Source organism: Mobula hypostoma, chromosome 7 (genome assembly GCF_963921235.1).
Source record: "Mobula hypostoma chromosome 7, sMobHyp1.1, whole genome shotgun sequence".
Lineage (NCBI taxonomy): Eukaryota > Metazoa > Chordata > Chondrichthyes > Myliobatiformes > Myliobatidae > Mobula > Mobula hypostoma.
Window position 1 is genome coordinate 164,229,610 of NC_086103.1, and position 144,179 is coordinate 164,373,788.

The window sequence follows — 144,179 nt, forward strand, 5'->3', positions numbered from 1 at the left end:
GCACACACCAAAAAATTCAATAAAGTTTGTTATGTTTTCCTGTCTAACAATGGTTAGGATAAGATCAGAGTGACACACTCCATGCAACATCAGCAGAGTGATGAGATCAACTGTCTTATGTAGAGATACAGCACACTATCAGGCCCTTCCCATCTAACGAGCCCGTGCTGTACAATTACATCCATGCAACCAATTAACCTACGAACCCATATATCTTTGGGAGGCAGAAGAAAACCGGAACACCCAGAGAAAATCCACGTGGTCACGAGGAGAAGGTACAAAAGCCTTACAGACAGCGGCAGGAATTGAACCGGAATACCGACTCCGTAGAGGGTTAAGCTAACCACTACGCTACTTTGACACCCAACTATGTATGTGACAAATCCTCTGGGATCACTGGGAAGGCCAGGGTGGTTCTTCCGAATGCCAAAGATGAACCAAAATGTCCAATGGCTTGTATCAAATGGTTTTCAGACAGAGAGGTGCTTTTAAAGTGTTATCACAATTGTAACATAATAAACAAAAAAAAGTCAGGAACATTATAATGACCTCAAATTTTTTTTTTTGTAAGTGATGTTGATTGAAGGATAACTATTGTCCAGACATGGTAATCCTTCCTCCTTTTAAAGTAATGTATGCCGCAGTAGAGCAACAGATTTCATGACATGTCAGTGATAATCAGCCTGATTCAGATTCAGATTCTGATTGTCTGAGAAGGGAGTTGGGCTCATCTGTTGATGCTCTACTTCCTTGCACATTTTCATACCTATCCTTTAACACCTCCAGTGAAAGCAAATCCATTTTATTTAACTTGAGCCAGAAAGACCAAATGCCATTTATGAATGCTTAGAAAGAGAAGCTGATTATCTGGCATTTGTCAGATGGCCGAATGAGGGAGTTTGCCATACGCAATGAGACTATCACATGACCAGCGGTGCCTATGTTGCAAGAGCTGCACTGACAACAAAATATTTTGAAATGACCTTGGCAACTACATAAATGCAAGTCTTTCTTCTTCATTAAATCTGTACTGATGTGCAACATAAAACATCTAGAATTATCCAATCATTTAATGGGCTGCTTTGGTTCTGTAATTGGGAGAAATGTAGATAAAAGGACGTGATTGACTGGACTTCAGTATGTGTGAGCCGTCATGTTCAGGCGGCATTGGCACCTTTTGAGGCCCCTGAGTGATGGTTTAATTTGACCATGTTAATGTGACTTTGTTGGTCCTCCCCCGCGCCACCCCCCCCCCCGGTGGTTTAACACACGTCCTTCCCACGGTGGACCGTATCACCAGGTGGCCAAAGGTTGTCCCTCTAGCATTGACGACGGCTCAGGCGTTCATCAGCACCCGAGTTGCCCGGTTTAGCACCCCATCTGATATTTCCTCTGACCGCCATCCCCAGTTCATTTCAGGCCTCTAGGCTATGATAGCCCAGAACCTCAACATTAGGGTACATCACACCATGGCGTATCACCCGTAGTCAATGGGCTATGTGAGCGGTTTCACCACTCCTTAAATCTCCTCTGAGGCTTCCCTGACGGATAACTGTTGGCATGATCATCTCCCGTGGTTCCTGCTGTAGCTCAGAACAGCTCCAGAGAGGAGCTGCAGTCATCGTAGTTGAATTGGTATACAGGCAGCCATTACGAGTGCTAGGTGATTTTATTCCCAACGCCTCTCAACAGCGTTCCACCCTCCTCAGTAAATTAAATTCCTTTTCACCTATTCCTACCTCCCATCATGGCGTACAGCACCCTTGGGTTTCTGTTGACCCACGTTCCGCCTCGTTTGTTTTCGTCCGCCATGATGCACACCAACATCTCCTTAGGCCCCCTAACGATGGCCCGTTCTACATTTTGGAACAGAGAGAAAAGACTTTTATCACAGATAAGAAGGGTAAACCTGAACTTACTTCAGTAGATCACCTTAAACCGGCCCAGCAGTGCAGGGAAATCTAGAAGAGAGATCCCCCTGCACTGGTGAAAGTGAGGGAGAAATTTAAAGGCAATCTGGGAGAGTGTGGGGCACGTTTTTCCACATGTAGAGTCGGGGTTGGTTATCTAGAAGCAGCTGCCAGAAAAGGTGGTGGAGGCAGAAACAATTACATTTAGAAGGCATTTGGACAGGTACATTGGAAGGACAGGACATGACACGACACTAGCAGAGGGTTATAAGACAAATGCAGTACATGGACAGGACAGGAGTGCTGGGTCATGAGGCAAACGAGATTAGTGTTGATCAGAATCATTGTCGCATGGATGTGGTTGGCTGAATGAAGCCTTTCTGTATATCTGCATGATTCTATAATTTTAAATTGCTCTGAATATGACATTTTAACAACATAGATTTAAGTAATTAAAATACTTGAGCTATTAGTCAGCATTTACTTTTCCTTGCTTTGAAACATAGAACATAACACAGTACTGACCTTTCAACTTTCCTTCCTGCAGAGCCCAAACAAGAGAGAATCTATCTGATGCTGGAAATCCAAGCAACACAGACACACAAAGTGCTGGAGGAACCTAGCAGGCCAGGCAGCAGCATCTATGGAAAAAATACAGTCGACGTTTTGGGCCAAGACCCCGTGTCCTGCCGAAGGGTTTCAGCCCGAAACGTCGAATGTGCTATTTTTTTCCCATAGATGTTGCCTGGCCTGCTGAGTTCCTCCAGCATTTTGTGTGTGTGTTTCTACAGAGCCTACCATTTAAAAAAAATCATCCATGTGCCTATCTAAAAGTTTTTTAAATGTCCTTAATGTGTTTGTCTTTATCAGCATCCCATGGCTGCGCGTTCCTCACACCAACCACGCTCCGTGTAAAGAATACCCTTCCCCTCCATATACTCTCCCACCTTAAATTATGGTGATAATATAGACCGCAGAGCAATTTCGTCAAGCCCGTTAAGATGCAGGAGTAACGGGGAAGGGCCAGCGTCTGGTCTCAGCCCTTTCCTGTTCCCGGGGTCCAACGTCGAATCAGAGGCCGGCTGCCCCGGGAGGACATCGTTGGCCCTTCACAGAACCGTCAACCAGATGTGAGCTTCTATATCACACATGTAAACCCAAATCCAACTTCAGCAAAACAGTCCTTTTTGAATTATTACCTCGATTTATAAACGTAAAACAAAACAAGAGATAAAAGTGTGCTTCTTGTATTTAACTTCGCTTCTAAGAAGGTGAATGGAGTGTTGGCCTTCATTAGTTGGGGAATTGTGTGCCAGAGCCTCGAGGTAATGTTGCATGCAGCTCGACAAAACCCTGGTTAGGACCCTTGGAATATTGTGTTCAGTTCTGGTCACCTCATCATAGGATGTGGAAGCTTTGGAGAGGGTCAGAGGAGATTTATGATAATAGATTGAAGGGATAGCCAGAGACTTTTTCTCCCAGGGTGGAAATGGCTAATACAAAGGGGCATAATTTTAAGGTGATTGGGAGAAGGCATGGCGGTGCAGGATGGGGGCGTAGAGGGGGATATCAGTGGTATCCAATATCTGGGTGATATCCAGTTTCCCCCGGGATCAATAAAGTATGACTATGACTATGGTAGTTTTTATTTACACAGACTGGTAGGTGCGTGGAATGCGCTGCCAGGGGTGGTGGTAAAGACAGATATATTAGGGACTTTTAGATAGGAATACAGATGAATGAAAAATAGAGGGTTATGTGGGAGGGAACAGATATATTGATCTTTGAGTGGGTTACAGTGTCGGTACAACATCGTGGGCCGAAAGGCCTGTTCTGTGTTAGTTTTCTCGGTAAATTAGTGCAATTGTGTAAGAACATATGTCAGGGAATTCTGTTTAAAAGATTTAAGTAATGGCCGGGAATGAGTCATTCTTGAATCCGGATGCAGGTTTTCGACCCGAAGTTTCCACAATCCTTCCCTCTGCCCCCTCTCCTCAGATGGTGTCAACCTGCGTTCCTCTGGCAGATTGTTCATTAGTCATACCTGAATGTTCCAAAATCGGCACAGCATGTGGAATTCACTGCGCAGAAACCCATTCAGTCCAAGGACCGGTGGCAAGACCACACGAGAATTTCCTCCCACTCGCCTCCAGCTAACCCTGTCCACACCTCCTGCTACTCCTTTCTCCCGCCAGGGTTTGTGTCGAGTGCCTCCGAGCCATTGATATTGAAATAAAGACACAATGAACGAGATCGTGTTTCACAGGTCTGCCTAGTAACAGTATGTCTCAGCTAAACTTTTAAATCTTTTAAAAGAGTTTCTAGATGTCGGAAGCTCTCCCCCAATCCAGTGGCTCGCAACATTTTGTCGTGGTTTTCGTTCACCATTGGAAGACTGCATACAATCAAGCACCCTCTGTGTGGGTTTCACAGTGTTTATATTCTGACGAGAGAGATTCAACCTCCCTAACAACCGGCGAAGAAACCTACTCTGCCGCACGGTTCTTAACCAGCAGTCACTTTAAAGGCTTTGAATCACTTGCAGGAAGAATCTATCCCTGGATCTCTCTCTCTAACCTGGACTGAGAATATTGGAGTGGGGATTTGCGGTCGTTTCCCTGTGCTTCCCGTCTGCTGAGGAATGGCCGAGAGACGAAAGCCGAGAGAGGTCGAAACATCCAAGTTGATTCAGTCGATCAATTGGAAGGAGGAACTGTTACTGAAAAGGCGCCTGGTCGCCTTAGACTCCGTAAAGAAGCAAGTGGCGGATTCCTACACTCTGGACCAGAGTGTTCTATTCAACAGATTCCGCAATAAACTCCGGCACTCCGAGTTGGTCCACGCTCGCCTGATGGAGAGGCGGGATGTGCTGGAGCAGCTGAAGCCCAAAACTTCCTGCGGCTTCAACACCTTGGCGGGGGACGACAGCAAAGCTGCTGTGAGGGAGATCTTGCAAAGGGCGTCGAGCAACGGGATCAGACATAACATAAGGCGGCAAAGTGGTCCTATTCGCTCAAGACCCAGTGACTCAGTGTCCCAGAGGGGACCCAGAACCGGGACAGCCGTGTTAAAGAGGGCTGAGGAGAACGGAGAGAGTCAGATTGCCGCGGAGACTCCGGTCGGCACCGCGCCGCCAATGGTGTCCGAGGGTTTATTGACCCAACGTCCATACACAGTGTCAGGGGCCACTCTGCGACCCGAGAACAGACAGTTACAAACGGAGGAGAGGCGCCGAACTGCCGGGATGAGGTCTGTCGCTTTCAGCGTGGACAGCGAGCAGAGAGACGCGGGCGGAAGAGGAAAGTCACAGCGACCGAAGAGCAGCTACCGACTCCGAAGCGGCCGTAGGAGCCGCGACCACAAACGGGAATCGGCGCTCAGCGTTTTCCTGCAGATAGGCGAGCGCGGAGAAATGCCGTCGCTGCTGGAAATCCACGCCCGCCTCGTCAGAGAAGCGAAGCTGGACGATGCCGTGCAGAGGTTTCTAAATGAACTTCAAACTGAGCAGCAGTGTGCCGCCGCGCTGGGCGATTACTACTCGGAGAGGCTGCTGGCCACGCTAACTGCTCCGAATATCAACCCGGCGCCCGACACCGATCTGTCGGGGTGGGACTTCGTGGGCAAGGAAATGAATTATCGGAGCATTACTTTTAAAAAACTAGACACGGCTGATTTCTCGAACCCAAGTCTCGCTGGTGATTTGGTTCTGTACAACTTACAATGAGGTGGCGCCGGGGAAAACACATGGTCCTCATATAGGGTTTCGACCCGAAACGTCGACAACTTATCTCCCTCACAGATGCTGCTCGACCCGCTGAGTTCCTCCCACAGATTTTTAAAAATTTTTTTGTTAACGAATTAAAGTCTGTGTGTGTGTGTTGGGGGGGGGGAAGTCTCCATTAGGGAGTGCAGTTTTATCCACAGTATTCTCATTACCGCCGGGCTACAGAGGGGTGGCGTTAGGAATGGGTTTTGATTTGATCGGGCGGCACGGTGGCGTAACGCTATACTGAGCTAGCTATTTGAAGATCCCGCCGTTGTCTGTGAGGAGTTTGTACATTCACCTCGTTACCGTGTGGGTTTCCTCTGTGTGCTTCCAGTTTCTTCCCGGAGGCCACAGAAGTACGAGTTATTGAGTTCTGGACATGCCAATTTGGCGCCGGAAGCATGGCGACTCTTGCGGGCTGCCCCCCACCCCGGTAGATCTTTGGGCAGTGTTGGTCGTTGACACAAATACTGGGCATTTCATTGCATGTTTGAATGTTTCGAAGTGGATGCAATAAATAAAGCTTATCGTTAATCTATTACTTAAGCTCGAGTTTGCAGTGGGTTTGATTTTATTAACATGTTTGCTCATCATTCCAGTGTGACCCGAGATCTGTGGTACGGCATTTGCTGGGGATCGGGTATGCCTTGGTCCCAATGAGGTTCATTGGGTGTAGCGGGGTTTGTTGGCCTCAGTGATAACTGTGAGTCTTCCATGGATGGAACAGAAAGTAACCGACAGTGCAGACAACTGGGTATGCGTGAGGGGTCCATTCTGTCCAGCACTAGGGTAGGTCTCTGTGTGAGCTGGATGCAAGTGCTTGTTCTCAATACCACCCCAAATCCTCTGAAGTTTCAGCTACCATGGGCCGAAGATTTCCAGGAGTTAATGGGATTGTCCTGTTTCTTCAAAGAGGCCTTCAGAACACGATTGAATCTTTACCTCTGTCTGGTATTTACTTCCTACTACAGACCCTGAAGTAGAGTAACACACACAAAATGCTGGAGGTACTCAGCAGGTCAGGCAGCATCTCTGGAGGGAAGCACATAGCTGATGTTTGCAGCCCAGACCTGTTGAAGGAACCTGGCCCCAAAAGTTGACTGCTTATTTCCCTCCACAGATGTGTCCTGACCTGTTGAATTACTCAATCACCTGGCTCAAGATTTTCAGCATCTGCAGAATTTATTGTGTCTTGTAATAAAGTATTTCTCAGGAGCAGAAAAAAAAGAGTTGCTGAGTGATCTCAGCGGGTCAGGCAGCATCTCTGAAGGAAAATAGGCAGTTAATGTTTTGAGTTGAGTTGAAAAGTCTCCCAACAAAATGCCCATCCACAGATGCTGCCTGACCTGCTGAGTTACTGCTTTAGCTGACTTTCTGATCCAGTTTCCAGAATCTGCATGCTTTTGGGTCCCTGTCAGTTTCAGCAGACTGGTGCTAAGCATAACAGATATAACTTCCCCAGCATAGTTAACTAGGTGTAACTGTGTCCTCCATATTGGACAATTTGGTCTCAGAAGGTGCACTGATAGTATTGCAGCTCCTTCCATTGAATATGGGGAATCTGGGTTGCATTGGAAACATTGGATTGCACATGGCTCCACTACTGTAGTTTTGAAGCATCTGGGAGATCTAGTTCCAATTTACTAACCAAGATAAGTTTTAAAATTCCTTTCTAGTCTTTTAAATGGGTCATTAGAATCAGAATCAGGTTTATTTCCACTAACATGTCATGAAGTTTGTTGTTTCACATAATACATAAAATATATTATACATTACAATGAGATAAGAAGAAATACAATATATGAATATATATTTATATACAATTTTAATTAGAGATACAGTGCAGAATAGACCTTCCTGGCCTTTCGAGCCACGCTGCCAGCAATCCTCCGAATAAACCCTAGACTAATCCCATGACAATTTACAATGAGTATTTAACTTATTGACCTGTATATCTTTGGACTGTGGGAGGAAGCTGGAGCACCTGGGGAAATCCAGGCATTTATATAAATATATACATTTTAAATAACTATATAAATATACATTAATAATTATATATATATATATATATATGGTGATTGTCCATTGTGTCCGATGATGTCAAGAAACCTGTACCAAGAGTTTTTAAAATGAAAAAGCCATTGGACTGGGGCAATTCCATTCTCTCGATCTCAGAAGTCTGGGTCTAGTGGTATGAACAAGCAACACAAACTGTGGTCATTCTTGGTTGCAGCAATATTGTAATGCAAAAAGAGCTAAAATAGGGAAGTTGGGTTCATCGGTGAATTAATCATTCTGCTCTGAGAGGAATGATACAAAAAGGACTGTGCATGTATTTCACACACTGTGTGTGGTGCAGACAAGTGGAATTCATTTACAACTATGAAGGTGTTTGAAATGTGCGAAAGGATGTCTTCAGTTTGTTCTCAAAGCCCTGAATAGCCAATTGTGGTTCTTACAAGATGGTTAATGTAGGTAATTATCTTACAGATAATGTGACCCTCCATAAATTTGACTCTTTGTCTATGTTAGCTTTTTCCTCTTGTCACTAGTCACAGCAGTGACTAAACATCAAACTATTTCATTGACCATAAAGCTTTTGTGATGTCCTGAGGTTGCAAATGCAAATGTCTTTCCGACCTGAGAGCTTTCAATGCCAGCTGGTTAATCCTCCTTGCAGTATAGACAAATAGTTTCACTTTATCGAACATGACTGGGCTTATTACTTTCCTCTCCTGCTTTTCCTCACAAATTTGGTTGCTGGATTCAGAATCTGTCAGGGAATTGGGCTTTTACTGCCTGCATTAAAAAGTAGATCCTTTCAGTAATTAGTACAAACGTGTACATGGTGCCAAAGGACTATCTGATCAATTTAGGGAAGAAGCTGTTTCTTCATTTATAGCGAGAGGATTCGAGTACAGGAGCAGGGAGGTACTACTGCAGTTGTACAAGGCCTTGGTGAGACCACACCTGGAGTATTGTGTGCAGTTTTGGTCCCCTAATCTGAGGAAAGACATCTTTGCCATAGAGGGAGTACAAAGAAGGTTCACCAGATTGATTCCTGGGATGGCAGGTCTTTCATATGAAGAAAGACTGGATGAACTGGGCTTGTACTCGTTGGAATTTAGAAGATTGAGGGGGGATCTGATTGAAACGTATAAGATCCTAAAGGGATTGGACAGGCTAGATGCGGGAAGATTGTTCCCGATGTTGGGGAGGTCTAGAACGAGGGGTCACAGTTTGAGGATAGAGGGGAAGCCTTTTAGGACCGAGGTTAGGAAAAACTTCTTCACACAGAGAGTGGTGAATCTGTGGAATTCTCTGCCACAGCAAACTGTTGAGGCCAGTTCATTAGCTATGTTTAAAAGGAAGTTAGATATGGCCCTTGTGGCTACAGGGGTGACGGGGTATGGAGGGAAGGCTGGGTTCTGAGTTGGATGATCAGCCATGATCATAATAAATGGCGGTGCAGGCTCGAAGGGCCGAATGGCCTACTCCTGCACCTATTTTCTATGTTTCTATGTTTCTATGTTTCATTTGGGAAACTGGATTTGAATCCAGCTAAAATTTCTTTAGTAAAGAAATGACCCCTTCTGCTTCTGGATAGTGTCAGAAAACAAACATAAAATAGGAGCAGGAATATGTTGTTTGTGCAGTCAAGTCTGTTGCACCATTCTACACCTTCAAAGAGTCATAAGGTCATAGAGTTATGGAAAAAAGACTTTGGATCTCTTCACCCATGCTGACTAGATTGCCAACCTAAGTTGGTTCTGCTTCTGGTCCTGATGAAGCTTCTTGGCCCGAAGTGTCAACTGTCTATCCCTGTTCATAGATGCTGCCTGACCTGCTGAGTTCCTCCAGCATTTTATGTGTGTTACTCTGCTTCCACTTACCTGGGTTTTGCTTACACCTCTGTAACCCTTCCTATCCAAACCAGTCTAAGCGTCTTTTAAACAATATGATTGTGGCTAATCCTCTTTCTTGGTAGGTATAATTTTCCCATTCTCTGACACGTCTGCTGATGCCTTTTGCATTTATCTAGGCACTTATCTAAGTATACTCAGTGACATAGTCTTCTGTGGTAGTGAATAAGAAATTTATTCACATCTCAGCTTTAAATCTCTTGCCCTCTAACATGAGAATGTGACCCCTTATTCTGGACACTCCAGCCAAGAGGGATATTCAGTCTGCCTAGCTTCAGTGTAAGGTAGATTCATACAAGTGACCCTGACTGATCTTGTTAGGACATCAACTTATACTGAAATGTTAATTTCATTCAGAAATCAGCTGCTGGCAATGGGATACAGCAAGCCATAAACACAGAAGATTCTGTAGATGCTGGAAAGTCGCACAAAATGCTGAAGGAACTCGGCAGTTTAGGCACCATCTTTGGAGAGGAATAAGCAGCTGACGTTTTGGGCTGATGAAGTGATTCAGCAGCATGCTCCTCTGAGCCCTGCGGCTGGAAGCTGGAACATAGAGTAGTGAGAGATAGTGGTCTCCTTTTGCCTCAAAACTCAGGTGATTAACAAATGTATTTAAAATTAATATAGAGGATGCAGTATATAGGGTTGATTTTTATTATTTTTCTCTAATTGCATGTTGAGAATGACTCCCTTGCAGTAACTCTATGTTGGTACAATAGCCTAATGGTTAGTCTAACACTATTACAGTACAGATACCTGGGTTCGATTCCCCCATTGTCTGTAAAGAACTTGTACGTCCTCCCCGTGACTACGTGGGTTTCCTCCGCGTGACTACGTGGGTTTCCTCCGCGTGATGCAGTTTCTTCCCACGTTCCAAAGACGTATGGGTTAGTAGTCTAATCGGGTGCATGCGTGCAATTGGGTGGCGCGGGCTCGGTGGGCCAGCTGGGCCTTTGTGACTGCTGCCCAGTGGGCCCAGCGTTGACTTTGCTTTAATAAATATAACAAGCTCCTGGGTCAAACCCAATACTGCAAATTGCTTGCAGATAGAGCTATGATTTTAGGTACTGATGATTCCTTTAAAAACAGAAAGCTGTTACTTATTTTGATAGTTAGAACATGAGGTTTTTTTGGAAAAGTTCTAGCCAGAATTCTACTGAATATTAGTCCCGTAGGGCATAGATTACAATTTAATCCATACACTGAAACAATAGAAAATCACAAGCACAAGAGATTCTGCAGATGCTGGAAATCCATAGCAACACACACAACTCAGGACTGGAGAAACTCAGCAGGTCAAACAGCATCTATGGAAAAGTTCGGGCCAAGACCCTTCTTCAGGACAGACAATGCAACTCTGAAAGAACTGCGTGTACTGATCCGAAATGAACTATTTTAGCTAAACTCATTCCCAGTTCTGCTTGCAGCCTAAAGTTATCGTAGAAGTACTCACAAAAGAGATTTTCTGCCTCAACTAACCTTTCAGTGAGTTTGAAACCTTCATTCTTAAATTATTCCCTTTTCCTCTTAAAGCAAAACTAAATTCAATCACTAATTGATGTTTCCAAATCAGATGCAATTGAATTCTATATTGGATACATATAATTTAGACAATGTCTGGTTAAATCTCAACTCAGTTCGGTAATAAGTGATTCTCATAACACTGAGCTACAAAATTAATTTTGTCACTGAAATCATTATCATAAAATGGGTACTGTGCTTGACAGTCAAATGTGTGTTAAAATGCTTGAAGTCTAGAGCTTATTTGATTAAGCTCCTGTGTTTCCAGGCACAGGAGAGAGCTGTGTGCACTCCACTGCAAAAATGCTTGTAAACTTATATTGCAAAGTGGAAACTGGTGCTTCTAAAGGATTACTTGTTTTAAAAGGGGAAAACATGGCTGAAATTAGTACAAATTCCAGTATTCACGACTTGAATCCCAACTTGACTACATTGGAGGAAGTTCTGAGAACAACTTCAGGGATAATATTAGAACTCATGCATTTTAAGTTTAGAATCACTCAAATCAAGCACTCATTATATCCAATTGGTGTAAAAGGAAATACCTCTAGGATTAAAATACCAAGCGGGCAACTCTTAGCCAACAGGAATTCAATTAATATTAAATCAGACTGGACTTTGCTGAACACAGAATGTCTGCTGATATGTAAATCAAAACATCTGCAGATGATAGAAATCTATAAAAGAAACAGAAAAAGCTGGAAATACTCAGCAGGTCAGACTGCATCCGTGGGACCATAAGATAGGAGCAGAGTTAGGCCATTTGGCCCATTGAGCCTACCCCCCGCCCCCATTTCATCATGGCTGATTCATTACAAACCAGATAAAATCTGCAGATGCTGGAAATCCAAGCAACACGCACAAAACGCTGGAGGAACTCAGCAGGCCGGGCAGCATCTATGGAAAAGAGTACAGTTGACGTTTCGAGCCGAGACCCTTTGGCAGGATCCATTTTGAGTGTGTTGCTTGGCTGATTTATTATCCCTCTTAATCCCATTCTTCTCCTGATAATGATGCCCTTACTAATCAAGAGCCTATTGACCTCCACTTTAAATATACTTAGTGACTTGGCCTCCACAGCCATCTGTTGCAATGAATTCCACCACCCTTTAGCTAAAGAAATTCCTTCTCTGTTCTGAAGGGACACACTTGTATTCTGAGGCTCTGCCCTCTGTTCCCATCTCCCCCCTCTACAGGAAACATTCTTTCCACGTTCAGTCTGTCTAGGTATTTCAATATTTCGTAGGTTTCAATGAGATCAGTCTGATCTGCTGAGTGTTTCCAGAATGTTCTCCTTTTACATCTGTGGCAATGTCAGACTAGAACAGGGGTTCCTGACCTGGGGTCCAAAGACCCCTTGCTTAATGGTATTGGTCCATGACATCAAACAAGTTGGGAACCCCTGGACTGGAGGAGTCATTTGAAGAAGTAATTATATTTTGAAATGTAATCCTATAAAGCAGATTCAGTTTTAAATACATTGTGAGCTGTAGGTTCTAGCAAATTGTCGAGGGCTCACTGAGTGCATTCTCTGAGATCCATGGGCTTTGGAGAGCAAGTTTATAATTTACTTCAAATATACACATGTGTTTAATTTAGTTCACATTGTAGTCTTCATTTCACCTTGCTGTCTCCATTTGCAAGAATAAGCAAGTAGAAATGTTACACTAGTTTTTAGTCAGGCAGCTAGTAATCGGTAGAATTCTGCTGCCTCAGAACACTTGGGTCCTGGAAATTCTGTTTATTCTGGACATTCTTGGGTCTGTAGTTTCTGTTCAAGCACAGCGTGTTATTGCATAGTGTACAGTGCCCAAAGGCTGCAAAGCCTATGACGTATGGGCTTTGGTGAGGCAGTGTGTAGCTTTAAATTTACAGAATTTTTTTTTTCTGATTTCTGCTCGGTTCACTAATCTAACCAGAAAGATGGATGGCAGGAGACTACAGACACAAGGAACGCACACCGTTTGCCATGCAGAAACTCCAGGGTGCATCCTGTGTTCTGGCAACCAGAAGTGCAAGAAATGTCACCTGGAGGAACTTAGGCTCTGAACTTTGAATTTTGAGTAACCACTGACGTCACTGGAATCCATTTCAGAGGCCGAGACCTTTGCCGAAAGCCTGCTTCAAGGTCAGCCCACAGCCAGGAAAGTGCAGAGAGGCACTGGCTGAGAGCCAGGCAGACATAAAAAGAACAGGCTGTCAGTTCAGTCTGCCAAGTGTATCTTGTTCTTTAATTAATATTAGGGCTCGAATGCTGATGGGAAGAGGATTCCCTCGAAGAACTCACCTTTGCAATAGAGAGCTCATTGTTACACAAAGGGGTGAAGACAGGCCGTGGAAGCAATAGTTAAAATGGAATCTCTAATTAGGGAAGGAAACTGAAGGGCCCATGAGTTCTGATATGATTTCACATCAATACCTTGATATCAGGGTTAAGGATATCACTGACACAAAAGATACTGCAGATGCTGGAAATCCAGAGCAATACACACAATGTGCTGGAGGAGCTCAGCAGGTCAGGCAGCAACTATGGATGGGAATAAACAGTCGATGTTTCGGGTTGAGACCCTTCATCAGAATATAATGGATTGGTTGAAGGGCCAGTATTACAAGCTGGAGACCCAGCTTGGTACTATCCCGTGCTTATATGAACCAGGAACATCGAACTTACAGTGGATGTCATTTATTTGGATTTTCAGAAGGCATTTGATAAGGTGCCACACATGAGGCTGCTTAACAAGATCAAATCCTATGGCGTTACAGGAAAGATGGATGGAGGAATGGCTGACAGGCAGGAGGCAGTGAGTGGGAAGAAAGGGGCCTTATTAAACATCACTGTATCTCTGGCATAAGAGTATTTAAAAGGTTTTCTTCATTAAAGGTCTGAGGGGAAAAGGTCCCCTCACATCTGTCTTAAATGGGCAACTCTTTATTTTTACACAACGATCCTTCGCTGTAGGTTCTCCCATTGGAAGAAACACATCTCCAATCCATCCTCTCCAGATCCCTCAGGATTTTATATGTTTCTATCAAGTCCTGCTCATACTTTTAAACTTCAGCAAATACAGTAGTTCGAAGGGACCATACAATCTTTCATTTGGAAAGGCTGGTCAATCAGAGACAGAAGATTTGTCCAGTGATGGTTGTGACCTACTAACTTGATTGAACTTTTCGGGAAGTAACAGAGGATCACTGAGGGCAATTAGTTTGATGTAATCCATGTGGATTTCAGCACGGCCCCATGTCGCATCCTGGTCAATAAAGGAAATGCCTACAAGATTCAGGCAGTGGTAAAGTGGACCCACTCTTGGCTCAGTGCAAGAAGCAATGTGTGTTTGTGTAAGTGTAGGTCAGATGCCATTAGATGACACAAGACTCAGAGCATAGTCAATCGGCTTTTGTAACGTGAGGGAAGAGACTGGAAAGCAGGACCTCCAAGGTTTTACTCCCAGTGCTACATACTAGTTAGAGCAAGAATAGGATTTTAGAACAGATGAATGTGTGGCTGAGGAACTGGTGCAGGGGGCAGGGTTTCAGGTTCTTGGGCACGCAGCCCTCCGGTGAAAATGATATCGTATCTGTTAAATAGGGGCCGTGGACAATTCTGATTTGATGGAGACGGACATGAAAGCACAGACGAACATCTGGAGAAATTTCTGAAATGCAGGTTCGCTGCTGTCGTTACTGCGCGATCGAGAATCTTCCGGAGGGTAGGCCTCAAACTCCCCAGCTTTGCCTGCTGTTGGCGACCGAGATTGAGGTCGAATCGTTCGGACAGAGATGGTGCTCGGTACTCAGTGTCGGAGGGCTGATCGGAGGCTCGAAGTTTTCGGACGGCTCAGAGTCGGACTGTGGTCGGGCATGGCAGGGAGAGTTTTTCTACCTTCTCCCGTCTGCGTGAGATGTGGGACATTTGAGAGACTTTGAACTTTTTACTGTGCCATGGACTGTTCTTCATCGGGTTATGGTATTGCTGCACTGTTGTAACTATATGTTATAATTATGTGTTTTTTGTTAGATTTTTCAGTCTTGGTCTGTCCTGTGTTTTGTGATATCACACCGGAGGAAATATTGTATCATTTCTTAATGCATGCATTACTAAATGACAATAAAAGAGGACTGCATGTCTTCATAATCTAATTAGAACTTTTTCTGAGGGAGGATGACCTGTAAAAGAGGGGCAGTTTGTGCCTAAGCTGGGGGAAAACTAATTTCCTGGCTGGATGGTTCACTTGTGCTGCTTGAGAGGGTTTAAACTAGTTTGGCAGGGGGGTGGGAACCTGAGCACCAGGGCAGAGAGTGGAGGAAAGGGTAGGAAGTTAGATGTCAGGGCCAGTAAAAATCAGTCAGGAGCAAAGTAATTGATATGATGGGACGGATAGTTTGAAGTGTATGTATTTTAATGCTAGGAGCGTTATGGATGCAGTTGATAAACAGAGGACGGATCAGTACATGGAATTATGATGTTGTGGCCATTACAGAGACTTGCCAGAGAGAGGGAGGGGAATGGGTGCTTAATATTCCTGGGCTTCAATGTTTTAGAAAAGATAAGAGAGGGAGGTAGAAGAGATGCACTACAGGGACAACACTACAGCTGCATTCAGTAAGACATAATGGAGGGCTCGTCCACTATATGGGTAGCCTCAAAAAGGGTGCAATCACTGTGATGGGATTGCACTACGGACCCCCAATAGTCATTGGGACATTGAGGAAGAGATATGCAGAGAGATTAAGGAAAGGTGTAAACACAATAGGGTTATTGTCACGATGGACTTCAACTTCCCTAATATAAACTGGGACTTTCTTAGAGGTTTAGATAGGGCAGAGTTTGTTAGGTGCATCCAGGAGGGTTTCTTAAATCAATATACAGAATATCCAGCAAGAGGAGGGTCTGTACTGGACCTGCTGCTGGATAACGAGCCTGGCCAGGAGACTAACCCTTTAGTGGGTGAATAGTTAGGGAACAGTGACCATGACTCCTTAAATTTTAAGATAGCTATTGATAAGAATAAGAATGGGCCTTGTGGGAAAGCATTAAATTGGAGCAGGGAAAATTATGAGAGCACTAGGCAGGAACTAGGGAGAGTTAATTGGAGATAGCTGTTTTTGGGCAAGTCTACACTTGACATGTGCTTAAAGACAAACTGCACAGAATACAGGACAGGTATGTTGCACTGAGAATAAAGGACAAGGATGGCACGGTAAGGAGAACCTTAGATGTCAAGAGAGGTGATGAATTTAGTCAAGAAGAAAAAGGAAAGGTGTGTAAAGATTTGAAATCTAGAAGCAAACAGAGCTCTTGAAGATTAAAAAGAATTCAGAAAAGAACTCAAAAAGGAAATTAGAAAAGCCAGGAGGGACCATGACAAGTCATTGGCACATGAGATTAATGAGAACCCCAAGGCTTTCCATACATACATCAGGAGTGAGAGAATAACTAGGGAGAGGGTGGGAGCACCTCAAGGATAGAAGGAGGGAGGGATGACTTTTGCTTGGATGTGAAGGACGTGGGTGAGGTCCTTAATGAGTACTTTACTAGGATAAGGATGTGGAGGTAAGGAGATTGGTGCTGAGCATATTGATATGCTGGGGCATTTTGAGCTAAAGAAGGAGATAATGTTGGGTCTCTTAAGTGCCATTATGGTGGATAAGTCCCCAGGGACTGATGGGATGTACCCCAGGTTACTGAGTGAGGCAAGATAAGAGATTGCTGGGGTCTTGAACAATACCTTCATGTCCTCTCTACTCACACGCGAGGTCCTAGATGACTGGCAGTAGTTAATACTGTTCCATTATTCAGGAAGGGAACAAGGGCTAATCCTGGAAACTATAGACCTGTGAGTGTCACATCAGTGGTAGGGAAGTTACTGGAGAGAATTCCGAGCGGTAGAATTTTTGAGCATTTGGAAAACCATGATCTAGTTAGGGTGAGCCTGCCTGCATGGTTTTGTGCAGGGAAAGTCGTGTCATCCTAACTTGATTGAGTTTTGTGACAGGGTAACAAAGGTGATTGAAGGTTGAGCTGTGGATGTTATTTTCTTGGAATTTAGTAAGGTGTTTAACAAGGTCCTTCATAGGAGGCTCATCCAACAGATTAAGATGCATGGGGTCCATGGTGAATTGGCCATTTTGATTCAGAATTGGCTTGCCGATAGAAGACAGAGGGTAGTGGTTGGACTGACTTGCTCTAGAAGGAGGTCTGTGATGAGTGGTGTTCGGTAGGGATCTGTAGTGGACCTTTGCTGTTTGTGATGTATGTAGATGACCTGGATGAAAATGTAGATGGATGGGTTAGTAAATTTGCAGTTGATACAAAGATTGGTGGTGTTGTGGATAGCATAGAAAACTGGCAAAGAATACAGTGGAATCTAGTTCAATTGCAGATACGCGGAGATACTGAATATGGAGTTTACCTCAGCCAACTGTGAAGTGTTGCACATTGGAAGGTCAAATGCAAAGGGACAGTACACTTTTAAGGGTAAGATCCTTAACAGTGTTAATGAGCAGAGGGATCTTAGGATCCAAGTTCATAGCTCCCTGCAAGTGGATACACAGGTTGATAGGTTGGTTAAGAAAGCTTAGGGTATGCTTGTCTTTATTAGTCGAGGCACTGAGATCAAAAGTTGGGAAGTTATGTTGCAACTTTTTAAGTTAGGCTGCATCTGGAGTATTGCATACAGTTCTGGTTGCCTCATTATAGGAAGGATGATAAGGCTTATCAAGATGTTACCTGGGTTAAAGGGCATGTGCTATTACGAGACGTTGGATAAATTTGGGTTGTTTTCTCCAGAGTGACAGAAGCTGAGGGGAGATTTAATAGAGGTTTATAATATTATGAAGGGCATAGACAAACAGACCACATCTTTACCCCAGGGTTGAAATATCTAATATCAGAAGGCATGGATTTAGGGTAAGAGGGAGTCATTTCAAAGGAGATGTGAGGAGAAAGATTTTTTTATGCTGAGAGTGGTGAGTGCCTGGGATGACGGTAGAGGCAGAAACATCAGAATCTTTTAGATAGGCACATCTAAAAATGGAAGGGTATGGACCTTCTGTAGGCAGAAGAGATTAGTTAGCCATTTGATTAATTGGTTCACCACAATATTATAGTCATAGTCATAGTCATAGTCATACTTTATTGATCCCGGCGGAAATTGGTTTTCATTACAGTTGCACCATAAATAATTAAATATTAATAAAAACCATAAATAGTTAAATAGTAATATGCAAATTATGCCAGTAAATTATGAAATAAGTCCAGGACCGGCCTATAGACTCAGGGTGTCTGACCCTCTAAGGGAGGAGTTGTAAAGTTTGATGGCCACAGGCAGGAATGACTTCCTATGACGCTCTGTGTTGCATCTCGGCGGAATGAGTCTCTGGCTGAATGTACTCCTGTGCCCAACCAGTACATTATGTAGTGGATGGGAGACATTGTCCAAGATGGCATGCAACTTGGACAGCATCCTCTTTTCAGACACCACTGTCAGAGAGTCCAGTTCCATCCCCACAATATCACTGGCCTTACGAACGTTTGTTGATTCTGTTGGTGTCTGCTATCCTCAGCCTGCTGCCCCAAATATGATCGCACTGGCCTCCACAGACTCATAGAACATCCTCAGCATCGTCCGACAGATGTTAAAGGACCTCAGTCTCCTCAGAAAATAGAGACGGCTCTGATCCTTCTTGTAGACAGCCTCAGTGTTCTTTGACCAGTCCAGTTTATTGTCAATTTGTATCCCCAGGTATTTATAATCCTCCACCATGTCCACACTGACCCCCTGGATGGAAACAGGGGTTGCTGGTACCTTAGCTCTCTTTTCACATTAAGCTGCAGATAATTCTGCTCACACCATATGACAACGTTTCCTACCGTAGCCCTGTACTCAGCCTCAACTCCCTTGCTGATGCATCCAACTATGGCAGAGTCATCAGAAAACTTCTGAAGAATGCAAGACTCTGTGCAGTAGTTGAAGTCCAAGGTGTAAATGGTGAAGAGAAAGGGAGACAAGACAGTCCCCTGTGGAGCCCCAGTGCTGCTGATCACCCTGTCAGACACACAGTGTTGCCAGCACACGTACTGTGGTCTGCCAGTCAGGTAATCAAGAATCCATAACACCAAGAAAGCATCCACCTGCATCGCTGTCAGCTTCTCCCCCAGCAGAGCAGGGCGGATGGTGTTGAACGCACTGGAGAAGTCAAAAAACATGACCCTCACAGTGCTCGCTGGCTTGTCCAGGTGGGCGTAGACACGGTTCAGCAGGTAGACGGTGGCATCCTCAACTCCTGTGGGCTGAAGGGCCTGTTCCTTCACTGTACTGTTCTGTGTCCTATGTTAATTATAAAATAAATATGCAATTGGTATAAATGTTGTCATTCAGAGCAAGGAGGAAAGCTTTGAGCTGAAGGAATTTAGGCAAGAAATAGGAATCAAAGAGCCTTTTTCTGTAGAATCACAAACACGAGAAAATCTTCAGATGCTGGAAATCCAATGCAACACACAAAATGCTGAAGGAACTCAGCAGGCCAGGCAGCACCTACGGAAAGGAATAAACAGTCGACGTTTTGGGTTGAGACCCTTCCTCAGGACTTATTTCTACGTTGTGTGATTCTGACTGTATACTGTAAAATGCAAATGAATATTTTTATTTTCTGCCTAAATGAGAGGAGCCACTTGTGCGAATGATTTCCTGGGAAAAACTAGCAGGCAGAGATCATAGCCTGCCTACCAGCAATGTTACCATTCCTACTGCTGCTCTTCTCAAACCTGACCCAAACTGCAGAGGGGTGTCCTTGGGATTAATACCCTTACAAGAACCAGTGTTGTAATGCAGTCATCGATTCAGTCCAAGCTCTGGAGTATTCAAAATCATGTGAGCGTGAGCTTGCTCTTGGCAGGCTGTGCTCTGATTGATGCTCTCTATGCGGCTGTGGGGCTGTGGGCACTCATGCACTACGACCAGATGGAATTTAGATTCTGTCAGGCTAATAATAGGTAGAGGAGTGAAGAGGAAAGAAAGAAATTGAATTCCTTCTTGTGATATGATCAGACGTGCGGCTTGTCAGAACTAATGCTGAATAAGGGTGAGCCTGCAACTCTCAACTAAGCATTAAGGAATGATAAAATTCAGGGCAGGCAGTATTGCATTGGTACATACCAAATCGTAACAGAATAGTGCTGGTAGAATCTGCTGATTAAATCTGTGAAATAATGGGTGTCAATGACTGTCAGATAGTTAAAACGGAAATGAATCATTGATCACTATTGTCACCTTCAAGTACTCCATCCCATACTCAAAAATAACAAGGCCTTGGGAGTGGATGATATCCAAACTAAAATCACAAAACTTGGGAATGAGGGGTTACAAGTCCATAGCCTTTTCCCAAATAATGGACAAGGCTATTCCTTGGGACCTACAGAGATGCTGTAATTGTGGTAACCTTTAAGAAAGGAGTCAATATCAACTGTGGTGGTTAGTCAGCCACAGGGAAAGCCAACACCAAGGATACCCCCAACAGGTTTCCTCCTCATGGGCAAACAGCTACTTTCCCTATTGCTGTGTAGAATTTGTTCATTTATAGAAACAGTGGACATGATTGTCATCAATCTTCAGTTCCAAGAAAAATGAAGAAGGCAGCATCATGCACCACAAATGGCCTTTCTCTGACCTCAAAGTATTGCCTTCAGTCAGGAGAGACTGTAGTACATTCATCTTAAACCTGACTACCCACAGAAAATCAGCTCCATTATAGCCTAGGACACAAGAGCCATGATATTAACATGAGTCTACAAAGAAACTATTTTCAAGGAAGACAGGCTTCAAACAAGATAGTGTCATTGCTAGAATACTTCTATTCCCCCTCAATCTTCCATAGTAAAATGCTTACATTTTACCTCTGATTAACTTCGCCTGGGACTAAATCTTTAGAATTAATGGAGAACTCTTCAATCCTCCCTTGCAGCTTAACATGCTTTTGTACCCACCCTAGTTCTGACGAAAGTTTAACTACCTCTCTTCCTAACAATGTGGCTTGGCCTGCTGAATATTTCTAGAATGTTTTTATTTTAGGATAGAAATAAAGTTTTCCTTAATCCAAAAAATCTCTAATTCCAGATCAAATTCCAGTCAGATATCTTCGGCCCGAAATGTCGACTGTGCTTCTACCTATGGATGCTGTCTGGCCTGCTGCTTTCCACCAGCATTTTGTGTGTGTTGCCCGAATTTCCGGCATCTGCAGGTTCCCTCGTGTTCGCAACACCTCACATTTACCTTGAGTTTAACGCCAGCTGCCATTTCTCTGCCCATATCTGCAACTGATCTATATCACGCTGTATTCTTTGCCTGTCTTTTACACCATCCACAACTCCACCAATCTTGGTATCATTCGCAAACTTACTAACACACCCATCTACATTTTTATCCAGAACATCTATATACATCACAAACAACAGAGGTCCAAGCACAGATCCCTGTGGAACATCACTAATTACAGACCTCCAGCTTGAATTAGTTCCTTCAACCACTATCCTCTGTCTTCTATGTGCAAATCACTTCTGAATCCAAACAGCCAGTTTGAGATTAACCCCATGCAGCTTAATCTTCTGGATTAGCCTCCCATGAGGGACTTTGTCAAACGTCTTCCTAAAATCCATGTAGACAACATTCTCTACTCTACCTTCATCAATCTCTCTCATCACCTTGTCAAAAAACTCAATCCAGTTGGTAAGACATGATTTGCCACAGACTAATCCATGCTGGCTCTCCCTATCCTCTATTCTCTTTTTACCCATGACTACTCTACCATTCACTCCACCAACACCATTGTCAAATTTGCTGACGATACCACCCTAATAGGTATCATATCAGACTGTGATGAGACAGCCTATAGGGAGGAGGTACAGCATTTGACAGAATGGTGTTGTCATAATAACCTGGACTTGAACATCACAAAAACCAAGGAACTGATAGTAGACTTCAGGAAATCAAAGCGCGTCGAGCACTCTGCTCTGCACATATATGGGAAAGAGGTGGAGAAAGTAGAGAGTTTCAAGTTCCTCGGCGTCCACATCTCAGCTGACCTCACCTGGACTGCCCATATCTCTTATCAGGTGGGGAAGGCCCAACAGAGACTCTACTTCCTAAGGAAGCTAAAGCACGCTCTCCTCCCTCATCACCTGCTGATCAACTTCTATCGGACAACTATAGAGAGCCTCCTGACGTATTGCTGTGCAGTGTGATTTGCCAGCTGCACAGAACAGAACAGGAAGGACTTGCAGCGGGTGGTGAGGGTAGCAGAGCGGGTTATTGGCACAACATTACCCTCCTCAGAGACATTTATACTGGCAGACTTCAAAAGAAGGTTACTTGTATTTCAAAGGATCCCACTCATCCTGGACATCACCTGTTTTCCCCTCTGCCTTCTGGGAAGAGGTACAGAGCATTAAGGACGAAAACAAAGAGACTCCTTAACAGCTTCTACCCACAAGCAGTGAAATGTATAACACCCCCTTCCCTTCTCCTGCCCCCCTCCTAAGACAGCGGCAGCTAAATGCATCACACTTCCAGGAATGGCAGGTGGGCAATAGTCCTACCCCCCCATCCATATATTATTAATTTTGGACTGCACTCCTGAGGTTTTAGAGTATATTTTATGTATATATTCTTTGTCATGCTGCAAAATGTTGAGCTGCTAAACTGTGTTTCATTGCTCCACAACAATGACAATAAAGATATTCTTCTTCTTCTAATTAGGCCAGGGGTTTCCAAATGCTCATATATCCTATCCCTAAGAGTTTTCTCCAGCAATTTCCCTACAACTGGCATGAGACTCGTCGGTCTATAAATCCCAGGATTTTCCCTTGTTTCCATCTTAAATTGAGGTACAACATTAACTATTCACAGTCCTCTGGAACCTTGCCTGTGCCTAGAAAAGACACCAAAGATACTGGTCAAGGCCCCAGCAAGCTCGTCTCTTGCCTTCTTCAATAATCTGGGGTAATCCTTGATTTGAATCAGGACCACAATGCTTCTAGTTCTTTTGCTGGGTTTAAAGGATGAAATAATTCAAACAGACTCAGTTAAAATATTCACTGAAACCTGAACCACTATGGCAACTGGTTTTCTTCAGTTTTCTTTTAATATTAGAGCAGCTTATTTTACTTAAATGGCGGTAATCAGTTCTGCAATATGAATGTAACTGGGGATACCTAATATGGAATAAGAAATAGAGTAGAAGTTACTTTTTTAAAACAGCTTTATATTAGGAATGTTGTGGAAGAAGGCAAATCCTGTACCCAATAATAATTTCTCTTGCAGTAGCCAAGGAGGGAAGCTGAAGAAGATTTTAGACACAAGGTAAAGGTTTAAATAATATAGAGATTTTGACCACCTTGGGAGATAAGGCCAGAATACATCAGCCATGATCATATTAAATGGTGAGGGAGGATTGATATGCTAGGTGGTCTCCTATTTTCTTTTACTCATTGAGACAAAATGTTTGAGGGCATTCAGGTGGTCTTTAAAGTTAAAGTAAACCAAGTGGTGGAAGGGTGGAATAAAAAGTGTTTTTGCTGGTGGTTTTGGAGTTTCTGCTAAAATCTCAGTAAAAATCAGCTCCACCCCTTTATAGAGTAGCTTGGTTCCAATGGAACTCACCATCTTTTGGATGTCAAGTACATAAATGTACCACAAGTAAACCAAAATATGGAAAACCGAAGTTAGGTGATCTGTTTCCAACAATCACTCAGAGAGCACATATGTGTGGCCCTAAAATCAACTTCTATAAAGATATGTCGGAGTTTCTAGACTGATCTAATTGAAGGAAACTATGGTTCTTTCAAAGCATCAGTTTCATTGGAGATGCAGGAGATTGCAAATGCTGAAATCAGAAGCAGGAAAAAACAAACTGCTGGAGAAACTCAGCAGGTCGAGCAGCATCTGTGAGGGATAGGGTGGAGGAATTGTTGATATTTCAGATCAAGGTTTGTATTGATTCTAATTGGGAAGAGAATTTAGAGACTACCATGAGATCAAGCAAAGATTTGAGGACAGAGGTCATTGGATTTTTTTTCTCTGAGAAATGACAATGTGCACCCAGACTTCACAGGGAAAGTCCTGATAGGCTTGCTCTGAGAGCCAGTTCAGTTGAACTTGATAGGCTAAGATAACCTCCTCTTTTGTCATAAGGAAATCTTTGTATATGGGAGTTCAAAGGATTCAGAATTCAAAGTACATTTATTATCAAAATATGTGTGCAGTTTACAACTCTGAGATTCGTCTTCCCCACAAACAGTCACAAAACAAAGAAAAACCATGGAAATCTGTTCAAAGAGAGAGAAAAAAATCAACTCCTCCCCACACACAAAAAAGACAAATCATGCAAACGGCAACAAAAAAACGAGTGAAAACGCATATCAAAGGGAATTTTTCAGTTCAGTTCAGCTTTCAATATCTGCAGGCTGCCCTGATCCAGAATTGTCCAAACCAGAAAAAAACAGAACACATCATAAAAGTGAATTAGAGTCCACAATCCACAAACTGTGTTGATTAAACCTTGTTTTGGCACTATCCTTCAACAGCATCGAGGGAAAGAGAGAAAGCAGCAGACGAGAGGGAGAGACGTGCCTTGAAATGTTGATGTGGGGAGATTGACAAAAAGAGGTCCTAAAGGGGCTGCTTATCTATTGGCATTCTGGAAGCTATTAGAAGAATGCCTTTCACCATCTGATGAGAGCTAGCATGTGTTCATGTAGTCTTAGGCTGAGTAAGGGTCATTCATTAGTAGTCATGTTTAGCAACTCTTGTACTTAGCCAAACCATGGAATGATGCTGCTGTTACAAAGTTGTGAAGGATATACAAGGTAACCAAGTTATTTCTTTAGGAATTTGAGGCTGGGCTCTGAATAAAATATCCAGTTACCCTTTTAATCTTTCTTTTTATTATTTAAAACATTGCTCATTCTGTCACTCGATGATTGTGACAGTATTCCCCTACCGTCAAGATAAGGTCACACTCAGGTTGGAGGAACACCACCTTAGATTCCGTCTGGGTAGCCTCCAACCCGATGGCGTGAACATTGACTTCTCTAATTTCCGTTAATGCCCCTCCTCCCGTTCTTACCCCATCCCTTATTTATTTATTATTATTATTTTTCCTTTTTTTTTTCTCTCTCTGATCCTCTCACAATTACTCCTTGCCTTCTCTCCATCTTTCTCTGGCGCTCCCCTCCCCCTTTCTTTCTCCCTAGGCCTCCTGTCCCGTGATCCTTTCCCTTCTCCAGCCTTGTATCCTTTTTGCCAATCAACTTTCCAGGTCTTAGCTCTATCCCTCCCCCTCCTGTCTTCTTGTATCATTTCAGATCTTCCCTCTCCCCCTCTCACTTTCAAATCTCTTACTATCTCTTCTTTCAGTTAGTCTTGACGAAGGGTCTCGGCCCGAAAAGTCGACTGTGCTTCTTCCTACGGATGCTGTCTGGCCTGCTGCGTTCCACCAGCATTTTGTGTGTGAGGTGTTGCACCTTGGTAGCAAGGAGACAGTACACTGTTAAGGGCAAGGTCCTTAATAGTGTTGTTGAGTGGGATTCAAGTTCCTAGCTTCTTGAAAGTGGCTACATAGGTCAATAGGATGGTTAAGAAGGCTTACAGAATGCTTGCTTTTACTAGTTGAGGCACTGAGTTCTGAGTTCAAAAGTCAAGCAGCTATGTTGCAACTTTATAAAACTGTGGTTAGGCCACATCTGGAGTATTGCATATAGTTCTGGTCACCTCACTTTGGGAAGGATGTTAACGTCTTGGAGAGGGTGCAAAAGAGGTTTACCAGCTGCCTGGTTTAGAGGGCATGTGCTATCATGAAAGATTGGACAGATTTGGGTTGTTTTTTTGTTGGAGCTGTAGGGACTTAGGGGAGATCTGATAGAGGTTTTTAAGACTATGACAGACATAGATGGAATAGACAGGGAGCATCTGTTTCCCAGGGTTGTAATGTCTAATACCAGAGGACATGTATTGAAAGTGAGAGGAGTTAGGCTCAAAGGGGATGTGAGGGATAAGTTTTTTTTACTTATACAGTGGTGGATGCCTGGAATGCACTGCCTGATATGGTGGTAGAGGCAAACACATTAGAGGTTTTTAAGAGACGTTTAGATAAGCACATAAATGTGTGGAGGATTATGGATTTTGTGTAGGTAGGAGGGATTAATTTTTGGGTGTTTTTGATTTACTTTTTAGCTGGTTCGGCACAGCATTGTGGGCCGAAGGGTCTGTTCCTGTGCTTTACTCTTCTATGTTCTATCCTTCTGGTTCATATTTGGATTAGCTCATGTTCTGCTGCGACCACAACTTGCACCTGAATGCTCCTAAAACCATGGAGATGTATATCAACTTCAGGAGAAATGTATCTCCTCTTCACCAACTTTACAATGAGCACTGTTTCAACGTTCAGATTCCTGGACATCATTATTTCACAAGGTATCATGTGGGAAAACCATATCATCTTCTTTGATAAAAAGTCTCAACAGAGGATGTACTTCTTGCAGCAGTTGGTAAAATTACATCTTGCTCAGAACGTGGTGATGCAATTCTACACTGCCATCATAGCGAGTAACCTCTCACAATATATAAAAACTACAGATCAGCAGAAAAGGCCATTGACAAAGAAATGGCATGAAAATCATCACAAATATTACCCACCGTGCAAATTGCCTTTTCCAAAAACTCCCCTCTGGAAAGTATTGGAGGTCTATCAAAACAAATATTCATGCCACGTTGCAAGCTTTTTTGTTGAATGTCATGCCCAGACCAACACCCACAGAAAATTCCTAATACATGTAAATATATATGGTGAATAAAATTGATCCTTAAGATAGCCGGCTAAGTAAAGAACAGCTGTTTGAAACCATCCCCAAAATATTCTTCAGTAGTGGTATTTTAACCTACACCAAAATATCCCTACAACACACATAAAAGTTGCTGGATGGACATCCCTCCCCCTCCTGTCTTCTCCTATCATTTTGGATCTCCACCCCGCCCCCCCCCCCACCACTTTCAAATCTCTTATAAGAAAGCTCTTCTTTCAGTTAGTCCTGATGAAGGGTCTCGGCCAGAAACGTCGACTGTACCTCTTCCTAGAGATGCTGCCTGGCCTGCTGCGTTCACCAGCAACTTTTATGTGTGTTGCTTGAAATTCCACCATCTGCAGGTTTCCTTGTGTTTGCGTTTTAAAATACCCCTACTCCATTTCTAGAGAAAACCATGTAGACATCCCTATCATGAAAATATTTGAAGCATTTTCCTTTTCATATGCTTACTTATTTGCTAAACTGGGGAAAAAAAAATCAAAAAATAGCAGTGCCAAGGGATTTGGTGGTCCTTGTGCACGATTCACTAAAAGTTAACTTCCAGGTTGAGTTGGTGGTAGGAAGGCAAATGCAATGTTCGCATTCATTTCAAGAGAACTGGAATATAAGGTGATGCTAAGGCTTTATAAAGTATTGGTCACATATTACTAGCAGCATTGTGAGCTGTTTTGGGCCCCTTATCTAAAAGATGCGCTGGCGTTGGAAAGGGTCTAGATGAGATTTCCCAACAATGATTTCAGAAATGAAAGGATTAATACACAAAGAGTGTTTGATGGCTCTAGACCCGTACTCACTGGAGTTTAAGGGGGATCTCTTTGAAACCTATCAAATATTCAAAGGCCTAAACAGCGTGGATGTTTTCTATAGTGGGTGAGTTAAAGAACAGAGAGCACAGGCTCAGAATAGGGATATATCTATTTAGAACAGAGATGAGAAAGCATTTACTTAGCCAGAGAATGGTAAATATGTGGAATTCATTGCCAAAGGTAGCTGTGTAGGCCAAGTCATTGAGCATATTTAGAGGTTGATAGGTTCTTGGTAGATCAGAGCATCAAAGGTTACTAGGAGAGGGCCAGAGAATGGGGTTGAGGGATAATAAATCAGCCATGATGGAATGGCAGAGCAGACATGATGGGCTGAGTGGCCTAATTCTGCTTCTATGTCTAAAACTGCCCAGTATATTATTGGCACCCAATTGCCCACCATTGAGAACACTTACCATAAACGCTGCCTGGGCAGGGCGAAAAGCCTTATCAAGGATGTATCTCACCCCACCCATGGACTTTTTAACTCTCCTCCCATCTGGTAGGTGCTACAGGAGCCTCCGCTCCCGCACCAGCAGGCACAGGAAGAGCTCCTTCCCTGAGGCTGTGACCCTGCCGAACCTCACATCACAGTGCTAAGCAGTATTGCACCCATATTGGACTGTCTCTGTTTTTATATTTGTATGCTGTAGCACTTTTTATTCGCAGCTATTTTGTAAATAATACTATTCTTTTGCACTTCTGGTCAGATGCTAATTGCATTTCATTGGCTTTGTATCTGTATTCAGCACGATGACAATAAAGTTGAGTATAATCTAATGGTATTGAGCTCATCAGGGAGGAATGTGATAGTCAACAACGCTGTCTGATTTTATCTTGTGCCCTGTTACAGCATGCAGGTCCACCCACAATCAATATCCAGTGTGGGTCTCCTGCCTTGGTCTGGTCTTGTCTCTTGGCACCTCTGGTGCTTTGTGAAGGTTGTGCCTCAATTTCCTACACAGGTCAAGGTCACCTGATTTGACCCCATAGACTTGATCTTCAGTAATAAGTGAATCTCTGTTTGTTGATTATTTCCGATTGAACATAGAACATAGAATAGTACAGCACAGTACAGGCCCTTCAGCCTACAATGTTGTGCCGAACCTCAAACCCTGCCTCCCATATAAGCCCCCACCTTAGATTCCTCCATATACCTGTCTAGTAGTCTCTTAAACTTCACGAGTGTATCTGCCTCCACCACTGACTCAGGCACTGCATTCCAGTCTGGCCATTCTCCTCTGACCTCTCTCATTAACAAGGCATTTTCACAAACAGAACTGCTGGTCACAGAATGCTTTTGTTTCCTCGCCCATTTTCTGTAAGCTCTCGAGACTTGTGTGTGAAAAATCAGCAATTTCTGGGATATTCAAACCACCTTGTCTGGAACCAACAATCATTCCACAGTCCATAAGACATTGGAGCAGAATTAGGCCATTCAGTCTAGAGGCCACTCTACCATTTCATCAAGGCTGACACACATCAAAGTTGCTGGTGAACGCAGCAGGCCAGGCAGCATCTCTAGGAAGAGGTACAGTCGACGTTTCGGGCCGAGACCCTTCGTCAGGACTAACTGAAAGAAGAGCTAGTAAAAGATTTGAAAGTGGGAGGGGGAGGGGGAGATCCAAAATGATAGGAGAAGACAGGAGGGGGAGGGATGGAGCCAAGAGCTGGACAGGTGATTGGCAAAAGGGATATGAGAGAATCATGGGACAGGAGGCCTAGGGAGAAAGAAAAGGGGGGGGAGACCAGAGGATGGGCAAGGGGTTTAGTTAGAGGGACAGAGGGCAAAAAAGGAGAGGAGAGAAGGAGAGAGAGTGAAGGAGCGAGAGAGGAGAGGTGGGGGGGGGGATGAAGAGAGAGAGAGAGAGATAGATAGATAGATAGATAGATAGATAGATAGATAGATAGATAGATAGATAGATAGATAGATAGATAGATAGATAGATAGATAGATAGATAGATAGATAGATAGATAGATAGATAGATATGAATGTGTGTATATAAATAAATAACGGATGGGGTACGAGGGGGAGGTGGGGCATTAGCGGAAGTTTGCGAAGTCAATGTTCATGCCATCAGGTTGGAGACTACCCAGACGGAATATAAGGTGTTGTTCCTCCAACCTGAGTGTGGCTTCATCTTTACATTAGAGGAGGCCGTGGATAGACATATCAGAATGGGAATGGGACGTGGAATTAAAATGTGTGGCCACTGGGAGATCCTGCTTTCTCTGGCGGACAGAGCGTAGGTGTTCAGCGAAACGATCTCCCAGTCTGCATCGGGTCTCACCAACATCGGGAGCACCGGACGCAGTATATCACTCCAGCCGACTCACAGGTCAACTGTCGACTCACCTGGAAGGACTGTCTGGGGCCCTGAGTGGTTGTGAGGGACGAAGTGTAAGGGCATGTATAGCACGTTCCGCTTACAGGGATAAGTGCCAGAAGGGAGATCGGTGGGAAGGGATGGGGGGGACGAATGGACAAGGGAATCGCGTAGGGAGCGATCCTTGCGGAAAGCAGAGGAGGGGGAGGGAATGATGTGCTTAGTGGTGGGATCCCGCTGGAGGTGGCAGAAGTTACGGAGAATTATACGTTGAACCCGGAGGCTGGTGGGGTGGTAGTTGAGGACCAGGGGAACCCTATTCCTAGTGGGGTGGCGGGAGGATGGAGTGAGAGATGTGCGTGAAATGGGGGAGATGCGGAGTTTGAGAGCAGAGTTGATGGTGGAGGAAGGGAAGCCCCTTTCTTTAAAAAAAAAGGACATCTCCTTCATCCTGGAATGAAAAGCCTCATCCTGAGAGCAGATGCGGTGGAGATGGAGGAATTGCGAGGAGATAGCATTTTTGCAAGGGTGAGAAAAGGAATAGTCCAGATAGCTGTGGGAGAGAGAGAGACAGAAAGATCTAGAAAGGGGAGGGAGGTGTCGGAAATGGACCAGGTAAATTTGAGAGCAGGGTGAAAGATCTCCCAGTGGCCACACATTTTAATTCCACGTCCCATTCCCATATGCCTATCCACGGCCTCCTCTACTGTAAAGATGAAGCCACACTCAGGTTGGAGGAACATCTTATATACGGCCTGGGTAGCCTCCAACCTGATGGCATGAACATTGACTTCTCAAACTTAGGCAAATGCCCCACCTCTGCCTCGTACCCCATCCGTTATTTATATAGTTTCTTTTTCTCTCTCCGTTTTCTCCCTCTGTCCCTTTCACTACACCCCTTGCCCATCCTCTGGTTCTCTTCTCCCCCGCCCCCCACTTTTCTTTCTCCCTAAGCCTCCTGTTCCATGATCCTCTCATATCCCTTTTGCCAATCAACCATCCAGCTCTTGGCTCCATCCCTCCCCCTGTCACTTTCAATTCTCTTACTAGCTCTTCTTTCAGTTAGTCCTGACGAAGGGTCTTGGCCTTAAACGTCGACTGTACCTCTTCCTAGAGATGCTGCCTGGCCTGCTGCGTTCACCAGCAACTTTTATGTGTGTTGCTTTTAATTCCAGCATCTGCAGATTACATGTTTGCGTTTTTGCATTTTTAACATCCTTGCAAATCTCCTCTGAACACTTTCTATGATTTCCATGTCCTTCCTGTAGTGAGGTGACCAGAATTGAGCACAGTACTCCAAGTGGGGTCTGACCAAGGTCCTGCAACATTACCTCTTGGCTCTTGAACTCAATCCCATGGTTGATGAAGACCAATGCACCATATGCCTTCTTAACCACAGAGTCAACCCGCGTAGCAGCTTTAAGTGTCCTATGGACTTGTATCCCAAGATCCCTCTAATCCTCCGCACTGCCTAGAGTCTTACTATTAATACTATATTCTGCCATCATATTTGACCTACCAGAATGAACCATCTCACACTTATCTGGGTTGAACTCCATCTGCCACTTCTCAGCCCAGTTTTGCAATGTTCCATTGTAACCTCTGCCAGTCCTCCACACTATCCACAACACCCCCAACCTTTATGTCATCAGCAAATTTACTAACCCATCCCTCCACTTCCTCATCCACGTCATTTATGCAGAATATGACCCGTCTGCAACCACTCTCTGCCTTCTGTGGGCAAGCCAGCTCTGGATCCACAAACCAATGTCCCCTTGGATCCCATGCCTCCTTACTTTCTCAATTAGCTTTGGATGGGGTACCCTGTCAAATGCCTTGCTGAAATCCATATAGACTACATCTACGTCTCTACCTTCATCAATGTGTTTAGACACATCCTCAAAAAAATTCACTCAGGCTTGTAAGGCATGACTTGCCTTTGACAAAGCCATGCTGACTATTCCTAATCATATTATGCCTCTCCAAATGTTCATAAAATCTGCCTCTCAGGGTCTTCACTATCAGCTTACCAACCACTGAAGTAAAAATTGTTTCAATGTACATGCAACTAATAAAGCTAATCTTTAATTGATGAAGATTTGAAAGAATGCTACTATGACCAAAGGTTTCAGTCATTTGGGCACATTTTTTACCCCATTCTGACATTTGGTCTGAACCTCTTGGCTACGTCTACATGCTTTAAAGCACTGAGTTGCTGCCACATGAATGGCTGATTGCATATTTGCAATAACAAGCAGATGGACAGAAGTACCTAAAAAAGTTACTACCGAGTAGAACTCGCCAGTTCCAAGAGCCACTTCTGCTGGCTGAGGTACTCAAAACAATTACGACTGTTAATGGCTGATGAGGATTGCGCAAGATGGCCACCTTCATTTGTGTAGAGCCCAGAATGATTTTAACTTAATATGAATGATATAGATGTTGAATTTCAGAGAATCATTCTCATTGCTGCACACATCTTTTCAGGGCATTTTTCGGAATGCTCCCGACTCAAATAATGGCACAAAAATTTATGTTAATTCTAACTTAAATTAAATACAAGTTACAGAAATGAATCTTTAAGTCAGTCAGACTAAATGAACTTTCACTTAACTGAATTAAACTACAGCATAAATAATTTGGAAGGAAAATTAACATTCACTTACATGAATTTTTATATTTAAATACCCAGCTGAATTACATAATGTCTGAAACAATAAAAACGGTAGTTTCCATTGATCTTGTAACCTTTCCTTCCTTTCAAACCAGATTTTTAAAATTATCTTGATTTAACATTTTTATAAGCTCTCAACAAAAACTTCAAACATACTTTTCTTTAATATATGAATTGTATTGGCATACCAGCTCAGGGACCAAAAGCCAAATAGACTAGATGTTTTAGCAGCTAAAAATACCAGAAGCTTCGAACAGAATGTTTGTACAAACTGTAAGATTGCATTATTTGTTCAAGTTTCCATAAAAAATATTCTAAAGGATTGTTAACCTTCAATTCTGGGAAATTTCTCAATGCCCACTGCTACATAATATTACATTATAATATTTGGTAAAGACAATTTAACAGTATTGTTAAACAGATTGAAGCTATTTGTCCAAATGGCAGAAAACCGGTAAAGTTGTGGGAAATGCGTACATAAGCAGTATTCATGCCTTTCAGGAAAGGCTAGTTATTACTTTAAAATCCAAACTCTACAAGAGTTGCATAAATTAAAGTTACAAGGTAGTGATGCTTAAAAAAAGAGATTAAGTCAAGCTATATGTAGACTCATGTTTTATCTAGTCAATCTCACAATAAAACATTCTGAGCACCATTCAGTTTGAGTACCTATCATGCCAGTAAACAAAGAAATTGTTGTATTCCATTTTATTTAGTATCATTCATGTTAACATCTTTTTGTCCATTTGTCAATGAGTAAAAAGTGTTTGAATAGTGCTGATACCTTCTTATCACCACCTATATTCTGCATATCACATTACTTCATATGCAATTAGCCTTTTCTCCATTAGAAACGATGAAAGGCCTATAGGATTAAGCACAATGTTGTTCTTGCTGAATATATTGCTTAGGTACAGCAGATAAAATGAAGGAACAGTAAGATTTTTATTTAAAATAAAGAGAAAGCACAGTATATTTTGAATGTGTTGGAAAAACAAAAGAGGAAACTTTGGCTCCAATTCTTGCAAGGGCACTTTTGCACACTTATCTATTTCTATCCACCCCCCACCCCCAATAAACTCAATACTGTTATGCCATTGTAGGGGAGTTTCAAAAACGTCAAGCAATGGAATTAAAAAGTCAGTAAATCCAGTGGACCAGCATTCCAACATTCAGCAAGAGTTGAAAAGTTAAACAGAAATTTACTTCCAGGCTTGCAAGAATGAGCAGTGAAGATTTATTTTTTTCTTTTCTAAAATCTTCCAAGAATTTTTATGCTGTAATTAAAGCAGGGTCTGAAGAATGCAGTTAACATTCCAGGTTTTTTTTCCATCTGTATTAGATGTAAAGCTAAGTAAAAATTTTCTCTGGGACTAGAACAGCAGCACTTGCACCAAACCACTCCAAATCTTAAGGATCAAAGCAACAGTGGGGGTAGGGGAAGAGAATGCTCCTAGAACTGAATGCCTCAGAAGTAAAAATACAGTTAAAAAATTAAATTGATAATAATCCAAGGAACGTTATTTGAGATAATTTGCTTGTCTGTTTAAATTCATAACAGCTAATTCAGTAATGGAACAAACATGATTAATTTCCCCCATTCCTCCCCACAGGAATTTTAAAATAAATATTCAGAAAAAGTTTACTATACATACAAGCAAATGATATGGAAAGTCACACTAACAAAAAGTTTGTAGAAGTAGCTGAAATCTGCTGTTCCATCCCAGTGTCCCGAGTGAAATGTGTTGTTCAAGCCCTGCATCCCCAGGAGGGGAAGCAGTCACTGGTGACTATTGTTACTATTTCACGGCCTTTTTTAAAAAAAAACACAGGAACACTGACACCCATAATTTTACTTTTTATCACACGCTTTACATTCATCTTTTACAGCATGCCAAACCCTTTGGCATAGGTAATGGCCTTTAGTAGTCTCTCACTGAGCTTTTCCTTGCTGCAATATTCAGGAAGTAGGAGGACATTAAAACACGTGTGAGATGTCGGTAATCTGGAAAAAAAAAGTGATCGTTCAGTATAAAGAAAAACTAATTTTCACAATATTCTTGTATTTGAGCTTTTTATTGTTTTGCAGTTAATTTGAGGAATAAAACAAATTTGAGGTAGTTATCAGCAAATTCAATCTACTAGCTGATTCCGCCGTATACTCAGCACCAATATGTTGAAGTGTTAATATGCAGAGATACTAACTCCGTTTCATGCTTCCAACCTGTGGTAGACAATTGTGACCACAAGTCACCAATTTGCACAACCTTAAATGACATCTTTCAGTATAGCATGACACTGAACTTGTGTTTTTAAATTGTGTTTTTGTTAAACTTGTGTATGTAATGCCCTGGTTAAATTTTTTACTGTTATGGGCTAGGTATTTCATTTTAGCAGTTTTATAAAAGCAGTCTGCTCTGCTTTCAGCATGTTTGGGTTTGAGTTAAAGATAAGGGGTTGTAATGTTTATGCTTAGGTATGTAATGTCATCCAATCAGGATGGTGGAAAAGGGGTTTCATGTATCACTTATGTTTTAACATAGAAACATAGAAAATAGGTGCAGGAGTAGGCCATTCGGCCCTTCGAGCCTGCACCGCCATTTATTATGATCATGGCTGATCATCTAACTCAGAACCCCGCCCCAGCCTTCCCTCCATACCCCCTGACCCCCGTAGCCACAAGGGCCATATCTAACTCCCTCTTAAATATAGCCAATGAACTGGCCTCAACTGTTTCCTGTGGCAGAGAATTCCACAGATTCACCACTCTCTGTGTGAAGAAGTTTTTCTTAATCTCGGTCCTAAAAGGCTTCCCCTCTATCCTCAAACTGTGGCCCCTCGTTCTGGACTTCCCCAACATCGGGAACAATCTTCCTGCATCTAGCCTGTCCAATCCCTTTAGGATCTTATATGTTTCAATCAGATCCCCCCTCAATCTTCTAAATTCCAACGAGTACAAACCCAGTTCATCCAGTCTTTCTTCATATGAAAGTCCTGCCATCCCAGGAATCAATCTGGTGAACCTTCTTTGTACTCCCTCTATGGCAAAGATGTCTTTCCTCAGATTAGGGGACCAAAACTGCACACAATACTCCAGGTGTGGTCTCACCAAGGCCTTGTACAACTGCAGTAGTACCTCCCTGCTCCTGTACTTGAATCCTCTCGCTATTAATGCCAGCATACCATTCGCCTTTTTCACCGCCTGCTGTACCTGCATGCCCACTTTCAATGACTGGTGTATAATGACACCCAGGTCTCGGTGCACCTCCCCTTTTCCTAATCGGCCACCATTCAGATAATAATCTGTTTTCCTATTTTTGCCACCAAAGTGGATAACTTCACATTTATCCACATTAAATTGCATCTGCCATGAATTTGCCCACTCACCCAACCTATCCAAGTCACGCTGCATCCTCTTAGCATCCTCCTCACTGCTAACACTGCCACCCAGCTTCGTGTCATCTGCAAACTTGGAGATGCTGCATTTAATTCCCTCATCCAAGTCATTAATATATATTGTAAACAACTGGGGTCCCAGCACTGAGCCTTGTGGTACCCCACTAGTCACCGCCTGCCATTCTGAAAAGGTCCCGTTTATTCCCACTCTTTGCTTCTTGTCTGCTAACCAATTCTCCACCCACACCAATACCTTACCCCCAATACCGTGTGCTTTAAGTTTGCACACTAATCTCCTGTGTGGGACCTTGTCAAAAGCCTTTTGAAAATCCAAATATACCACATCCACTGGTTCTCCCCTATCCACTCTACTAGTTACATCCTCAAAAAATTCTATGAGATTCGTCAGACATGATTTTCCTTTCACAAATCCATGCTGACTTTGTCCGATCATTTCACCGCTTTCCAAATGTGCTGTTATCACATCCTTGATAACTGACTCCAGCAGTTTCCCCACCACCGACGTTAGGCTAACCGGTCTATAATTTCCCGGTTTCTCTCTCCCTCCTTTTTTAAAAAGTGGTTACATTAGCCACCCTCCAATCCTCAGGAACTAGTCCAGAATCTAACGAGTTTTGAAAAATTATCACTAATGCATCCACTATTTCTTGGGCTACTTCCTTAAGCACTCTAGGATGCAGACCATCTGGCCCTGGGGATTTATCTGCCTTCAATCCCTTCAATTTACCTAACACCACTTCCCTACTAACATGTATTTCGCTCAGTTCCTCCATCTCACTGGACCCTCTGTCCCCTACTATTTCTGGAAGATTATTTATGTCCTCCTAAGTGAAGACAGAACCAAAGTAATTATTCAATTGGTCTGCCATGTCCTTGCTCCCCATAATCAATTCACCTGTTTCTGTCTGCAAGGGACCTACATTTGTCTTTACCAGTCTTTTCCTTTTTACATATCTATAAAAGCTTTTAGAGTCCATTTTTATGTTCCCTGCCAGTTTTCTTTCATAATCTTTTTTCCCCTTCCTAATTAAGCCCTTTGTCCTCCTCTGCTGAACTCTGAATTTCTCCCAGTCCTCAGGTGAGCCACTTTCTCTGGCTAATTTGTATGCTTCTTCTTTGGAATTGATACTATCCCTAATTTCTCTTGTCAGCCACCGGTGCACTACCTTCCTTGATTTATTCTTTTGCCAAACTGGGATGAACAATTGTTGTAGTTCATCCATGCAACCTTTAAATGCTTGCCATTGCATATCCACCGTCAATCCTTTAAGTGTCATTTGCCAGTCTATCTTAGCTAATTCACGTCTCATACCTTCAAAGTTACCCCTCTTTAAGTTCAGAACCTTTGTTTCTTTTTTCCTTGTGAATGTCGTGTATCTGATGCAATGTGTCCCTGATAGAGGGGCAAGTAGACCATTCATTACACTTGCGCATACATGAACTTGTGTAACTGTCAATAAACCACTGACTTTACGATCAACACGTAATGAAAATTAAGTACAAACCTGCTGTGGAAGCCAAAATTTACTAGTGAAAGGACATCTATATTTAACATATACTTGTAAATTGTGAATTGGAGCATTCTGCAAACACGTGTTCATTCTCACCCCAAATACAGATCACACAGCAGTTAGAAAATTAAGTTCATTGTTGGGTGTTCAAACACAGATGATGAACCAAAGTACATGGAGATGATCTCTGCCACAGCAGTGGACAGAGCTGGAGATGCCCAAATAGGCCAGTACTAAGACAAGCAAACATTGACTGGATAGATTAAGATGCAGGTCTATGAGACACGGAGTTCTCAACCAATCAAGGCTGCATAAAACTGACTGAGAGACTGAAGGAAAAAGTGAAATTCTTAAGAATCTGCAGAAAACTAGATCTTAGTCACTAGAGATTTGTCAGGTCATTGAAGTTTCAGCAGGAAACAGAACCAAAGCAATGGCTTTTAAACAAGTTTCAATAAGAAGGATAGGAATAATGGTGTTTTGATAGCTTCACAGTTGAGATGAGCAGAACAGATTTCAAAATTTTACAATTCAAGCATCAAAACTTTTTACCACCATTTACTCAAGCTTTGTCTCCATTTTAGGTAGCAAGTATGCAGAGTGATTTGAAGGCAGTGCTGTAGAAATGTCTTGTTACAATAACTGATGAATGAAAAATTTTGATACATTAACTGTCAAAATACCAGAGTGATTCATAGCTGTCTCATGCTAGAATATTTGTTTTTAAATGCATACCTACATTACACTTAACTAACGTTAAAAGAGCCTTATTACCTCTCAGAATCTGGTCCGTTCTTAGCTATGATCATCTTAAGTTTTCCAAGGCCACCAACTGGTGCTCGATCTGTGCCTGTTGTAAACTGCAGGAAGAGCCGTTTTTGCTCATCTGAAAATGCATGGACTATTTCCCAGAATTCCCTGCAAAGGAATCAAAATATTCCCTGATTAGTACTGAATTTAATATACTACTTGGAAACAAACAATGCTTTATTTCATTTCTTTAATGCCTTTTAAGTAATGGATCTTGACATTTACCATCGTATTAACAAATATCCAAACACATTAATGGAACTATTTGGCACCAACCCTTTCCCCGCATATAACATGTGTTAATGACATTCAAGTGAAAAACTGCTATTTAAGACACAGTAAATAAAAGTCTTATCAATTACACCATTTTATGAGACCAACTCCAACTTGAAAAAAAAATACTCCATCTGGAAACTATAATAAGGAAGTTGGAGAGGGCAATGTAATAGCTCAGACCTAAAATCAATGAGAAATGAATAGCACAGATTGCTATTCACATATCAAATATACACTTTGGAGAGCAACTCCATCTGTTTCACTTTCCCACACTTGACTCACATCCTTGCAATTTTCCCCTCACCCCAACCTCCTTCCAGTATTAATTAATTTGCTTTTAAAGTAAAAAAAAAATTGCAGATTCTTCACCCACTACCGAGTTAATTATAAATTCCAATACGTTAAGGGCTTCCCTTCTATTGTTTCTGTTTATTATGACAAGCATCTAATATGTTATTCCTGTCAAGTGCACCACTGTAAACAAACCTTATTAAAATTTCTCCATGGACAGTTCCTTAACATTTTGATAATTCTGTGGAAAAACCTGTTTTGTGTACAACAGTTCAGGTTAATTTTTTTTATGCCCAACTTCTAAATACAAAAATTGTTATAATCATTTTCTCAGCCTCATGAAGCTCCAGATCAAGATCACGAACCAAGTAACGTCAACGCAGGAAAGATCACTGGGAGAATAAAATGAGATGAACTACAATTTTCGTCTGATATAAAGGAAGTCAATGGAAAACGTGCTACTTGCTATAATACTATTTAGCACAAAAGTGATTACATCTGGGAAAAGTTAATGATTACAAACCCTGGATATTGCAGCAGGGCCCTTTGGATGAGACAAAATGCTCCTCCTTAACCAATTAAAAGACAAACAACAAGGTTGAATTGGGAGTGAATTTAAGTCAAGAGGTGTTGAAAGAGCTGCATTTCATAAATGACTCACTATATAGCAAGCATGTATACTGACATCAATGACAATATAAACTAGGTGAAAAAATTGGGAGAACTATTTTTGAAGGTATATGATAAAATAAACCACCTACAATATTGACACTGGACAATAAAAAAAACTTAGAAATGGAAGTAAACTTAAAATTATACCTTATAATACGGGACTCCTTGGAATATCCACCATCATACTCTGTAGTATCTTCAAGTGCTTGAAAATCTAGGTTCTAAATTTGAAAGATCTCTCTTTATCAACTTTAATAATATAAAAGTTCATGGTCTCTAATCAGAAAGTTTTAGTATATAGGTTTTAATTACTGATTTACCGGACTTCCACAGACTAGCAGCTCAATCTCCTCTGGTCGGAATAAATACTTGAGTGGTGACTCGTTGGTTACCATATGGAAACCCCTTCGAAAGGCTTTAAACTGCTTTTCTACCGACTTGTTGAGAATGTAATCTGTATAAAGCTCAACAAATTCCTGTTTGGTACAAAATAACACATTAGAGCTCAGTACAATATCAGCTGTGGGAAACACATATGTAGTAATCTATCAAAGTAGATAATACTAATTCTTGGTTCATTCTATAAATGTCTGCCACTGATTAGCTCTTCTAGCTCAAGTATCTCTGCATTCTCCCTCAATTTTTATACTACTCAAGTGCCTTCCCTCACCTTTTAATACACACTTACCAAATGCATTCCCAACTACTGGTACTGCCCTGGTTCTATATATATTTTTGTAATAAAGTTCCCAAACTGAGTGACAGATTTCCTGCAATGTAGACCACCAATCTAGATTGGCCCACTGGATTTTGAGTGGATCAAATGTATTAGGATCTGAAGAGACACACATCATTTCAACAAACGACACGTACTGAAAATGCTGAGAAGTTGTGCTATGCAAGTCTATGGCACAAAGCAAAAAAAACCTTTTACACTTTGATCTTTTGTGACATCATCCAAGTATGGAGATAAATAATTTTCTTCAAACATCCATTTCTTCTTCTCTAGTTCTTTGCTCCACCCCTTTACTACTCATCTTGCATAAGCTTTTTGTTTTCCATGTCCTCATTTCCTCTACTACCTCCATCGATGTAGATTTTCCATTCCCATGGGACAGCATGAGTTCAAGGATTCCCATCTTTAATTCTAATTTTAAAAAGTGCATTTAAGGACTAAACCAGGGGTTTCCAACCTTTTTTATGCCATAGACCCCTACCATTAACCGAGAGGTCTGTGGACCCCAGGTTGGGAAGCCCTGGCCTAAAGAAACAAAAAGATGGAGAGCATTGCTCATCAGAAAGGCCACTTCAGAGTTGCAGCAAAAGGAGTAAAAATCTTTTGAGAGAGGATACATTATTTTATGCTGGAGTGATACTTAACACAAGTGCTATGCTTAATCATATCAGAGAGCCCTTCTTCAAAGAAGTCTTGTGCCAGCAGACTTCAGCCTGTATTGCAGCACACATTTTATATATTTTTTAATTTATTCACATACAGAGCGGAGTAGGTCCTTCAGCCCTTTGAGCCACGCGACCCAACAACTCCCCCCATCCAATCCTAGCCTAGTAACAGTACAATTTAAAATGAGTGATTAACCTACCAACCGGTACATCTTTGGAATGTGGGAGGAAACTGGAGCACTTAGAGGAAATCCACGTAGTCACGGGGAGAATATACAAACACCTTACAATCAGCAGCAGGAATTGAACACAGGTCACTGGTACTGTAAAGCATTCTGCTAACCACAACGCTACTGTGCTGCCCCAACAGAAAATTATGTTGCCAGCTTTAGGTCAATGGAGAAATACCAATACCACACCAGTCTAGATTTTTAAAAATGTGAACTGGAATACATTATCTGCTCTTACCTTTCTGTTTTCATTTGTCACCGGAATCTGATTCCCATTCTCCTTTAAGTCACACATCAGAGGAGTTCCAAACAAGTCAGTTTGTGATATTTGGAAAGTGATCATCATGTCATCTTCAACATTGCCATCATAGTCAAGAAGTTCTCTTAAACTCTGATACAAGACCTGGGTGAGATGGTGGGGGAAGAGAATATGAATGTCAGAGTTTCAGAATTTCTCTTCCGATTAATGGATTCAAATACCATTTATCAGAAACTTGCTCATGCAACTCCAAGGACTCTTGGAAAACCTCTATGCTATCATGGAGATGTCAATTAAATTAGCTTAAAAAAACTGATAAAGCTTGTATATTACCGGGTGAGAGTCTTCCAAGTCACGCAGCGTTCCCTTTTTGCCCAGCAATTTTCTGTAAACGACCATAGGAAAATGCACATCCAATATACAGTTGTTGTAAATGGCTAGGCCAAGAACTATGCCAATTAGAGTAAACTGTCCCTCAGTCTCAAATGAAGAAGTGTTGAACCAGAACAATTTTGTAGATTCATCATACGTGAACATTCCTGTGGACAGGGGTGGGAACACAAAAAAGTACAATCTTTTAGATCCAAAACATTTATATGAACTTTGGAATGTTCATCCTCTCAGTTCCAATAGATAAGCAGACATGAAGAAATGTCCCTTGCTAGTCAGAAGTAGCCTAACTGGATAACTACTCATCTGTAAATGGTATCAGACCCAATTTGGTCAGATTGAAGATTTTAGATTGAATCAATAAGCACAAAAACAGGCTCTTCTGTGCATCAAGTCTAAATGGAACATCACCCACAGACACCTTACTTAATGCTATTGGACAATGGCATAAAAAAGGTTGGGAACCCCTGTGCTACAGAACCTAGAGGAAACCTACATGGTCACAGGGAGAACGTGCAAGCTCCAGAAAAGAAACTAAATTATTGAAGTGGCTCAGCAACAGAACACATCTTTCAGCCCTACAGAAGATCAAAAGGGGTTATTTTCCACTAAAATTTAACTTTACTCTTACAAGATTTGTAGTCTGTGCTCATAAAACTTGGTAAGGAAGATTTCAGAAGACTCTTAGTATCTACACCAAAGTGAAGTAACTGCACTTATGCATATTAAACAATCCTATTAAAAAATTACAAATCAAATATTGGAAACTCTTTACATGTGTTCATTTTAAACAGAATTATTGATATTCACCTTTGAAAACTACTGCAGTTAAGCCCCATTACTCACCTGTCATTCAAATTATGGGTACTTCTCGCAGCAGTCATTAAATAAAGGTATCAAGGATCATAAATTACTTCCCTTTGGTTAGTAGCCAATCCTTTTCCTCCTATTACTACTAACTGAAGGCTGATATACTGGCGAAATTAAACTTTCTAGTCTTTGTGGTATTGTGCTACAGCACTTTAAGCTAATGGAAATAGCAAGGTAAATCCCTGCAGCCATAGCTAACATGCCATAATTGGAGCAAAAATCCATACCAATGTCAGGGTTGAAGATTTCTTCCACAACAAGTTGAAAAAACTCTTTGGAAACGCCTCCTTCATCCACACCCTGTTCACCTTCAAATTCTACATAGAGTTGTTTCTTCAGGTCTGCAGGGTTTTCCATGGCAATCATCTCCAGCTATTATAAACAGTTTAAATATTGATGGATTATTTATTCAGATTGTACACAATACTCACTTCAAAAATAAGTACGATCTCTCCACATTTTTGGAAGTATCAATCTGAGCTTCCCTTAGCTATAGAATGTATTTTCATTTCTCATTTTCACCTATTCCATCAAAGAATCAGGCTTCATTTTTGTTGGTTAGGTGCAAGTTACAGCCTTGTTAGGCCAAATAGCCGCATCCATGCCCTGTTCACAATTAAAAGGTTTCCAAATTTAATGGCAATATTACAAAGTTAACTCTTTATTAGAATCAAACAGATGGTAGCACATTTGAAGTTAGTGCTGATGCAAGCCACCTTTATTGCTCAACTCTTGCACTTCCAGTGAAATGTGGTCACTCTATTCATTTTCATTTTGTCAAAATTCATCTTGGTTATAATGCCTGCTACTATTTTGATTGGTGTTTAAAAGGGGAAAATAAAAAATTCTGATGGGCTTTAAGAAATTGAGAAATCTAAGTCTGCTCATGATGAAATGAGATCAAAATAGGCAACATGCTTGCTTGAATATAGTAATATTTTCAGTTAGTTTCTAAATTTCAGGCACATACCAGAACGTTTTGAAATTTTTAACCAAATTCTACCGTTGATTGAAGACAATTATGTCAAGTATCACCAGAGTTAATTCACTGATTTTACTCTGCCAGTGCTCTTCATTATTCTAATACTACAATATCTGTTATAAATTTTATATTTGGTAATCAGTTCATATTTTAGCAGACAACTTGTTAACTTCCTATGGTGAAATTCACACTTCAGCATTCACTCATTCATTCAGGTGGCTTGCCGTTCGGCGTGGGCGATCGTGTCTGTCCATCCATCACGGTCCCTGACCCTCCGAATTGTCGTTGTTGCCTCCCGTTTCTAACCATGATGTTATTCCATCTGTCATTTTCATTCTCTGTCTGCCTCTGCTTCTTTTTCCTTCCAGCTGTAACTAAATGTTCTAGTGTCTCTCTTCGCATGATGTGTCCAAGGAATTTTGATTGCTGTTTTCTGATTTTTTTTTTGAGTAATATATATTTTGTTTTCTTTCTCTGTAGAACTTCTTCGTTGGTTATCCTATCCCTATATGATATGCATAGCATTTGTGATGGTCCATGATTCGCAGCTATACATCAATATAGGAAGAATGTAGCAGCTGAGAGCTCTAAGGCATTAGGAAGTGTAAAAAAAAATCACGACCCATTTTTAAGAACAATTCCTTCCTGTAATGCAGACAACGCTGGTTGGTTAGGATGGTTGCCTTGTTACAATGACAAACAAGGAGTAGGAGGTTCCCTTTCCTGAAGTATAATAATGATTGAACTGAAATTCTGAGGCAGTTAGCTTCATCATAAATTCTATACCGTCACTGTTTAAGTCAGTTTCATTTACAAGAATGGAATTTGAATCTATGACTTTTGACTTCCACTTCAGGAGTCTTGAAGTCATAAGTCAACTGCATTCAATAAGAAAATGTAATATGAAACCCTGCCAGTTCATAAAACAAAATTCATTAATTCAGATTCCAAGTCATTTATCACATGTAATTCCAAACATAGTGAAATGTGTCATTTTCATTAACAACCAACCCAACCCAAGGATGTGTCGGGAGCACCCACAAGTGCTGCCACACATTTTAGCACCAACAAAGCACATCCACAATGTTTTAACAAGTAGCAACATTGGCAAATCAAGCCCCGATTTTCCCTACCACCACCACACACAGTCCTCCAAGCTCAGGACATGCTTCCAGCGGAGCTGTGATCTTGCAGACACTTCAGCTTCAACTTCCCAGCTGACTCTTGGATGTGCAGATCCAGGGCTTCCGCCATTAAGTCTTGACTTCTGATCAATCTTCAGGCTTGGATCTTCATATCAATCCTGATGACAACGAACGAGGACCCTGAACTCTGGACTCTCTTGACGACTGGGACCCCGAACTTTGGGGGGGTCACTGGCTCTCATGCCTACACAGAACTCTGATGATATAAATGTACTTTGATCTTTGAATTTTTGATGATTCACTGACCTGGGAGGCCACCAGCCCTTTGCTGGTCTGCTAGTCCTTCATCACATGTCCACTTCACTGGTTTTGAATGCGGAGTGGTGGCCAAGACTCCAGCCTGACCTCTATCTTCACCTTATGCCTGACCCTAAACTGATCCCCAACTTCCCCCTCTGTTCCAAAGACCACCCTATGAACCCAAAACACAATTAAGTCTGCACTACAAGCTTGACGGAGACCATAGCTTGGCGCCAGCTTGACCAGACCAGTAAATTTGGAAAACCTGAAAGAAGAATAAATGCTGGAAAAGCTCATGCCAGACAGTACCTGTGGAGTAATAAACTCTCATGTTCAATGCCTGACAGCATAAATGGCGAAAATGCAGATAAAGTTCAGTTACCCTGAAGCATTAATTCTTTGGTTTTCCACAGTTAGTACCAAACATGTACAACATTTCCAAAATTAATTCATTTCTACTTTCATCTGTTCACATCCTGCTGTACAGCCGCTAAAGGCCAAACTTTTAACGGACTGAATAGCCTTAAAAACAGCATGAAATTTACTCAGATGTGATTTCAGGTAGTTGATGCACACTGGCTCCCAGCAGTTGAAGAACTGACACTATTACTTCAGGGAGCAGAGTACAGAGTTCCATAAATGTAATATACCTCTCCTCTGATAGATAAAGGCTTAACAAAGGGAATCAAGAGATCTGTTGAATGTTTATTCTATCATTCAAAAATTAACTCGTTTCCACTCATTGCCTGTTCTGACTGCCTTTAATATATTAACTGCCGCTTTCCACAGATGCTGCTCCAACATATATTTTCCCATGTTCAGCATCTTCATTCAATTTTACCTTTCTCCTTCATTTAGAAGGTACATGTTTTTATTTAGCACCCACTCCACCATCTTATCTAGCCACTTCATCTAATTCATTAATTTTTACGTTTCTCAAGCATAGTCTGAAATCTGAGCAACACTCAGAACACGCTGCAGGAACTCAGCAGGTCGGGCAGCATCTGTGGAAAAGATCGGTCAACGTTTCGGGCCAGAACCCTTCACCAAGACTGTAGAGGGAAGGAGCAGAGGCCCTATAAAGAAGGTGGGGGGAGGGTGGGAAGGAGAAGGCTGGTAGGTTCCAGGTGAAAAACCAGTAAGGGGAAAGATAAAGGGGTGGGGGAGGGGAAGCAGGGAGGGGATAGGCAGGAAAGGTGGAGGAGGAATAGGGGAAAACAATGGGTAGTAGAAGGAGGCGGAACCATGAGGGAGGTGATAGGCAGCTGGGGGAGGGGGCAGAGTGACATAGGGATAGAGGAAGGGAGGGGGAGGGAATTACTAGAAATTGGAGAATTCTATGTTCATACGAAGGGGCTGGAGACTACCTAAACGGTATATGAAGCGTTGCTCCTCCAACCTGAGCTTAGCCTCATCATGGCAGTAGAGGAGGCCATGTATGGACATATCTGAATGGGAGTGGGAAGCAGAGTTGAAGTGGGTGGCCACTGGGAGATCCTGTCTGTTGTGGTGGACGTAGCGGAGGTGCTCGACGAAGCGGTTCCCCAATCTGCGTCGGGTTTCACCGATGTAGAGGAGGCCGCACCGGGAGCACCGGATGCAACAGATGACCCCAACAGATTCAAGTGAAGTGTTGCCTCACTTGGAAGGACTGCTTGGGGCCCTGAATGGTGGTGAGAGAGAACGTGTAGGGACAGGTGTAGCACTTACGCTTGCAGGGATAAGTACCGGGTGGGAGATCCGTGGGGAGGGACGTGTGGACCAGGGAGTCGCGGAGGGACTGATCCCTGCGGAAAGTGCAGAGGGAAAGATGTGCTTAGTTGTGGGGTCCTGTTGAAGGTGGCGGAAGTTGAGGAGGATAATGTGTTGGATCCGGAGGCTGGTGGGGTGGTAGGTGAGGACAAGGGAAACTCTGTCCCTGTTGTGGCGGCGGGAGGATGGGGTGAAAGCCGAAGTGTGGGAAATGGAGGAGATGCGGGTGAGGGCATCATTGATGACAGCAGAAGGGAAACCATGATCCTTAAAGAAAGAGGACACTTGAGGTGTCCTGGAACGGAAAACCTCATCCTCGGAGCAGATGCAGCGGAGACCGAGGAACTGGGAATAGGGAATGGCATTTTTGCATGTGACGGGATGGGAAGAGGTATAATTGAGGTAGTTATGAGAGTCAGTGGGCTTGTAGAAGATGTCAGTGGACAGTCTGTCTCTAGAGATGGAGACCGAGAGAGCGAGAAAGGGGAGAGAAGTGTCCGAGATAGACCAAGTGAATTTGAGGGCTGGGTGGAAGTTAGAAGTAAAGTCGATGAAATTGATAAGCTCAGCATGGGTGCAGGAAGCAGCACCAATATAGTCGTCAATGTACCGAAGGAAAAGTTGGAGAGCAGTACCAGAATAGGTTTGGAGCACAGACTGTTCCACATAACCAACGAAGAAGCAGGCATAGCTGGGGCCCATGCGAGTTCCCATAGCTATACCCTTGGTCTGAAGAAAGTGGGAAGAGCCAAAAGAGAAGTTATTGAGTGTGAGAACCAGTTCCGCCAACCGGTGGAGGGTAGTGGTGGTGGGGAACTGGTGAGGTCTATTATACAGAAAGAGGAGGGCTTTGAGGCCTTCTTGATGGGGAATGGAGGTGTACAGGGATTGGACATCCATAGTGAAAATGAAGCGGTTGAGACCAGGGAACTGGAAGTTATTGAAGAGGTGGAGGGCATGGGATGTATCCCGGATGTAGGTGAGGAGGGACTGAACTATGGGTGACAAAATGGAGTCCAAGTAGGCAGATACAAGTTCGGTGGGACAGGAGCAGGCAGAGACTATGGGTCTACCGGGACAGTCAGGCTTGTGGATCTTGAGAAGGAGGTAAAACTGAGCAGTACAGGGTGTGGGAATTACGAGTTTAGTGGCTGAGGATGGAAGGTCTCCGGAGTTGATAAGGGCGGTGATGGTACGGGAGACAATAGTTTGATGTTTTTTGGTGGGGTCCTGTTCCAGGGGTAAGTAAGAGGTGGTGTCAGAGAACTGCCGTTTGGCCGCTCTTTTCTTAAGTCTGACTTAAGAAAAGAGAAGCAATGTAAACAGAGACAAAAGGAGCAAACTCTGGAAATAAGTAATTAAATTGTATTTATATAACACTTCTAACATTACAAGATATCCCAAGTTCCTCTGCAGGAACTATCAAAAAATATTTAAAATGGCACATACAAAGGCATCAGAGAAGATGACAAAGCACCAATCCAATGTTTTAAGATAAGTTAACGTCGAGACAAAGATTATGGAGCAAATTCCAGAACTCAAGAGCAAGATAAAAACAGGCATCATCTTGGTGCAACTAAATCTTTATAGTAGTATCACATAAATGTTATTTCCATGTATGCAATATATTAAATGTTAGACAGCATAAAGTTGGCTTCAGGAAGAAGCTGGCATGAATGGACACCAAGTTCTAGTAGTGCACATTAACTTTTAAAATCAGAACTAGCAAGATTCACCTATCTTAAGCACACAAAGCAGAAGTTAATGTAATTTTTAAATGTTGGGATATTAATATATAGGATACTCAAATATTTAGTAATTATGAAATATGTAATATTAATTTTCATGAGAATGTATCATATACTGTTTTGTAAAAGCCAGGCTGTGGTATAATTTTGTGTTGACACTTCCGCTGATAGGTTAGATGAGCTGAGATAGTGAATGACACAGGATATTAAACCTATTCGGGATAATATCGCCAAAACAGAAGTCCAGAAAGGGAACAAGGTGCAGCACTAAACAATTATCAAAAGTGCTCACTGCAAGTTTGGTCCACTTACTGACAAGCGAAGCACTAAATTTCAAAGTATCTAAACTACACTAGGTCTTGCTGCAAGTCATTATAAATGTGGCTTTGCACTTGCATAACCAAACACATCACAGATTAAGGTAGTAATAAAAGATAGGCTTTTTTTAAAAAAAAAAGGTGGGTATTGGAGGACATTAAAATTAACATTTCAGCTTCCTACATTTCAATTTTCTTCCATCCAGTCTCCTGAATCTGCCTTACATGTCGAGGTAGTGTTTCATTCCTCTGGTTAATGTTGTTGATTTAACTACTGTGTTAAAGTTGTGAGTACCAGCAAGCCAATCAGTTGCACAATCTAGAAATCATCTATCTGTGCCTTTTCTACCAACTGACAGGTGGGTCCCTCAAGAGAGGCATAATGAGAGGCTTGCATGCTCATGTGGAACTGAAACAGAAGCAAACTAGTTCAGAACCGAAGTTGCATCCTCCTGCTCCTTTTTGCCAACACTTACTTGTATCTGAATATATCAAAGAGTTGGACTTCTTGCTTCCTTTCATATTTGGATATGGAAATCAATGGCCATACCAGAAACAGGGAAAATACAAACTGCACTGACACATTCCAATTCCCATGCACAAACCCAAATTCAGTTTTAGGAATGTATCTAAGAAGGCTATTTGACTACAACTAATGGAATAGATTACACAGTCAACATCTCCTAAAGGCATGACCTCTGCCACTAAGGTCAGCAGGTGCATGGAACACCATTACTTCAGAGTCTTTCACAAGTTGTACAACATCCTGATTTGTGCTTCCTCACAGTTGAATGTAAATTCTAGGCAACAGTCCTAGGGAGTACCACCATCATGACTGTAGGGGCTCAAAAGTGGAAGCTATGCACCACCTTCAAGAGAAATTAGTGATGGGCAATAATTGCCCATGTTGTGAAATACACCCAGGCAGAAAGTGAATAAAAACATCAAGATTTCACACTATGTTCAGTCACACTGAAGCCATAAATTAGAACTTACACAGAATGGCCAAAGCAAAACCACAAATAACCTTTCACTCTAAATACATGAAGCAGCTCACAAACAAAATGTTTTTTGCTCTAGGTTAGCAAAGTTACTTGTTAGTTACAGCAAAACATATCATTTGCTAGAGTCTGAAGACATACACTTACTGATTTCCACAAAATGTTAAAAACAAACTTACCCGAACAAGGGCATCATCTATGATGTGATCACGTCGGACTTTTAGTCGAAGATAGGGGTTCAGTTGTTGCCCCTGGACAAGGCTGTAAAGGACAGTGATCCGTCGCTCACTGTACATGCGTATCCTATTGTCATAGTAAAGTCCCAAATTCTTGGTTACAGCATTCAAAATGAAGGGGCAGGTCATAAATGAGAATTTGTTCTCAGTTTCTACTTTGAAGAAAGTATAGTCTTTATCCATTTCCAGTACATCGTTTAGTGGTTCATTAATAAAGTCCTCAAAAGGAACAAGTGGCTTTCGGCAATCAATTGTTTTCACACCCAACTCAGTTTCGAGGGGGTCCACTCGGGGCCCTTTTTTATTTCTCCGCTCTTCACCTAGCAGCTCTTGCAAGGTAACTTCACTAGATTCAGCAACTGCCTCATCTTCCTCTTCCTCATTGTGCCCTGTATCCACATCTCCTGCAATAATATTTGCATAGTGCACTATTTTTAAGCATTTTGTAGCAGCAACAACTGCATCATCATCATTCACCAGGTTTCGACTATTGAATTCATTACTTATGACCCGATATGTAATGAGCTGCTGAAATGTTTCGACCATTCGACGGATTTGGGCTGCAGTGTACTTTGACCATAAACGAATTAATTTGGCTTGAGCTGGGAGGGGTAGCTTGCTCATGGCTTTGCAAAAAAGTGGAAGGGCCATTTCCAGATATTCAGGACTATGAAGGTTGCTGTTCTCCATGACTATAACAAACAAGTTCAGATAATTAGGATCTCTTGAATACACATTATGGTAAGTCAAATCACATTCCACATTTGGCGACAAGTACACCAATGCATTAAGAAATGCTGTTTCTATCTTTTCATTGGAAAGCAGTTTATTATAAACCCGTCTGACTGCGTCAACATCGATAGAAATTTCATCAGGTCCTAATCTATGAACATTGTTTTCTCTTGTCTGTGCACCTCCGATGGAACTTCTTGATGAAGAGGCCTCTGCATCATCCATGGATCCTGCAGTAGCAGCTTTTTCTTCCTCATCCTCATCTTTATCCTCATCCTTTCCTTGTAGTGATTTTAGCTCTTCCTTTGTATGGTGCTTGGCCTTTCGGAAGCTCTGCACCAACGCATCAGCACTAGAGAAAACTCTACCAATGACACGTATCAATGGTGAATAATCTTCTCGCTCTCCGCATAACTCCAAAATTTCGTATACCTTTTCCTCTGTCAGGTAATTCACATCTACATTAGAAATATAATGGGAAAACATTTATTCCTTAAAAAAAACATTAGTTAGTAAACCAATTTATACTGGCAGAGTATAAACTGGATATCCAATAAAAACAATATAAGAAATGAAGCAAGTTCAATTTTGATCATTTACTATAGCTGCAATGGGAGGAAAATGCATCATTTGTAAATACATACATCGTAGAACATGAAGTTTATTTATAGTAAACCGGCTTCTTCAGGTGGTTGAGAAATTTTAGGGGAATTGTTGGGGGCAAATTGTACTAGAATACTAGCAATTTTAAAATACGCTTATCTGCAAATAAATGGCTTGTATTAATACAGTGGCTTTTTACTACTTTTAGGATATCACAAAATAAATACTTCAAGAAAGTACCTGAACAGCTGTTGGATGCTTGTGACAGCTAGGCTGCTGTGCTTATATTTATGTTACTGTTTGCATAGGACTGAGTAAAACATTACCAAAAATAATCAAGCGGTCCAACTGGTATTTCATTTTTATATGAGGACTGTCTGCAGAAATGAGCATTTATTCTACCCTCTGCAACTAAGAAATACAGCAAGTTACCAAATGCCAGAAGAGCAAGAATAAGCTGTGAAGTTATTAGCACCCAAGTACTCAAAGCTCAGATCAGAATTTCAGTATTTTGTATTTGAGGAACACTAAAGGATTGTGCCAAATACATGAGTGTTCTAGCCAGATAGGAACATATTCAAATACAAAGTGTAATCAAAAACCGAAAACCAGATGAAAAATTTTAACTTGCGTATTAGCACTACAACATAACATCCAAGATGTTACGTGTCAATGATTTTGTACAAAGCCAATGTTTGCATTGTAGGACCCAAGTCTGAGGTAAGTTTAATACAATATTTATCAGAATTCATCAGCGACCCTTCTTCCTCCACAAAACTTGTTTATCCATAATCTGGGGTCAAGAGTCGGTGTCTAAAGTAACAGAAACATTATCAAATTTGTTTTCTGATTGGCTAATGTCTAACTGAATACCAAAGTTTAGTAACAAAGTCCATTACTAAACCTGCTACACAGTAAAAGTTGTTCAGCGGAGAAATCGGTTTACAAATACGAAGTTCACCATTCTTGTGATTTAAATAAGATTGCAAGACAGAATTGCAACCTTTTTTGCGAATGCACAAGGTACATGTCAAGATGGGAAAACTAACTGGCATTCATGCACAAACTTCAGTACAAGATATTCTGGAGCTTCAGGACGTGGAAGTAGTGGTTCTAGACCATAGGTCCAGCAAATCCCATTATGGCAGCTGAATAACAAATACAAACAATAACAAAATCTGGAATTATGAAAACTAGTCATAGTAACATGAACACAAAATGAATCACATTGTTACAAAAGCCGCAAAGCTCACTAAGCAAATCCGTAATCCACACCAGATTTGGTCCACGTGTAACACGATCAAAGTAATTGACTCTTGACTAGCAGTAAAGAGTCAAAGTTCAAAGTAAATTTATTATCAAAGTACATTATAGGTCACCAAATACAACCCTGTGATGCATTTTCTTGCAGACATACTCATAATAGAATAACCACCATGAAAGACCGCACCAACTTGGGTGTTCAACCAGTGTAAACAAGACAACAAACCGTGCAAACACAAAAAGGATAATAATAATAATAAATAAGCAATAAATATTGAGAAAATGAGATGAAGAGTCCTTGAAAGTAACTCTTATTGTTAATCTGAAGAGTACTAGTGATGTTCATATTCTAAGCACCTGGACACGTGGATTGGCAACCACTGTAATTTGCCCTAGTGTGTAGGCAGGTGGTAGAATCTGGGGGGAGTTAATGAGAATGCGGGGAGAATTTTTTAAAATGGGATGAATGTACAATTATTGCAAACAGTGTCTGATGGGTCATGTACACTCAGTTGACCACAGGGCCTCCTTCCATGCTGTACCACAAGAATGAATACAAAATATGTGTTATGAAATATTACAAGATGGCTTTAACAACAATTTACAAAGATAGAAAGGTTGGGGTGGGGGGGGGGGGGGAGAATGGAAATCCAGAACAGAACTGAAGGTGTTTACACACACACACACTTTTATATGCACTAAATTGGTTTGAACCCTGACCATATGAATACATTATCTGCTTTAGTAGTGTTCTGGTTTGAATTGGATTGGAGTTGTCTGACAAGATGAAGCACTTTGTCCCCATACAGCCAAACATATAGGGCTTACCCTCAACACTGACAGAATACTGCAAGAGCTTTAACTTATTAAACTGGATTCCTTTTGCTTAAATTTCTGTAGTTCAAATTCCTTCCAAAAACCAAATTAAGGTAGTTCTCAGAATCTTACACGAAGAATATTGGCTCCAAACATAATAATAGCAGTATTTGCATCAGTTATAGCAGCTGTTGTCATATTTAGCTTCCATACTTCATTTATTGTTGCAATTTGTAACTAAAAATTTTGAAATTCTTATCTGAATCACTCAATGATAAGTCAGAACTCAATACCATGCAAACAAATCAGATTTCTTTTCTCTTGCCATTCTACTCGCATCTCATCAGTAACCACAAAGTAAGTATGTGTTTGGCAATTTGAAATGCCATAATGCTCCTGAATTTATCATTTGGGGAATGGAAGTATATGGTATCACAGACATTTAAACAACAAAAAAAATAGGCTACTAATCCACCCTTCTCCATCAGATCTTTCTGATTTCCTCTTCCCTTAAATACACAGTTTCTCCTTAAAAAACATTCCTGGAGGTATAATTTGAAATGTTTTCACTACAGAGTTAAAGCAGTCCTTTTTGAATTTAACTTCGTGGTGGTTTTCTTACATTGATGGGCTCTAGTTTTATCCTTTCCCACAAGTGAAAGCATTTCCAATTTTATTAAAACCTTATAGATTATCATACAGAACTGTAAAGGTAATCCAGTACATTGACACTCACCTTTAAAGTCTTCTCGTTGAGCCTGCATATCTTGCTTATTCACTTTTGTTTCTGAACAACAGATGATGTTATGAGTGCTCTTGGTGCTGTTTTCCACATAGGCAGTGCTTGTTCCTTTCTTGGAAGGATGAGGATCACATAGTTTTGCATTAATCTTAAAAAGCTCAAGGGCCTTTAATGCTGCAGCATTGTTATCCATACGATGAAAACTTGGACAGGAAGCACAAAACTCATTCGTGCAGGCTTCATTTCCACAGCCCTCAGTTAACTGGTGGTAGTAGCGTTCTATTAGATGCTTTGCAGCGGCTCGCTTCCTGTGGCAAACATTCAAAATGGTAGGCAAAGGGATTAGTACAGCCTCCAAAAAAATGAAGCATGATTCAGCATTAGCAGAGCAGTGTTTCATTTAAATTAACTGGATAATAAAATATTACTCTTAATTGATTTTTTAACGTTGTGCTTCTTCTTCGCACAGCAACTTGCAGATTTTTTTCTAATAGCAAAGAGTGCTTTAATAGAAATGATAATCTATAGACACCTCGCGAAACAGGTGCTTCTAGCCCAGCAATCCACCTATTTAACCCTAGCCTAATCACAGGAGAATTTACAATGACCAATTAACCTACTAACTGGTAAGCCTTTGGAACGTGGGAGGAAGCTAGAGCACTCAGGGGAACCAGACATGTTCATGAGGAGGTCATACAAACTCCTTCCAGACAGCGTTGGAATTGAACTCCAAACACCCTAAGCTACAATAATGTCACGCTAACCACTATGCTACTGTGGTGGCCAAATCGCAAGGAAACTTAGAACAGAATGAACATTAGTATATCCAAAAATTGTTTTAGCATTGTTTTGAAGTATGATTGCAATTAGTCACTCTACCATGTCATTGCATCCAAATCACTTATACAATCACAGCATGTGCTCAAAACTAGCTGCACGTTGCACCATTTTGAGACAAAAATTTATTGATTAATTCGGACTTATCCCGGATCTCATTTTCCTCATGATGTCAGCATGATTTATTTTTAAATGAAACACTGCAGAGGTACACACAGGGTTCCTGCCAAGTTGTGCGCTTAGGGGTTATTTTTAAAAAATGGCAAAGCTTCTAAACATATTGGAAAACATTCCTTAAGGCACCTCAAGGTTAGATCAGATACAAAAATTCCTAGAAATAAAAGGTGGCATCACTTTGTTCTTGGATCAGAATTCCACAAGTAAATTCTGTAAAGTACACCAAGCAAGTATCACAACCATGCATCTTTTAAACCTACATATTATTTATCAGAATCCAAAATGCTTTGTAGCTGAAGCAAAATAGCAATCTGTAAATAAGAACTTTATTAAAGCTTCTGAAGTGCTCAATCTGGAAAAAGACAATATTAAAAGCATAACTTCTTTTTTTCAGATCTGCTCCCCAAATATAAGAGTGCTTGAATAATCTTCTCCACTATTTACAAAGAAATTTGTTTAAAAAAATTAAGAGCCTGGCCAGTTTACCGCAGCCAAATATGCTTCAAATGAATTTAAAATTTGCAGTTTGCCCAAAGTAGAATATTGATTGAATTTGTAATGCCAATGGGGCCTGAGTTACTGCTTTGATAATTGCCCCACTGATGAGATGGAACCTACTGAATGCTTCGTAAGTGATCAGTCTTTTTTAAAAAAATGAGTGATTCCTTTCAAAACTGCTCTTTATCTAGTGTTTTTATAGAAGGCCTGTTAATAACCTTACTTAACATGCTTCCTTCAAAAGATATCCAAGTGGTCGCAACACATAAGACAATGTCAATTTTAAAATTATCTCATTTTTTTACCGACACTGGTCTTTCAACAATTTAATCAATAATTTCTAACAAAACCACAAACTACTTCTATACATTTTTGTGCTTCTAACTGGCATCTATAAAAGTCAAATCCATTGCAATAGACTTTACAAAGAACTACTTGAGCTTATAACATTTCTAACAATGGGTTACCTATCTGAAATTACGTTTGCAAGCCTAGAATAAATGTACAAGCCATAAAATGCAGCCAATTCATCTGTTCAATTTTAAACATTTGCAAGTTTCAAATTTGTCCATTTAAACCTGTTATTTAACATAGTTCCCCAGAAATTATTTTCTACAACTAAAGTCAACTTCCAGTATGACCTCAGTTAAGTACCAAATGGTCTGAACGGTTAACAGTGGATAACTAAGCTTACAAACTGCAGCAGTAGATCGGCATTGATCATACTGAATTACAGGGCAGAATTGGGGAAGCAAGTGGTCTATACCTGCTACTTTCATGTGCAACACACATCAAAGTTGCTGGTGAACGCAGCAGGCCAGGCAGCATCTCTAGGAAGAGGTACAGTCGACGTTTCAGGCCGAGACCCTTCCTTGTCACACTTGATTGGTTCTATTCTCTCATATCTTATCTTCTCGCTCTTCACATACTTGTAGAATGCCTTGGGGTTTTCCTTAATCCTGTCTGCCAAGGCCTTCTCATGGCCCTTTCTGGCTCTCCTAATTCCTATAATTACCTAGTTTTTTTGAACCTTTTGTAAGCTCTTTTCTTGACTAGATTTACAACAGCCTTTGTACACCACAGATCTTGTACCCTACCCATCCTTTCCATGTCTCATTGGAACGTACCTACACAGAAGCCCATGCAAAAATCTCCTGAACATTTGCCACATTTCCTCCGTACGTTTCCCTAAGAACATCTGTTTCCAATTTATGCTTCCAAGTTCCTGCCTGATAGCCTCATATTTCCCATTACTCCAATTAAATGTTTCCCTAACTTCTCTGTTCCTATCCCTCTCCAATGCTATGGTAAAGGAGAGAGAATTGTGATCACTATCTCCAAAATGCTCTCCCACTGAGAGACCTGACACCTGACCAGGTTCATTTCCCAATACCAGATCAAGTACAGCCTCTCCTCTTGTAACACAAGCCCAAAGCAAGATCGATCCAACCCCATGCTTAACAGTGGCGAGAAGGGTTCTTATCATGAAATTCTGCACCCTTTTTTCTCCAAACATACCTTTGCTCATTGCGGCCAAAAAGTTCTATTTTAGCTTTATTAGTCCACAGGACTTGTTTCCAAAATGCATCAGGCTTGTTTAGATGTTCCTTTGAACCTTTTGAATAGAACACTGGCTTGTGTTGCAGCCAGTGGCATGGTGAACATTTACTGGTAGAGGGAAGAATGAATTCAATTAAATACCAGCAAATTCTGGAAGCAAACATCACACCGTCTGTAAAAAAGCTGAAGATGAAAAGAGGATGGCTTCTACAACAGGATAATGAACCTAAACACACCTCAAAATCCACAATGGACTATCTCAAGAGGCACAAGCTGAAGGTTTTGCCATGGCCCTCACAGTCCCCTGACCTAAACATCATCGAGAATCTGTGGATTGACCTCAAAAGAGCAGTTCGTGCAAGACGGCCCAAGAATATCACAGAACTAAAAGCCTTTTGCAAGGAAGAATGGGTGAAAATCCCCCAAACAAGAATTGAAAGACTCTTAGCTGGCTACAAAAAGCGTTTACAAGCTGTGATACTTGCCAAAGGGGGTGTTACTAAGTACTGCTATGCAGGGTGCCCAAACTTTTGCTTTGGGCCCCTTTCCTTTTTTGTTATTTTGAAACTGTAAAAGATGGAAATAAAAAAGTTTTCTTGCTTAAAATATGAAAGAAATGTGTCATCTTTAACTCTATGCCTTTTGGAAATCAGTTCATCTTTTATTTGCTTAGCTATTCACAGTAACAGAAATGTTGACTGGGGTGCCCAAACTTTTGCATGCCACTGTATGATAATGCATTTTGGTAAAAGGAACAATACTGCAGTCTAGTATCTAAATGGGGAGAAGGTTCAAACATTAGAGGTGCAGAGGGACTTAGAGGTGCAAGACTCCCAGAAGGTTAATTTGCAGGCTGAGTCTGTGGTAAAGAAGGCAAATGCAATGTCGGCATTGCCATAATTGGATGCATCAGCAAGGGAGATGAGGTTGAGTACAGGGCTATGGTAGGAAACTTTGTCACATGGTGTGAGCAGAATTATCTGCAGCTTAATGTGAAAAAGACTAAGGAGCTGGTGGTAGACCTGAGGAGAACTAAGGCACCGGTGACCCCTGTTTCCATCCAGGGGGTCAGTGTGGACATGGTGGCGGATTGTAACTACCTGGGGATACGAATTGACAATAAACTGGACTGGTCAAAGAACACTGAGGCTGTCTACAAGAAAGGTCAGAGCCGTCTCTATTTCCTGAGGAGACCAAGGTCCTTTAACATCTGTCGGACGATGCTGAGGATGTTCTACGAGTCTGTGGTGGCCAGTGCGATCATGTTTGCTGTTGTGTGCTGGGGCAGCAGGCTGAGGGTAGCAGACACCAACAGAATCAACAAACTCATTCGTAAGGCCCGTGATGTTGTGGGGATGGAACTGGACTGTGATGGTGGTGTCTGAAAAGAGGATGCTGTCCAAGTTGCAGGCCATCTTGGACAATGTCTCCCATCCACTACATAATGTATTGGTTGGGCACAGGAGTACATTCAGCCAGAGACTCATTCCACCAAGATGCAACACAGAGCGTCATAGGAAGTCATTCCTGCCTGTGGCCATCAAACTTTACAACTCCCTTGGAGGGACAGACACCGAGCCAATAGGTTGGCCCTGGACTTATTTCCTGGCACAATTTACATATTACTATTTAATTATTTATGGTTTTATTACTATTTAATTATTTATGGTGCAACTGTAATGAAAATCAATTTCCCCCGAGATCAATAAAGTATGACTATGACTATTTCAAGGGGAATAGAAAATAAAAACAAGGAGATAATGCTGAGGCTTTATAAGACACTACTGAGACCACACTTGGAGTACTGTCAACAGTTTTGGGCACTATATCTCAGAAAGGATGTGTTGTCATTGGAGAGAGTCCAGAGGAGGTTCATGACGATGATTCCGGGAATGAAGGGGTTAACATGTGAGAGCGTTTGGCAGCTTTGGGCCTGCACTCACTGGAATTTAGAAGAATCCAGGGGAATCTCATTGAATCCTACCGAATGTTGAAAGGACTAGACACAGTGGATGTAGAGAGAATATTTCCGATGGTGGGGGTATCCAGAACTGAAGGGCACAGCCTCAAAACTGAGTGGCAACCTTTTAGAACAGAGGTAAGGAGGATTATTTTTTAAGCCAGAGAGTAGTGAATCTGTGGATGCTTTGCCACAGACTACAGTGGAGGCCAAGTCTCCGGGTATATTTAAGGCAGAAATTGATCGTTTCCTGATTGGTCAGGGCATTAAAGGATATGGCAAGAAGGCAGGTGTATGGGGTTGAGTGAGTTCTGGAATCAGTCATGACGGAATGGTGGAGTGGACTCGATGGGCTCAATGGCCTAATTCTGCTCCTATGTCTTATGATCTTTCACACTTGAAAGCTAAACTAGTGGGGCTATACACCATTGGCAATACACAATTTCGGAAAAATATTTTAAGAACAGAACATTGTGCCTTGGATTTATAAATCATAAAATGATTTTGTAGTATCACGATTTTTTGTGCTTATTTAAGTTCAGTCACTTCACTTAATTTTAATTATCTGATGCTTTTCTATTTAAATATGGGACCCAATTGTGGAATGTCATATGCAGTGTAGTTCAAGATATTTATGAAGCAAAGAAAACAGCAATTAAACAGATTAAAGAATAAAAGGGCTCTATGGGTCTTAGAGTAGGTAAAAAAAAAAGTGGTCTTGGAGTAGGTTAAAAGACATGGGCCAAAGGGACTTTAGTATACTGTACTATGTAGTACCAAATCTGCCCTGAAATAGTTCGTTATTTTAATCTTTGTAATCTTTTGGTGGCAACCAGAAAGAAAATCTATTTACACACAAATTCATCATAAGCTGAAATGTTAAGTCCTGCTGCACTGCCATTTCTAAAATTCTTTGCAAATCATAGCAGTGCTTGTTGAAACTCAACTTTGTCACCTGCCCAACAAAAAAGTTTCCTATTAAGTGCAGCAGCCTCACTGAAACCCCTTTTGGTACGAAATCCAGTCATATCAATATGAAGCAAAATACCAGAAGTGACAGTTCACATCTAGTCTAAGATGTTGTCAGCAGGCTGGCTCTGTAAAATAAAAAACCTAAACATGACGAGGGCAGTAAACCAAGTGAACAGCCAAGGGAAGCTTACAGGCAGTATGTTAAAATTTCATTGGTTATTTTCATAACCCCAGAAGGCTACTTTGGACTCAAGTAGCTTAAAGTCCAGCTTATTTTTTTTTCTATACTGAATCTATTTGGTTCATGGGTGTTTAAAACAAGGAGTGTAATCTTAAGCTTTGAGCTAGGCCACCCAGAAGTGATATTACGACATAATCCATAGAAAAGCTTGGTTGAAATTTTTTCAAAAATCTACTTAGGCTACAAGTAAAATTGTTCATTGCAAAGAAAACTGTGCAAATTTTAAATGAGATGATAAAAGTAGATCTTTCATGATCTAACTGAAAGATACTGGACTGGAGGTGTGATATGACCGATCCCTGCTCCAAAGCTTTTGAAAGTGCTTCACAAACACATTAGCAAGACACTATTACAGTTCGGAGCATCAAAGACCTGCATTCAATTCCGATGTCATCTGTACATCCTCCCCCTGGAGAGTGTGGGTTTTCTCTGGGTGCTCCAGCTTCTTCCCACAGTCAGAAGATGTACTGGTTGTAATGATGATTGGCCATTGTAAATTGTCTTGTGACTAGGTTAGAGTTAAGTCAGGGGTTGCTAGGTGGCATGGCTTGAAGGGCCTATTCCACGTAATTGCAATAAATACATATATAACCAAACAAATTCACTTATTATATTGAATTATCCCCAAGTTTCCCATGGTGGCACATACATTTATAACAACCAAGGTCAACATATTCTTCGGCTCTCATATCCTAATTGTTCAAAATATTACAGGCACTGACTATTGCAAAAAAACACCACCACGTAGAGGAATGATGATCCTGGCCAGTAGAATACTTGCATGGTATATCAAGCTGTACAAACTCATTAACCTTATGATGATAATATTGTACGATGAAGCTATTATGTTCATTAATTGAAGGTGCTAACTTCAAACAAGTTGCAGCTTTTAGAAACACTTCACTTAATATGCTCTAAGCAAACATTGCTACCTATTATCTAAATATAACAAGATATAAAATCATAATATGATCAGTGATGTATAAAGGAAAATCATTCTGATAGATAATTTTTTTTGCAAATATACATGCGTAATGCATGCTTACATGGTTATGGCATTTTAAAAGGAGTCAGGTTAGTACACAAAGTAAGGAGTCCTGAAATTAGAACAAATACAAGTTCTCTCAACGTAAAGCTAATTGAAAAGTAGTTCTGAGAGCTTTGCAAAAAGCTTGCAAAGGATTTAAAACATGATTTATACATGTACTGTCTCTTTAATCAATGAAGAGCCTTATTCAAGAAAGGGAGTAGAGATAGCCCAGGAAATTATAGACCTAAAGGCAATGCGATCAAGGTTTACTGGGTTGATTCCTGACAGACTGAAGGGAGGGTATGCTTATACTCAGGAATTTAGAATTGTTACTTCATACTCAGAGGGTTTAGCAGATTAGAAGGGACTGGTTCCGTTAGCTAAAGAATCTTAAACAAGTTTCAAAATAATGAGTCCACTAATTAAAATACCAAACAGAAGATACTTCTGTGGATTGTGAATTTTTGAAGCTCTCTACCTGAAATGCTTGTATGTTCAAGGCTAGGATATTTTTGGACTCGCAGATCAGTTATAACATTAAGTGGCAGAGTCCCAAGGGGCCTTATAGACTACTTCAGATTGTTTATCTCATTGTATTTTTTAATTACATAAATGGACAGCATTTTTAAAAAATTCACAAAAAACCCTTAGCTCAGGCCTGGACTGAAAAGAGCAAAACAATATCACATGCCCCATAAAAATATCTTGAAGCTTAAAACAGTATGCAAATTTGCAATACTCACATTCGGCTTGCTGTGTGGTTTTCAGCCAAAGGTTCTCTTTGTTTACTGTAATTGAAAGAATCAATGTTACTACAGGGTATGTGCATTTATTCAAAACAACCAACGCACAATTTGTTACAGAAAATAATCAAGGTTATATTTTACTATCTGTGAGAACCATTTCAGAATAAATGGACTTTTTGGAAAAAATTAATTAGCTGCCTCCTTAAAACTTAGGATGCTTAAATGTCACATTCATACATTTGTTAACGCGCTGTAAGGTTTCACTGCTAATGTAACGGTTTTTTGTAACGTTCACTGCTGAAGTAACAGTTTCTCTGTAGCAGCAATGTTTGGGTTATGGCTGGAGATAACAGGATTGTGGATGCATGTTAGCCAATCAGGATTTTGTTGCCCTGACTTGTGATTCTGGAAGCAGATTTTGTGGGCTTTTGTGAGAGGGGGAGAGACAGATGAAGAGAGAAGATGCGAATGGTGAGATTTGGTGGTCCGCCGGACGGGGTGGACTCGGAGCGAGGGTCCGAAGGGCAGCGACGATCGAAGGAGGATCGGTGAAGGGGAAACCGTGAGCTCCAACTTTGTGCACAGACTGTTTAATAAGATTTGGACCTTTTTTCTTTTATATTTTGTTTCTCTACTAACCATATAAAAGTAAAAGTTATAAAGCTTAATCGTTTAATCACATATTGTGTACTGTTTGTTATTTCGGGGTACTGATTTGTAACAGGGGACACATCGCGCAGCATCCACCCAAATGAGATTTCTTATGTTTGGCCAGGCAGGGGGTTATCACCCCCTATATTAGGGCACTAGGCAAAGCGAGTGTTACACATTCTAATGCAAAGCCTATATAAACTGGTCAAATTTGAGAGTATTTAATACCATCATTCCCACAATCCTTAACGAGAAGTTGTAGAACTTGGGCCTCTGTACCTCCCTCTGCAATTGGATCCTCAACTTCCTAACTGGAAGACCACAGTCTGTGCGGATTGGTGATAACATATCCTCCTCGCTGACAACCAGCACTGGTGCACCTCAGGGATGTATGCTTAGCTCACTGCTCTACTCTCTGTACACACATGACTGTGTGGCTAGGCATAGCTCAAATACCATCTACAAATTTGCTGGCGATACAACCATTGTTGGTAGAATCTCAGGTGGTTACGAGAGGGTGTACAGGAGTGGATATGCCAACTAGTGGAATGGCGCCACAGCAACAACCTGGCACTCAACGTCAGTAAAATATAAGAGCTGATTGTGGACTTCAGGAAGGGCAAGACAAAGGAACACATACCAATCCTCATAGACGGATCAGAAATGGAGAGAGTGAGCAGCTTCAAGTTCCTGGGTGTCAAGATCTCTGAGGATCTAACCTGGTCCCAACATATCGATGTAGTCATAAAGCCAAGACAGTGGCTATACTTTATTAGGAGTTTGAAGAGATTTAGCATGTAAACAAATACACTCAAAATCTTCTATAGTTGTACTGTGGAGAGCATTCCGACAGGCTGCATCACTGTCTGGTATGGAGGGGCGCTCCTGCACAGGACTGAAAGAAACTGCAGAAGGTTGTAAATCTAGTCAGCTTCAGCTTGGGTACTAGCCTACAAAGTACCCAGGACATCTTCAGGGAGTGGTGTCTCAGAACAGCAGTGTCCATTATTAAGGACCTCCAGCACCCAGGGCATGCCCTTTTCTCACTGTTACCATCAGGTACGAGATACAGCAGCCTGAAGGCACACACTCAGCGATTCAGGAACAGCTTCTTCCCCTCTGCCATCCAATTCCTAAATAGACAATGAAGCTTTGGACACTACCTCACTTAATAGACAGTATTTGTTTTCCAACATTTAAAAAAAAATCTATTCAATATACATAATTGATTTACTTGTTTATTTATGTTTTATTTTATTTATTTATTATTATTTTCCTCTCTCTCTGCCAGATTATGTATTGCATTGAACTGCTGCTAAGTTAACAAATTTCATGTAACATGCTGGTGATAATAAACCTGATTCTGATTAACAGCTGCTAGAAAGGTGAAACAGCTCTAGACATTTAAATATGCAATTTTAAACTCCATATGGATCAAATTAGAAAATGTTCAAGAAGGAAAACTTGCAAGAATCAAACCATTAGAAAATCCTAACTTCTGTACTATTATTTTAAGTATATGATCTTTAGAATGATAAATCTTCCAGAGGCCTAAGAACTAAAGTTATACTTGGTCACAGAAACATGGAAAACCTACAGCACAATACAGGCCCTTCAGCTCACAATGCTGTGCTGAACATGTACTTACTTTACAAATTACCTAGGGTTACCCACAGCCCTCTATTTTTCTAAGCTCCATGTACCTATCTAAGAGTTTCTTAAAAGACCCTATTGTATCTGCCTCCACCAGTATCACCAGCAGCCCAGTCCACACACTCACCTCTCTGCGTTAAAAAAAACCTACCCCTGACATCTCCTCTGTACCTACTTCCAAGCACCTTAAAACGCTGTCCTCTAGTGTTAGCCATTTCAGCCCTGGGAAAAAGCCTCTGACTATCCACACAATCAATGCCTCTCATCATCTTATATACCTGTCAGGTCACCTCTCATTCTCCGTTGCTCTAAGGAGAAAAGGCCAAACTCACTCAATCTATTCTCATAAGGAATGCTCGGCAATCCAGGAAACATCCTTGTAAATCTCCCTCTGCACCCTTTCTATAGTTCCCACATCCGTCCTGTAGTGAGGTGACCAGAACTGAGCACAAAATTCCAAGTGGGGACTGACCAGGGTCCTATATAGCTGTAACATTACCTCTTGGCTCTTGAACTCAATCCCGCTGTTGATGAAGGCCAATGCACCATATGCCTTCTTAAGCACACAGTCAACCTGTACAGCAGCTTTGAGTGTCTTATAGACTCGGACTGCAAGATCTCTCTGATCCTCCACACTGCCAAGATTCTTACCATTAATATTATATTCTGCAATATTTGACCCACCAAAATGAACCACCTCACACTCTGCGTTGAATTCCATCTGCCATTTCTCAGCCCAGTTTTGCATTCCTATCGATGTCCCGCTGACAGCCCTCCACACTATCCATAAACACCCCCAACCTTTGTGTCAACAGCAAGTGTACTAACCCATCTCTCCACTTCCTCATCCAGGTCATTTATAAAAATCACAATGAGTAGGGGTCCCAGAACAGATCCCTGAGGAACACCACTGGCCACCGACCTCCATGCAGAATATGACCCGTCCACAACTACTCTTTGCCTTCTGTGGGCAAGCCAATCCTGGATCCACAAAGCAAGGTCCCCTTCCTTGGATCCCATGTCTCCTTACTTTCTCAATAAGCCATGCATGGGGTACCTTATCAAATGCCTTGCTGATATACACTACATCTACAGCTCTACTTTCATCAACCTGTTTAGTCACATCCTCAAAAAATTCAATCAGGCTCGTAAGGCATGACCCACCTTTCACAAAGCCATGCTGACTATTCCTAATCATATTATACCTCTCCAAATGTTCATAAATCCTGCCTCTCAGGTTCTTCTCCATCAACTTAACAACCACTGAAATAAGACTCACTGGTCTATAATTTCCTGGGCTATCTCTACTCCCTTTCTTGAATAAGGGAACAACATCTGTAACCTTTCAGTCCTCCAGAACTTCTCCCAGCCCCATTGATGATATAAAGATCATTGCCAGAGGCTCAGCAATCTCTTCCCTCACCTCCCACAGTAGCCTGGGGTATTTCTCGTCCTGGTGACTTATCCAAGTTGATGCTTTCCAAAAGCTCCAGCGCATCCTCTTTCTTAATGTCTATATGCTCAAGCTTTTCAGTCTGCTGTAAGTCATCCCTACAATCGCCAAGGTCCTTTTCCATAGTGAATACTAAAGCAAAGTATTCATTAATTACCTCCGCTTCCTCCAGTTCCATACACACTTTTCCACTGTCACACTTGATTGGTTCTATTCTCTCACATCTTATTCTCTTGCTCTTCACATACTTGTAGAATGCCTTGGGGTTTTCCTTAATCCTGTCCGCCAAGGCCTTCTCATGGCCCCATCTGGCTCTCCTAATTTCATTCTTAAACCCCTTCCTGCTAGCCTTATAATTTTCTAGATCTCTATCATTACCTAGACTTTTGAACCTTTCATAAGCTTTCCTTCTTGACTAGATTTTCTACAGTCTTTATACACACTGGTTCCTGCACCCTACCATACTTTCCTTGTTTCATTAGAATGTACCTATGCAGAACACAAATATCCCCTGAACATTTGCCACATTTCTGCCGTGCATTTCCCTGAGAACATCTGTTCCCCATTTATGCTTCAAGTTCCTTCCTGATAGCTTCATATTTCCCCTTACTCTAATTAAAGGTTTTTCTGACTCGTCTGCTCCTATCCCTCTCCAATGCTATGGGAAAGGGGACAGAATTGTGATCACCATCTCCAAAATGCTCTTCCACAGAGACCTGACACCTGACCAGGTTCATTTCCAAATTCCAGATCAAGTACAGCATCTGCTCTTGTAGGCTTATCTACATATTGTGTCAGGAAACCTTCCTGAGCACACCCAACAAACTCCACCCCATCTAAACCCCTTGTCTAGGGAGATGCCAATCAATATTGGGGAAATTAAAATCTCCCATCATGACAACCTAGTTATTATTGCACCGTTCCAGAATCTGTCTCCCTATCTGCTCGATGTCCCTGTTACTATGGTCTACAAAAAAGACACAGTAATTGACCTCTATCTGTTTTTAACTTTCACCCAGAGACTCAGTAGACAATCCCTCCATTATTTCCTCTTCTTCTGCAGCCATGACACTATCTCCGATCAACAGTGCCATGCCCCCATCTCTTTTGCCTCTCTTCCTGTCCTTTTTGAAACATCTAATGCCTGGCACTCTAAGTAGCCATTCTTGCCCCTGAGCCATCCAAGTCTCTGTAATGGCCACATCATAGCTTCAAGTATTGATCCACACTCTAAGCTCATCCGCTTTGCTCATGATACCTCTTGCATTAAAATACACATCACAAACCATCAGTCTGAGTGCATCCCTTCTCTATCACCTGCCCATCCTCCCTTTCACACTGCCTACAAGCTTTCTCTATTTGTGAGCCAACTGCCCCTTCCTCCATCTCTTCAGTTCAGTTCCCACCCCCAAAACTAAACTCTCCCCCAATAGCCTTAGCAAACCTCCCTGCCAGGATAATGGTCTCCCTCGGATTCAAGTGCAACCCATCCATATTGCACAGGTCACGCCTGCCCCAAAAGTGGTCCCAATGATCCAGAAATCTGAATCCCTGTCCCCTGCTCCAATCCTTCAGCCACACATTTATCCTCCACCTCACTCTATTCCTATACTCACTGTCGCGTGGCACAGGCAGTAATCCCGAGATTACTATCCTTGTGGTTCTGCTTCTCAGCTTCTTTCCTAACTCCCTGTAGTCTGTTTTCAGGACCTCCTCCATTTTCCTACCTATGTCGTTGGTACCAATAGGTAGCACGACCTCTAGCTGTTCACCTTCCCAAATCAGGATATCGTGGACGTGATCAGAAACATCCCAGACTCTGGCACCTGGGAGGCAAACTACCATCCATGTTTCTTTACTGCGTTCACAGAATCACCTATCTGACCCCCTAACTATGGAGTCACCTATCACTGCTGCCATCCTCTTCCTTTCCCTGCCCTTCTGAGCCACAGGGCCAGACACTGTGTCAGAGGCACCGCCACTGTTGCTTCCCCCAGGTAGTTCGCTTACTCCTCCCCACAGTACTCAAACTGGAGTACTTATTGCTAAGGGGGAGAGCCACAGGGGTACTCTCTAGTATCTGACTCTTGCCCTTCCCTCTCCTGTTACCCACTTACCTGTTTCCCAAGGCCCCAGTGTGACAACTTCCCTGTAGCTCATATCTATCACATCCTTAGTTTCCCCGACCAGACGAGGGACATCGAGCTACATCTCCAGTTCCCTAACCCTGTTCCTAAGGAGCTGCAGCTTGACGCACCTGGTGCAGAGTGGGCCATCCAGGAGGGTGGGAGCCCCCCGCACATTCTACATCTGACACCCAGAACAGAACCCCAGCCTCGTGGACATACTTCTTATTCCTATTCTTCACAAGTAACTTACCTCACCTCGACTCGATATCGCTGAAGCCCCGTTGAGCCAAAGCCCTCTTACTCTGACTCTATCTACTCCGATGCCCGCTCTATAAAGCTGTCTTTTAAAATTCTTCCCACCGGTCTAACTTGCTGACATCCGTGCACCTCCACAGTTGTGCCTCAATCAAATTGCTGAAGAAAAAAATGATCTCCTTTTAAATTCTTCCCGCCAGTCTAACTTGCTGATGTCCACGCGCCTGTGCAGTCATGCATTGATCAAACCGCTGAAAAAATGATCTCCTTTTACATTCTTCCCACTGGTCTAACTTGCTGACGTCCACGTGCCTCTACAGTCATATCAAGTAACTTTGTTTCAATGCAGGAAACTCTGATCAAGTTTGATCAATGGTAGTTTGTCTTTCCCACACAAAAGGACAAACTACCATTTGGCACTTCAATAGCAATTAACTATTACATATAGGCATCCTTTAGTCTCACGAGACCATGGATTCGCACCTTGGAAGGTTTCCAGGGCGCAGGCCTGGGCAAGGTTGTATGGAAGACCAGCAGTTGCCCATGCTGCAAGTCTCCCCTCTCCATGCCACCGATGTTGTCCAAGGGAAGGGCATTAGGACCCATACAGCTTGGCACTGGTGTCGTCGCAGAGCAAGGTGTGGTTAAGCGCCTTGCTCAAGGACACACGCACCGCCTCAGCCAAGGCTCGAACTAGCGACCTTCAAATCACTAGTTAAGTGCCTTCACCACTTGGCCATTATAATTATAATTGTAGATTATAATTAACTATTATAATCTACAGTTTTAAAAAGGACAATATCTGTAATGTGAAAAAAAATCTTGAAGGAGTAAACTGAATATTCAAAATTGCCTTATTTATCCAGATCAAAACTGCAAGAGGGAAATAGAAGCTAATAGGAAAATGAACTCAGTTAAACTGGGACCAACTAGTTATTTTTGCATAGCAACTTCAGTGAATTGCAATGAGAAGCAATACCTGAGCATTACCAAATTCTGAGATGATATAAATTTTGAAATATCTAATTGGCAAACTACTGAGTAATGAATGGGCTACACTATGAACATTATTGTTTAGAAAAGGGATACGAAGGAGGTCAGCATCTTTCCATGAATTCAAAATACATAGTTTCTACATAACTGCCAAAAATTTTAATCCTCAGCTAAGAATTTCTGTTGCCTTTAGTTGAACTCATCTTCACTGCACTATAGATAACTCCTTTCAGTTATTCTTTTAGAGCAGATGAGTTTAAAATCAAATCTACTCCAACAAGTTATGTCACTTGTCTATCATGATTTCTATTAAATCTTATGAATCTAACCCAAGAATTAATTCTCTGCCATGTTGTATATTTTAGAATTAGGGTCTGTCCAAGTTGCATATTTTACTACCAGTTCTTTTATTTGTCCCACAGCCAGGAATCTTATTGGCTCAATTTTTTAGTATCTTGGTCATCAGTAAACTGTCTTTTGAAATGTTAATTCAATTTCTAATCTCTCACCTTTCTTAATTGGTGACTGCGACTAAATGATATCAAGGGCAAATTTGTTCAGATCATTACAGAACCAAAAGTAGTGTGATAGGGTAGCATAGTGGTTAGTATAACACTATTACAGCAGCAGGTGTAAGATCAGAGATTCCACCACTGTCTGTAAGGAATTTGTATGCTCTCCCTATGACAGTGTAGGTTTCCTCTAAGAGGTGCTCCAGTTTCCTCCCACATTCCTAACAAATAAAGTTAGTGAATTTGAGGGCATGTTATGTTGTTGCCGGAAACGTGGCAATACTTGCAATGCTCGCTGATTTGATACAAATGGAACATTTCACTGGATGTTCTGATGTATATGTGAGAAAGAAATCTAATCTTATCAGTTTTTAAACTTTGTGAAAGTGATGGTCCATTTCAAAGGATGCTAACAGAACAGAGCTGCAAAGTGATGCAGCTAGCGGTGCTGTTATCTCAGAGCTCCAGATGACCTGGGTTCAATCTTGACATCCAGACCATATGAGCTTGCACATTCTTTGTATCTGTTTATCGGATATCTTGGTTTCCTCCCGGATCCCAAATATAAGGGATTGGTTGGCCACTGTAAACTTCCTCTAGTAAGTGGATGGTAGAACCTTGGAAATAGGTGAGTTGATGAAATCTTGGAAGAATGTAATAAAAATGAAATAGTAAAAGTGCAGGATGTTTAATGGTCCATATGGACTCTGTGGGCCAAAGAGTCTGTTAAGGTTCTATGATTTAAAAGTTTAGATAGAATAATATAGCACTGAAGTTAAAAAAAAAAGTGCAAGAAACAAGTTTAGTCACTGATCAAAAAGGTACATCTTTAACTCCTAAAGAACCTGCTGAGAAATGGGATTTGAGGACTTAAAGGAGGATGTTTAAAGAAAGTTATGCATAGAAAGACAAATTCAAAGACCGAATTGTGTGCCACAGCCAAGGCAAATGAAGCAGTTAACAGCTGAGCAAAGAAAACAGTAGGCAGAAGAAGCCAATCAGAAGACCGAGTTTTTTTAAATTCAGAGATACAGCAATGAGCACCATTGAGCACATCTACAAGGAGTGCTGTTGCAGGAGAGCAGCATCCATCATCCAGGCCATGCTCTCTTCTTGCTGCTGCCATCAGGAGGTTCAAGACCCTTAAGTTCGAACGACTACGTTCCAACAATTATTACTGTACAACCATCAGGCTCCTGAACAAGTGTGAATAACTTTACTCACCTCAACTTTGAACTGATTCTACAACCTACGGACTCACTTTCAAGGATCCAACTCATGTTCTAGGTATTATTTATTTACTATTATTTGCAAAGCTCATCTTCTTGAAAATTGGTTGTTTATTTGTCTTTGTGTGTAGCTTTTCATTGAATTCTATTGTATTCTGTGTCTTCCTGTGTAAGTCAGCAAAAAATCTCATGACAGTATATGGTGACACATACATACTTTGATAATAAATTTACTTAGTACTGTGAACAGCACGGTAACAGGTCCTTCTGGCCCAATGAGTCCTTGCTGCTCAATTATGTGACCAATTAACCTAACTCCTATGTCTTTCATATGTAGGAGGATGTCATAACAAGAACATATAAACTCCTTACACACAGAATTGAACCCAGGTCACTGGTGCTGTGAAAGCATTACGCTAACTGCTATGCTACTGTACCATTTAGGATAGGTCATAACGTTTAAGCAGCTATTGAAGGTGGAGCTCATAGTATGTATGACAAGAAAGTGCTCGAGATCAGGGAACCATTTGCTGCTCCAGACAAAATGAAACTAAAAAAGGAAACTTCGTAACACGTTTTGCCACAATTTAGCACTTTTACTTCACAATTCATTGGGAGTTTGTTGAGCCTTGGTATTTCTACAAATGTATGGCAGAGAGCTCACAGCCTGGTATGGAGGCTGCAGGGTTGTTTACTCAACCAGCTTTTTCATTAGCACAATTCTCCCCACCGCTGAGGACTTCTTCAAGATGCGGTGCCTCAAGTCAGCAGCACATATCACTAAAGACCCTCACTATCTAAGACATGCCCTCTTCTCATTACTACAAGGGAGGTGGTACAGAAGCCTGAAAACCCACACTCAACAATTTAGGATCAGCTCCTTCCTTTCTGCCATCTGTAACAGTCCATGAATCCAATCATTTGACTAGATATCCAGTGGATCACCCTTCATGATTTCAGCCAATTTCAACATGATGTCAGTACCAATTACACATGATGTTACTACAAATTGCACTCATTTCTCCCACCATTCCCTAAGCAACTCCCTGGATCAGTTTTCCTACCACCAACAACACATACAACCCTGCCACCCCGCGTGCCCCCCCCCCCCCAAAAACAAGAGATACACCACCTGTCCTTATTATACCTTCCCACCAGTCAGGGACCAAAATAAAAATTTTCTTCCAGTTGAAGCAGTAAATCTTGTCTTTCAATTCAGTATAATGCATTCAGTGCTCATGTAGTGGTTTTCTCTAGATTGAAAAATATAAATGCAGATTTGATGACAAATCTGCAGAAAACTTCTGTTCAGTTCATCAAGGGTGATCCTTACATTTCTGGTTGCCTGCCAATTTAATTACCCATTCCACTCTCACTCTGGCTTATATTTTTGGCCTCACTTTTCCTCCAGAGACCAGTGTAAATGAGGAATGACATTCCATCTATTCACTGGACATGTTACAGCCCTCGGACTTCAACATTGATGTCAGCTTTGATAATTAGCCTTTCCAATTTATGTCAGAACCAGCAAGATGCAACATTACTAACCTGCAACTTCTGACAAAAAGGTCTCTGTCCTGAAATGTTAGTTGTTTTCCTTTCCACAGTTGAGGCCTGACTTTGAATGTTGACTTTGAATATTTTCAACATTTTCTGCTTTTATTTTAGATTTCTAGCACAAGCAGATCTTTTGATTTTTACTTCTTACGGCATAGATGCAGCATGAAATAGTGCATTTTGAGCACTCATTTCATATTTCCAGCAATTGCAGTATCCCATGGCTTTCAAATTCACAACTTATGCTCATGCTCATTCATCATGCATAAACCTCATGCCCCTTTTAAACAGCATAACAACAATGGGAAATCCACCACAAACTCCAAGAATGTCAGAAGGTGAAAAACTGTTATCATAGTTAAAGAGAGGTTTGAACAAATGACACAAAACATTCTGCAGTTTATGGTATTCTCTCAAATTCAACTGATAAGACTTTTGAGCATCTACAATTACCTTCAAACTCCAGCCACCAACCGTTACTTTGACTTCTATCACATAACACCCAGTACCCCCCCCCCGCCCCCACACAATCATTAGTAGCAATAGCTTCAGGTCAGGCAGCATCTTCAGAATCTTGATAATGCTTCTTTCTTCCCTCTCATTCAACTCTGATGGAAGGCATCAATACAAAGTATGAACTCTACACTGAGTGCTTCCAGCTTTTTCCTCTCCCCCCCCCCCCCCATCATTTCAAATTTCCGGTGTTTGCAGTGTTTTGTTTTTGTGGTTTATTCACAAACCAGGAATTTGTCTTAGATCAATGCCAAAATACTGCAGGCCAAATTTTGCAAGCAAAACGAAAAATCAAGTTTTCATGTACGAGTTGTATTTCCAGAATTTTCTTAAATTTCTAAACTTTTTGTGCATTTCTTTTAAGCCTCTGCCAAAAGCTTTATTGATTCAGGCTTAACAAATTGATACTTTAACTCTCTTTACCCAGGCTACCATGGTAGGCTCCATCACCAGCAAGAATCAGATTAAAAGTTGAAATGTTCCTAAATTTGCATGGTTTTAACAAAAACCATACTTAATCTGCATAAATGAGTTGATGCTCCAATCTTCAGTTCTTATCCATTAAGTTGTAAAGCATGCCACAGCTCCTGGATTTCTTCTGGTCCAGGGGATTGTTGGTTTTCACATTCATACTCTAATAAGAATGGCAATTTAAACTCAAACATCTTAGTATTGGCAAAATTGCCATTAAAACACACAAATTATCGGGCAGATTTTTATTTCTTACTAAGAGGTTTCAATAACTATAGTTTGATTAAAAAAGACTTTTAAAATTCAGATTTTAATAATTTATTTTTGATAACCACCAACTCGTTAAGACAAGAATCTATTTGGTAAAGCTGTTAATTACTTCCTGTTTCCTTCATTGCTACATCAGTACTTTCAGAAGTGATTTAAAAAAGGACCAAAAGATTAAGTACATTTTTTAAATATTAGGATTGCACCAGCAAATTGGATAACTACATAGGAATAAAAACTGATAGGGAAGATAATTTCAACAATGTTGGTTATATTGAGTACTGGGTCGAAAACAATTTGAACTTTTTTTAATCCTGACCATTTTCAAACAGCTACTGAAAGGAAACATTTTTATTTCCTGCTAAGACTAATTCAAATCCCAGTCAGAAGGGTTTTAGGAGACTTTTTGGGCATCTCAGATTCTAGTCAATTTTGGTGAAAGTGATATAAACAGGACTTGTCAAATTTCCTTTCCTTTAATATTCAATGTTTTTTTTGGTGTCAACACAACAATCTAAATGAAACATACCAACAAGAAAACAACCCTCTTTGTAAATAAGAACCTCCAAACTCAACATATGTAGAACAGTTGGTGGCAGGATGCAATTTAACCATCCTTTTAACTTTTCCCATTTTCATTCCTGAAGACATCAGCTGGTTGCTAAGGATCTTAGAACACTTCAGCCAAGTGGTTATAATCAGTACAAATGCTATTTGACCTTAGAGACTGGCAGCTGATCTAATTCTATCTTAACTTGACAGTCAGGTTGCTGAACAGTATTCAGAAAGAGCAATATTTTTGTTTTCTTAACGCTAGGCAAGAAATGCACTGTAAAATTACCACTTCTACCCAGTAGAGACATCAAACTCAGTAAAAAGCAGAGCTTAAATAAAGAGTCTTAATGGGCTATGTATTCAAGTGATATGTTGGATAACTACGTCAAAGTTCCAATCTAGAGCTTTGATAAAGTGCATATTATTCAAATACATGAAGTCCCTGCAATAATGTTGATTGTGAAAAGAGGCACACTAGGGGACATTAAATGCAATCTAAAACTCAGGTTCCAAATGCCTTTGAAATAATTTCCTTTGGGATCAATAAAGTATGACTATGACTAGTTATACTGCATATAAAATTTCATTTACTAGATTACAAAAATAAACTTGCACAAATTTTGAAAGTTGGACAGCAGAACCAGTTCTTTGCTTATTAAAGCATTCCTTGAAGTGTTTAAAAGTAGTAATTTTGCAGTTTTATTCAAAGATGAAAATGAAGGAAACATTAAGAAGAAAATTATACTCAGATAGGGTTTGCAGTATCTTACAAATAACTAGATTTATAACAAAATCAAAATGAAATGTGAATTTAATAAAAAACATTACCTTGATCAACTTTTGTAAACTCTGATTGAAATGCTTATGAACATGATAAAAACATTTGGAACAACCTTCCTGATACCCATTTTCCTCCCCAGTAAACAAAAGGCATGAGGGCAAACCTTCGAGAAGCACTGCAATTAGCAAAGTGTCTCGTTTTCAACCTGGACAGTTGCGAGAGATCAGAGAATCCTGACAGCTACTTGTATGAACAAGGACCAAGATACCATGGATTTTGAATCTCCATTAAAGATAGAAAAATTCAACATTATATAATTTTAGATGCAATCCATATTCCAAGATTTCCGAATCAATTGATTATTCAAGGGTTTGCGAACAAAACTAGAAACTCAGAAATAACATACTCTACACTTAAGACTGAAGCAATCAATTTAGCACCCACAGTACCATTTATACTAAGAAATGCTGGTATATTTAACATGCTTAGAATGTGATACTGATGAGACTGTAGCCAGCTGCACATTAGAGTTCTTCTATATTATCTGTGCATTAATATGCAATTACTCTCAGTGTTTAATTCTCAGCTTTCATTTTTTGATCTTGTGCATTTCAATATTACCTCCTTCAAAAGATATTATTCATCAACATATGATCAACTTAAATTCAGCATAACAAATTAACTTGTATATCCAAAAACTGGTAGAACTCGCACTGTGCTCTCTTAAAAAATATTAAGCCCCATAGTTACAGATCTTCAGCTGAACTTTTAACCTACTCTAAGATCAATCTAAACTTTCCCTCCTACATTGCCCTCCATCTCTTCTATCATCATATGCCTAAGATTTTCTTAAATGTAGCCGCCTCTACCATTACTCCAGACAGTGCTGCATGTAACCACAACCTAAAAAAAAACATGTAGCTCTGAAATCTCACGTACATGTTCTTCCAATCACCTTAAAATTATGCCCCTTTGTATTAGCCATTTGAGCCCAGAGAAAATGTCCCTGGCAGTATACTCAATCTATGCCTCTCATTTTTTTTACAGCATGGTAACCAGCCCTTCCAGCCCAATGAGCCCAAGCCGTCCAATGAAAGCCATTTGATCAATTAACCTACTAATCTTTATGTCCTTGACTCAGCAGCGCCCAAACTATCTTGGGTGTTTAAAGACAGCAAATCTTCCCCAAAAGCTGTTGGTAAGCTTATATTGATGTGTAATTGAAAGCATACTAACCTACTGGATGACAGTATGGTACACTAGCTGCAACAAGGTGGACCAAAAGTCACTTCAACAAGTGATCAGGACTGCACAGTTAATCATCGGGACAAAACTACTAGATACGGAAACATCTTCAACTCACGAAATCGCGATGGACTCATTCACCCCAGTAATCACCTGCTCAATCCCCTACCATCAGGCAGGAGATACAGAAACATCTCTGCATGGACATCCGGACGGAAAATGCTTCTTCCCCCAGGACTGTCATACAACTGAACAATGACCTTCCACCACCCCCCACCCGCCCAATCCCACAGTCCACAGGCACTATGGGCAATCTCTAAATGCAATACATGGGCATAATCTTTGATGCTATTTTATATTTAATCATTGTATTTTATAACATGGGCATGTGCAACATTTGAATGGAGAAGCCACTTTAATTTTACAGTTATTTGTTTTTAATTCAGTTGTAACTTTGATGTCATTCCAAATAAATAACTCAGATGTTATTTTTATTTTTACTCATTGTGCTTTTAGTAACTGAATTACCAGTATCCTGTGTTGCACTGAATGGAGCATCACTACAATCTCAGCACCTTCAACAATGACAATAAAGCTGTAATTATGTGGGAGGAAACCAAAGCACCCGGGGGAAACCCATGTAGACACAGAGATAATGTACAAACCCTCCACAGATAGCGGTGGGAATTGAACCTCAGGTTGCTGGTGCTATAATAGCATTATGCTACTGTGAACCCCATACAGACACAGGGAGAATGTACAAACCCTCCACAGATAGCGGTGGGAACTGAACCTGGGGTCGCTGGTGCTATAATAGCATTATGCTGCTGCACTGCCTATCAGATATTATATTTAAGATTTCACTGCAGAACATTCATGCAATGATTTCGAGTGCAAAACTGATCAAACTATCAAGCTAAAAAAATTGATTTGAAACTCAAGTATAACTTTGGTTATAGTGTTTTTCTCAGCATAATACTTGAATAGCTATTGATTGTATCAAATGAAATATTTCATAAGATACGTCACAACATAAATCTCAAGATTTTATTTTAAGAAATTTTATTTCTTAAATGTGACGGATTTCCAGTGCACCATTATGAACAAGAACTAAACCTAAGTCCAATTTTATTATTTGCACACTTTCCAGAGTAGACAATGGACAGGTCATAGTAGACAAGTTACTCTGTGCTCGAGAAAAATCGAGCAAGTCAGGCAACACCACACTCATCAACTTAGTCTTCGACCTTGCCTGCAAAACGTTAAAACAAGGAGAGATACACTAGTATGTTTCAGTGTTTTAGTGCCTATCTGAGGTATTCTGGCCCTATCTGTAAATATAGATGGATCAAGTCCCCAACCCAACCAAAGGCGGATACTTTTATTTTAAGAGTTCTTCTAGATAATTCTGAGGTCATGCCCTACCATTGTCATAAACGATAGCTCATAATCCAGAGCTATTAATGCTTCCTGCAAAATCAATTATAGAAAATACTAAATTATTAAACTGTAAATACTGAAATATGAAAAAAACAAAGTGATGTGAAAAAGCAAATGTATTTGATTATTTTTTAAATATTCACAACTCCCACATGGAGGATTCTGTGCCACGGCGCAGCTGACAGCAGTCTGAGAGATGCAGGTCAATACTCACATTTGATCATTAAACCCTAACCAACCTACAGCTGCTCTCATCAATCAAGGTTTATGAAAATTATTGATTCACCAATGCCTGAAGTAATTTGGTGCAATCTGACATTTAGGATGATATTTAAACACCTGTGGCTTTTACAATAAAATGAAATTTATCATTTGTTAACATGGTGGATGCCACTAGACAATGGACTGAATTTTAAGGACAGTACAATTTCCACTCACCAAGAACAGCAAACATTATTTTAGTCTAACAAAGAATAATTTCATTATCAAAAATTAAAACCATTTTTGCAGCAGCAGTCTCATCAAATCCATTTTTCCAAAAATAAAATTAACAAATGTGCCTCCCAACACATCTTACACAGAAATGTTATTTGCACAAGGCAAATAATGACAACAACATCTTAGAATCATAGAAATTTCTAATTAGCAGGCCTTTTGACTTCAAGTGCAATTTTGAAGAGCAATTCAATTACACTCCCTATTTCTTAGTATCAATTTCGTCCCATCCCCCCCAAGTATTCAGTTCATCTGAGAACTTCCACATCCATCGAACTTTCAAGCAACACATTTTAAATCTTAATTATTTAACGCACAGATGTTTTTACACTTGTTGCGTGGGCAACCACCTTAAATTCTTGGAATTCTGGTTACTGAGCTTCAGCAGTGAAGGGTTGTTTGTCACTCTCCCCAAACCCTTTATGGTACTAAAACTTTGTCAAACGTCTTCAGGACTTTCATTACTCCAAGAACTACAGCCTCACCAGTCTACTCATAGAGCAACATCTTATATTCAGTCTGAGTAGCCTCCAACTTGATGGCCGAATATCAATTTCTACAGCTGGTAGAAAATTTTCTCCCTCCCTCTTCCTCTATTCCCCACTCTGACCTTTTACCTCTTCTCATCTGCCTATAACTTCCCCTGCGTCCCCTCTCCCTTCCCTTTCTCCTATGGTCCACTCTCCTCTATCATCTTTCTTCTCCAGCACTTGACCGCTCCCACCCACCTGGCTTCACCACCTTCCCTTCCCTCTGCCTTTTTATTCTGGCGTCTCCCCCCTTCCTTCTCAGTCCTGAAGAAGGGTCTTGGCCCAAAATACCAACTGCTTATCCATTTCCATAGATGCTGCCTGGCCTGCTGAGTTGCTCCAGTGTTTTGTGTGGGTTGTTTTGGATTTCCAGCATCTGCAGAATATCTTGTGTTTACTCATGTAGTTCCTGGTTCCACTCCAAAGTCATCAAATAATTTAAAATTGAAGGGAGTATTTTCTTAAGACAGTTGTGATTCTTATCATCGTCTCCTCAAACAGGATAATTAATCAGAATGTATATTCACACTTAGAATTAAGATGATTATGGAAATCAGGTAGAAAAACTAGAAATAAGACCCATAATTTTACTGAAGGGCAGAGCAGGCTTAATAAACTGTATCACCAACTCATGTTTTAACTTCTCTCATGCTTGGTGTATGGAACCTGCAATTTCATGTGCTACTCCAGCAGACACCAGGTTCTGCATAACTTCCTGTATTTTAACTCTTGTACCTCCAACTATGTAGTGCAAAGAAAGCTTAAGTTTCAGTATGATGCACTTTACTCACGTAACCGAATTAAGCGCGAAATTCACTTTAAACATAATCCCTTGCACTACTCTGTCTCAATTTAAAAAGATTCAAGCCACAAAAATACAGCAAACAAACGTATGGTGGGAGAACATCTTGAATCCAAAGTTACATATCTACAACAGTTTCTAGCTTTAAAATGGCAAAAAGCTTGCAAAACTTTTGTTGCTACTGATTTCCCTGTGTTAGATCCACGCAAGTAGGGACTCACGAAACAGAAAATTGCACTTTGCATCATTAAGTGATAGTTTCTCTTTTTTTGAACTTTAGACGAGCAACAGATCAACAATAGACCCTCCCCTCGTGGCTCTTTTGACTGCAAGTCAGAAATGACAACGTATCTCTCAGTTATCGTTTAATAAATTTAGCAATAGTCGAGGTCAGAAATTTCTAAAATTGAAGTCTGGTTTGAGACAACATCCACCCACCAAAATTATGAATATTACGAACAAGTTATTGAATTATTTTAAATAAAACAGATCAACCAGGACCCATTACAAAACAGAGGCAGAGAGGAGAGCAGAACAGGGAAACCCTTGGCCCTTCCTGCTGTCAGGAGCAGACTAGAGGAGCAGGGTAGGCCTCGAGTCTCAGCAGCAGGGAAGTGAGGAGAAACCTGGGCCTCGAATTAGCACCAACACCGACCTTGCGTTCGCCTCCGCTGGCGCACACTTCGAATTGCCCTCGGCGGAATTCATACGAGAGTGGGTGAGAAGCGGGGCAGCGCCGGAGGGGAGGTGGGGAAGGCCTTGCCCAGAGGCGGGGTGGGTGTGCGAGGGCAGCCTCTGCTCTCCGGCTCCAGCTCCAGCCCCAGCCCCGTCTTTCTTTCTCTCTCTCTCTCTCCCTCCGTGTGTTTCCCCTCTCCTTGCTTCCGGCTACTGCTGGTGAGGACAGGCTCCGGGTGTCTCCTACAGCCGGCCCGGACCTCGCTGCTGCTGCAGCCGCCGCCACCCCTCAACTCCCCGCTCCGCCATCTTGATGCGAAGACTCCCGTTGGGTGCTGGCGCTCCCAGCATGCCGTGCGCTGCGGGGCTCGGGGGCGAGCACCGTGCTCGCCTCTTAAAGGGGCACTGCCCTCTCCTCTCTGCCAATATCCCCTTCCCACAACATGCAGAATCTTGTCATCCTTCAGCATCCCGTCTCACTGACGCTTCTACTCCCTCCTCCATTTACAAATAAAGGCTCCAATGTGGTACTAAGACAAGAAAAAGTATTCCTCACAAGAACTTGTATTTGTAGAACGTTCCAATTTAGAATTCACAAATTGCTGTTAAACATAGCACTACAGACATCTTTCCACTTGTAAATAATGAATTCCACAGCAAGTTTATAAACATATTTTGATCATAAAGTCAAAGTCGAGTTTGCTGTCATATGCACAAGTAAATGTATATACAGTTTGTACTGCAGCAGCATTATCACAAGCACATAGTATCAGATAAGCAGCATTGACAGGGTAAACATAAATTAAACACAAATTATTCACATTTATATAAGAAAGAACATCATTAGAACAATAAAGTCTATTATGGTGCAAAGTGATCAATATGGTTATGGTGTTGCTTTATAGAGGAAGTGATTAGGGTTGTGCAGATTGGTTCAAGAACTGAATGGCTGAAGGAAAATAGTTGTTCTTTAACCTGATGGTGTGGGACTTCAAGTTCTGTTTCTCAATTCGAGTTTATTGTCATATGCACAGGTAAGGTGAGGTGCAAGTAGAATGAAAAACCTGCTTGCTATAGCATACAGGCATGTAGATCCTGTCAATACAGAGAGTAAATTATACATGTAGTGAAAAAAGACTGTGCCAATCAAGGCACTCGTGCCAAATGAAAACATCCTGAGGCAAGTCTACGGTAGTGCAAGGTGCTCTGTAATGATCCGCTGCTGAGGTTGTGCAGGTTGGTTCAAGAACCTGAAGGTTGTCGGTAAGTAGCTGTTCCTGAAACTGGTGGTAAGGGTTTACAGGACTCCTGCCCAAAAGCAGGAGTGAGAAGAAGCAAGAATATGTATTTATTTTATTGATCTTGTGCATTAATTTACACCATTGTGCATCCTGGCTGCAATGTGCAACTACTCTCTCTACAATCATCTGGAGAACATTCTTCAAAGTAAGTTTATTATCAAAGTACATCAATGTCACCAAGTACTACCCTGAGATTCATTTTCTACCAGGAATTCAATGATAAACTACATACAAACAAAGACTGACAAATTATGCAAATACAGAGAGAAACAAATCAGAATAATAAATAAACTGACATGTGTCTTCAAAAACATTTTCAATCTTTCATTGCTATAGTCAAAAGTTCCCACCTACTTCGAAAGGGCAGTGACTATACCAGTGTCCAAGAAGAGCAGGGTGAACTGCCTTAATGACTATCAACCAGTAGCACTCACACCTACCATGATGAAGTGCTTTGAGAGGTTGGTTATGGCTGGAATCAACTCCTGTCTCAGCAAGGACCTGGACCCAGTGCAGTTTGCCTATTGTCACAATAGGTCTACAGCGGATGCAATCTCATTGACTCTTTATGCAGCCTTGGATCACCTGGACAATGCTAATACTTATGTCAGGCTGCTGATTATTGACTACAGCTCAGCATTTAATACAATAATTTCTACAGGTCTTATCAAAAAGCTCAGAAACTTGTGCCTCTGTACCTCCCCCTGCAAATGGATCCTTGACTTCCATACGGAAGGACCACAATTGTGCGGAGCGGACCTCGCTGATAATCAACACTGGCCTGCCTTCAAGGATGTCTGCTTAACCCACTGCTCCACTCTCATTCCCATGATTATGTCGCTAGGCGATCTATGAACTTGCTGATGACACAGCTATCATTGGCAGAATTTCAGATGGTGACGAGAAGGCGTACAGAAGTGAAATAGATCAGCTGGTTGACTTGTGTCAGAGCACTAGCCTTGCACTCATCATCAGTAGGACCAATGAATTGACTGGATTTCAGAAAAGGTAAGATGGAGGAATACACACCATTCTGTATAGAGGGATCAGAAGGGGAAAGAATGAGCAATTTCAAATTCCCGGTGTCAACATCTCTGAGGATCTATCCTGGGGCCAACATATTGATGCAGCTACAAAGAAGGCACAATAGTGATTATATTTCATTAAGACTTTGAGGAGATTTGGTTTATCACCAAAGACACTCATAAATTTCTACAAATGTGCTGTGGAGAGCATTCTAACTGGCTGCATCACCATCTGGTACAGAGGTAGGGGGCACTGCATGTGATCGAAATAAGTTGCAGAAAGTTGTAAACTTGGCCAGCTCTATCACAGGCAATAGCCTCCCAAGCATCCTGGACATCGTCGAGGTGCAATGCCTCAAAAGTGTGGCATCGATCATTAAGGACCACATCACCCTGGACATTCTCTCTTCTCATCGTTACCATCAGGAAGGAGGTACAGAAGCCTGAAGGCACAGCCTCGATGATTCAGGAACAGCTTCATTCCCTCTGCTATTAGATTCCTGAAAGGACATTGAACCTACCTCACTACTTGTTTAATTTAATATATATATTTACAGCAATTCTGTTTTTATTATGTATTACAATGTATTGGTGTTGCATAACAACAAATTTCATGACATATGCCGATGATATTAAACCTGATTCTGATTCTAAATAAATAAATACATTAATAAATAAATAATACTGACAGTGAATCCATAGGTTGTTTAATGATTCAGTGTTGTGGTAAGTGAAGGTTGTTCAAAAGCCTGATGATTGAAGGTGGTATGGATCCTAAGGCTTCTATACCTCCTTCCTGATGGAAGCAGTGAGAATAGAGTATAACCTGGTTGATGGGGGTCCTTGATGATGGATGCTGCTTTCTTTGTAGATGAGTGTTGCATGGTATGTTAATAGACAATAGACAATAGGTGTAGGAGTAGGCCATTTGGCCTTTTGAGCCAGCACCGCCATTCACTGTGATCATGGCTGATCATCCACAATCAGTATCCAGTTCCTGCCTTATCCCCATAACCTTTGATTCCGCTATCTTTAAGAGCTCTATCCATCTCTTTCTTCAAAGCATCCAGAGACTTGGCCTCCACAGCCTTCTGGGGCAGAGCATTCCATATATCCATCACTCTCTGGGTGAAAAAGTTTTTCCTCAACTCCATTCTAAATGGCCTACCCCTTATTCTTAAACTGTGGCCTCTGGTTCTGGACTCACCCATCAGCGGGAACATGCTTCCTGCCTCCAGCGTGTCCAATCCCTTAATAACCTTATATGTTTCAATAAGATACCCTCTCAGCCTTCTAAATTCCAGAGTATACAAGCCCAGTCGCTCCAATCTTTCAACATATGACAGTCCCGCCATCCTGGGAATTAACCTTGTGAACCTACGCTGCACTCCCTCAATAGCAAGAATGTCCTTCCTCAAATTTGGAGACCAAAACTGCACACAGTACTCCAGGTGTGGTCTCACCAGTGCCCTGTACAGCTGCAGAAGGACCTGTTTGCTCTTATACTCAATTCCCCTTGTTATGTTGTGCTGACATGCAATTCTGTCCGCCTTTGCTGTGAGAATGTGAAACGAAGGAGGGTACAAATAATTCCCAGGAATATTCACAATTAGATTTTCTGTCAGCTTGATTTCAATGTTGCCCAGATTTTTTTTTACACTATCTTGCGAACAGGGCTTGTGTGTTCCTTGTGTGACTGGGCATCATGCATGCCTTCAGCACCGATGATCATGGGTAACGCACCACTGGCTGCAAAACCTGGGCTTCTGCTTGCTTGCACTGCAGTTAAAATGCAGCTTCCCCTGTGCCGTCAGAAAACTTTCCATCTAATTATCTATCATCATTTTATATTTTCTTCATGTTAGGGCAGCATGGTAGCACAGGAGTTGGTACAACGGTTTACAGTGTCAGCGATCGCCAGTTGGGTTTCAGCTTCTGCCATTGTCTGTAAGGCGTGGGTTTGCTCTAGGTGTTCCAGTTTCCTCACACATTCTGAACGACCTACGGTTAGTGTTAGTAAGCTACCTTGGTGCTGGAAGCACGATGACACTTGTGGGCTGCCCTCAGCACTTCCACGGATTATTTTGATCACTGACGCAAACAGTGCCTTTCGCTGTATGTTTCAAAGTTTCAGTATGCATGCGAAAATTAAGCTAGTCCAAACTTTACAAAATATTGTGAATGGTTTGGCTACAACTCAGATCTTGGAGCTCTGACAATGCCAATTTGATGAATGTCTATTACACCAACTTTCCACTTTCTGTTGTTAAGTCAACTTCTTTGCCAAGTCAATAATACTATGACAAGTTATTCAATTCAATTCAATAAGTTTATTTGTCATTTAACCATGTATGAATACTTGTGAGTACAGCCAGATAAGACAGTGTTACTACAGGGTCATGGTGCAAAGACATTACCAACAGTCACATACAGTAGACACACACAAGATCACAATCATGTAATGAGTCCTGAGGCCCTCCTCTCCACTCCCTCCTGCTGTGGCTTGAAGCATACATGTAAACAAACCCATATAGAATATCAGTAAAAATACAATGGTGCAGAATATGCATGTATATATACAGTCCAGACTACGCCCACCCCAGTCCACCAATATCATCTGTTAAAACTTAGCTATGAAAATAAGTTTAGCACATTTGGTAACTTAAACAAAGTCAGAAATATTTGTAGACTGTGAAGTATCTCTAGAGTGAGTTAAAATTCCAGGTCAATGCTTGGAGTCTCAATTAAAATTCTCTATTATAGAAACATAGAAACATAGAAAATAGGTGCAGGAGTAAGCCATTCGGCCCTTCGAGCCTGCACCGCCATTTATTATGATCATGGCTGATCATCCAACTCAGAACCCTGCCCCAGCCTTCCCTCCATACCCCCTGACCCCCGTAGCCACAAGGGCCATATCTAACTCCCTCTTAAATATAGCCAATGAACTGCCCTCAACTGTTTCCTGTGGCAGAGAATTCCACAGATTTACCACTCTCTGTGTGAAGAAGTTTTTCCTAATCTCGGTCCTAAAAGGCTTCCCCTCTATTCTCAAACTGTGGCCCCTCGTTCTGGACTTCCCCAACATCGGGAACAATCTTCCTGCATCTAGCCTGTCCAATCCCTTTAGGATCTTATATGTTTCAATCAGATCCCCCCTCAATCTTCTAAATTCCAACGAGTACAAGCCCAGTTCATCCAGTCTTTCTTCATATGAAAGTCCTGCCATCCCAGGAATCAATCTGGTGAACCTTCTTTGTACTCCCTCTATGGCAAGGATGTCTTTCCTCAGATTAGGGGACCAAAACTGCACACAATACTCCAGGTGTGGTCTCACCAAGGCCTTGTACAACTTATTATTATTATGTTAAAGAAGTGGTACAATATTAAAACCTGGCACAATAGTATAGTGGTTAGCACATTGCTTTTCAGTACCTGGGGATCTGGTTCAATTCCCACTCCTGTCTGTAAGGAGTTTGTCTGTTCTCCCCTTGACTGTGTGGGTTTCCTCCAGGTGCGCTGGTTTCCTCCCACAGTCCAAAGATGTACTGGTTGTTAGGTTAATTGGTCATTGTAAATTGTCCTGTGATTAGGCTAGGATTAAATCGGCTGTTGCTAGGCAGCACAGCTCAAGGGTCTGGAAGGGCCTATTTTGCACAGTATGTCAATAAATAACAATAAGTAAATAAATGTTGAGAAATGTGACCAATAGAGAGGCAGAGAATAATACATCTCACAGGAAAACAGTACCCATTATTGAGGGCCACCACCGTCCAGGCCATGCTCTCTTCTCGCTGCTGCCATTGGGAAGGAGGTACAGGCAGGGATGCAGTGCTAGCTGGAGCGCACTGCTGATCTCCTGGGATTTTTACACACAACAGACTCTGGAGTTTACAAAGAATGGTGTCAAAAACAAAAAAAAAATCCAGCGAGTGGATTTAACAAGATGTTTTCGCTCACAGAACAGCCACTCACTGGATGTTTTTTTGTTTTTGGCACCATTCTTTGTAAACTCCAGAGTCTGTTGTGCGTAAAAATCCCAGGAGATCAGCAGTTTCTGAGATACTCAAATCACCCTGGGCGACACCTAATTAATTAGTTTATTTCGGCTCTTTTCTTAAAGAGGTGCCGGACGTGCTCCGGTGCGCTCCAGCTAGCACTGGACCCCTGAGTACAGGAGTCTGAGGTCCCATATCACCAGGTTCAGGAACAATTATTATCCTTCAGCCATAATTTTCCTCAACTCTGATTGGATTCCATCACCTACGGATTAAATTTCAAGAACTCTACAACTCGTGTTCTCAGTATTATTTCTTCACTTTTATTTTAATATGTGTAGTTTGTCTTCTTTTGCATACTGTTTGTTTGTCAGTCTTTGTATGTAGTTTTTCAGTTATTCTATTCTATTGTGAATCCCTGCAAGAAAATAAATCTCACGATACTATGTATGGTGAAATATATGTTTTTTGATAATAAATTTTACCTTGAACTTTGTCTCTGTGCTGTCTGTCTCTATGACTCTCTTAGATCAAGCAGCATCAGTGAGGGAAAATGAACTCCAATTTTAGATCTCCTCACCGGAACTATAAAGCTGACGGGACAAGTGTGTTCGAAGTCTCAGAGGAGAGGAGGATGAAGAGAACAGCAAAAAAGCATATGTGATAGGCAACAAGTTCTTTGAAAAGTGGTGGCTCTGAACAGGAAAGAAAAAATGAAACAAATTCAAACCTAGAGGTACAGGATAGAGAGAAAAGAAAGGTTCCCTGAGATAGTTAAATTTAATATTAACTCTCTGACCATCATGTACCCTGGTGAGAATTGTCCCCTGAGCCCAAGTAGAGTATTGTTGGAGTGATATTGGACACTGAAAACTCTAACTACTAGATTGAGTATTTGAGAACGTGAATTCATGTCTTCTGTCTGAAATCACAATTAATTTCTAATTCTGGTCAGGTATCAAAAAAGTTAGAACTTTCCATTAATGAAAAACACCTTTGGGAAAGAAAGGTTCAAGAAATATTTTACATGTCAAGTGAATCTTTTTACTTGAAGTTTCAGAAAAATGAGATACAACATGTACTGTTTTTGTTATAATGACTGACAACTTGCTAGAAGAGGATATTCTTATGGTTTATCACTTTGGCTTATTTTCCTCATCTTTCTTCTACAAAGCATATGTCATGAAGATTGTATTATTCCATATCTAGTCATTGTACTTTCTTTAAATAAAGTGTCCCTCATCACAAATAGTAAGTTTTTGACAGGCAATGTTCACTGTCCCCTCTAAGTTGCGTCGGAGTATACCTGTACAGTAACTGAAATGTTCCCACACACACCCCATCTGTTACCACGCTGCAGGAGTTTTCTTTCATTTGTTTTATTAAGACGCTGTGCAGCTTTCAGACCATGTAAAAAAAAATTCCTGCTCAGAGCAATGATTGGTCCATGCAGCTGATTAAAAAAATTAGAGGGAATATTTGCAATGCTATAAGAATGCTTCTGTAGCAACACATACTAAATGGTAGAGGAATTCAGCAAGTCAGACAGTATGTATGGAGAGGATTATTCCCTTCCATAGATGTTGCCTGGCTCGCTATGTTCCTCCAGCATTTTGTGTGTGTGTGTGTGTTGCTCATGATTCCCGGCATCTGCAGAACCTCTTGTGTTTAAAATTTCTTCTGTGCAGCTCGCGTGACGGCAAAGTGTTTGTTCTGTATCTTAGAACACCCTCTGAGCGGGAAATGATTGATATGGCACTCCATCTCCTACACTTAATGCTTACACAAGGAATTCAGGAGAATGCCTGGAAACTTGATTTATTATTGTCACATGTATCAAGATACAGAGAAGAACCTTGTTTTGCATGCCACCCATTCAAATCATTTCAACAAATCAGTGAATCACCGTAGTACGAGGGAAAACAATAACAGAATGCAGAATAAGGTGTTACAGCTAGAGAGAAAGTGCAGGTAAACAACAAAATGCACAGCCATAATGTAGTAGATTGTGAGGTAACGGGTCCAGCATATCATATCATGGCAGTGTTCAATAGTCTTGTAATAGTGGTATAGAAGCTGTCCTTGAACTGGTAGTACACACTTTCAAGATTTCATATCTTCTGCTTGATGGGAGGGGGAGAAGCAATAATGTCCAGAGTGGGTAGAGTCTTTAATTATATTAGCTGTTTTACCAAGGCAGAGGGAAGTATAGACAGATTCGATAGAAGAGACACTAGTTTCTGTGAATCTTAATCATTTTCCACAGTGTTCCAGTCTTTGCAGGAGCTGCACAGCGGTCCATTTGGCGAAGGAAACATGGGACATTCAAAAATGTCCCATGGCTCTTCGACACAACCCTGACCAGGCATTGGAAGTGAATAATGGAGACACGAGAGACCGCTGATGCAGGGTTTCAACCCAAAACTCCAACAATTCCTTTTCCCCCCACGGATACTGCTTGACCTGCTGAGTTCCTTCAGCGTATTATTTGTTACTTTGAAGATAACAGGATACTTCTATGCTTCACCTTCCTTCTTGGGTTGAGCAGGAGCTATTTACAGCATCCTCCAACTTGCTATCCACTATTAAATGGTTTTTCAATATTCCAAGAAAGATTATTTTTACCCCCCCCCCCCCCACAAGACCTAGGAGCAGAATTAGGCCATATGGCCCATCGAGTCTGCTCTGCCAGTCTATCATGGCTGATTTATTTAGCCCCTCAACCTCAGCACGGAAGCAGGCCCTTCGGCCCATCTAGTCCGTGCTGAACTATTAATTCGTCTAGTCCCAATGACCTGCTCACAGACCATAGCCCTCCATACCCTTCCTATCCAAGTAACTATTCGAATATATCCTAAAATGTTGAAATTGAACCCGCATCCATCAATTCCACTGGGAGCTCGTTGCACACTGTCATCACTCTCTGAGAAATCTCCCTCATTCTCCAAAGTTGCAGGGAATAAAGTCCCAAACTATTCAATCTTTCACTTGAACACAGGTCTTCAAGTCCTGGCAATACTCTTGTAAATTTTATCTGTACTTTCCCAATCTTATTGACAACTTTCCTATAGGTAGGTGACTAAAATTGCACACAAAACTCCAAATTTAGGCTCACCAACGTCTTATACAACTTTAACATAACATCCCAACTCCTGTACCCAGTACTTTGGTATAGGAAGGCCAATGTGCCAAAAGCTTTCTTTAAGACCCTGTCTACTTGTGAAACCACTTATGGATCTGTATTCCCAGATCCCTTTGATCTACCTCACTCCTTAGTGCCCAAACTCTCACTGTGTAAGTCCTACCCTAGCTTGTCCTCCTTGTCTGCACACTTGTTCTGCATTAAATTCCTTCTACTATTTTTCAGCCCGTTTTTCCAACTGGTCCAGACCTGCTGCAAGCTTTGATAGTCTTCCTCACTGACACTACACCCCCAGTCTTGGTGTCATCTGCAAATTTGCTGATCCAGTTTATCACATTTATTATCCAGATCATTGATATAGATGATAAACTACAATGAGCTCAGCACAGGTCCCTGGGGCGCTCCAGTAAGCACAGGCCTCCAGTAGCAGAGGCATATTACCACTCTCTGTCTTCTCCTGTGAAGCAACATCTAATCCAGTTTACTACCTAATCTTGAATGGCAAGCAACTGAAACCTCCCATGTAGAATCTTGTCAAATGCCTTACTAAAGTCCATGTAGACAACATCCACTGCCTTGTCTTCATCCGCTGTACTGGTAAGTTCCTCAAACAGCTCTATAAGATTGGTTAGACGCAATGTACCATGCACATAACCTTGTTAACTATTCCTAACCAGTCCTTGTCTATCCAAACACTTGTATATCCAGTCCCTTAGAACACCTTCCAATAACTTGCCCACTATTGGTTTCAGGCTCACTGGCCTATAATTTCCTAAATTATTCCCAGGGTGTTTCAAAGGAACAACATTAGTTATCCTCCAATCCTCCAGCACCTCTCCCATGGCTAAAGATGTTTACATTTCTGATCAAGACTCCCAGAGAATCCAAGCAAACACCTTGTCAGGCCCTAGGGATTTATCCACTCTAATTTGCCTCAAGTTAGCAAACACTCCTTCCTCTGTAATCTGTATACGGTCTGTGCTCTCACTGCTGCTTTGCCTCACTTCTTTGCATCCATCTCCTGAGTAAATACAGATGCAAAAATCCATTTAAGACCTCCCTCATGTCTTTTGGCTCCTTGCATAGATGACCACTCTGATCTCCCAGAGGATCAATTCTCCTTTACTATTCTTTTGCTCTTAATTTATCTGTAGAAGCCCTTGTGATTCCCCTTCCCCTTGACAGTTAGAGCAATCTCATGCCTTCTTTTGGCTCTCCTGATTTCATTTCTAAGTGTTATCTTGCATTTCTTATACCTCTCAAGTACCCCATTTTATCCTTCCTGTCTAAGCCTGTTATGCAGCTCCTTTTTCTTAACCAGGGCCTCAATATCTCTCAAACCAAGGTCCCCTAAACCTGTTATCCTAGCCTTTTATTCTGACAGGAATGTACAGATTCCGTACTCTCAAAATTTCACTTTTGAATTCCTCCCACTTATCTTTGCCAGAAGAAGTTGTCCCAATCCACACTTGCAGGATCCTTTCTGATGCCATCTAAATTGGCCTTTCTCCAAATTAGAATCTCAACCCGAGGACCAGTCCTATTCTTCTCCATAATTATCTTGTGCCTAATGGCAATATGATCACTAGATGCAAAATGTTCCCTTACCCAAACTTCTGTCACCCATACTGTTTCATACTAGATCTGGTATCACACTCTCCCTAGTTGGGACCTCCATGTACTGACTGAGGAGTCTTTCCTCAACACATTTGACAAACTCTATCTCATCCAGCTCTTTTACAATATGGAAGTCCCAGTCAATATGTGGAAAGTTAAGATCACCTACTATCACAACCCTGTGTTTCTTGCAACAGTTTGTGCTTTCTTTACAAAATTTCATGGACTGTTGGGTGGTTTATAATAGAATCCATTAATATGTTCATCCATTTATTATTCCACAGATGCACCCATACAGCCTCAGTGGATGCACTCTCCAGCCTGTCCTCTCTGAGAACTGCTATGACGTTGGTAATGAGTCACTTCCCCTTCAATCTCTCCCACTCTATCACTTCTAAAGCAATGGAACAACAGAAAGTTGAGCTGCCAGTCCTGCCACTCCTGCAACCAAGTCTCACTGATGGCTACAATATCATAATTCCATGTGTTGGTTCATGCCCTGAGCTCATCCACCTTTCCTACAATACTCCTTGCATTGAATTATACACAACTCAGACCATTAATTCCTCCTTGCTCAGCCTTTCGATTCCTGACTTTGTACATAGGCATAACAATGTCTTTCTCCACAACCACTCCACTATCTGCTCTGCCTCTTTGGTTCCCATTGCCCTGCAAATCTAGTTTAGCCCACCTTGTGCAGCACTAGCAAACTTTCCCACAAGGATATTCGTCCTCCTCCACTTCAGTTCAGATGAAACCTTCTGTACAGGTCCTGCTTTCCCTGGAAGTGAGTCCAATGATCCAAAAATCTGAAGCCCACCCTCCTGCACCAACTCCATAGCTACGTGTCAAGCTGTATGATCTTCCTATTTCTGGCCTTGCTAGCATGTGGCTCTGGTAGCAATCCTGAGGTCACAATTATGGAGGATCTGTCCTTTAACGTAGCACCTAAATCCCAGAACTTACTTTGCAGGATCTCTTCACCCTTTCTATCCAAGTCAATGGTACCGACATGGACCCCAACCTCGGGCTGCTCACCCTCCCACTTAAGAGTACAGTGGACTCGATTCGAGGCGTCACTGATCCTGACACCTGGGAGGCAACGTACCGTCCGGCAATCTTGTTCTCTTCCGCAGAATCTCCTGTCTGTTCCCCTAACCAGTGAATCCCCTGTCACTACAGCTCGGTTCTTCTCTCCCCACCCCCTTTCCTTCTGAGCCACGGATACAGGCTCAGTGCCAGAGACCTGGCCACTGTGACTTTCCTCTGTTAGGTCATCCCCCTCAACAGTATCCAAAGTAGTGTAACTGTTGTTGAGGCTAACGGCCACAGGGGTACTCGGCACTGGCTACCTATCCCCCTTTCCTCCTCCTGATGGTTATTCAGTTACCTGTGTCCTATACCTTGGGTATAACTACCTCCCTGTAAGGAATATACTGCTGAGGGTTTAGTTAGAGAATAGAGACAAAATGGATGAAACAAGATTTACCACTGGATGAACAGAAAAGTTCCGTTTCACCCAGAAAGAGTCCTGGTGGGAGGAGAAGATGGCGGCGCGCCTGCCTGTGCGCAGCCCTCCAGTGAAAAATGATATTATATCTGTTAAATAGGGGCCGTGGACAATTCTGATTTGATGCAGAATGGATGCGAAATCACAGAGGAACATCTGGAGAAATTTCTGAAGCGCCCGTTCGCTGCTGTCGTTACTGTGTGGTCGGGAATCTTTCGGAAGGTAGGCCTCAAAATCCCCAGCCTTGCCTGCTTTTGGCGACCGAGAAGGAGGTCGAATCGTTCGGACAGAGATGGCGCTCAGTACTCGGTGTCGGAGAGCTGATTAGAGCTCGAAGTTTTCGGATGACTCAGAGTCGGATTGTGGTCAGCATGGCAGGGAGAGTTTTTCTTCCTTCTCCCGTCTGCGTGAGATGTGGGACATTTGAGAAACTTTGAACTTTATTGCGCACATGGACTTCATCAAGTTATGGTATTGTTGCACTGTTGTAACTATATGTTATAATTATGTGGTTTTGTCAGTTTTTTCATTCTTGGTCTGTTCTGTGTTTTGTGATATCACACCGGAGGAAATAATGTATCATTTCTTAACGCATGCATTACTAAATGATGATAAAAGAGGACTGCGTGTCTTCATAATCATCATAAGATGAGGGTTCAAGTCCTGCTTCAAAGCACAAAATATCTGTCCTTTTAAGATCAGGTGTTGAAGCGTGCATGTTTCTTGCTATGTTATTATTTCAAAGAAAACAAAAGAAGCTATCCCTTTATTTTTCTTAAGATGGCAGGCTGGCTTTAAGCTAATGACTGTCACCACTCTGGGGAGCTGTGCATACCTCAAACCGAGAATTAGATCTTGCTGCAAGTGAACAGGCAATGTGGAGCTGTCATGCTGCCTACATCAGCTGCAACAGGGATAGATCAATTGAGTGTCTCAATACCTTCTTTCAGGGGCAATCCCATTTGGCCCCACTTTTAATTCGCTGCAACTTGTCATGCCTGGGGGTTGTGGAAGGCTTATTTAGCACACCCTTGTTTGAAAGCTAGATGATTTGCCTGTCATCTGTGCTCTTCTGCAGCTGGGAATGGTTGGGGCCACATTTCTGTTTTAACCACTTCCTGTTGCAGACCAAGCATTTTCTGCAAATGCTAGTGAACAGCATTTGAATTGCCGTCTGTGTGGCGATGGAGAATCACAAATTACGAGTTCTCATAATTTTAATTGCTGTTTCTATTATCAACGATGATGACTGTGCTAATAACTGCCTTGCCATCGTGACGTTCCTGCCAAATTCCGGATTCAATTTTTATAACACCATTGTCTTCTATAGAAAATAAGATCATTAATGCCATTTTAAAATGAATGACGTTCCGCGGTGTTAGCTGGATGAAAGGGTTTGTGTTTCCTGGACAGTGAAATAGAGTCTATCCCCGCGATATGGCACGCTCTGTTGCAGTTGTACCATATGTTGGTGAGGCCGCATTTGGAATATTATGCTCAGTATTGGTCACTCTGCAATTGGAAAGATGCCATTAGGCTGGAAAGGGTGCAGAGGAGAGTTACGAGGATGTGGCCGGGTCTTGGGGGACTGAATTAGATCATAGAACATTACAGCACAGTGCGGGCCTTTCAGCCCGCAATGTTGTGCCAAACTTTTAACCCACTTGAGGTCATTCTAGCCTTTCCCTCCTACATAGCCCTCCATTTTTCTATCATCCACATGGCTAGCTAATGTCTCGATTTCCATTTTCAGGGTGTCTGGGGTTCTATCGTGATCTTCAGTCTACAGCAGCACTCAAAACTGTGGTTCTGCACGACAGCATGTTCCCGTTCTTCAAGCTTGCATTTTGATATGTCCAGCACCAGCCTGAAATTGGGTGACTTTGGGGCCTGTGTGGCCCTGTGGACACGAATTCTCACTGGTGTCGCAAACTGAAGCAGAGCGGGAGCCAGAACATTGAAGATAGTAAGAGTGGCTGTTGGAGGGCTCTGCGTTTAGTAATCTCTCTTCTCGATCTCTCACCATCTCATCTCTCATCTCTGTCTCTCACTGTCTCGTCTGTCTCTGTCTCTGTCTCGCTCTCTCGTCTATCTATCTGTCTCTGTTTCTCACTCTCTCACCTGTCTCTCTGTTCCTTACCCTCTCCCTCGCTCTCTCGCCCTCTCCCTCGCTCTCTCGCCCTCACTCTCGCTCTCTCAGCCTCACTCTTGCTCTCTCGCCTTCTTGTCTCTCTCTGTCTCTGTCTCTCTCTCGCATACTCTCTCTGTCTCTCTCTCACGCTCTCTCATCTCTCTCACTCGCGCGCTCTCGTCTCTCACACACGCTCTTCTCTCTCTCTCTCTGTCTCACCCTCTCTCGTCTCTCTCTCTCTCTCTCTCGCGCACTCTCATCTCTCTTTCTCTCTCTCTGTCATCTCTCTCTCTCGCACGCTCTCTCGTTTCTCTTGCGCGCTCTCTCCCCTCTCACACCGTTCTCTCCTCTCTCTGTCTGTCTCTTTCTTTATTCCTCTCTCGCACTCTCTCTGTCTCGCCCTCCCTCCCTCGTGCTCTCTTATCTCTCTCTCATGCGCTCTCATCGCTCCCTCTCTCTTGTGTGCTCTCGTCTCTCTCTCTCTCTCTCACGCTCTCTGTCTCTCTCGTGCTCTCTCGTTTCCCTCTTTCTCGCGCTCTCTTGTCTTTCCCTCATCTCTCTTTCACTGCTTTCGTCCGTCTGTCTGTCTCTCTCTCTCTCTCTCTCTCGCTCTCTGTCTTGTGCTCTTTTGTCTCTCTCTCGCCATTCTCTCATCTCTCTCTGTCTCTCTCTCTCTCTCTATCCCTCTCTTGCGCATTCTCTCTGTCTCTCTTGCGCACTGTCATCTCTCTCTCTTGTGCACTCTCATCTCTCTCTCTTGCACGCGCTCTGGTCTCTTTGTCGCATGCTCTCGTCTCTCTCTCGCGTGCTGTCGTCTCTCTCTCTCATGTGCTGTTGTCTCTTTCTCTCGCATGCTGTCGTCTCTCTCGCGCGCTCTTGTCTCTCTCTGTCGCGCACTTTCGTGTCTCTTTCGCTCTCTGTCGCGTGCTCTCGTCTCTCTCTTTCTCTCTCTCTCTCTCTCGCGCGCGCACGCTGTTGTCTCTCTCCTCTGTCCCTCTCACGCACTCTCTTGCCTCTCTCTCTCTGTCATGCACTCTCTCACCTCTCTCTCTCTGTCGTGCGCTCTATCTCTGTCGCACGGTCTTGTCTCTCTCTCGTGCGCTCTCCTCTCTCTCTCTCGTGTGCTTCGTCTCTCTCTCGCACGCTGTCATCTTCTCTCGCGTGCTCTTGTCTCTCTCTCTCTCTGTCATGCGTTTTCATCTCTCTCTCTGTCGCGTACTCTCATCTCTCTCTTTCTGTCTCTCTCTCTCACGCGCTGTTGTCTCTCTCCTCTCTCTCCCTCTTGTGCGCTTTCTTGCCTCTCCCTCTCATGTGCTCTCTTGCCTCTCTCTCTCTCTGTCACGCACTCTCTCGCCTCTCTCTCTCTGTCGTGCGCTCTATCTCTGTCGCGTGCTCTCTCACCTCTCTCTCTCTCTTGTGCTCGCTCATTTCTCTCTCGTTGCTCTCTCGCCTCTCTCTCACCACTCTCGTCTCTCTCTCTCACTCTCTCTCTCTTTCCCTTGTGCTCTCTCATCTCTCTTTCTCGCGTCTCCCTCTCTTTTTTGCGCTCTCTCGTCTCTCTCTATTGTGCTCACTCATCTCTCCTCTCGCAGTCTCTCGTCTCTCTCTCGTCTCTCTCTCTCTCTCTCTCTCATCTCTCTCGTGCACTCTTGTCTCTCCCTCTCTCTCGCACTCTCGTTTCTCTCTCTCTCACACTCTCTTGTCTCTCGCTCTCTCGCACTCCCTCGTCTCTCTCTCTCGCGCTCTCTCTCTCTTACCTTCTCTCGTCTCTCTCCCTCTCTCGCACTCTCGCGTCTCTCTTTCTTTCTGTCTCTCTCTCGCGCTCTCTCGTCTCTCTCTCTCTCTCGTGCTCTCTTGCACACCTCTCTCTCTCGTACCCTCTCTCGTCTCTCTCTATCGTCTCTCTCTCTCTTGTGCTCTCTCATCTTTCTCTCCTGCGCTCTCATCTCTCTCTCTCGTGCTCGCTCATTTCTCTCTCGCCACTCTCTCGTCTCTCTCTCTCACCGCTCTCGTCTCTCTCCCTCTCTCTCTTTCCCTTGTGTTCTCTCATCTCTCTCTCTCGCATTTTCCTTTTTGCGCTCTCTCGTTTCTCTCTATCGTGTTCTCGTCTCTCCTCTCACATTCTCTTGTCTCTCCCGCTCTCTCGCACTCTGGTTTCTCTCTCTCTCACGCTCTCTTGTCTCTCGCTCTCTCGCACTCCCTCGCCTCACTCTCTCTCTCTCGCGCGCTCTCTCTCTCTCGTACCCTCTCTCGTCTCCCCCTCTCTGTCTCTCTCTCTCGTGCTCACTCGTCTTGCTCTCTCTCGCACTCCCTCATCTCTCTCTCTCTCACACACTCTCTCTCTCCTACCTTCTCTTGTCTCTCTCTCTCACTCTCTTTCGTCTCTCTCTCGTGCTCTCTCGTCACTCTCATTCACGCTCTCTCGTCTCGCTCTCTCTCACACTCACTCATCTCTCTGTCTCACGCTTTCTCCTTTCTCTCTCTTTTGCTTGTGCTCTCGCCCCTCTCTCTCCCTCTTGCATGCTCTCTTGCCTCTCTCTCTCTCTGTCACCTCTGTCTCCCTCTCACGCGCTCTCTCGCCCCTCTTCCTCTCATATGGTCTCTCGCCTCTCTCTCTTGCCTCTCTTCTCGTGCGCTCTCTCGCCTCTTTCTCTCTCTCATGTGCTCTCTTCCCTCTGTCTCCCTCTCGTGCGCTCTCTTCCCTCTGTCTCCCTCTCGCGCGCTCTCTTGCCCCTCTCCCTCTCTCTCTGTCGCGCACTCTCTCGGCATTCTCTCTCTCCCATACTCTCTCCTCTCTCTCTCTCTCTCTCTCTCTCTCTCTCATCCCCTCGTCTCTGTCTCTCTCTGTCTCTTGCGCACTGTCATCGCTCTCTCTCACGCACTCTTTTCTCTCTCTCTCTCTGTCTCTCTCTCTTGCGTGCGCTCTTGTCTCTCTTTCTCTGTTGCACACTCTCGTCTCTCTCTCTCGTGCGCTGTCGTCTCTCTCTCTCTCGTGTGCTGTCGTCTCTTCGTCTCGCACGCTGTCATCTCTCTTGCGTGCTCTTGTCTCTCTCTGTTGTGCGCTTTCAGCTCTCTCTCTCTGTCACATGCTCTCATCTCTCTCTTTCTGTCTCTCTCTCTCTCTTGCGCGCTCTCTCGCCTCTCTCTCTCTCGTGTATGCTCTTGCCTCTCTCTCTCTCTCTCTCTCTCTCTCTCTCTCTGTCTCTGTCTCCATCTCATGCTCTCTCATCTCTGGCTCTGTCTCTCTCTGTCTGTCTGTCTGTCTCTCTCTCTCTTGTGCTTTCTCATCTCTGCCTCTCTCTCCCGCACTCTTTTGTCTCTGTCTCTCTCCCTCTCTCCCTCTCTCCCTCTCATGCTCTCTTGTCTCTGTCTGTCTCTCTCTCTCTCTTTCGTGCTCTCTCGTCTCTCTCTCTCGCACTCTCTCGTCTCTGTCTGTCTCTTTCTCTCTCTCACGCTCTCTCATCTCTGTCTCTCTCTCTCTCGTGCTCTTTTGTCTCTGTCTGTCTGTCTGTCTCTCTCTCACGCTCTCTTGTCTCTGTCTCTGTCTCTCTCTCTTGTCTCTGTCTCTGTCTCTCTCTCTCTTTCTCTCTCTCACGCTCTCTCATATCTCACTCCATCTCTCTCTCTTTGCAGTCGGTCCGAGTTGGGGAACTCGAAATAAGAAGCAATGATCCTTGTTAGTGAGAGTGAGAGAGAGAGAGAGAGAGAGAGAGAGAGTGAGAGAGAGAGAGGGAGAGAGAGAGAGAGAGAGAGACAGAGACAGAGAGAGAGAGAGCCTGGGGGATGGCAAAAATGTTGGACAGTTGGTTTTTGATGGACTGTAGACCATGGTCTCCCTTTGGGGGCTTTGCTGTTGCTGGCATGGTGGGTGGTGGTAATGCTAGTGCTTTATGTAAGAATAAGTGGGGGGAGGGGTGGTGTTGACGCTGCTGCTTGTGCATGTGAGGGGGCAGGGGGCTTTGGGGTTATTGCATCTTTCTATCATTCATTCTCTGGGGGTTTTCTTCTAATTTGAGGATGTCTGCAGAGAGTAAGAATTTCAGGTTGTATATTGTATACATTCTCTGATATTAAATGGAACTATTGAACTAAGAGTTGCTTAAATGTCCCTAATGTATCCCTGACAGTGCCAAACTGAGTTATGGAGAGTGTGCATGTTCGGATAATTTTCATTGGAGCGTAGAAGAATAGGGAAGTGACTTTACAGAGGTGTATAAACCCATGAGAAGCATGTATAGGGTCAATGCAAATGGTCCTTTCCCAGTGGTTGGGGAAAGGAGAACTAAAGGGCATAGGGTTAATGTGAGAGGGTCAATTTTCACACCCATAGAATAGTCAGTATTTGGAATGAGATACCAGAAGAAGTGGCTGAGGCAGGTATCAGTGCGGGAAAGTGTCCATAAGCAGGGTGGGTTGGGTTCTTCATGTTACTTCCCCCTTTCTGGCACCTTTCTGTATATCCATCCTTGATGACAGGTAGGCAGGTGCCAGTGATGTGCTGGGCAGTTTTGACTACCCATTGTAGGGACTTCCTGTCCGCCACAGCGCAGTTTCTGTACCACGCAGTGACGCACCTCCTGACAATGTGATTTCTCGATGACTGGTTGAGATCCTACAGATGCTGGACGATACCCTGGAAGAACTCAGCAGCTTTGACAAGATCTACAGAAAGGACTAGACAGTCAATGTCTTGGGGCAAGATCCTTCATCAGAGCTGGGAAGGAAGGAGAAAGAAGCCAGATTAAGATGGTGGCATGCAGGGGACTGCGTGTTGGAGTACAAGCTAGAAGGTGATAGGTGAGAGGATCTATGTTTGCCAAGTTTGCATAATTCTCTGTATCCCAGTCAGAAATAAAAATCAAAAATACACTATATCATAATTCAGATTTAGTGCTTATTAAATTTTAATTCTCTAACACCTCAATCCTGGTAAAGGTTGCCCTTTGATCCTCCTCTAATCTCTGCCTGTTAATTGTGAATGTCTTCTTGAGTTGTCCCATATTCAGCATTTTTATCACCTGGCATTTTTGTTATAAATTCATTGGATGCAGAGATTTCCAGCAAAACTAGCACATCTGGTCTATTTTTTTTATTGAACTGAGGAAGCAGTAACTAGTCAACCTCTTTGGTTGCATTTAGTCATAGATAGGTTGAAGACAGAGAAAGAGAGCATATTTCTTTTTCTGAAGTAATTTAGTCAATGAAATAAATTTTAAAGGCAAATCAAAACTTTTACAGGCGTTGGACTAGCTTTTGATCCCAAGGTTACTTAATTAGTCAAATTTAATTCTCAAGCAATCGTAATGAGATTGTGTCTCACACTTCTAAACCAATGCTCCAAACCTACAGTTATTTCTTATTTTATTGAGATACAGTGTGGAATAGGCCTTTCTGGCCCTTTGACCCACAACACCCAGCAATCCCTCAACTTAATCCTAGCTTAATCATGGGACAATTTACAATGACCAATTAACCAACCAACCATTACATCTTTGGACTGTGGGAGGAAACTGGAGCACCCGGAGGAAACCCACGCAGTCATGGGGAGAACGTACAAGCTCTTTACAGTTGGTGGCAGGAATTGAACCTGGGTCAACTATGCCGTAAAGCCTTGTGCTAACTACCAACCTACCGTTATGAGTTTAGAGTATTGCCAAAATTTGGTTAGTTCAATCATGGTGCCCTTAATGTTTCTATAGAATTCTCTAAATAAACTGAATATTTGAGTGATAAAAGTACAGGACACTTGACGAGATTTAATCATGGTGAGTCAGAGTTTATTATATCAATAGGATAAGTGTTAAGCAGTGTTAATCTGTACAAGTAGATGAAAGGATAGTGTTTCCCATGGTTGGGATGTCTAGGACCAAGTATCAAAATCTCAAAATAAAGGGGTTATCGTTCAGAATGGAGATGAAAAATAAATCCCGACCTAACACAACTCTGGAGGCTCAGTTAGTGAGAGTATTCAAGATGAAACTGATGGATTGATATTAACAAGGCATAAGTGCTTATTACTGGAATCCATTATTGAAATTAAAATTAGCCATGTCCGTAATGAAGAGGTTGAATGCTTTGCTGTTATGTCTATTGCTTAAGTTCTCATGTGATTGTAATCAGAGATGGGTGCATTATTAGGAAAGTTTTTGTTTTGGGAGAAAAAGTAGTGTTACTATGAGAAGGATTAGCCATTGTTTGAATAGCTGTGTGTAACAATTGTTAATCATCATCATCATCATTATCTGCTGTGTTGTATGATGTAGGCAAGCACGGTTTCATGACCAGGATTGCTCTCGGCAAATTCTTCTACAGAAGTGGTTTTCCATTACCTTCTTCTGGGCAGTGTCTTTAGAAGACGGGTGACCCCAAACATTATCAATACTCTTGAGAGATTGTCTACCTGGCGTCAGTGGTCACATAACCAGGATTTGTGCTGTGCACCGGATGCTCATATGACCATCTACCACCTACTCCCATGGCTTCATGTGACCCTGACCAGGGAGCTGAGCAGATGCTACACTTTGTCCAAGGGTGATCTGCAGGCTAGCAGAGGGAAGTAGCGCCATACAGCTCCTTTGGTAGAAACGTATCTCCACCCTGCCATCCTAATCAATTGTTATTAGTCAAAAACTAATTTATTTAACAAACTGCCAATTTCACTCACATCAGAAACACTTAACTGACTGTAAATTGCAATAGAATGTCACAAGATTGAGATAGGCTCCATAGAAATGAAAGTGGTTCATTCCTTATTACAAACAAGAGAAAATCTGCAGATGCTGGAAATCAGAGAACACACACAAAATGCCAGAGGATCTCAACAGGCTAGCCAGCATCTATGGAAAAAACTTTTTCCCATAGATACTGCCTGGCCTGCTGAGTTCCTCCAGCAATTTGTGTGTGTTGCTCGTTCATTATTATAAAAATTCTGAGTGATTAATTGAGCTGGAGGATGCAAGAACTCATAGAAAGGATGTGCTGGCTTTGGAGACAGTACAGAGAAGGTTTACAAGAATGATCCTGGGAATGAAAGGGTTAACATATGAAGGGCATTTGATGAATCTGGGCCAGTACTCGCTGGAGTTCAGAAGATTGCGGGGAGGTGTTGGGTTGAATCTCATTGAAACCTATCAAATATTGAAAGGGCTATACTGTATAGAATATAGAGAGGGCACAGAGATGATGTTTCCTATAATGGAGAAGAGTAGAACCAGTTGGCACAGCCTCAGAATAGAATATCACCCCCTTAGAACAAAGTTCTTTAGCCAGCGGGTGGTGAATACTTGGAATTCATTACCATAGACAGTTGTGGAGGCTAAGTTATTGGGTATATTTAAAGTGGAGGTTGATGGGCTTTTGATGTGCAAGTCTGTCTAAGATTATGGGCAGAAGGCAAGGGTTTGGGGTTGATGGGAAAATAAATTAGTCATAACAGAATAGTAGAGCAGACACAATGGGCCAAATGGCTTAATTCTGCTCCTATATCTTATGGTCTTATTCATTGTCATCCAATGTCAAACACCTGTTGTGGATTATGTCTGCAGCAAACTGCCGACGTTGTCAAAATTTGACCATGATCTTTTTGATTTTGTTTCAGTTATTTTTCCGATACTATGATATATGATTGGCGGCTAAATACATTACTCGCTGATGTATTCATCACGAAGAATATTATCATAACAACCCAGCATCTGCTGGAGCTGTCATCCTCTGTGCTACTTCTTGGTTAGATTTAATTTTCTTTCACCCTTAAACTCGTAAAATGCACTGAAAACACAAGCTGATAAAAATAGTGAGGTCAATAATGCATCTGGAACCTTGGTGAACAGGTTTGGGGTGCGGGTGGTGGAATGGTGGGAGAAAATATATCTCTTTAAGGTAGAAACAGCAAAACTACAAGAGTAGGAATTGAATTAGAGCCAGATCAGATATAAGGAAGAACAGAAGGAGACAGATAAAATAATTGGATTAAAAGTATACAGATAAATGAATAAAATAGAGGATCAAGATTCAAGATTGTTTAATGTAATTTCCAGTATACAACTGTAAAGAAGAATGAAATAATTGTTACTCTGGATCTGATGCAGCACAATAAGATAAAGAACATAATAATAATGGAAAAGTTTATGAAGAGATTCTCTTGTGTAAAAAGTTAAAACAAATTATAATGGAGAATCAATCTGTGACGAGCTCAAAATGTATATTGAGGCTAAAAATATTCTGATTAGGAACATGATTTCCTGTGCAACAGATGGGGCACCGTATATGACAGGTCACCATGATGGTTTAGTGGCATTTATGAAAAAAGACGTTCCAAATTTTGCAATCCATTGTGTAATTCATTGTCAGCATCTTGCAGCCAAAAACCCCAACCAGGGAGTTTTTCCAAGCATGACTCTTGTAATATCTGCTATCAACAAAATTATAGCTCATCCATTAAATGGCAGAATATTTTGCCAATTATGCCAGGATAATGATGAAGAGTTTGAATGTTTGCTTCTTCACACTGAAGTGTGTTGGCTATCAAAAGGCTGCTGCTTAAAATGTTTCTTTGATCTTTTTGAGACTGTGGTTGAATTTTTGCTCAAAGTCGACAAGAGCTTGGGAAACAGGATTGAACTTCTACGTGGAGATATGGCATACCTAACGTTTCTGAATGACCAAGTGAACATTCTAAATATGAAACTGTAGGGTGAGAATTTCAGTTTAATCCAGACAAAAAGTGGAATATCCACCTTTATCAGAAAATTGGAAATATATAAGCAAAGCATTGGGAGAAGAATGCTCTCACGGTTTCTCTGCATGAGAGGTATGGCACTTTCTTTCATTAATGGTGACTTGCGAGAATACTGCTTGGACCTGCAGTAACTGAAGAAGGATTTTCAGAATCAATTCAAGGATTTAAACAATCTGGAAATTCAGGACTGGGTAATTAACCCATTTCTTTGCAAGGTGGAACATAAAAACATAAGAAATAGGGGCAGGAGTTGGTCGTCTGGCTTGCCGAGCCTGCTCCGCCATTCAATAAGATCATGGCTGATCTGACCATGGACTCATCTCCATCTACCCACCTTTTCCCCATAACCCTTAATTCCCTGACTATGCAAAAATCTATCCAACCTTGTCTTAAATATATTTACTGAGGTAGCCTCCACTGCTTCATTGGGCAGAGAATTTCACAGACTCACCACCCTCTGGGAAAAGCAGTTCCTCCTCATCTCCATCCTAAATCTACTCCCCTGAATCTTGAGACTCTGTCCCCTAGTTCTCGAAAAACAGGAAGAGAATTTTCAAGAAGAAATTATCGAAATTCAGAATGATGAAGAAGCAAAAAATGCTTCTCAAAAATGATGACTTTTGTGGCACATGACTACACTGTCATATGAATTTTCTTGATCTTTGGAGAAAGGACAAACTGCTCTTCGTTGTATTTCCATCCTCCTACCTTGTTGAACAAGGCTTCAGTGCAGTGAACCACATGCTCACAAAAAAAACCCACTTGGATACGGTTACATCTGGGGACTTGAGACGTTCGCTGTCATAACTTGAATCAGATATTTCAACTCTTGCTAAATAGCATCGAACTCAAAGATCACATTGATATCGAAGCTATTGTATTGCACATGGGTACTGTGTAAGCTAGGTTTAAAGACAAATAAAAATTCAAAGCAGAATCATTTTTCTCATGTTCTTACACCATGGGGGGGGGCGCCAAAAATTATATTGTGCCTAAGAGGAGCGTTGGCAAGTATGAAAGTGCTTTAGGTGGCATTGGGCTTGAATAGTTGGGGAAGAGTGCTATAAACAATCTTACATATTTATATTTATTGTTTTTGCTCTGGAGGACCAGAGCAAAATCAAGATGGCGCTAAATGGCAACTCCTTTGCTTGCATATCGGAAACAACTCTATTTCTATTTTTGATAGCTCTTTTTTTCCTTTTCAAGGTTCTTTTGAAGACCCTGACCTGGAATTACACTCTGACTTCAGTTCTTTGCAGGAATGGGACCCGCTCTCAGGGCCTCATGACTGGCTGCTTTTTGATACCCCAGGGATGTGGCCTGGAAGACTAGCATGCCTTCAAGGTGCTGGATTTTCATGGCTCTGGAGATGTGCTGATTCTAGGCCAGTGACCCTGACTGAGGCGTCGTGGGAGAACACGGAACATTGGGAGCAGTGGGTTGTGTGTCCAGAGATCTGAGCCTTTCCAGGGCCGGCTCTCAGGCCGCAGAGCTTGGAAAAAGTGACGCAACAAACCTTTAACATTGCAAATCAGCGAGTTGCTTGTTACGTTTCTTGCTGTGAAACAGGGACACCTCTTTTTCCCTTATTAGGGAGAGAGAGAGAGCCTGTGGTATGTCGAATTACCGGGTGAATGAGTAGTCATTGGGGTACTGCAAGTCTGTGTCTTTATTGATGCTTGCTGCATGCTCGAGTGCTCGGTGGAAGGCGCCGATGCTTTCTTGCTGGTGGGGGTGGGGTCGTTGCCTTGCTGCTGTTTATGTGTGGGAGGGGGGAGCTGGGATTCTAACTTTTAACTGTTATTCATTCTTTGAGGCATTCCTCTGTTTTCGCGGATGTTTGCGAAGAAAAAGAATTTCAGGATGTATACTGTATACATTTCTCTGACATTAAATGTACCTATTGAAACTGTATGACATTATCATTGCTTCATTGTCTTGCACAGTTGACTCATCCTGTTGTATCCCAAGTTCTGTTTGTCGTAGCTCTGTACATAGTGAATACTTAATATCTTCACTCATTTCATCAATACGGCGAGCTACAAAGTTATTACTCAGAGGAATTGATTTTAAAATACATGTATCCATTTTGGGAACAATGCTGAGCTCTTCTGATACAGCAGTCGTTATTAAGCTTTCGCACTTTGCTATCATTTTGGAAATGTTATAAGAAGCAATGAGACCACTATCAAGGTCACTTTTACCTTTCTTGGCAAATCACTCGAGGTGTGCAGTGCTTTTCAAATGCTTCTTTCAGCTTCTGGAACTGAGTAATACCGTGAGTAGCCTTTTCAGGGTGTCGTTTATGGAAGTGTTCCTGCAATCTTGATGGTTTCATGGCTTCATGGCTTCATTAGCAAGTACGGTATTACAAATAAGACACATAGGACATCACTGATCTGAAAGGAATAAAGCCATACTCCAGATATGTAACACTGTATTGGCACTCTTTCTGTAGTTTCTGTTTTGTAGTAGGATTAGAATTCAAGGCTTCACTGCCTTCAGACTCATAGAGATCGTGCCATACATATTTATCCATCGTTAATTAAAATGGAAAGTTAACACAAGTTGGGAATGCCTGTCGGATGTTGAGAACAGCAGCGAGTTGACATGGAGGGAACAATGGTAGCGGCACGCAAAGGAATGACGAGGAGAAGATGAAGACGATCACAACAGTGATAATTACATTGGCAAGGATTCGGATTGGAATCTGAATGTTAGTCAGGATAGAGCTGGTGTTCAGCAAGCTACCTTTATGCTACTCCAGTTAGTACGATTGACCCCTTTGCGATTGACATCTTTGGGGATTATAAGGTCTCATATCCCAAAGATGGTTCTAGACTGCACATGTGCAGCCGGGGTCACATTGATCACCTCAACAGGAATCCCTGGGGTCAGCAGGTTCACTAATTGGCTCTATTTCAACATTTGGTTCTGGTCAGCACTGCATCGTTGCGCGACCTGTTTAATTGTATGAACTCGTACCATGCTGCGAGTCAAGGGGAACATTTGGGCATCCTGGTTGCTAGTTTTAGATTATGAGAACACTCAGTCCTCTTTTATTGTCATTTAGAAATGCATACATGCATTAAGAAATGATACAATGTTTCTCCGGAGTGATATCACAGAAAACATGACAGACCAAAGACTAACACTGACAGAACTACATAATTATAACATGTAGTTTATGCAACCCCGGTAATGTCTGTTTGGTTGGTAAGGTCAGATGAGATTGCTGAGTTTGAGACACGTTGTGACAGCGAATACTCACCGCCTACAGAGCTATGGTTCTTCCTGTGTTCCAGTGCCTCATCTGTTTTTTTTTGCAAGTGCCTGCCCTACTAACGGTCAGTCAGGTCTCGACCCTCAGGTTGGAGTGCCGCTTGCTGACCCCTCCCCTAAGAATCTTGAATGCCCCTCAATGACTTCTATTTCCTCTAACTCCCCCTTAGGACACGTTGGGAATTACTGGTTTATATACAATGATTAAATATCCAAGCTAGGCCCAGGAGTGTCTGTACATAAGGTGACTTTGACAGGAAATGATAGCTTATTGGTGGTCAGGGATGCAGTGATGTGGGTTAATGGGTGGAGGTGTTGATCAGCCTTACTGCTTGGGGAAAGTACTGTATCTGTTTTTGAGTCCCTTGGTCCTAGTATGGACACTACGTAGTCTCTTCCCTGACAGGAGTGAGCCAGTCAAGGTGGGCAAGATCATTCATGTTGTTACTGGACATTTTCTGGCACTTTCCTGCACATGTATGTCCTTGATGGTGGATAGGCTGATGCCAGTGATGCGTTGGGTAGTTTTTTCCACCGGTATAGAGCCTTCCTGTCCGCTGAGAGCAGTTTCATACCATGCAGTGATACAGCTTGTTAGCGTGCTCCTTAAGTTCAAACATTCAAAGTTCAAATTTATTATCAGCCTTGAGATTCATCTTCTTGCAGGCAGCCACAAAACGAACAAATAGAATTCACACACACACACACACACACACACACACACACATACAACCAAGACTGCCACATATCCAATATGCATAAAAGGACAAATCATGTAAATAGCAAAAAAAATGTAAATAACTAACACACAGAACACGAACTGCAAGGTCCCTGAAAGTGAGCCCACAACCTGCAGGGTCGGTTCAGTGCAGAGCCGAGTGAGCCCGGTCCAGGAGCTCGATGGCGGCTGGGCAACAACTGCTCCCAAATCCAGCGGTATGGGACTCCAGACTCCTGCACCTCCTGCCCGATGGTGGTAAAGGAGAGCGGGAGACCGGTCAAATGCGGGCAGTCAGTGCTGAACACCTGTTCATCTCCTGCTCTCAAACTTGATGAATTTAATCTTTCTCGATGTGGAGTAATGGAGCTGAGCACGGGTTCGACTTCCGCTATCAGGCCTCGGGGTGGCGTTCATCCCTAGCAGTGGCCACCCCGGCCATACCGCTACTCTCAGGAGTCTAATTCACCAAATACCCCAAGAGGTCACAAAAGCACCCGTTTGTTTAGTCAGTTCAAATGTTAATTCCTTAAAGGGAAATTACAGGGTGCACATCTGTAGAATAACTTGAGGATAATGTGCATACTCCAGCTCTCTTCAGTCTCCTCAGAAAGCAGAGGCAGTGGTGAACTTTTCTGGTTCAGTAGAATGAGTTCTGGGACCATTAGAGAGTGTGCGACATATGCACTCCCAGGTGTTTGAAACTGCCAGTTTCCACTGCTGTGCTGCTGATGAAAAGAGGATTGTGAATGGTGTGAGTGAAGTTGATAACCATCTCCTTTGTCTTGTTGATATTGAGGAAGCGGTTATTTGCTTGGCACCAAGCCTCAGACTCTTCTACCTCCTCCCTGTAGGTTATCTCATCGTAGTTGGCGATGAGCCACACCACCGTTGTGACATCGGCAAACTTGACGATGTATTACTCGGGTACTTGACCGTGTAGTCATGCGTAGGCAGACTCTACAGCAATGGGCTCAGCAGGCAACCCGAGGAGGCACTCACATTGGGGATGATGAGGAGGGAAGGGCAGTTGTACATCCTGACTGTCTGAGAGCTGTTGGATAGGAAGTCCAACACCCAATTGCGCAGTGGTGTATTTAGACTGATGAGTCGGAGCTTGTTCACCAAAGTCTATGGGACAATAGTGTTGAATACCAAATTAAATCCTGAAGCAGCATTCTGACTTGTGCCCTTGCTTTCTAGGTGCGTCAGGGCCAAATGCATGACAGATACTATACATGGCATTGCTATATTGTGTCAACGTGGCGGGAGGAGAGATAGCAGCGTGCCGCGTGTGCGCAGGCATTGGAAGTGAATAATGGAGACACGAGAGACCGCTGATGCAGGGTTTCAACCCAAAACTCCAACAATTCCTTTTCCCCCCACGGATACTGCTTGACCTGCTGAGTTCCTTCAGCGTATTATTTGTTACTTTGAAGATAACAGGATACTTCTATGCTTCACCTTCCTTCTTGGGTTGAGCAGGAGCTATTTACAGCATCCTCCAACTTGCTATCCACTATTAAATGGTTTTTCAATATTCCAAGAAAGATTATTTTTACCCCCCCCCCCCACAAGACCTAGGAGCAGAATTAGGCCATATGGCCCATCGAGTCTGCTCTGCCAGTCTATCATGGCTGATTTATTTAGCCCCTCAACCTCAGCACGGAAGCAGGCCCTTCGGCCCATCTAGTCCGTGCTGAACTATTAATTCGTCTAGTCCCAATGACCTGCTCACAGACCATAGCCCTCCATACCCTTCCTATCCAAGTAACTATTCGAATATATCCTAAAATGTTGAAATTGAACCCGCATCCATCAATTCCACTGGGAGCTCGTTGCACACTGTCATCACTCTCTGAGAAATCTCCCTCATTCTCCAAAGTTGCAGGGAATAAAGTCCCAAACTATTCAATCTTTCACTTGAACACAGGTCTTCAAGTCCTGGCAATACTCTTGTAAATTTTATCTGTACTTTCCCAATCTTATTGACAACTTTCCTATAGGTAGGTGACTAAAATTGCACACAAAACTCCAAATTTAGGCTCACCAACGTCTTATACAACTTTAACATAACATCCCAACTCCTGTACCCAGTACTTTGGTATAGGAAGGCCAATGTGCCAAAAGCTTTCTTTAAGACCCTGTCTACTTGTGAAACCACTTATGGATCTGTATTCCCAGATCCCTTTGATCTACCTCACTCCTTAGTGCCCAAACTCTCACTGTGTAAGTCCTACCCTAGCTTGTCCTCCTTGTCTGCACACTTGTTCTGCATTAAATTCCTTCTACTATTTTTCAGCCCGTTTTTCCAACTGGTCCAGACCTGCTGCAAGCTTTGATAGTCTTCCTCACTGACACTACACCCCCAGTCTTGGTGTCATCTGCAAATTTGCTGATCCAGTTTATCACATTTATTATCCAGATCATTGATATAGATGATAAACTACAATGAGCTCAGCACAGGTCCCTGGGGCGCTCCAGTAAGCACAGGCCTCCAGTAGCAGAGGCATATTACCACTCTCTGTCTTCTCCTGTGAAGCAACATCTAATCCAGTTTACTACCTAATCTTGAATGGCAAGCAACTGAAACCTCCCATGTAGAATCTTGTCAAATGCCTTACTAAAGTCCATGTAGACAACATCCACTGCCTTGTCTTCATCCGCTGTACTGGTAAGTTCCTCAAACAGCTCTATAAGATTGGTTAGACGCAATGTACCATGCACATAACCTTGTTAACTATTCCTAACCAGTCCTTGTCTATCCAAACACTTGTATATCCAGTCCCTTAGAACACCTTCCAATAACTTGCCCACTATTGGTTTCAGGCTCACTGGCCTATAATTTCCTAAATTATTCCCAGGGTGTTTCAAAGGAACAACATTAGTTATCCTCCAATCCTCCAGCACCTCTCCCATGGCTAAAGATGTTTACATTTCTGATCAAGACTCCCAGAGAATCCAAGCAAACACCTTGTCAGGCCCTAGGGATTTATCCACTCTAATTTGCCTCAAGTTAGCAAACACTCCTTCCTCTGTAATCTGTATACGGTCTGTGCTCTCACTGCTGCTTTGCCTCACTTCTTTGCATCCATCTCCTGAGTAAATACAGATGCAAAAATCCATTTAAGACCTCCCTCATGTCTTTTGGCTCCTTGCATAGATGACCACTCTGATCTCCCAGAGGATCAATTCTCCTTTACTATTCTTTTGCTCTTAATTTATCTGTAGAAGCCCTTGTGATTCCCCTTCCCCTTGACAGTTAGAGCAATCTCATGCCTTCTTTTGGCTCTCCTGATTTCATTTCTAAGTGTTATCTTGCATTTCTTATACCTCTCAAGTACCCCATTTTATCCTTCCTGTCTAAGCCTGTTATGCAGCTCCTTTTTCTTAACCAGGGCCTCAATATCTCTCAAACCAAGGTCCCCTAAACCTGTTATCCTAGCCTTTTATTCTGACAGGAATGTACAGATTCCGTACTCTCAAAATTTCACTTTTGAATTCCTCCCACTTATCTTTGCCAGAAGAAGTTGTCCCAATCCACACTTGCAGGATCCTTTCTGATGCCATCTAAATTGGCCTTTCTCCAAATTAGAATCTCAACCCGAGGACCAGTCCTATTCTTCTCCATAATTATCTTGTGCCTAATGGCAATATGATCACTAGATGCAAAATGTTCCCTTACCCAAACTTCTGTCACCCATACTGTTTCATACTAGATCTGGTATCACACTCTCCCTAGTTGGGACCTCCATGTACTGACTGAGGAGTCTTTCCTCAACACATTTGACAAACTCTATCTCATCCAGCTCTTTTACAATATGGAAGTCCCAGTCAATATGTGGAAAGTTAAGATCACCTACTATCACAACCCTGTGTTTCTTGCAACAGTTTGTGCTTTCTTTACAAAATTTCATGGACTGTTGGGTGGTTTATAATAGAATCCATTAATATGTTCATCCATTTATTATTCCACAGATGCACCCATACAGCCTCAGTGGATGCACTCTCCAGCCTGTCCTCTCTGAGAACTGCTATGACGTTGGTAATGAGTCACTTCCCCTTCAATCTCTCCCACTCTATCACTTCTAAAGCAATGGAACAACAGAAAGTTGAGCTGCCAGTCCTGCCACTCCTGCAACCAAGTCTCACTGATGGCTACAATATCATAATTCCATGTGTTGGTTCATGCCCTGAGCTCATCCACCTTTCCTACAATACTCCTTGCATTGAATTATACACAACTCAGACCATTAATTCCTCCTTGCTCAGCCTTTCGATTCCTGACTTTGTACATAGGCATAACAATGTCTTTCTCCACAACCACTCCACTATCTGCTCTGCCTCTTTGGTTCCCATTGCCCTGCAAATCTAGTTTAGCCCACCTTGTGCAGCACTAGCAAACTTTCCCACAAGGATATTCGTCCTCCTCCACTTCAGTTCAGATGAAACCTTCTGTACAGGTCCTGCTTTCCCTGGAAGTGAGTCCAATGATCCAAAAATCTGAAGCCCACCCTCCTGCACCAACTCCATAGCTACGTGTCAAGCTGTATGATCTTCCTATTTCTGGCCTTGCTAGCATGTGGCTCTGGTAGCAATCCTGAGGTCACAATTATGGAGGATCTGTCCTTTAACGTAGCACCTAAATCCCAGAACTTACTTTGCAGGATCTCTTCACCCTTTCTATCCAAGTCAATGGTACCGACATGGACCCCAACCTCGGGCTGCTCACCCTCCCACTTAAGAGTACAGTGGACTCGATTCGAGGCGTCACTGATCCTGACACCTGGGAGGCAACGTACCGTCCGGCAATCTTGTTCTCTTCCGCAGAATCTCCTGTCTGTTCCCCTAACCAGTGAATCCCCTGTCACTACAGCTCGGTTCTTCTCTCCCCACCCCCTTTCCTTCTGAGCCACGGATACAGGCTCAGTGCCAGAGACCTGGCCACTGTGACTTTCCTCTGTTAGGTCATCCCCCTCAACAGTATCCAAAGTAGTGTAACTGTTGTTGAGGCTAACGGCCACAGGGGTACTCGGCACTGGCTACCTATCCCCCTTTCCTCCTCCTGATGGTTATTCAGTTACCTGTGTCCTATACCTTGGGTATAACTACCTCCCTGTAAGGAATATACTGCTGAGGGTTTAGTTAGAGAATAGAGACAAAATGGATGAAACAAGATTTACCACTGGATGAACAGAAAAGTTCCGTTTCACCCAGAAAGAGTCCTGGTGGGAGGAGAAGATGGCGGCGCGCCTGCCTGTGCGCAGCCCTCCAGTGAAAAATGATATTATATCTGTTAAATAGGGGCCGTGGACAATTCTGATTTGATGCAGAATGGATGCGAAATCACAGAGGAACATCTGGAGAAATTTCTGAAGCGCCCGTTCGCTGCTGTCGTTACTGTGTGGTCGGGAATCTTTCGGAAGGTAGGCCTCAAAATCCCCAGCCTTGCCTGCTTTTGGCGACCGAGAAGGAGGTCGAATCGTTCGGACAGAGATGGCGCTCAGTACTCGGTGTCGGAGAGCTGATTAGAGCTCGAAGTTTTCGGATGACTCAGAGTCGGATTGTGGTCAGCATGGCAGGGAGAGTTTTTCTTCCTTCTCCCGTCTGCGTGAGATGTGGGACATTTGAGAAACTTTGAACTTTATTGCGCACATGGACTTCATCAAGTTATGGTATTGTTGCACTGTTGTAACTATATGTTATAATTATGTGGTTTTGTCAGTTTTTTCATTCTTGGTCTGTTCTGTGTTTTGTGATATCACACCGGAGGAAATAATGTATCATTTCTTAACGCATGCATTACTAAATGATGATAAAAGAGGACTGCGTGTCTTCATAATCATCATAAGATGAGGGTTCAAGTCCTGCTTCAAAGCACAAAATATCTGTCCTTTTAAGATCAGGTGTTGAAGCGTGCATGTTTCTTGCTATGTTATTATTTCAAAGAAAACAAAAGAAGCTATCCCTTTATTTTTCTTAAGATGGCAGGCTGGCTTTAAGCTAATGACTGTCACCACTCTGGGGAGCTGTGCATACCTCAAACCGAGAATTAGATCTTGCTGCAAGTGAACAGGCAATGTGGAGCTGTCATGCTGCCTACATCAGCTGCAACAGGGATAGATCAATTGAGTGTCTCAATACCTTCTTTCAGGGGCAATCCCATTTGGCCCCACTTTTAATTCGCTGCAACTTGTCATGCCTGGGGGTTGTGGAAGGCTTATTTAGCACACCCTTGTTTGAAAGCTAGATGATTTGCCTGTCATCTGTGCTCTTCTGCAGCTGGGAATGGTTGGGGCCACATTTCTGTTTTAACCACTTCCTGTTGCAGACCAAGCATTTTCTGCAAATGCTAGTGAACAGCATTTGAATTGCCGTCTGTGTGGCGATGGAGAATCACAAATTACGAGTTCTCATAATTTTAATTGCTGTTTCTATTATCAACGATGATGACTGTGCTAATAACTGCCTTGCCATCGTGACGTTCCTGCCAAATTCCGGATTCAATTTTTATAACACCATTGTCTTCTATAGAAAATAAGATCATTAATGCCATTTTAAAATGAATGACGTTCCGCGGTGTTAGCTGGATGAAAGGGTTTGTGTTTCCTGGACAGTGAAATAGAGTCTATCCCCGCGATATGGCACGCTCTGTTGCAGTTGTACCATATGTTGGTGAGGCCGCATTTGGAATATTATGCTCAGTATTGGTCACTCTGCAATTGGAAAGATGCCATTAGGCTGGAAAGGGTGCAGAGGAGAGTTACGAGGATGTGGCCGGGTCTTGGGGGACTGAATTAGATCATAGAACATTACAGCACAGTGCGGGCCTTTCAGCCCGCAATGTTGTGCCAAACTTTTAACCCACTTGAGGTCATTCTAGCCTTTCCCTCCTACATAGCCCTCCATTTTTCTATCATCCACATGGCTAGCTAATGTCTCGATTTCCATTTTCAGGGTGTCTGGGGTTCTATCGTGATCTTCAGTCTACAGCAGCACTCAAAACTGTGGTTCTGCACGACAGCATGTTCCCGTTCTTCAAGCTTGCATTTTGATATGTCCAGCACCAGCCTGAAATTGGGTGACTTTGGGGCCTGTGTGGCCCTGTGGACACGAATTCTCACTGGTGTCGCAAACTGAAGCAGAGCGGGAGCCAGAACATTGAAGATAGTAAGAGTGGCTGTTGGAGGGCTCTGCGTTTAGTAATCTCTCTTCTCGATCTCTCACCATCTCATCTCTCATCTCTGTCTCTCACTGTCTCGTCTGTCTCTGTCTCTGTCTCGCTCTCTCGTCTATCTATCTGTCTCTGTTTCTCACTCTCTCACCTGTCTCTCTGTTCCTTACCCTCTCCCTCGCTCTCTCGCCCTCTCCCTCGCTCTCTCGCCCTCACTCTCGCTCTCTCAGCCTCACTCTTGCTCTCTCGCCTTCTTGTCTCTCTCTGTCTCTGTCTCTCTCTCGCATACTCTCTCTGTCTCTCTCTCACGCTCTCTCATCTCTCTCACTCGCGCGCTCTCGTCTCTCACACACGCTCTTCTCTCTCTCTCTCTGTCTCACCCTCTCTCGTCTCTCTCTCTCTCTCTCTCGCGCACTCTCATCTCTCTTTCTCTCTCTCTGTCATCTCTCTCTCTCGCACGCTCTCTCGTTTCTCTTGCGCGCTCTCTCCCCTCTCACACCGTTCTCTCCTCTCTCTGTCTGTCTCTTTCTTTATTCCTCTCTCGCACTCTCTCTGTCTCGCCCTCCCTCCCTCGTGCTCTCTTATCTCTCTCTCATGCGCTCTCATCGCTCCCTCTCTCTTGTGTGCTCTCGTCTCTCTCTCTCTCTCTCACGCTCTCTGTCTCTCTCGTGCTCTCTCGTTTCCCTCTTTCTCGCGCTCTCTTGTCTTTCCCTCATCTCTCTTTCACTGCTTTCGTCCGTCTGTCTGTCTCTCTCTCTCTCTCTCTCTCGCTCTCTGTCTTGTGCTCTTTTGTCTCTCTCTCGCCATTCTCTCATCTCTCTCTGTCTCTCTCTCTCTCTCTATCCCTCTCTTGCGCATTCTCTCTGTCTCTCTTGCGCACTGTCATCTCTCTCTCTTGTGCACTCTCATCTCTCTCTCTTGCACGCGCTCTGGTCTCTTTGTCGCATGCTCTCGTCTCTCTCTCGCGTGCTGTCGTCTCTCTCTCTCATGTGCTGTTGTCTCTTTCTCTCGCATGCTGTCGTCTCTCTCGCGCGCTCTTGTCTCTCTCTGTCGCGCACTTTCGTGTCTCTTTCGCTCTCTGTCGCGTGCTCTCGTCTCTCTCTTTCTCTCTCTCTCTCTCTCGCGCGCGCACGCTGTTGTCTCTCTCCTCTGTCCCTCTCACGCACTCTCTTGCCTCTCTCTCTCTGTCATGCACTCTCTCACCTCTCTCTCTCTGTCGTGCGCTCTATCTCTGTCGCACGGTCTTGTCTCTCTCTCTTGTGCGCTCTCCTCTCTCTCTCTCGTGTGCTTCGTCTCTCTCTCGCACGCTGTCATCTTCTCTCGCGTGCTCTTGTCTCTCTCTCTCTCTGTCATGCGTTTTCATCTCTCTCTCTGTCGCGTACTCTCATCTCTCTCTTTCTGTCTCTCTCTCTCACGCGCTGTTGTCTCTCTCCTCTCTCTCCCTCTTGTGCGCTTTCTTGCCTCTCCCTCTCATGTGCTCTCTTGCCTCTCTCTCTCTCTGTCACGCACTCTCTCGCCTCTCTCTCTCTGTCGTGCGCTCTATCTCTGTCGCGTGCTCTCTCACCTCTCTCTCTCTCTTGTGCTCGCTCATTTCTCTCTCGTTGCTCTCTCGCCTCTCTCTCACCACTCTCGTCTCTCTCTCTCACTCTCTCTCTCTTTCCCTTGTGCTCTCTCATCTCTCTTTCTCGCGTCTCCCTCTCTTTTTTGCGCTCTCTCGTCTCTCTCTATTGTGCTCACTCATCTCTCCTCTCGCAGTCTCTCGTCTCTCTCTCGTCTCTCTCTCTCTCTCTCTCTCATCTCTCTCGTGCACTCTTGTCTCTCCCTCTCTCTCGCACTCTCGTTTCTCTCTCTCTCACACTCTCTTGTCTCTCGCTCTCTCGCACTCCCTCGTCTCTCTCTCTCGCGCTCTCTCTCTCTTACCTTCTCTCGTCTCTCTCCCTCTCTCGCACTCTCGCGTCTCTCTTTCTTTCTGTCTCTCTCTCGCGCTCTCTCGTCTCTCTCTCTCTCGTGCTCTCTTGCACACCTCTCTCTCTCGTACCCTCTCTCGTCTCTCTCTATCGTCTCTCTCTCTCTTGTGCTCTCTCATCTTTCTCTCCTGCGCTCTCATCTCTCTCTCTCGTGCTCGCTCATTTCTCTCTCGCCACTCTCTCGTCTCTCTCTCTCACCGCTCTCGTCTCTCTCCCTCTCTCTCTTTCCCTTGTGTTCTCTCATCTCTCTCTCTCGCATTTTCCTTTTTGCGCTCTCTCGTTTCTCTCTATCGTGTTCTCGTCTCTCCTCTCACATTCTCTTGTCTCTCCCGCTCTCTCGCACTCTGGTTTCTCTCTCTCTCACGCTCTCTTGTCTCTCGCTCTCTCGCACTCCCTCGCCTCACTCTCTCTCTCTCGCGCGCTCTCTCTCTCTCGTACCCTCTCTCGTCTCCCCCTCTCTGTCTCTCTCTCTCGTGCTCACTCGTCTTGCTCTCTCTCGCACTCCCTCATCTCTCTCTCTCTCACACACTCTCTCTCTCCTACCTTCTCTTGTCTCTCTCTCTCACTCTCTTTCGTCTCTCTCTCGTGCTCTCTCGTCACTCTCATTCACGCTCTCTCGTCTCGCTCTCTCTCACACTCACTCATCTCTCTGTCTCACGCTTTCTCCTTTCTCTCTCTTTTGCTTGTGCTCTCGCCCCTCTCTCTCCCTCTTGCATGCTCTCTTGCCTCTCTCTCTCTCTGTCACCTCTGTCTCCCTCTCACGCGCTCTCTCGCCCCTCTTCCTCTCATATGGTCTCTCGCCTCTCTCTCTTGCCTCTCTTCTCGTGCGCTCTCTCGCCTCTTTCTCTCTCTCATGTGCTCTCTTCCCTCTGTCTCCCTCTCGTGCGCTCTCTTCCCTCTGTCTCCCTCTCGCGCGCTCTCTTGCCCCTCTCCCTCTCTCTCTGTCGCGCACTCTCTCGGCATTCTCTCTCTCCCATACTCTCTCCTCTCTCTCTCTCTCTCTCTCTCTCTCTCTCTCATCCCCTCGTCTCTGTCTCTCTCTGTCTCTTGCGCACTGTCATCGCTCTCTCTCACGCACTCTTTTCTCTCTCTCTCTCTGTCTCTCTCTCTTGCGTGCGCTCTTGTCTCTCTTTCTCTGTTGCACACTCTCGTCTCTCTCTCTCGTGCGCTGTCGTCTCTCTCTCTCTCGTGTGCTGTCGTCTCTTCGTCTCGCACGCTGTCATCTCTCTTGCGTGCTCTTGTCTCTCTCTGTTGTGCGCTTTCAGCTCTCTCTCTCTGTCACATGCTCTCATCTCTCTCTTTCTGTCTCTCTCTCTCTCTTGCGCGCTCTCTCGCCTCTCTCTCTCTCGTGTATGCTCTTGCCTCTCTCTCTCTCTCTCTCTCTCTCTCTCTCTCTCTCTCTGTCTCTGTCTCCATCTCATGCTCTCTCATCTCTGGCTCTGTCTCTCTCTGTCTGTCTGTCTGTCTCTCTCTCTCTTGTGCTTTCTCATCTCTGCCTCTCTCTCCCGCACTCTTTTGTCTCTGTCTCTCTCCCTCTCTCCCTCTCTCCCTCTCATGCTCTCTTGTCTCTGTCTGTCTGTCTCTCTCTCTTTCGTGCTCTCTCGTCTCTCTCTCTCGCACTCTCTCGTCTCTGTCTGTCTCTTTCTCTCTCTCACGCTCTCTCATCTCTGTCTCTCTCTCTCTCGTGCTCTTTTGTCTCTGTCTGTCTGTCTCTCTCTCACGCTCTCTTGTCTCTGTCTCTGTCTCTCTCTCTTGTCTCTGTCTCTGTCTCTCTCTCTCTTTCTCTCTCTCACGCTCTCTCATATCTCACTCCATCTCTCTCTCTTTGCAGTCGGTCCGAGTTGGGGAACTCGAAATAAGAAGCAATGATCCTTGTTAGTGAGAGTGAGAGAGAGAGAGAGAGAGAGAGAGAGAGAGAGTGAGAGAGAGAGAGGGAGAGAGAGAGAGAGAGAGAGACAGAGACAGAGAGAGAGAGAGCCTGGGGGATGGCAAAAATGTTGGACAGTTGGTTTTTGATGGACTGTAGACCATGGTCTCCCTTTGGGGGCTTTGCTGTTGCTGGCATGGTGGGTGGTGGTAATGCTAGTGCTTTATGTAAGAATAAGTGGGGGGAGGGGTGGTGTTGACGCTGCTGCTTGTGCATGTGAGGGGGCAGGGGGCTTTGGGGTTATTGCATCTTTCTATCATTCATTCTCTGGGGGTTTTCTTCTAATTTGAGGATGTCTGCAGAGAGTAAGAATTTCAGGTTGTATATTGTATACATTCTCTGATATTAAATGGAACTATTGAACTAAGAGTTGCTTAAATGTCCCTAATGTATCTGTCTCCACCACTATCCCTGACAGTGCCAAACTGAGTTATGGAGAGTGTGCATGTTCGGATAATTTTCATTGGAGCGTAGAAGAATAGGGAAGTGACTTTACAGAGGTGTATAAACCCATGAGAAGCATGTATAGGGTCAATGCAAATGGTCCTTTCCCAGTGGTTGGGGAAAGGAGAACTAAAGGGCATAGGGTTAATGTGAGAGGGTCAATTTTCACACCCATAGAATAGTCAGTATTTGGAATGAGATACCAGAAGAAGTGGCTGAGGCAGGTATCAGTGCGGGAAAGTGTCCATAAGCAGGGTGGGTTGGGTTCTTCATGTTACTTCCCCCTTTCTGGCACCTTTCTGTATATCCATCCTTGATGACAGGTAGGCAGGTGCCAGTGATGTGCTGGGCAGTTTTGACTACCCATTGTAGGGACTTCCTGTCCGCCACAGCGCAGTTTCTGTACCACGCAGTGACGCACCTCCTGACAATGTGATTTCTCGATGACTGGTTGAGATCCTACAGATGCTGGACGATACCCTGGAAGAACTCAGCAGCTTTGACAAGATCTACAGAAAGGACTAGACAGTCAATGTCTTGGGGCAAGATCCTTCATCAGAGCTGGGAAGGAAGGAGAAAGAAGCCAGATTAAGATGGTGGCATGCAGGGGACTGCGTGTTGGAGTACAAGCTAGAAGGTGATAGGTGAGAGGATCTATGTTTGCCAAGTTTGCATAATTCTCTGTATCCCAGTCAGAAATAAAAATCAAAAATACACTATATCATAATTCAGATTTAGTGCTTATTAAATTTTAATTCTCTAACACCTCAATCCTGGTAAAGGTTGCCCTTTGATCCTCCTCTAATCTCTGCCTGTTAATTGTGAATGTCTTCTTGAGTTGTCCCATATTCAGCATTTTTATCACCTGGCATTTTTGTTATAAATTCATTGGATGCAGAGATTTCCAGCAAAACTAGCACATCTGGTCTATTTTTTTTATTGAACTGAGGAAGCAGTAACTAGTCAACCTCTTTGGTTGCATTTAGTCATAGATAGGTTGAAGACAGAGAAAGAGAGCATATTTCTTTTTCTGAAGTAATTTAGTCAATGAAATAAATTTTAAAGGCAAATCAAAACTTTTACAGGCGTTGGACTAGCTTTTGATCCCAAGGTTACTTAATTAGTCAAATTTAATTCTCAAGCAATCGTAATGAGATTGTGTCTCACACTTCTAAACCAATGCTCCAAACCTACAGTTATTTCTTATTTTATTGAGATACAGTGTGGAATAGGCCTTTCTGGCCCTTTGACCCACAACACCCAGCAATCCCTCAACTTAATCCTAGCTTAATCATGGGACAATTTACAATGACCAATTAACCAACCAACCATTACATCTTTGGACTGTGGGAGGAAACTGGAGCACCCGGAGGAAACCCACGCAGTCATGGGGAGAACGTACAAGCTCTTTACAGTTGGTGGCAGGAATTGAACCTGGGTCAACTATGCCGTAAAGCCTTGTGCTAACTACCAACCTACCGTTATGAGTTTAGAGTATTGCCAAAATTTGGTTAGTTCAATCATGGTGCCCTTAATGTTTCTATAGAATTCTCTAAATAAACTGAATATTTGAGTGATAAAAGTACAGGACACTTGACGAGATTTAATCATGGTGAGTCAGAGTTTATTATATCAATAGGATAAGTGTTAAGCAGTGTTAATCTGTACAAGTAGATGAAAGGATAGTGTTTCCCATGGTTGGGATGTCTAGGACCAAGTATCAAAATCTCAAAATAAAGGGGTTATCGTTCAGAATGGAGATGAAAAATAAATCCCGACCTAACACAACTCTGGAGGCTCAGTTAGTGAGAGTATTCAAGATGAAACTGATGGATTGATATTAACAAGGCATAAGTGCTTATTACTGGAATCCATTATTGAAATTAAAATTAGCCATGTCCGTAATGAAGAGGTTGAATGCTTTGCTGTTATGTCTATTGCTTAAGTTCTCATGTGATTGTAATCAGAGATGGGTGCATTATTAGGAAAGTTTTTGTTTTGGGAGAAAAAGTAGTGTTACTATGAGAAGGATTAGCCATTGTTTGAATAGCTGTGTGTAACAATTGTTAATCATCATCATCATCATTATCTGCTGTGTTGTATGATGTAGGCAAGCACGGTTTCATGACCAGGATTGCTCTCGGCAAATTCTTCTACAGAAGTGGTTTTCCATTACCTTCTTCTGGGCAGTGTCTTTAGAAGACGGGTGACCCCAAACATTATCAATACTCTTGAGAGATTGTCTACCTGGCGTCAGTGGTCACATAACCAGGATTTGTGCTGTGCACCGGATGCTCATATGACCATCTACCACCTACTCCCATGGCTTCATGTGACCCTGACCAGGGAGCTGAGCAGATGCTACACTTTGTCCAAGGGTGATCTGCAGGCTAGCAGAGGGAAGTAGCGCCATACAGCTCCTTTGGTAGAAACGTATCTCCACCCTGCCATCCTAATCAATTGTTATTAGTCAAAAACTAATTTATTTAACAAACTGCCAATTTCACTCACATCAGAAACACTTAACTGACTGTAAATTGCAATAGAATGTCACAAGATTGAGATAGGCTCCATAGAAATGAAAGTGGTTCATTCCTTATTACAAACAAGAGAAAATCTGCAGATGCTGGAAATCAGAGAACACACACAAAATGCCAGAGGATCTCAACAGGCTAGCCAGCATCTATGGAAAAAACTTTTTCCCATAGATACTGCCTGGCCTGCTGAGTTCCTCCAGCAATTTGTGTGTGTTGCTCGTTCATTATTATAAAAATTCTGAGTGATTAATTGAGCTGGAGGATGCAAGAACTCATAGAAAGGATGTGCTGGCTTTGGAGACAGTACAGAGAAGGTTTACAAGAATGATCCTGGGAATGAAAGGGTTAACATATGAAGGGCATTTGATGAATCTGGGCCAGTACTCGCTGGAGTTCAGAAGATTGCGGGGAGGTGTTGGGTTGAATCTCATTGAAACCTATCAAATATTGAAAGGGCTATACTGTATAGAATATAGAGAGGGCACAGAGATGATGTTTCCTATAATGGAGAAGAGTAGAACCAGTTGGCACAGCCTCAGAATAGAATATCACCCCCTTAGAACAAAGTTCTTTAGCCAGCGGGTGGTGAATACTTGGAATTCATTACCATAGACAGTTGTGGAGGCTAAGTTATTGGGTATATTTAAAGTGGAGGTTGATGGGCTTTTGATGTGCAAGTCTGTCTAAGATTATGGGCAGAAGGCAAGGGTTTGGGGTTGATGGGAAAATAAATTAGTCATAACAGAATAGTAGAGCAGACACAATGGGCCAAATGGCTTAATTCTGCTCCTATATCTTATGGTCTTATTCATTGTCATCCAATGTCAAACACCTGTTGTGGATTATGTCTGCAGCAAACTGCCGACGTTGTCAAAATTTGACCATGATCTTTTTGATTTTGTTTCAGTTATTTTTCCGATACTATGATATATGATTGGCGGCTAAATACATTACTCGCTGATGTATTCATCACGAAGAATATTATCATAACAACCCAGCATCTGCTGGAGCTGTCATCCTCTGTGCTACTTCTTGGTTAGATTTAATTTTCTTTCACCCTTAAACTCGTAAAATGCACTGAAAACACAAGCTGATAAAAATAGTGAGGTCAATAATGCATCTGGAACCTTGGTGAACAGGTTTGGGGTGCGGGTGGTGGAATGGTGGGAGAAAATATATCTCTTTAAGGTAGAAACAGCAAAACTACAAGAGTAGGAATTGAATTAGAGCCAGATCAGATATAAGGAAGAACAGAAGGAGACAGATAAAATAATTGGATTAAAAGTATACAGATAAATGAATAAAATAGAGGATCAAGATTCAAGATTGTTTAATGTAATTTCCAGTATACAACTGTAAAGAAGAATGAAATAATTGTTACTCTGGATCTGATGCAGCACAATAAGATAAAGAACATAATAATAATGGAAAAGTTTATGAAGAGATTCTCTTGTGTAAAAAGTTAAAACAAATTATAATGGAGAATCAATCTGTGACGAGCTCAAAATGTATATTGAGGCTAAAAATATTCTGATTAGGAACATGATTTCCTGTGCAACAGATGGGGCACCGTATATGACAGGTCACCATGATGGTTTAGTGGCATTTATGAAAAAAGACGTTCCAAATTTTGCAATCCATTGTGTAATTCATTGTCAGCATCTTGCAGCCAAAAACCCCAACCAGGGAGTTTTTCCAAGCATGACTCTTGTAATATCTGCTATCAACAAAATTATAGCTCATCCATTAAATGGCAGAATATTTTGCCAATTATGCCAGGATAATGATGAAGAGTTTGAATGTTTGCTTCTTCACACTGAAGTGTGTTGGCTATCAAAAGGCTGCTGCTTAAAATGTTTCTTTGATCTTTTTGAGACTGTGGTTGAATTTTTGCTCAAAGTCGACAAGAGCTTGGGAAACAGGATTGAACTTCTACGTGGAGATATGGCATACCTAACGTTTCTGAATGACCAAGTGAACATTCTAAATATGAAACTGTAGGGTGAGAATTTCAGTTTAATCCAGACAAAAAGTGGAATATCCACCTTTATCAGAAAATTGGAAATATATAAGCAAAGCATTGGGAGAAGAATGCTCTCACGGTTTCTCTGCATGAGAGGTATGGCACTTTCTTTCATTAATGGTGACTTGCGAGAATACTGCTTGGACCTGCAGTAACTGAAGAAGGATTTTCAGAATCAATTCAAGGATTTAAACAATCTGGAAATTCAGGACTGGGTAATTAACCCATTTCTTTGCAAGGTGGAACATAAAAACATAAGAAATAGGGGCAGGAGTTGGTCGTCTGGCTTGCCGAGCCTGCTCCGCCATTCAATAAGATCATGGCTGATCTGACCATGGACTCATCTCCATCTACCCACCTTTTCCCCATAACCCTTAATTCCCTGACTATGCAAAAATCTATCCAACCTTGTCTTAAATATATTTACTGAGGTAGCCTCCACTGCTTCATTGGGCAGAGAATTTCACAGACTCACCACCCTCTGGGAAAAGCAGTTCCTCCTCATCTCCATCCTAAATCTACTCCCCTGAATCTTGAGACTCTGTCCCCTAGTTCTCGAAAAACAGGAAGAGAATTTTCAAGAAGAAATTATCGAAATTCAGAATGATGAAGAAGCAAAAAATGCTTCTCAAAAATGATGACTTTTGTGGCACATGACTACACTGTCATATGAATTTTCTTGATCTTTGGAGAAAGGACAAACTGCTCTTCGTTGTATTTCCATCCTCCTACCTTGTTGAACAAGGCTTCAGTGCAGTGAACCACATGCTCACAAAAAAAACCCACTTGGATACGGTTACATCTGGGGACTTGAGACGTTCGCTGTCATAACTTGAATCAGATATTTCAACTCTTGCTAAATAGCATCGAACTCAAAGATCACATTGATATCGAAGCTATTGTATTGCACATGGGTACTGTGTAAGCTAGGTTTAAAGACAAATAAAAATTCAAAGCAGAATCATTTTTCTCATGTTCTTACACCATGGGGGGGGGGCGCCAAAAATTATATTGTGCCTAAGAGGAGCGTTGGCAAGTATGAAAGTGCTTTAGGTGGCATTGGGCTTGAAAAGTTGGGGAAGAGTGCTATAAACAATCTTACATATTTATATTTATTGTTTTTGCTCTGGAGGACCAGAGCAAAATCAAGATGGCGCTAAACGGCAACTCCTTTGCTTGCATATCGGAAACAACTCTATTTCTATTTTTGATAGCTCTTTTTTTCCTTTTCAAGGTTCTTTTGAAGACCCTGACCTGGAATTACACTCTGACTTCAGTTCTTTGCAGGAATGGGACCCGCTCTCAGGGCCTCATGACTGGCTGCTTTTTGATACCCCAGGGATGTGGCCTGGAAGACTAGCATGCCTTCAAGGTGCTGGATTTTCATGGCTCTGGAGATGTGCTGATTCTAGGCCAGTGACCCTGACTGAGGCGTCGTGGGAGAACACGGAACATTGGGAGCAGTGGGTTGTGTGTCCAGAGATCTGAGCCTTTCCAGGGCCGGCTCTCAGGCCGCAGAGCTTGGAAAAAGTGACGCAACAAACCTTTAACATTGCAAATCAGCGAGTTGCTTGTTACGTTTCTTGCTGTGAAACAGGGACACCTCTTTTTCCCTTATTAGGGAGAGAGAGAGAGCCTGTGGTATGTCGAATTACCGGGTGAATGAGTAGTCATTGGGGTACTGCAAGTCTGTGTCTTTATTGATGCTTGCTGCATGCTCGAGTGCTCGGTGGAAGGCGCCGATGCTTTCTTGCTGGTGGGGGTGGGGTCGTTGCCTTGCTGCTGTTTATGTGTGGGAGGGGGGAGCTGGGATTCTAACTTTTAACTGTTATTCATTCTTTGAGGCATTCCTCTGTTTTCGCGGATGTTTGCGAAGAAAAAGAATTTCAGGATGTATACTGTATACATTTCTCTGACATTAAATGTACCTATTGAAACTGTATGACATTATCATTGCTTCATTGTCTTGCACAGTTGACTCATCCTGTTGTATCCCAAGTTCTGTTTGTCGTAGCTCTGTACATAGTGAATACTTAATATCTTCACTCATTTCATCAATACGGCGAGCTACAAAGTTATTACTCAGAGGAATTGATTTTAAAATACATGTATCCATTTTGGGAACAATGCTGAGCTCTTCTGATACAGCAGTCGTTATTAAGCTTTCGCACTTTGCTATCATTTTGGAAATGTTATAAGAAGCAATGAGACCACTATCAAGGTCACTTTTACCTTTCTTGGCAAATCACTCGAGGTGTGCAGTGCTTTTCAAATGCTTCTTTCAGCTTCTGGAACTGAGTAATACCGTGAGTAGCCTTTTCAGGGTGTCGTTTATGGAAGTGTTCCTGCAATCTTGATGGTTTCATGGCTTCATGGCTTCATTAGCAAGTACGGTATTACAAATAAGACACATAGGACATCACTGATCTGAAAGGAATAAAGCCATACTCCAGATATGTAACACTGTATTGGCACTCTTTCTGTAGTTTCTGTTTTGTAGTAGGATTAGAATTCAAGGCTTCACTGCCTTCAGACTCATAGAGATCGTGCCATACATATTTATCCATCGTTAATTAAAATGGAAAGTTAACACAAGTTGGGAATGCCTGTCGGATGTTGAGAACAGCAGCGAGTTGACATGGAGGGAACAATGGTAGCGGCACGCAAAGGAATGACGAGGAGAAGATGAAGACGATCACAACAGTGATAATTACATTGGCAAGGATTCGGATTGGAATCTGAATGTTAGTCAGGATAGAGCTGGTGTTCAGCAAGCTACCTTTATGCTACTCCAGTTAGTACGATTGACCCCTTTGCGATTGACATCTTTGGGGATTATAAGGTCTCATATCCCAAAGATGGTTCTAGACTGCACATGTGCAGCCGGGGTCACATTGATCACCTCAACAGGAATCCCTGGGGTCAGCAGGTTCACTAATTGGCTCTATTTCAACATTTGGTTCTGGTCAGCACTGCATCGTTGCGCGACCTGTTTAATTGTATGAACTCGTACCATGCTGCGAGTCAAGGGGAACATTTGGGCATCCTGGTTGCTAGTTTTAGATTATGAGAACACTCAGTCCTCTTTTATTGTCATTTAGAAATGCATACATGCATTAAGAAATGATACAATGTTTCTCCGGAGTGATATCACAGAAAACATGACAGACCAAAGACTAACACTGACAGAACTACATAATTATAACATGTAGTTTATGCAACCCCGGTAATGTCTGTTTGGTTGGTAAGGTCAGATGAGATTGCTGAGTTTGAGACACGTTGTGACAGCGAATACTCACCGCCTACAGAGCTATGGTTCTTCCTGTGTTCCAGTGCCTCATCTGTTTTTTTTTGCAAGTGCCTGCCCTACTAACGGTCAGTCAGGTCTCGACCCTCAGGTTGGAGTGCCGCTTGCTGACCCCTCCCCTAAGAATCTTGAATGCCCCTCAATGACTTCTATTTCCTCTAACTCCCCCTTAGGACACGTTGGGAATTACTGGTTTATATACAATGATTAAATATCCAAGCTAGGCCCAGGAGTGTCTGTACATAAGGTGACTTTGACAGGAAATGATAGCTTATTGGTGGTCAGGGATGCAGTGATGTGGGTTAATGGGTGGAGGTGTTGATCAGCCTTACTGCTTGGGGAAAGTACTGTATCTGTTTTTGAGTCCCTTGGTCCTAGTATGGACACTACGTAGTCTCTTCCCTGACAGGAGTGAGCCAGTCAAGGTGGGCAAGATCATTCATGTTGTTACTGGACATTTTCTGGCACTTTCCTGCACATGTATGTCCTTGATGGTGGATAGGCTGATGCCAGTGATGCGTTGGGTAGTTTTTTCCACCGGTATAGAGCCTTCCTGTCCGCTGAGAGCAGTTTCATACCATGCAGTGATACAGCTTGTTAGCGTGCTCCTTAAGTTCAAACATTCAAAGTTCAAATTTATTATCAGCCTTGAGATTCATCTTCTTGCAGGCAGCCACAAAACGAACAAATAGAATTCACACACACACACACACACACACACACACACATACAACCAAGACTGCCACATATCCAATATGCATAAAAGGACAAATCATGTAAATAGCAAAAAAAATGTAAATAACTAACACACAGAACACGAACTGCAAGGTCCCTGAAAGTGAGCCCACAACCTGCAGGGTCGGTTCAGTGCAGAGCCGAGTGAGCCCGGTCCAGGAGCTCGATGGCGGCTGGGCAACAACTGCTCCCAAATCCAGCGGTATGGGACTCCAGACTCCTGCACCTCCTGCCCGATGGTGGTAAAGGAGAGCGGGAGACCGGTCAAATGCGGGCAGTCAGTGCTGAACACCTGTTCATCTCCTGCTCTCAAACTTGATGAATTTAATCTTTCTCGATGTGGAGTAATGGAGCTGAGCACGGGTTCGACTTCCGCTATCAGGCCTCGGGGTGGCGTTCATCCCTAGCAGTGGCCACCCCGGCCATACCGCTACTCTCAGGAGTCTAATTCACCAAATACCCCAAGAGGTCACAAAAGCACCCGTTTGTTTAGTCAGTTCAAATGTTAATTCCTTAAAGGGAAATTACAGGGTGCACATCTGTAGAATAACTTGAGGATAATGTGCATACTCCAGCTCTCTTCAGTCTCCTCAGAAAGCAGAGGCAGTGGTGAACTTTTCTGGTTCAGTAGAATGAGTTCTGGGACCATTAGAGAGTGTGCGACATATGCACTCCCAGGTGTTTGAAACTGCCAGTTTCCACTGCTGTGCTGCTGATGAAAAGAGGATTGTGAATGGTGTGAGTGAAGTTGATAACCATCTCCTTTGTCTTGTTGATATTGAGGAAGCGGTTATTTGCTTGGCACCAAGCCTCAGACTCTTCTACCTCCTCCCTGTAGGTTATCTCATCGTAGTTGGCGATGAGCCACACCACCGTTGTGACATCGGCAAACTTGACGATGTATTACTCGGGTACTTGACCGTGTAGTCATGCGTAGGCAGACTCTACAGCAATGGGCTCAGCAGGCAACCCGAGGAGGCACTCACATTGGGGATGATGAGGAGGGAAGGGCAGTTGTACATCCTGACTGTCTGAGAGCTGTTGGATAGGAAGTCCAACACCCAATTGCGCAGTGGTGTATTTAGACTGATGAGTCGGAGCTTGTTCACCAAAGTCTATGGGACAATAGTGTTGAATACCAAATTAAATCCTGAAGCAGCATTCTGACTTGTGCCCTTGCTTTCTAGGTGCGTCAGGGCCAAATGCATGACAGATACTATACATGGCATTGCTATATTGTGTCAACGTGGCGGGAGGAGAGATAGCAGCGTGCCGCGTGTGCGCAGCCCTCCACTGAAAATTATATCGTATCTGTTAAATAGGGGCCGTGGCCAATTCTGATTCGATGGAGACAGACGTGAAAACACAGAGGAACATCTGGAGAAATTTCTGAAACACCCATTCGCTGCTGTTGTTACTGCGCGATTGTGAATCTTCCGGAGGGAAGGCCTCAAAATCCCCGGCTTTGCCTGCTGTTGGTGACCGAGATTGAGGTCAAATCGCTCGGACAGAGATGGTGCTCGGTACTTGGTGTTGGAGGGCTGATCGAAGGCTCGAAGTTTTCGGATGACTCAGAGTCAGACTGTGGTCGGGCATGGCAGGGAGAGTTTTTTTCCTTCTCCCGTCTGCGTGAGATGTGGGACATTTGAGAGACTTTGAACTTTACTGTGCTCAGGGACTGTTCTTCATCAAGTTATGGTATTGTTGCACTGTTGTAACTACATGTTATAATTATGTGGTTTTTCATTAGTTTTTTCAGCCTTGGTCTGTCCTGTGTTTTGTGATATCACACCAGAGGAAATATTGTATTATTTCTTAATGCATGCATTACTAAATGACAATAAAAGAGGACTGCGTGTCTTCATAATCTAATCTAAGCATATTGGTGAGTGTCCAGTGTGGCAGGACTAGAGTTGATATGCGCCATTACCAGCCATTCAAAGCACCTCATGACGATTGATGTCAATGCCACCGGGAGATAGTCATATGTTCTGAAGGTGTAGAGTTCTTTGGCACAGGGATGATGGTGGCTGATTTGAAGCATGTGGAGACAGTAGTCTGGATGAGTGGAATGTTGAAGATGTGAGAGAGCTGGTGTGTACACTCCCTGAGTAATCAGCCTGGGATGTTGCCTGGCCTGGCCACTTTACAGGGGTTGACTCTCTGCAGAGCCCTTCTCACGTCTGCTGCTGTTACAGACAGTGGCTGCTCATCTGGGAGGAAGTTAGCTTTTGTGGCCAGCACTGTGTTGCATGCCTCAAAGCACAAGTAAAAGTCGTTTAGCGTGTTGGGAGGGAGGGAGGCATCACTGGTGCAGTCAATGTTGTATTCCTTATATAGTCAGTAATGCCCTTGATGCCCAACTACATATGCCAAGGGTCGTTTATTGGGGAGGTATTCTTGAAGTTTTTGTGCGTAGGCGGTCTGAGCCCTCTTGACGCCTAAGATGAGGGTTCTCCTGGCTGCTCAGAGAGCTGTTCTACCAAAAGACTTGAAGGCAGTGTCCTAGGCTTTTATTAGGGAGTGTACTTCAGCACTCAGCCAGGATTTCTAGTTGGGCTGCGAGTTGACCGTTCTTGAGGAACCAAAGTCACTTACTGATGTCGCTGATGACAGATCAGATATATTCCTTCAGGTCTGTGTCTTCACCATTTGTGGCAACATCCTTGAACGTCTGCCAGTTAGTCCATTCAGAACAGTCCTGAAGCATAGAGATCGCCTTATTAGGACATACAGTAACAGTCCTCTTAACTGGTTTCTCCATTTTTGACAGTGGTCAGATTAACTGTGGAGGTGTGGTCAGAGAGGCCGATATGAGGGTGTGGAATGGGTTTGTAAGACCCTGCTGCTTCCTTGAACTGAAATCCTCATTCCTTCCATATCCCCATTTAACTTGTCTGGATGCAAATAACATAGACCATAAGACATAGGAGCAGAATTAGGCCAGTTGGCCCATCGAGTCTGCTCCGCCATTCAATCATGCTGATGCTTTTTCCCCCTAATCAACCCCATTCCATGGCTTTCTCCACATAGCCTTCGAAGTTGTGGCCATTCAAGTATCTATCAATCTCTGCTTTAAATACACCCAATGACCTCCACAACTGCTTGTGGTAACAAATTCCACAAATTCACTACCCTCTGGCTGAAGAAATTTCTCTAGATCTCTTTTTCAAACAAGTGCCCCTCTAACCTGAGGCTGTGCCCTCTTGTCCTCAACTCCCCCAACATGGGAAACATCCTTTCCACATCTACTCTGTCTAGGCCTTTCAATATTCAAAAGATTTCAGTGCGATCCCCCCTCATCCTTCTAAATTCCAGCGAGTACAGACCCAGAGCTATCAAATGTTCCTGATATGATAACCCTTTCACTCCTGAAATGATCCTTCTGAACCTCTTCTCTACCATCTCCAATGCCAGCACATCTTTTCTTAGATGAGGAACCCAAAACTGTTCACAGTTCTCAAGGTGAGGCCTCACCAGTGCCTTATAAAGCCTCAGCATCACATCCCTACTGTTATATTGTAGACCTCTTGAAATGAATGCTGACATTGTATTTGCCTTCCTCACCACCGACTCTACCTGCAAGTTAAACTTTAGGGTGTTCTGCACAAGGACTCCCAAGTCCCTTCGCATCTCAGATTTTTGGATTTTCTCCCCTGTAAGAAAATAGTCTGCACATTTATTTCTACCACCAAAGTGCATGACCATGCATTTTTGAACATTATATTTAATTTGCCACTTTCTTGCCCATTCTCCTAATCTGTCTAAGTCCTTCTGCATCCTACCTGTTTGCTCAACACTACCTACCCCTCCTGCAAACTTGCCAAGAAATCCATCTATTCCATCATCTAAGTCATTGTTATACAGCATAAAAAGAAGTGGTCCCAACACCGACTCCTGTGGAACACTACTAGTCACCGGCAGCCACCCAGAAAAGGATCCTTTTATTCCCACTCACAACCTCCTACCAGTCAGCCAATGCTCTAACCATGTTAGTAACTTTCCTGTAATACCATGGGCTCTTAACTTGATAAGCAGCCTCATGTTAGCACCTTGTGATAAGCCTTCTGAAAGTCTAAATATACAACATCTACTGCATCCCTTTTATCTATCCTACTTGTAATCTCCTCAAAGAATTCCAACAGGTTCATCAGGCAAGATTTTCCCTTAAGAAAACCGTGCTGAATTTGTTCGGTATTACCAAGTACTCCATAACCTCATCCTTAACAATTTACTCCAACATCTTTCCAACCACTGAGGTCCAGCTAACTGGTCTATAATTTCCTTTCTGCTGACCTTCCTCCTTTCTTAAACACTGGCGTGACATCTGCAATTTTCCAGTCCTCTGGGACCATGCCAGAGCCCAGTGATTTTTCAAAGATCATTACTAATGCCTCCACAATCTCTGCCTCTGGTCTGGGTGACTTATGTACCCTTGGGTCTTTCTGCTTTTTGAGCTCCTTCTCCCTTGTAATAGTAACTGCACCCACTTCTCTTCCCTCATACCCTTCAATATCTGGCACACTGCTAGTGTCCTCTACAGTGAGAACTGATGTAAAATACTTACTTAGTTCATCTGCGATCTCTTTGTCCTCCATTATTATTTCTCTGGCCTCATTTTTGAGGGGTCCTATATCCACTCTTGTCTCTCTTTTATTTTTTTACATACTTGAAAAAGCTTTTACTATCCACTTTGATATTGTTTGCTAGCTCACTTTCGTATTTCATCTTTTCCCCCAATGATTCTTTTAGTTGCTCTCAGTACGTTTTTAAAAGCTTCCCAACCCTCTATCTTTCTGCTAATTTTTGCTCTGTTATATGCCCTCTCTTTCACTTTTACATCAGCCTTGACTTCCCAGAGGACTTATCCTACTGAGTCAGCACATATTGGAGTCTAGTGACATGGCTGCAGGAGTGTCAGACCGTCAGGTAACAGTGAGGGGTCCTGTTTCTGAGACTTCTTAACATCCAGCTGACTGGGTGCAAGAAAGTGGGTAGGAAGTCTCAGCTGTCTATGAAAGTTGTAATTTATTTGTATCGTGTTTAAATGCATCTGATTATCGGAGATATTTAAAAATTATTAAAATTACAGTTAATAATTTAAAAAAATCAAAAAAACTACAAATTAAAATTGTATAATGAACTCAAGCAGAGTGATAGCTCATAAAATGTTAAAATAAAGTGAGGTGATTTTAGAAGTGAATTTATCTTTCCCTTTGCTTTTTAAATCCCTGTGGGATTTTGGATTTAGCATACTAGAGCCAGCACAGATACAGGGCTGTTCTCCTTGCATCGTCAGTAATGCCCTTGACGTCAACAATATATGCCAGGGAGAGGTATTCCTGAAGTTTTTGTGCGTAAGTGGTCTTAGCCCTCTTGATGCCTAAGGTGAAGGTTCCCCTGGCAGCTCTGAGAGCTGTTCTGCCATAGATACAGACCTTCAACCCAACAAGTCCATGCCAGCTACTGTGCTCACTCATCTTGACCCAATTTCCTACGTTTAGCCCATATCCCTCTAAGCCCCATCCCTCCTTCTACCTGTTCAAGTGCTCCTTAAATGATATTGTATTTGCCTCAAGCACTTACTCTGGCAGCTTGTCTGTATACTCACCACTGAGTGAAAATGTTGCCCCTCAAGTCCCTTCTAAATCTTTCCTCCTATCGCCTTCAATCTTTTGTCTCCCTTATCCTGGGGAAATGACTGCTACGGTCCGCCATATCTATCCCCCTCATAATTTTATAAACCTCTGTAAGGTCACCCATCATTCTCCTATACACCAAGGAATAAATAACTAGCCTTGCCAAGCTGTCCCTATAATTCTCGCCCTCTAGTCCAAGCAAAATCATCATAAATCTTCCCAGTTTAACTAGGTCTTTCTTATAATTGGCTGACCGAAACTATACATAAGTATGCCTTCACCAACAACTTACCTAACAGCAAAATAACGTCACAACTCCTATACGCAATGCTCTTACTGATGAAGGCCAGCATGCTGAACACCCTTTTCCACCAACCTATCTACCTGTGATGCCGCTTCCAACAATTGATACACTTGTACTCCGAGGCCTCTCTGTTCATTACGCTCCCTAGTGCCCTAACAATCATAGTATAACTCATACACTGATTTGCCTTTCCAAAATTAAATCACCTCGAACTTAACTGTATATACCTGGTAATGTGGAGGAGCAGAGGGATCTGGGGATACATGTCCACAGATCCCTGAAAGTTGCCTCACAGGTGGATAGGGTAGTTAAGAAAGCTTATGGGGTGTTAGCTTTCATAAGCTGAGGGATAGAGTTTAAGAGTCGCAATGTAATGATGCAGTTCTATAAAACTCTGGTTAGGCCACACTTGGAGTACTGTGTCCAGTTCTGGCCGCCTCACTATAGGAAGGAGGTGGAGCATTGGAAAGGGTACAGAGGAGATTTGCCAGGATGCTGCCTGGTTTGGAGAGTATGCATTATGATCACAGATTAAGGGGGCTAGGGCTTTACTCTTTGGAGAGAAGGAGGATGAGAGGAGTCATGATAGAGGTGTACAAGATAATAAGAGGAATAGATAGACTGGACAGCCAGCACCTCTTCCCCAGGGCACCACTGCTCAATACAAGAGGACATGGCTTTAAGGTAAGGGGTGGAAAGTTCAAGGGGGATATTAGAGGAAGGTTTTTTACTCAGAGAGTGGTTGGTGCGTGGAATGCACTGCCTGAGTCAGTGGTGGAGGCAGATACACTAGTGAAGTTTAAGAGACTACTAGACAGGTATATGGAGGAATCTAAGGTGGGGGCTTATATGGGAGGCAGGGTTTGAGGGTCGGCACAACATTGTGGGCTGAAGGGCCTGTACTGTGCTGTACTATTCTATGTTCTATGTTCTATATATATCCACACACTTATCTCGTGCCACACTTGAGCGAGCATTATGTTAAAGAATTCCAGCAAGATGGGACTTCAGTATTTTGAGTTCAGTGGAAGAGCAAACTGACCAATTTGGCTTTCTGAATGCATATGTACTTCCCATTTCATTTCTGGGACATGACGCTGTTACAACAGCTAAATACCAGTTGCAGTGATTATTAACACTGGTTATTAACATTGCAGTGGGTAATGTAGCAGGATCCTCTTTTGAGTCAGTACGGGGGGAAGTCAGGAACAGGAAGGGAGCAGTTACTCTTTTGGGGGTATTCTATAGGCCCCATGGTAGCAGCAGAGATACAGAGGAGCAGATTGGGAGGCAGATTTTGGAAAGGTGCAAAAATAACAGGGTTGTTATCATGGGTGACTTTAACTTCCCTAATATTGATTGGCACCTGATTAGTTCCAAGGGTTTAGATGGGGCAGAGTTTGTTAAGTGTGTCCAGGACAGATTCCTGTCTCAGTATGTGGACAGGCCGACTAGGGGGAATGCCATACTAGATCTAGTACTAGGTAATGAACCGGGTCAGGTCACAGATCTCTCAGTGGGTGAGCATCTGGGGAACAGTGGCCACCGCTCACTGACCTTTAGCATTATCATGGAAAAGGATAGAATCAAAGAGGACAGGAAAATTTTTAATTGGGGAAGGGCAACTTGTGAGGCTATGAGACTAGAACTTGTGGGTATGAATTGGGATGATGTTTTTGCGGGGAAATGTACAATGGACATGTGGTCGATGTTTAGAGATCCCTTGCAGGAGGTTAGGGATAAATTTGTCCCGGTGAGGAAGATAAAGAATGGTAGGGTGAAGGAATCATGGGTGACAAGTGAGGTGGAAAATCTTGTCAGGTGGAAGAAGGCAGCATACATGAGGTTTAGGAAGCAAGGATCAGATGGGTCTATTGAGGAATATAGGGAAGCAAGAAAGGAGCTTAAGAAGGGGCTGAGAAGAGCAAGAAAGGGGCATGAGAAGGCCTTGGCGAATAGGGTAAAGGAAAACCCCAAGGCATTCTTCAATTATGTGAAGAACAAAAGGATGACAGGAGTGAAGGTAGGACGATTCGAGATAAAGGTGGGAAGATATGCCTGGAGGCTGTGGAAGTGAGTGAGGTCCTCAATGAATACTTCTTTTCGGTATTCACCAATGAGAGGGAACTTGATGATGGTGAGGACAATATGAGTGAGGTTGATGTTCTGGAGCATGTTGATATTAAGTGAGAGGAGGTGGGTGGTGGGGAAAATGCTAGAGTCAGTTATCAAAGATGTGATAACAGCACATTTGGAAAGCGGTGAAATCATCAGACAAAGTTCCCATGGATTTGTGAAAGGAAAATCATGTCTGATGAATCTCATAGAATTTTTTGAGGATGTAACTAGTAGAGTGGATAGGGGAGAACCAGTGGATGTGGTATATTTGGATTTTCAAAAGGCTTTTGACAAGGTCCCACACAGGAGATTAGTGTGCAAACTTAAAGCACATGGTATTGGGGGTAAGGTATTGATGTGGATAGAGAATTGGTTTGCAGACAGGAAGCAAAGAGTGGGAATAAACGGGACCTTTTCTGAATGGCAGGCAGTGACTAGTGGGGTACCGCAAGGCTCAGTGCTGGGACCCCAGTTGTTTACAATATATATTAATGACTTAGACCAGGGAATTAAATGCAGCATCTCCAAGTTTGCGGATGACACGAAGCTGGGCGGCAGTGTTAGCTGTGAGGAGGATGCTAAGAGGATGCAGGGTGACTTGGATAGGTTAGGTGGGTGGGCAAATTCATGGCAGATGCAATTTAATGTGGATAAATGTGAGGTTATCCACTTTGGTGGCAAGAACAGGAAAACAGATTATTATCTGAATGGTGGCCAGTTAGGAAAAGGGGAGGTGCAACGAGACCTGGGTGTCATTGTACACCAGTCATTGAAAGTGGGCATGCAGGTACAACAGGTGGTGAAAAAGGCAAATGGTATGCTGGCATTTATAGCGAGAGGATTCGAGTACAGGAGCAGGGAGGTACTACTGCAGTTGTACAAGGTCTTGATGAGACCACACCTAGAGTATTGTGTGCAGTTTTGGTCCCCTAATCTGAGGAAAGACATTCTTGCCATAGAGGGGGTACAAAGAAGGTTCACCAGATTGATTCCTGGGATGGCAGTACTTTCATATGATGAAAGACTGGATCGACTAGGCTTATACTCTCTGGAATTTAGAAGGTTGAGGGGGGATCTGATTGAAACGTATAAAATTCTAAAGGGATTGGACAGGCTAGATGCAGGAAGATTGTTCCTGATGTTGGGGAAGTCCAGAACGAGGGGTCACAGTTTGAGGATAAAGGGGAAGCCTTTTAGGACTGAGATGAGGAAAAACTTCCTCACACAGAGAGTGGTGAATCTGTGGAATTCTCTGCCACAGGAAACAGTTGAGGCCAGTTCATTGGCTATATTTAAGAGGGAGTTAGATAAGGCCCTTGTGGCTAAAGGGATCGGGGGTATGGAGAGAAGGCAGGTATAGGGTTCTGAGTTGGATGATCAGCCATGGTCGTAATGAATGGCAGTGCAGGCTCGAAGGGCCGAAAGACCTACTCCTGCCCCTATTCTCTATGTTTCTATGTTTCTATGTTGGAGTTTTTAAAATACATTAGGACGGATAAGTTCCTGGGGCCTGACGGAATATTCCCCAGGCTGCTCCATGAGGCGAGGGAAGAGATTGCTGAGCCTCTGGCTAGGATCTTTATGTCCTCGTTGTCCACGGGAATGGTACTGGAGGATTGGAGGGAGGCGAATGTTGTCCCCCTGTTCAAAAAAGGTAATAGGGATAGTCCGGGTAATTATAGACCAGTGAGCCTTACATCTGTGGTGGGAAAGCTGTTGGAAAAGATTCTTAGTGATAGGATCTCTGGGCATTTAGAGAATCATGGTCTGATCAGGGACAGTCAGCATGGATTTGTGAAGGACAGATCATGTCAAACAAACCTGATAGAGTTCTTTGAGGAGGTGACCAGGCATATAGATGAGGGTAGTGCAGTGGATGTGATCTATATGGATTTTAGTAAGGCATCTGACAAGATTCCACACAGTAGGCTTATTCAGAAAGTCAGAAGGCATGGGATCCAGGGAAGTTTGGCCAGGTGGATTCAGAATTGGCTTGCCTGCAGAAAGCAGAGGGTCGTGGTGGAGGGAGTACATTCAGATTGGAGGATTGTGACTAGTGGTGTCCCACAAGGATCTGTTCTGGGACCTCTACTTTTTGTGATTTTTATTAACGACCTGGATGTGGGGGGTAGAAGGGTGGGTTGGCAAGTTTGCAAACAACACAAAGGTTGGTGGTGTTGTAGATAGTGTAGAGGATTGTGGAAGATTGCAGAGAGACATTGATAGGATGCAGAAGTGGGCTGAGAAGTGGCAGATGGATTTCAACCCGGAGAAGTGTGAGGTGGTACACTTTGGAAGGACAAACTCCAAGGCAGAGTACAAAGTAAATGGCAGGATACTTGGTAGTGTGGAGAAGCAGAGGGATCTGGGGGTACATGTCCACAGATCCCTGAATGTTGCCTCACAGGTAGATAGGGTAGTTAAGAAAGCTTATGGGGTGTTAGCTTTCATAAGTCGAGGGATAGAGTTTAAGAGTCGCGATGTAATGATGCAGCTCTATAAAACTCTAGTTAGGCCACACTTGGAGTACTGCATCCAGTTCTGGTCGCCTCACTATAGGAAGAATGTGGAAGCATTGGAAAGGGTACAGAGGAGATTTACCAGGATGCTGCCTGGTTTAGAGAGTATGGATTATGATCAGAGATTAAGGGAGCTAGGGCTTTACTCTTTGGAGAGAAGGAGGATGAGAGGAGACATGATAGAGGTGTACAAGATAATAAGAGGAATAAATAGAGTGGGTAGCCAGTGCCTCTTTCCCAGGGCACCACTGCTCAATACAAGAGGACATGGCTTTAAGGTAAGGTGGGAATTTCAAGGGGGATATTAGAGGAAGGTTTTTTACTCAGAGAGTGGTTGGTGCGTGGAATGCACTGCCTGGGTCAGTGGTGGAGGCAGATACACTCGTGAAGTTTAAGAGACTACTAGACAGGTATATGGAGGAATTTAAGGTGGGGGCTTATATGGGAGGCAGGGCTTGAGGGTCAGCACAACATTGTGGGCTGAAGGGCCTGTAATGTGCTGTACTATTCTATGTTCTATGTTCTATGTTAACAATCTTTTATTAAGAACAATATGCTTTTAACTATGATAAGGCACTTAAGCTTCAATTATTCTCTGTCGGCCAGACAGCTTAAATGAAGTCACAAAAACTTTGATCTCGTCAGTGGCAGAGCACGTGTGTCTGTAAATACCAACCCATACTTCCTGTGGGGAATTTAATCTGTGGTTAGCATAAGAATACACTAAGCTACATGAAACGTGAAGATGGTGCCCAGCTGTGACCTCTATTGAGGTCACGGCTCAGTTTTCATTTTTTTTTAGTAGTTGTTTATGTTTGTGGGGATAGCTTTGAGGACACAGAGGTGAGGTATGGGTCAGGTTAGGGTTTAGGACAGGAAGTGGGGATTTTAGAGGACAGGCCACAGTCTTGAGTCTTTGTTCCGTGTTTGATAGCCAGCAATGCAGACCTGGGACATTGAGAGCCAGGTCATGATGTTTAGCAGGATGAGGATGAAGGCACCCCCCCAGAATTAACAAGTTGCTGGTGGGTTCCAGGGTTGGAGTTCCACAGAGGCAGGAGGGATGTGGTCTGATGACCCCTGGGTTCGTGAATTGGTGACACCAAAGTTTGAAGTCTAGTGTTTGGGGGTCCCGTCATCAGTGGGTATGGAGTTTGAGGCCTGCTGTTTGGTGATCAGCGGTTCCTGCAGTCGATGCCAAAGATCAAGATCCAAGGGTCAAGTAATGAGTCCAGAAGTCGAGGCGCACTGACCAGAGCCCAGGATCTGTGGATCTTTTAGAGTCTGCTGGGGTAGTTGAAGACCAATATCAGTGTGTCTGAGTCCACTGGAGGCTGAAGAAGATGGCTTGGCTTGGGGTTAGAGGGCTGTGTATGTTAGTGGGTGGGAGTGAGGAATGGGGTTCGCTTTGCTGATGTTGTTCTATTATTTTTTGTGTTCCGTGTTGTTTTGCTGAACACGCTATGTTGGCGCCAGAATGTGTGGTGACACTTACGGGCTGCTCCCAGCACACCCTTGCAAATAATGCATTTCACTGTACGTTTCAATGTACACCTGACAAATAAACTTGAATCTTGACATTCTTGGGCACATTCTCTGCCAGCTGTCGTTTTTGCAAAATTAATTGGGTGGTGGGCTGGAGGTAAGTCACTACCAAAGGAGGTGTGAGGCGCTCTTTCCCTCTGCTAGCCTGCAGGCCACCCTTGGGCGAGGTGTACCACCTGCCTAGCCCCTCCCGATTAGGGTCACGTAAAGCCATGGAAGCAGGTGGTGGATGGTCATATGAGCAACTGGTGCATGTCACAAGTCCTGGTTATGCGACCACTGGCACCAGGCAGACAATCTCTGAAGAGTGTTGATAATGGCAGGAGTCGCCTGACTTGTAAAGACACTGCCCAGAAGAAAACAGTGGTAAATCACTCCTGTAGAAAACTTTCCCAAGAACAATCATGGTCATGAGACCATGATCACCCATCTTATACGATTGGCACATAATAATGAAGATGAATTCTAAGAGCTTGAGGTAGTTCAGAAATCTAATGAAATCTAATACTTCAACAAACTTCTACAGCTGTCGGGTGGAGAGTATATTGATTGGTTACATCACAGCCTTGTATGGAAACACCAATGCCCTTGAATGGAAAATCCCACAAAAAGTAGTGGATATGGTCCAGTCCGTCACTGGTAAAGCCCTCCCTTCCATTGAGCACCTCTATATAGAGTGCTGTCGCAGGAAAACAGCATCCATCATCAGGAACTCCAAACACCCAGATCATGCTCTCTTCTCACAGCTGACATCAGGACTCAAACTACCAGTTCAGGAACAGTTATTACCCTTCAACCATCAGGCTCTTGGACCAGTGGGGATAACTGCATTCAACTTCACGCCCCATTACTGAACTGTTCCCACAACCTATGGACTCACTTTCAAGGACTCTTCAGCTCATGCTCTCAATATTTATTGCTTATTTATTTAGTAGTATTATTATAATTATTATTATTTCTTTTTGTGTTTGTATTTGCATGTTTGTTGTGTTTTGCTCATCGGTTGTTTGTCCATTCTGTTGGCAGTAGTTTTTCATTGATTCTATTATGGTTCTTATTGAGTATGCCTGCAAGAAAACAAATCTCAGGGTTGTATATGGTGACATATATGTACTTTGATAATAAATTGACTTAGAACTTTGGTTGTCTCTTTTTGCACACAATTCACCAAACTATTTGCACACTTGTAATATATATTAAATTCTATTATTTAGTTTACAAATTGTGGCCCTTTTAAAAAGAGTCCTTCATATATAATGCTATATGTTTGTTTTCCAAGATCTTTGCTTAACTTTGTATTGTCAGGAAAGGAATCATCCAAACATTTCTCATGTTTTTTACTATGGGTAAAAACTAGAATTAACTTGTGATTTTACTTCCCCCTCCATCACTCCCCAACAATTCCTCATGTCAATACTGGATTACCAAAATGTTGCCATTTAACATTATCTCATGGCTCTTGAACTCAATCCCTAATGAGGCCAGCACACCATACACCTTCTTAACAACTGTATCAACTCGCGCAGCATCTTTGAGTGTTCTAAGGACTTGGACCCCCAGTTCTCTTTCTTCCTCCACACTAAGAATCATGCCACTAACCCTGTATTCTGTCTTCAAATTCAACCATCTGAATTGTATCACTTCACTCTTCTCCAGGTTGAACTCCAACTGCCACTTCTCAGCCCAGCTCTGCATCCTCGGAGTACTAACACCTCCAACCTCCCCTTAAACCCATAGAGTCACAGAACACTACAGCACAGAAACAGGCCCATCAGCTTCTATGCCAAACCATTAATCTGCCTAGTCCCTTCGACCTGGATCCAGACCACAGCATCCATATCCCTTCTATCCAAATTTCCCATAAACATTGAAATTGACCCCACATCCATCACTTGTGTTGGCAGCTCGTTCCACATTCTCACCATTCTCTAAGCGAAGAAGATCTCCTTCATACAACATACTGACTCGAGAAAACATCCGTGCTTATTCATCATTGCTGGGTCAAAATCTGACAACCCATCAGCACCATGGAAATACATTCATCACACTTCTGCAGAAGTTCAAGTAGCTTGCTTAGTATCTGATAAAGAAATACTGTAATGTAAATTATTACCAATATGTTTCATAATAGGGTTATACAACACTGAAGAAGATATTACCGACACCACCCACCCTGCAAACTGCCTTTTTCAAAAGCTTCCTACTGCAAAGCACTATAGGGCTATTAAAACAACAAAAAAAAAATGCCATCTTAAAAGTTTCTAACCCCTTGCAGTTAATCTGATCACCTTTTGTAGTTAGCAACCCCCCCATACCTCCTTCTATCGATTACCTCAGACATGCACTGTAAACACTTTAAACCAACTTTTTCAATGCTGTTTGCATTGTATATACATGCTGGTATCTTTATTTATTCACATTTTATTCCACATCTGTAGTTTAACTTCTAACTTTTATTTTATATAATTCTTTACTGTGTATAATTGTTGAATGTTACTTTTTGCTTCATGGAACATTTGGGGGGGCTTCTTCACACAGAGAGTGGTGGGAGTGTGGAATGAGCTGCCAGACGAGGTGGTAAACGTGGGTTCTTTTTTAACATTTAAGAATAAATTGGACAGATACATGGATGGGGGGTGTATGGAGGGATTCGGTCCTTGTGCAGGACAGTGGGGCTAGGCAGAAAATGGTTCGGCACAGCCGAGAAGGGCCAAAAGGCCTGTTTCTGTGCTGTAGCTTTTCTATGGTTTCAATGGTTACGCCAATACACCACAGTAAATTCCTAATACATGTAAATGTATATGGTGAATAAAGCTGACCCTATAAAGGTCCAGGATATCTGCATCGCCTTTGGAACTGTCATGCAATCCCATGTCCTGATGAAGAGTCCAGGCCTGAAACGTCGACTCTGTATTTCCCTTAGCAGATGCTGCTGGACTTGCTGAGTTCCTCCTGCATTGTGTATGTGAAATTCCGCCTCCTCCCCTCCAAGTGCATCTATTTCCCTTCTGAAAAAAAAAATTGGAATATTTTAGGCCAGGCGTCTGGGTTAGTAATAACTTGGCTCAGAAAAATTGCCATCCTTTCGTGATCCTCCCGCCAATTACAGAAACCAGAAGATAGACCGTAAAACAATACAGTGCAGGAACAGGCATTTGGTCCATCACGTCTGTGCTGACAATCTATTTCTACTTTGTTTTCAGATGGTCCGTATCTGCTCCCTCCTTGTTCACGTGTTGTCTAATTGCCAAATTCACGCCCTTTGGTTACTGATCCACCGGAGAGTGGAAACACATTTTTTTCTCAGACTGATGTCTTATAATTCCTGATAAATTTAAACATCTCACAAACCCCTCCTCAAACTTCTTGCTCAGGGGAGCAATATCCTTTCCTCTAAACTCTCACATTACTGAAATCCTTCATCCCAGATACCATTGAAGTAAATCTGTATTGCACCGTCTGCAAGGCACTAATCCTTCTTAAAGTTTGATGGCTTGAATTAAACATACTTAGCCAGAGACTTAGACAGCTTTAGCAGAGCCTCCTTGCTCTTGTACTAGAGGCATCTATTAATAATTTCTCCATTCCTGGACACTTTTAAACAGCGTTCGTCTCAAATATTTGTGATTGCGATCCCTTATGTCTCTGTTCCTCGAGTCATTCAAAAGGTGTATCAATTGAAGATTAAAGGTTAGATTTAG

At 42.6% G+C, this 144,179-nt stretch overlaps 1 protein-coding gene across 2 annotated transcripts; it reads right to left on the reverse strand.

Moving 5' to 3' along the window:
* Positions 1-32,796: 32,796 nt before the first annotated feature.
* On the reverse strand, positions 32,797-81,108 carry ube3a (ubiquitin protein ligase E3A). 2 transcript variants are annotated; one of them, XM_063054498.1, is made up of 11 exons: positions 80,756-81,108; positions 62,567-62,611; positions 54,543-54,660; positions 50,336-51,582; positions 43,139-43,283; positions 41,985-42,190; positions 41,631-41,795; positions 40,082-40,237; positions 39,909-39,982; positions 38,487-38,630; positions 32,797-34,789 (listed from the first exon to the last, which is right to left on the reverse strand). In XM_063054498.1, the coding sequence occupies exons 3-11, from the start codon at positions 54,568-54,570 to the stop codon at positions 34,669-34,671; spliced, it is 2,286 nt and encodes a 761-aa protein (XP_062910568.1). In that variant the 5' UTR covers positions 54,571-54,660; positions 62,567-62,611; positions 80,756-81,108; the 3' UTR covers positions 32,797-34,668. The 2 variants fall into 2 exon arrangements, with proteins under 2 accessions (XP_062910568.1, XP_062910567.1); XM_063054497.1 differs by having other exon boundaries at positions 32,798-34,789; positions 54,543-54,856.
* Between the last annotated feature and the right edge of the window lie 63,071 nt (positions 81,109-144,179).

What these genes read in the sequence shown, in the direction of transcription:
- ube3a (XM_063054497.1), bottom strand. Translation starts at nt 80,808, where the DNA reads ATGAATTCCGCCGAGGGCAATTCGAAGTGTGCGCCAGCGGAGGCGAAC. An exon ending in TGACAAATGAAAACAGAAAG is followed by an intron (nt 40,238 to 41,630) that starts GTAAGAGCAGAT and finishes TGTACCAAACAG; the next exon opens with GAATTTGTTGAGCTTTATAC. An exon ending in AACGGACCAGATTCTGAGAG is followed by an intron (nt 34,790 to 38,486) that starts GTAATAAGGCTC and finishes TTTTTTTTCCAG; the next exon opens with ATTACCGACATCTCACACGT.